At 42.6% G+C, this 144,179-nt stretch overlaps 5 protein-coding genes and 2 pseudogenes across 5 annotated transcripts in view; 1 reads left to right on the top strand and 6 right to left on the bottom strand.

Moving 5' to 3' along the window:
* Positions 1–14,499, bottom strand: part of LOC115464591 (vomeronasal type-2 receptor 26-like) — a 38,419-nt gene extending 23,920 nt beyond the window's left edge. The window contains exons 1-2 of the mRNA XM_030194954.1: positions 14,477–14,499; positions 2,020–2,311 (exon numbers count right to left, since the gene is read on the bottom strand). Coding sequence (XP_030050814.1) covers positions 2,020–2,311; positions 14,477–14,499 — 315 coding nt within the window. The remainder of the gene's footprint in view (positions 1–2,019; positions 2,312–14,476) is intronic.
* Positions 14,500–24,289: 9,790 nt separating this feature from the next.
* LOC115465005 lies at positions 24,290–26,508 on the top strand (annotated as a pseudogene).
* Positions 26,509–32,716: 6,208 nt separating this feature from the next.
* Positions 32,717–46,924, bottom strand: LOC115464590 (vomeronasal type-2 receptor 26-like). The gene is made up of 5 exons (XM_030194952.1): positions 46,827–46,924; positions 44,996–45,287; positions 37,387–37,614; positions 35,892–36,018; positions 32,717–33,612 (listed from the first exon to the last, which is right to left on the bottom strand). The coding sequence occupies exons 1-5, from the start codon at positions 46,922–46,924 to the stop codon at positions 32,717–32,719; spliced, it is 1,641 nt and encodes a 546-aa protein (XP_030050812.1).
* A 7,300-nt stretch (positions 46,925–54,224) lies between these two features.
* Positions 54,225–77,512, bottom strand: LOC115464589 (vomeronasal type-2 receptor 26-like). The gene is made up of 5 exons (XM_030194951.1): positions 77,451–77,512; positions 68,196–68,487; positions 58,635–58,862; positions 57,688–57,814; positions 54,225–55,120 (listed from the first exon to the last, which is right to left on the bottom strand). Exons 1-5 carry the CDS (start codon positions 77,510–77,512, stop codon positions 54,225–54,227), a joined length of 1,605 nt encoding a protein of 534 aa, XP_030050811.1.
* A 7,063-nt stretch (positions 77,513–84,575) lies between these two features.
* Positions 84,576–110,226, bottom strand: LOC115464588 (vomeronasal type-2 receptor 26-like). Its single transcript, XM_030194950.1, has 6 exons — positions 110,096–110,226; positions 100,346–100,637; positions 95,555–96,358; positions 91,509–91,736; positions 90,136–90,262; positions 84,576–85,471 (listed from the first exon to the last, which is right to left on the bottom strand). The coding sequence occupies exons 1-6, from the start codon at positions 110,224–110,226 to the stop codon at positions 84,576–84,578; spliced, it is 2,478 nt and encodes an 825-aa protein (XP_030050810.1).
* Positions 110,227–113,930: 3,704 nt separating this feature from the next.
* On the bottom strand, positions 113,931–122,722 carry LOC115464586 (vomeronasal type-2 receptor 26-like). Its single transcript, XM_030194949.1, has 5 exons — positions 121,898–122,722; positions 120,163–120,380; positions 117,569–117,589; positions 116,287–116,396; positions 113,931–114,826 (listed from the first exon to the last, which is right to left on the bottom strand). Exons 1-5 carry the CDS (start codon positions 122,720–122,722, stop codon positions 113,931–113,933), a joined length of 2,070 nt encoding a protein of 689 aa, XP_030050809.1.
* A 14,400-nt stretch (positions 122,723–137,122) lies between these two features.
* LOC115464585 lies at positions 137,123–140,140 on the bottom strand (annotated as a pseudogene).
* Positions 140,141–144,179: the final 4,039 nt, after the last annotated feature.

The raw sequence follows: 144,179 nt of genomic DNA, 5'->3' as shown, positions 1-144,179 counted from the left end.
CGCCTCCAACACGCCCCCGTGAATGTTGGTCATCTCAATGATGGAAAGCAGTTGAGGTCGCCCAAAATCAGCTTTCGATTATACCGATTTGGGCGACTTCGGGAGAAGGACGCCCATCTCCCGATTTGTGTTGAAAGATGGGCGTTCTTCACTTTTGAAAATAAGCCTGATAGTAACATAGTAGATGACGGCAGAGAAAGACCTGTACGGTCCATCCAGTCTGCCCAACAAGATAAACTCCTATGCGCTACTTTATGTGTATACCTGACCTTGATTTGCATCTGCCATTTTCAGGGCACAGACCGTAGACGTCTGTCCAGCATTAGCGCTGCCTCCCAACTACCCCACCACCGGCTCTGCCACCCAATCTCCGCTAAGCTTCTGAGGATCCATTCCTTCTGAACAGGATGTGTCATTGTTACGTAATGGAATTGAAAGGGGCAAGTGGCACCTTAGAGACCAACCGATTTATTAAGGCATAAGCTCTTGAGAACCGGAGTCCATTTCATCTTCTTGGAAGCTCATGTGTCAATAAATGGATTAGTCTAGAAGGTGATATTTAAGAAGCTGAAGAGTATAGAAGTCAACAGGATAAAGATACGCATTTTAGGAGTAATACACATATGTTTGTGCTAAGGTAACTGCATAAAGTAATACATGTACTTTCCGAAGCAGTCTTTATACCATGAATATCAATGTTGCATGCATAAAGTTATAAACATGTCCAGGAATCACATCATTTCAGCTTATGTAGTTAGACTTTCTGTGAATATGGAGTTAGATGTATATAATTCAGCTACTGTGAAGGGGGAGAAATCCAAACATCAGATTTTGAATGGACGATTGGGCAGAGTCAGGATTTGCACATTCATATAAATTCATTTGGTCCAATTTGAAAAATAGTATTTGCATAGTTTTCATAAAACATTGCTCCTACGAAAATCCATTTGTGAATAAAATATCTGAATTTGGAAAGCTTTGGGTAACTTGGATGGACTTTTAGTTCAAAGGGTGGGTAAGAAAGTCATGGCGCCTAAGTGGAAACAGGCACATCTGACCTGTAAGATTAGTGTTCATTAAAGGAATGTAAACACCTACTTTCCTTTATAGAATAACCTCCTATCAGGTGCCCTTTTCTAGAACTGCCCTCTAAAAAACTTCAGGAACATGGAGCAATCGTTAATCAGATTCTACAGTGAGGATGGTGGATCTAATCTAGACCACCATACTAGAAGTAAACACCGTCACTGTTGTAGTTTTCTATGCTTTGATATTCAAGTTGGGATTACTGTTGAATTATTATTTTTACCAGCAAGCATGGAGCTTATTTTTGAAGCATATGAAGTTGTGCATCTAACTCATAGGCACGCCACTAACCCATCCATGCCCTTCCCACATCCATGCACCCCTAGGCAACTGTTAATTGGTGCCAACTATTTATTTATTTCCCAGGACTTGATATACCGCAAGGTGACCATGTGGTTTACAATATAAAAATATTTAGAGTACAGACACAAGAGGGAACAAACAGTTATTCAGAGGTACCAAAACATTCTTGAAACAGGTGTGTTTTATTTAAAACCTTAAATTTTGGGTAAGACGTTTCAGAACTGATGTGAGATGGTAAATAGTTCCAGAGAGAAGGTCCCAGAAAACCAAAACTAGCCAAATTTAGGCATGAAATGTATGCTAAACCAGTATTCTGCAGAGGTCAGTCCGCGTAGAGCATCCTTTGCAGAACACTGGATTAGCGCGGATCTTCCTGGGGCTGGCTTTGGGTGCCGTTTACTGAATATACCCCAAAATGCACCCTGTTATCGATAAATGACAAAACACAAAATGTCATTTTCTTTTCTGCTCATTTTCATTTGGTAACGACAAGCAACAATGTGGGCCATGTCTTTGTCATTTCCTATGTCAATGCAATGACAGACTATCCCTACAACATATTACATTAAGTAACTGGAGGGAGAAGTAAAGCATTAGGTATGAAGTGAATCTTAGAAGACCCCTCGATACCTGTGGGTAGTGGTAAATCCTGAACACGTTGGACAGCTGAATTGATAGCTCAGATGGAAGCCCTTCAATGACTGCAGCCAGGGTGGCAGAGGATTTACAGCGATAATTAGGGATCCCGGTGGCCATGCCAGAAAATATACCCAAGGCACTCATGAATGTGAGGAATGGTTGATTCTTAGGATCATAAATGTGGAACCCAAGGGTGATGTTTGGTAAGAGCTCCGAGCTGTTATTGATCTCTTCCACAGCAGAAACCAATGCCAAGAAGTTAAAAAAATTCGGTTCGGGTAGTCTGAAATGAAATCAAAATTATGATAAAATACATCTAACTGCAGACAAACTTAAACATAGATACACTAACCATCATCTTAGTCCTAAGTTTTGTAAGCATTAAATGACTCCAACACAAAAAAGTCTGTGATTTACCCCCTGCTTCTGGAAGATTCTGGAGCAATAAGATCAACTTTCACAAAAGATCAGCGTTTCAATTTTTTTTCTTTTCTAAAAAAATCCTAATTACATTTCATTTCAGTTTGGAAACATGTACTTAAATTAGCAGTAAGCATCTTTAGTCTGTCCCTTGATATAATCGGACCCTTGAAACAGCCCACATTTTGGTTACAAAAACTTGATTGTCTTGGGAGTAATTTTAGAGATTATTTTTTGCTTGTTGATAACGGATTTTGTTGATTCCATACTTTTAACAAGTAGGTGCACTCCAACACAGCACTGACTTTTAGTTGAGGTGCATATATGGGTCGATATTCAAAGTGATTTAACCGGGCAGAAACAGCTCCTGGCTGGTTAAGTTGCCTTTCCATGGCTAACCACTAATTTTCAACAGCACTTAACCCATTAGCGCTGCTGAGAACTGGTTAGTGCAGAACTGAAAACCAGCTCTTTAGGGTGTGTGTTCTGGGGGCAGTTGTCCAGTTAAGAGCCAAATGTCAGCCAAGGTAACTGAATAAATAGGACCGAATAAAAGTCAGTCCTGTTTATATGTGGGTTCTTCATAGCCGGTTAAGTACTCAATATTTTAACTGGCTCCGCAAACCTGGAACGTTAACACTGGTGCCTGGAAATGCCCTGACATTGAGTTTCCAGGTGTAACGCTGGTGGTGATCAGCAAAACACAGATTTATTTATTTATTTTAATATTTATATACCACCTATACACCTAGGTGGTTTACAAAATAAACATACATAACCAACATAGACAGAAGTGATGAGCTATTGCTGCTGACAACTATCAGAAGAAAGACAACATTTCATGATGAATGTAAGACCTACAGAATTGCTGCGTGCATCTAATGGAGCCTCCTACAAACACACAAACTTCACACCATTGAGTTAAGTAACCCAAATTCATCAATGTGACTGCCAAGAGAGATGGACAACTCTACTTACGAATAGTGACCTTTACGCAACGGATACGTTGTAAAAGGTTCAGTTTCAATTTGCAAGAAAACCTCAATGGTTATTAATGCCCCAATTACAATGTCTCCTTCTCTGCTGAGGACAGTCGTTAAGGCGTTTTCTCCTAGAAAGCATTTTGGGTCAACTTTCTTCCATAGGACTCCACTAAAAAGCAATGTAATCAGTGGCCAAAGTGTTTTCATCTCTCAAAACTGGAATAATTATCACTAGAGTAGTCTCTGCTCTCCTTCCATCTCTATTCAGCCCTGGAGATAGTCAAGAACACTGTCAATTTTGAAGCCTTGGCCATCGGTCCTCCAGAATTATGGGCAGAGAATATGCCACATTTACCGAGTATTTTTAAATTACGCATGGGTAGATCCTCTTCCTGCATGTGGAGACAAGATCACAACTGCTGTCACGGTGTCAAGGCTGCCTGTTCAGCTTCAGAGAGCTCAGTGTAGGTTTTATAGGGACCTGCTGCTCATTGATTCAACCTCAAGGTCTCCTGGGCTTTGCATTTAATATTAATTATAGATTGTTCTGTGTTTTTTTTCAAATAATAGTAATGCATCCTTACAAGAGACAACCCTTAATTAACAGTGACAGAACATTAATCTAGAGTGTTTTGTAAGTATTATAACTTTTAACCCCTGCCAGTAGTTCACAGGCTTACAGTCTGTGGCATAGACATAATTTGAGTTTCTAGTTTTGGGGTAAGGGAGGCAAAGAGATAGGGAGGTCAGATTGACTGTGGGGGGGGGGGGGGGGGGGGGGAAGTGGAGGGGGGAGGAGAAATTCTTTAAAATTCACTACCCTGAAACTACAAGATAATGTCCCAGGAACCATTTATGCAGCAAACCTATTAAATTGCCTCATTTAAGCAATCTTTCTAGAAGAAAGGGAAACCTGCTGTTTATAAAGGGTGGAACAGAACTCTTAAGACACATCCTGAACCTAAATTTCTGTGCATTTACTTTGTGTCTTCAGAACCTCCTCTAACAGTGGCTGACTAGCTGGAACGTTCTCTACTGCCTGGCATCTGTGACAGAATTGAAGAATGCGTGGGATAAACACAGAGGATCCAATTATAGCAAAATTTAAATGACCTGATAGCTGGAGTGAGCTTTGATGGCAGCTTCAGAGGTTGGGAAATAAGACCAATGCACTTCTATGGTCCGGGTCCCATAAATGGCAAAGACAGATCAGGATCAAGGCTGGCGTGGGCTTCGATGGCAACTCCAGTAGCTGGGAAATAGGGCCAGTTGGTAGGGGGAGGCAGGGATTAAGTATGTCAGTGTTTAATCATGAAGAAGTGGAACCTTTGCAGAGTGCCAGATTCACTCTGGTCACCTTGTTAGGCAGACTGAATGGACCGTGCAGGTCTTTGTCGACATTTACTATGTTACTATGAATTAAAATACCTTGTCCTAAAAACACTCAAAACCTGTGCAATAAGCCTGCCCTAATATAACAGCACTAATTCCTAAGACTCCACCAGCAACCGCCCTACCTATGAAATGGCAGCACTGCAAATATTACAGTGGGCCCCTAGAACACCAAGACACTGTCTCCTGGGAAAAGCAATCAAAGTAGACTGCTGCAGAATCTGACACAGAAACCATATACTAGGAAAATGCCTCACCTTGATCACATATATCAACCCTCATCAAATACAAAAATAGAAATATGCAGAGAAGAATGCAGCAGCAAGACTGATAGAAGGTTGCAAGCGATGTGACCATATCACACCATTTTTGCAAAAACTTCACTGGCTACCAGTACAATATGGGGACTAAATTTAAAACTCTATAGGTATCATTTTCAAAAGAGAAGGACGCCCATCTTTCGACATAAATCGGAAGATGGACGTCCTTCTCCCAGGGTCGTCTAAATCGGTATAATTGAAAGCTGATTTTGGACATCCCCAACTGCTTTCCATCGCAGGGACAGCCAAAGTTGAAGGGGGCGTGTCGGAGGCGTAGTGAAGGCGGGACTTGGGCATGCCTAACACTTGGACATCCTTGACCCACAATTGAAATAAACAAGGACGTCCCTGACGAACACTTGGACGACTTTACCTGGCCATGTTTTTCTTACGACCAAGGCACAAAAAGGTGCCCAAAATGACCAGATGACCACCGGAATCGGGGATGACCTCCCTTTACTCCCCAGTGGTCACTAACCCCCTCCCACCCTCTAAAAATATCTTTCAAAATATTGATTGCCAGCCTCAGATGTCATACTCAGGTCCGTGACAGCAGTATGAAGGCCCCTGAAGCAGTATTAGTGGGTGCAGTGCACTTCAGGCAGGCGGAACCAGGCCCATACCTTCCCGACCTGTTACGTTTGTGGAGGAAACAGCGAGCCCTCCAAGACCCACCAGAAACCCACTGTACCCACGTGTAGGTGCCCCCCTTCACCTGTAAGGGCTATGGTAGTGGTGTACAGTTGTGGGTAGTGGGTTTTGGGGGGAGGTTGGGGGGCTCAGCACACAAGGTAAGGGAACAATGAACCTGGGAGCAATTTATGAAGTCCACTGCAGTGCCCCCTAGGGTGCCTGGTTGGTGTCCTGGCATGTGAGGGGGACCAGTGCACTACAAATGCTGGCTCCTCCCACGACCGAATGGCTCTCATCTGGTCATTTCTGAGATGGACGTCCTTGGGTTTCGATTATCGCCGAAAATCAGAAACGACCAAGTCTAGGGACGACCGCACCTCGAATATTGTGTTCAATTCTGGTCGCTGCATCTCAAAAAAGATATATTGGAATTAGAAAAGGTGCAGAGAAGGGCAACAAAAATGATAAAGGGGATGGGACGACTTCCCTATGAGGCTGAGGGGAGATATGATAGAGGTCTATAAAATAATGAGTGGAGTTGAACGGGTAGATGTAACATTCTGGCAACAAATATATACCGACGAATGGATAACAACTACAGACTCACTCCAATTCCTAGAAGAATGGGACAACAGACGCAGAACAGTTCTAGACAAGATAGCACCACTCCAAACTAGAACCTCACATAGGAAAAGCTCAATCCCATGATTCAACGAAGAATTGAAAGAACTAAAAACACAGGTTAGAAGACTAGAAAGAGCATGGAGGAAAAAAAAAAAACAGACGAACACACACTCAGAAACAGCTACAAAGAAAATACAAATACAACATCAGACAAACCAAAAGAACGTTCTACAAAACTATAATAGGACCAAATTACAAGGATTGGCACAAACTCTTTTCATTTGTAAACAATCTCCTAAACACCACACAGGCCACCTCGAATAGCATAGACACCCCATCGGCAACCAACCTAGCGAATTATTTCAAGGAAAAAATCATAAAACTCCGACGCATGATACCCAGCAATACCATTGAGTACACAAGTATCCTTGAATGCTTAGACCCAAAACCTGGGGAATATCCAGCCGATCGATCATGGACCAATTTTGACTTGATTTCAGCAGATGAACTCACATACTGGCTCAGAAAATATGCCAAATCTCAATGCAAACTTGACATTTGCCCTACTAGCCTAATAAGAGCCGCCCCCAAGCAATTCAAAACAGACCTCACGAACCAAGTAAACTACAGACTCCTAAATGGTCTCTTCCCCACGGATAAAGGAAATATCCTTCTCACTCCGCTGCCAAAAGATGCTAAGAAAAGCACAATGGACCTAACCAACTACTGACCAGTTGCCTCTATCCCGCTCATAACAAAATTGATGGAAGGCATAGTGACGAAACAACTCACGGAATACCTAACCAAACACTCAATTCTACATGAATCTCAGTCAGGATTTTTGTTTGTAAATTTCCAGGTACTGGATCCCTGAACCTAACTCTTGCACAGTAAAGTAAATTCTGACCTTTAAATTCCAAACTTCTCAACTTTCTGGCTATAGGTGAGATACCTGATATTCTCTTTAATTTAATGCTTATTGCTTAATTAATTAATTTGCCCTGTGAAACCTTTTCTTTCTTTCTTTCTTTCTTTCTTTCTTTCTTTCTTTCTTTCTTTCTTTCTTTCTTTCTTTCTTTCTTTCTTTCTTTCTTTTCCTGCCAAGCTCTGATAGAGAGGAGAGGCTGTTTTAAACTGCATAGCACTCAATTGAGGCTCTGAAGTTGCATTTTACATTGCTGAAACTGCTATTATTATTATTATTATAATTATTGGGAATATTTAGATTTATATCATAAGAAGGAAAGTTTTATATTCTAGGGCAATTTTGAAAGTTAAATCAATTGAAAAATCTTTGATTAGACTGTACCAATTCTGGTCCCCATCTAGAGAATTGCTTTGATAACAGCAGTTAGCTGACACACTGGGACTTATAATCCCACCCACCCTCCCCACAGTCCACCCACCCCAGGGTTTTCCACTCATTTATAGACAAACCAAACCTCATTACCTTACTCAATCATACAAAGGCAATCTTGCAGACTGTTAACCCAACATACTACACCTGTTCATACCCATTTCAACCAATCAGGATGACTTTTATTCTCTGCAATAATTGTGGTGCTTTAGTTTCAAGGCCAATCATCTGGAGACTTAAAGCTTGTCCTATCTGTCTTCAGCTATCTAGTTTACAACAAGAGCTCAGTAAAGTAATGCAAGAATTGGATACAATTAAAGCAGCTTCAAGGACTGCACAGAAAAATAGCTTCTCATCACTCCCTCAAAGAATAAAACCACATAAGAACAGATGGTTCACAGTAGGCTCATGTGACACAGAAGCATCCGCCCGCACAAGTGTTGCCACTAAAGAATTCTTTTGCTCCATTACAGCACTGTAATGCTCCTGAAAATAGAACTGAGGCAGAGGAAAAAGCAATAGAGTTGGAACAAAAAGACATGAAGGTACCCAAAGTGAAAAGACACCCCCAAATCACTAATGTTGAAACACATACCAAGAAATATAGATGGAAAGCAATGGCCACAAATGCTCGTAGTCTAAGCAATAAAGTTCATGACCTTCAAGCCCTGATGTTGGATGCAGACTTAGATGTTGTTGCAATCACAGAGACATGGCTCAACGGTTCCCACGAATGAGATACAAGCATACCAGGCTATAATCTATTTAGGAAGGATAGAGAGGGTCGAAAAGGTGGAGGAGTAGCTCTGTATGTAAGGAATGATATCATGGCGACTGAAATGACAGGGACCTGGGGAAAAGAAGAAGCGATATGGATCACCTTAAAAAGAGAGGATAGAACCTCGGTCCAAGTGGGTGTTGTCTACAGACCCCCGACACAATTAGAGGGACTAGATAAAGATCTGATCGCAGATATTCAAAAATAAGGAAAGAAAAAAGAGGTTCTGTTGATGGGAGATTTCAATCTGCCGGATGTAGATTGGAAGGTTCCGTCTGTCAAATTGGAAAGAAGTAGAGAGATCGTGGATGCTTTCCAAAGTGCTCTGCTCAGACAGATGGTGACGGAACCCACGAGGGATGGAGCGATGCTGGATCTGGTGCTCACAAATGGGGATAGTGTGTCAAATGTCCGAGTGGGTGCACACCTGGGAAGCAGTGACCATCAAACGGTTTGGTTTGATATAACGGCTGAAGTGGAGGGCGGCCACTCTAAACTCAAAGTCCTGGATTTTAAGCATGCTGACTTTAGTAAAATGGGGGAATACCTGAGGAAGGAGATGATGGGCTGGTAGGATGTACATGAAGTGGAAGGGCAGTGGTCCAGGCTGAAAGAAGCAATAAATAGGGCCACAGACTTTTATGTAAGGAGAGTAAATAAAACCAAGAGAAAAAGGAAACCGATATGGTTCTCCAAGCAAGTGGCTGAGAAAATAAAGGCTAAAGAGTTAGCGTTCCAGAAATATAGAAAATCTCAAGAAGAGGAACACGGGGAGGAATACCGGATGAAACTGAAAGAAGCCAAGAGAGAGGTACGTCTGGCGAAGGCGCAAGCGGAAGAACAAATGGCTAGAAATGTAAGGAGGGGCGACAAAAATTTCTTCAGGTATATTAGTGAAAGAAGAAGGACTAAAAAGGGAATTGTGAGACTAAAAGATACAGCGAACCGCTATGTAGATAATGATGAAGAAAAAGCCAATTTGCTAAATAGATACTTTTGTTCGGTTTTCACTGAAGAAAATCCTGGAGAAGGACTGCGAGGGACTGGCAAAAGTACACCTAAGAATGGAATGGATATAGCACCGTTCATGGAAGAGAGTGTGTATCAACAACTTGGAAAGCTAAAGGTGGACAAAGCCATGGGACCGGACAGGATCCACCCCAGAATATTGAGGGAGCTCAGAGAGGTTCTGGCGGGTCCTCTTAAAGATTTGTTTAATAAATCCTTAGAGATGGAAGAGGTTCCGAGGGACTGGAGAACGGCGGAGGTGGTCCCTCTTCACAAAAGTGGTGATAGGGAAGAAGCTGGAAACTACAGGCTGGTAAGCCTCACTTCGGTTATTGGAAAAGTAATGGAAGCCATGCTGAAGGAAAGGATAGTGAATTTCCTAGAAGCCAATAAGTTGCAAGATCCGAGAAAACATGGTTTTACCAGATGGAAATCGTGCCAAACGAATCTCATTGAATTCTTTGATTGGGTAACTGGAAAATTGAATCATCGACGTGCTGTAGACGTAATCTACTTAGATTTTAGCAAAGCTTTTGACACGGTTCCTCACAGGAGGCTCTTAAATAAACTAGATGGGCTGAAGATAGGTCCCGAAGTGGTGAACTGGATTAGGAACTGGTTGACGGACAGACGACAGAGGGTGGTGGTAAATGGAGTTCGCTCGGAGGAGGGAAAGGTGAGTAGTGGAGTGCCTCAGGGATCGGTGATGGGGCCGATTCTGTTCAATATATTTGTGAGTGACATTGCCGAAGGGTTAGAAGGTAAAGTTTGCCTATTTGCGGATGATACTAAGATTTGCAACAGAGTGGACACCCGGGAGGGAGTGGAAAGCATGAAAAGGGATCTGAGGAAGCTAGAAGAATGGTCTAAGGTTTGGCAATTAAAATTCAATGCGAAGAAATACAAAGTGATACATTTAGGGAGTAGAAACCCACGAGAGACTTATGTGTTAGGCGGAGAGAGTCTGATAGGTACTGAGGGGGAGAGGGATCTTGGGGTGATAGTATCCGAGGATCTGAAGGCGACGAAACAGTGTGACAAGGCGGTGGCCGTAGCGAGAAGGTTGCTAGGCTGTATAGAGAGAGGTGTGATCAGCAGAAGAAAGGAAGTGTTGATGCCCCTGTACAAGTCGTTGGTGAGGCCCCACCTAGAGTATTGTGTTCAGTTTTGGAGGCCGTACCTTGCGAAGGATGTTAAAAAAATGGAAGCGGTGCAGAGAAAAGCTACGAGAATGGTATGGGATTTGCGTTCCAAGATGTATGAGCAGAGACTTGCTGACCTGAACATGTATACCCTGGAGGAAAGGAGGAACAGGGATGATATGATACAGACATTCAAATACTTGAAAGGTATTAATCCGCAAAAAAATCTTTTCCAGAGATGGGAAGGCGGTAGAACGAGAGGACATGAAATGAGATTGAAGGGGGGCAGACTCAAAAAAGATGTCAGGAAGTATTTTTTCATGGAGAGGGTGGTGTATGCTTGGAATGCGCTCCCACGGGAGCTGGTGGAGATGAAAACGGTAACGGAATTCAAACATGCGTGGGATATGCATAAAGGAATCCTGTGCAGTAGAAATGGATCCTCAGAAGCTTAGCCAAAATTGGGTGGCAGAGCAGGTGGGGGAAGAGAGGTTGGTGGTTGGGAGGCGAGGATAGTGGAGGGCAGACTTATACGGTCTGTACCAGAGCCGGTGATAGGAGGCGGGACTGGTGGTTGGGAGGCGGGAAATACTGCTGGGCAGACTTGTACAGTCTGTGCCCTGAAAAAGACAGGTACAAATCAAGGTAAGGTATACACATATGAGTTTATCTTGTTGGGCAGACTGCATGGACCATGCAGGTCTTTTTCTGCCGTCATCTACTATGTTACTATGATCAAATCACAGAACTGAAACTGTACTAGTGTCTGCAATGAATTCATTCAAAAAAACAATTGCTACTGGCAAGAACATACTCGTATTACAATTCGACATGTCCAGTGCTTTCGACATGGTGGATCACGGAATATTACTACACCTATTAGAATACTTCGGAATCGGAGGTCCAGTTCTGAAATGGTTCGAAGGATTCCTCACCACCAGATCCTACCAAGTAACAATGAATACTGACAGATCACCACCTTGGATACCGGAATGTGGAGTTCCTCAAGGTTCCCCCCTTTCACCAACTATTTTCAACCTAATGATGATACCACTAGCCAAACTTCTAGCCAATCAAAACCTTAACCCCTACATATATGCTGATGATGTCATGATCTACATCCCGTTCAAAAGTGACCGAAAGGAAATAACCAACGAGATCAACCAGAGCCTCCAAATCATGCACTCTTGGGCGGACTCATTCCAGTTAAAACTTAACGCAGAAAAAACTCAATGTCTAGTTCTCACTTCCCAATATAACACAAACAAATACCCTACCGTAACCACACCATACTGCACACTTCCTATTTCAGAAAATCTGAAAAATCTTGGAGTCACTATTGATCGAAACCTCACACTCGATACCCACATGAAGAATACAATGAAAAAAATGTTCTACTCGATGTGGAAACTCAAAAGAATAAAAACCTTTTTCCCAAGAAACATCTTCCGCACACTAGTACAGTCATTAGTGATAAGTCACTTGGACTACTACCCTGTACGCAGGCTGTAAAGAACAGACCATTAAAAAACTCCAAACAGCCCAGAACACCGCAGCCAGACTCATTTTTGGAAAAACTAAATACGAAAGTGTGAAGCCCCTAAGAGAGAAACTGCACTGGCTCCCGCTCAAGGAACGAATTGAGTTCAAGATCTGCACAATCGTTCACAAAATCATCCACGCAGATGCCCCACTCTATATGTTAAACCTAGTGGACTTACCGCCCAGAAACTCCAAAAGATCAGCCCACAAATTCCTCAATCTGAACTTCCCCAGCGGTAAAGGAATTAAATACAGTCATATGCCACTATTGCATACAAAAGCACACAGATATGGAACGCACTACCCATGACCCTGAAAACCACGGACAATCTAACCAGCTTTCGCAAATCGTTGAAGACACATCTCTTAAACAAAGCCTACAAAAGACATCCTTAATGAAACAAACCATTCCTTAAACCTCTCAGGTTCATCAAAAAACACCTCTCACATGACCTTACCCAACACCTTCCCATCTAAATCCCCATCTACCTCCAGCCTACTATCGATTGTATTCAAGATCATGTAATGACTACATCATAATAACACTCTGTAAGCCACATTGAGCCTGCAAAAAGGTGGGAAAATGTGGGGTACAAATGCAATAAATAATAATAATAAAAATAATAATAATAATAAGCGTCTGTTTACGCTTTCCAAAAATACTAGGACTAGGGGGCATGCAATGAAGCTACAATGTAGTAAATTTAAAACGAATCGTGTAATTAAACTCTGGAATTCGTTGCCAGAGAATGTGGTAAAGCTTAGTGGAGTTTAAAAAAGTTTTAAAAAAAGTTTAAAAAAGGTTTGGACTGCTTCCTAAAGGAAAAGTCCATAGACCGTTATTGAATGGACTTGGGGGAAAATCCACTATTTCTGGGATAAGCAGTATAAAATGTTTTGTATTTTTTTGGGGATCTTGCCAGGTATATTGTGACCTGGATTGGCCACTGTTGGAAACAGGATGTTGGGCTTGATGAACCTTTGGTCTTTTCCAGTATGGCAATACTTATGCACTTATGTGCGGATTTGGACATCCCTGATGGTATTTTCGAAACGAAAGATGGACGTCCATCTTGTTTCAAAAATACTTGTTTTGCGAGGACGTCCATATCAAAACATGGACATACCTTTCGAAAATGCCCCTCCACGTCTGATCTTCAAGGCCCCTCTCCAAAAGACATTACACGATGTGATACCCGGAAATGAGCCTTCTCCAGAGTAGCCTCCACACTCTGGAATGCACTGCCTGAAAGGCTGCGCTTAACACAAGACTATCTCTACTTTAGGAAGCAGGTGAAAGCTTGGCTCTTCAACCAGGCCTTTAATGGAAGAAGTAACTAACTTGTTAGTCTCACTCAGAAGGAGTGACTCGGTCGGCACATAATGCAGCGGGACATGTTTATCCACTCCAACCCTAGCTGAGATAATATTTAACCATCTCTCTGACCTCATGTGCAACTTTCTTTAAATCAATCACCTTACTTTCTAACACTTCCTGCTTTCTTACCTATCTATATGTTACAACTTTGCCTTACCCTTCACTATCAATTATAATATTCTATTACATATTTTGTAGTCATTGCAAGTAGTATATCATGCCAAACTTTGTATTGTTTTTGAATATTTTTACTGCTGTAATTGCCTACTGCTCATGTTTGATCTATTCTTACTGTACACCGCCTTGAGTGAATTCCTTTCAAATAGGCGGTAAATAAATCCCAATAAATAAATAAATAAATAAATAAATAAAATTAAGTGTCCAGATGTTGTATGCAGTACGGCACCAGAGAAATAGAAACAGAAATGCACTTCCTGCTCTGCTGAGCTAATAAAAAAATACGAGATTCCTTATTCCCAAAGCTTAGGATTTGGCTTTGACTTTGGATAAAGCAGCGAAATATGAACAAGAAAGGTGCAGCAGCACGACATTCTGAAGCTAAGTGTTCATTTTGAATATAAAAGTATTAAAAAAGTTAAAAAAAAAATGAAAAATAGGCTATATGCCATATAAGAGAGTTAAATTAAATTAAAAGAATTAAATGCATCGATGAGGAATATCTGCCCACCATAAAAAGTGCCTGGCTCACGTTATTAGCCTGTGTGGTGGTGACAGAGGTATCTGAATGATCCTATACAATAATACCCTTTAAGTTTATACTGAAGAAGATTCTGAAATAATTTGAGAGCTGGGTAATGTTTTGTGATCTATAAATAAAACCCCCTCTACTGAATAGTGATACCATATTTACGTGATTATTCCCAAAGCTGACATGTTCTATTCAGAGGCTCTTTTACTAAACCGCGTTGGCACCTACGCGAGCATCAATTTTGGACTACTGCCCAGCTACCATGTGGCCTGGGAGGGTAATTTCATTTTTTACGCGAGTCCACTACGCTTGACGCTAACCAGGCATTAAGCGTCATTGTATGCGTGTAGACCATTACTGCCCGGTCTAGGTCAATGGGTGGTGGTAAGGTCTCAGGCCCAAAATAGATGCGTGACAATTTTGCTGTTTTTCAGCACACCTTAGTAAATTACACATGTAGATTATAAAGTACTAGAATTGACAGTCATTTTTTATTTTATTTTTTTGCAATCTAGGTGTGAGAGTTTATACCAGCTCTATGGCTGCTGTGAATGTCCATGACTGCAGAGGAGACGCATGGAAGGTGGCTTATTCCAGTATAAATAATAGGCTTCAAATAGGTTCTTTCCTAGCCCCTAAGTCTGGGAATCCTTATTACAATTATTATTTATTTAGAATTTTTATATATTTCTAATCTCTTTATCCAACAAACATGACCTAAATGTAACATTGAAAGATAAAAGCATTATTTGGTTTACTATGGGCTTTGATTTCCTTTACATTTCTGGTCATTATATTTTTATCTCAATTTATTACCATTTATCCTTTATCATTTATTAAAATTTACTAAATCTGCATTGTCATGGAACATCTGGCACCCACCTGGGGCTAACCCTGTGGCCGCTTGGAGGGTCTGTCCTAGCACTGGTCAGGCCCACTACCGCCTGTGCACGTGCTGTACTCTGGCATACCCTTCCACCCACCTACTGGGTTAGGCTTGCCTCTGGGCGAGTCTCCCACCAGCTACTTAATTCCCCAGTAGTTTCTAAGAACACTGGGGCCACACTTCCAGGGGTCTGACAGTTCCTAGAAAGCACCCACAGACCCAAAACACAAACCACCAGGATTATTAGTAAGTCCAGGCCAAACAGAGACAATAACTAATAAGGTTTATTGTCACAGAATTCAAACAGTGAACTACATAAAACAGATGGAAACGTAACAGGCAATAACAGGTAACTGAATAAGGATTTATTTATTTATTTGTCACATTTGTATCCCACATTTTCCCACCTATTTGCAGGCTCAATGTGGCTTACAAAGTACTGGAGGTCGCTTATAGTCTCCTGTGTGAAAAAATACAAAGTGATGTTGTGGTAATAAGAAGTTCATGTGAACAGTGGAATGGATGTGTTATGGCCATTATGTGCTTTGCTTTTGTTGTGTTGCCGAGATCAGTCATTTAGGTTGGATCGGTAGGGTATGCCTTCTCAAACAGGTTAGTGTTTAGTAATTTACAGAAGTTTAAGTGGTTGTACATTGTTTTCACGGCTGTTGGTAATGCGTTCCATGGTTGTGTGCTTATGTAGGAAAAGCTGGATGCATAAGTGGATTTGTATTTAAGACCTTTGCAGCTTGGGTAATGCAGATTTAGATATGTTCATGTTGATTTAAATGTGTTTCTGGTTGGTAGGTCAATAAGGTCTGTCATGTATCCCGGGCGTCACCGTAAATAATTTTGTGGACCAAGGTGCAGATTTTGAAGGCAATACGTTCTTTGATTGGGAGCTAGTGTAGTTTTTCTCGGAGAGGTTTAGTGCTTTCAAATCGTGTATTCCAAATATAAGACTGGCTGCTGTGTTTTGGGCTGTCTGAAGCTTCTTTAGGATTTGTTCTTTGCATCCCGCATAAATTCCATTACAGTAGTCTGTGGCTTAGTACCATTGACTGTGTCAGCTTATGAAATGCTTTCCTCTGAAAGAATGGTTTCACGCATTTGAGTTTCCACATTGAATGGAACATTTTCTTTGTTGTGGATTTCACTTGGCTCTCTAGTGTTAAGTTGCGGTCTAGTGTGACGCCGAGGATTTTCTGGTTGTCTGAGATAGGGAGGGTGTAGTCTGGGGTGTTGATATTTGTGGGGCTGTCTGCACTGTATTGGGATGAGAGGATGAGGCAGTGTGTTTTTTCTTTATTGAGTTTTAGGTGAAATGCATTAGCCCAAGATTCCATGATGTTCAAACTGAGCTTGATTTCATTGGTGATTTCTGTCTAACTAAACATTTGTTTACTACCTGGGTAGAAGCTGTGGAGTTCAGGATATATAGCTGCTCACAGGTTATAAAATATAACTGCTCACAAGGCAGTGGTGTGCTGGAGCCGGCTCGCACCGGCTCTGCAGAGCCGGTTGTTAATTTTTGAAGAATTTTGCGAGCCGGTTGTTCAGCTGTCAGCGAGATGGGAGGACAAAGTTTTTTTCCCCTGGCTGGAGGTACGCATGCCCGCACACACCAGCTGCCTCCTCGTGCTGCATTGGGCTGGTTCCAGTGGGTACCAAGGGCGGGGTGGGGCGGACCGCCTGGGTGCAAACCAATGGGGTGTCCTGGCTTCTTCTAACTTCTGCTCCGTCCATGCTGCACCGGCGCGCGCCTTACCTTTTCGGCTCACTTGTCTCCTCCCAGTGGCTCCTCAGTCCTCTTGCTCTCTCTCCGCCAAGCCAGTGCGCCCTTCCTTTTGCAGTAGCGGCTCCTCCCGCTCTCTCTCCATCTCTCCGGTTGAGTCCCGCCCATCCGTCAACGTCACGACGCCTTCCTCCCCCTGCGGCACCCTGCACGCCAGTGAGTGCGCCCTTCCTGTGTCTGTAACGGCTCCTGCAGCTGGTGTTTGGCTCCTTTGTCCGTCCCAGATCATACGAGCTTGTAGCGCCTTCTGTTCTGCTTCCTGCACACACTGCTAGTTCACAGTCCTCCACACACCCCTGCCAGCCACACCAGTCTATCGTCCTCCTCGTCGGCAGAAGAATGTTCTTGGATCACTTCCATCCAGCCAGGTAATTAGGCCCCGCGGCGCAATCTAATATTTATTTATTTAAATTGACAAAAAAAAACATTTTCATTGCATTTTCTGCTGCTGCTAGTTTGAGAACAGCAGCAAGCTGCAGCCAGGGGGGATCATAAAATGTGAAAAGGAGGGACGGGGGGGGGGGGGGGGCAAGATAGCAATAATAATAGTAATAACAACAACAACAACAACAACAACAAAGAACACTACTCTGGATGGGAGAGAAAGGGCAATGGCAATGGGCATGAATGGCTAAATTTCAGTGAGGATATCCTGTTTCCTGATGCCTGGGTTCGTCTTACTGTTGTTGTTGTAATCTACCATGGGAAGCCTGGTGTTATAAAGTTGATGGAATGTATTGAAATTAAATGGAAGTAGAGAATTAAACTCTCCTTTCATTGGGGCACATGGAATCAGATCTTCATCTGTTTTGTAGAAGTTTACCTTTTTACACAAATGGATTATTCTGCTTTGAACATGTTCCAGGGGGAAGTGGTTTTATCAGTCAAAATAAATATTTTGTTTCATGCAGCTTTCTTTTGTTTATACATAAATGGGTTATATAAGCCCCTAATGCAGCCCATATTGGTTTTCTTATATTTTGTTCTTGTGATAACTTATACTGTGCCAAAACTGAAAACTCTTATCTCTGTCTGGTCGGTAATAGAAGGCGCTCATTGTGAACACTATCTAGCCTAAAAGGTTGTTTTGTGGCTGTATGAAGAATTGTGATATTGAATAAATAAGCGTATGTGTGTGTCCTTAGTCATGATGATGCATCCTAAGTTTATATAATCCTTTCAAGAAATCCAGTTAATCTTTTAACTTATTAGTGGAGCATTACCACAGAGGCTTGGTATGGTCGCATTTTCAATATGGTAATACTACAGCCCAGCTAAGGAACAGCCAGGTTAATTTGAGTTAGTCTTCACTGGACCAAACTTGCGTTCATTGTGCCATCACTATCCAGCAGGTAGGCAGTGTCTTAAAAGATGGAGGATAAAGGATTTTTAAAAAAAACATTTATCATACATTCCAAGCAAAGTTGGGTTACATTTCAAAATACACTGAGACAGAATAATAGAATTCAGTTATATCATGGGAACAAATAGATGATATGTCTGAAACATTTGTGATTAGCATATATATGATATATACCCAACTGAGCATTTAAAAGTTTGTCCTTTATTGATACCATATGTTCAGAAATCCATAGCCATTTAGTATAGGTAGTTATTCAAAGATTATCACATTCATACACCAGAACAGGCATCCATCACATCACATTGCAAAAGAAAACAACTTCTACACAGTACGTCCAAAATTTTATTTTTATTTCCTTTTCTTTCTTCCAAAATTCCAGACAGCACATGTACAGATCAGTAGGAGGACCCAAAGCACTCCAAAACAAGTAAAGTCAGAAACAACACAGTTTATTGTTCAACCACCCTTAGGATTTACCTTGGATTTAAAAAGCAAAACCATGTGCATATCCTTTGTACCAATAATGTATAATAAAGTTACGTTATCAGCCCCAGACTCAGTCAAACTCAAATCTGGAAGGAAGTTTTTTGAAAAGTAGTTTGATGTGTTTTAACTAAAATCCAATTACACGTTTGCTACAATTAAATATTTCTTTAGCAAAGATATATTAGCAACCATTTAAATTTTGTATCCTCTATTTTGGCAAATCAAAAGTAAAAAAGCAGATCAATAAAGACAAAAAAATAGAACAGGAGGGTAACAGAAGAAGTGGTTTATTACAAGTTACCCGACGTGGCCACGTTTCGCCCTCAGGCTGCGTCAGGGGTAAAAAAACTACAAAATAAAATTACATAATGAATAAAACATAAACATCACATTGTATATTTGATAATAAAACATATCTAAAAACACTATCACATCATATAAAATAAAAACAGATTAAATCTAAAAACATAATACAATAAAATATAATATCAAATCAATATCAGTTAAAAACATTCAGATGAAATATGCGTGCAATAAAACAATAATTTTAATACAAGTCATGATATCAACAAAAAATAATAATATCAACACTAAATGTATATCAACAGAACTGCATAAGACAGATAGGTGGAGATATACAACACTAAAATAACTGAATGACCGTACATACTAAATATCACCTACCTAATAGGCATCCCAGGCAAAGGATGTGGAACAAGCAAAGTGAACCCCTAAAAGTAGTCATACAACCACCTAAAAAATACAAAATAAAATAAATAAATAAAATCTCACAATGCTTGGCCTCAATTGCCGTCTTTTATGCACATTCAATGATCTAAAAATATTGAAATTAATATTCACTTTGTTAAAAAGTAAGAATCAGTGGGTTTCCATGTTCTAATAGATAGCAACTCAAATCAATAGAAATCAATACAAAGTACCTAAAAACATCATACTGTTCTATGACAATCACATATATCCTGATGATGATATCATTAAAAAGAACTCCACAGTGGCCATGAAAAAAACCAAATATAGAAACATCAATTGAAATTGTGCTGTTGCAACGCACCAAACGTGCTTACCCTGATACTTGTGTCATTAGAAAAAAAAAAACTTTGCAGTGGATGTAGCAATACTGATTCAGAGGCGCTCAGCCAAACTCATAGGCAATCCAGTGCTCTATGCTGCTAATTGAATGGGTGGATATACATACATAAACCCTAATGATTTTATCAATCCCACTCAGCACAACTGGCATGTAATGCAGTGCTCTTTACTGATACTTGAATAGATAGATATACAATCATCTATTTCAATCACAACTGTGGCAACATACCAACCCCCCTTTTTAGTATTAAAGCTAACAACACTAAGCTGATCAGATTACACAAATTTCAATCAAACAGACATGGAGCATCAAGCAACTGGCTTAGAAAAAATAACTGATTTAGAATTTGCACTGACAAAACATATTTAAAGCAAGCCAAGCTGTTTAAACAGTACGCACCACCATCTAAGGTCCATATGGAGTTTCTTATATCCTACCTTACATAAGTGCTTCCCAAGCTTACTCAGCAAACTTCACAATGCTATGTTGACTGGCAGCATTATAACAAACACTCTGATAGGTCCTTTAAATATCCCCTTTGAGAGTTCAAAGGTCAAAGAGAATTCTAGAACAAGAACCCACTAATCCAAACAAAAGTTTATATTAAATACTATGGACATCTCAAAAACAGATAAGTAAAAATAAAAATGGAAAAAATAAAAAAACTTTAAGACACAGGGATAATTTTTTTTTAAATTCTGTCATGTGACATTCCCAAGCAAAGGATGTGGAACAAGCATTGGATACATGTAGTAACATATACTGACCACCAGGTGGCTGATTTAAACAAACTTTGGATTAAGCAGTATATAATGGCAATCTGCTGGTAGTACTATAAAAACACTGAGAGACCAGTTTCTTGATTCAACCCAAAAGGTTTAACAGTCTTAAATCTATAAATCAAACGTTGTTCAGCTTGCAATAGCAATTTGTTCACATCTCCACCTCTCCAATTTGAATATATTCTTAAGAGAACTAAAAATCTTAACTGGTTAAAATCATGTTTAAATTCACACATGTGTGCCACTAAAGGTTTATCTAATACCTCTCTCTTTATTGCGCTTTTGTGTTCTAAAATGCGCTTATTAAATGCTCTTATAGTTTTACCAATGTAAATAAGCCCGCATGGGCAAATTGCTGCATATATTACTTGTGAAGTCTTACAATTTGACTAATGTTTTAATCATGTAACAGGGTGTTCAAAACATTTTTTTTTCAGATTGACTGGACAAACGGAACATTTTAAGCATGGGTAATGACCCCTTACTCTATCCTTATAAAGTGGGACTGGTAATGCTGATGGTAACAAAAAATCCTTCAAATTCTTATTTCTTTTGTATGCTACTACTACTACTACTACTTAACATTTCTAGAGCGCTACTAGGGTTACGCAGTGCTGTACAATTTAACAAAGAGAGACAGTCCCTGCTCAAAGAGCTTACTGCTATCATCAATTCTTTATTTGCAAAAGAATGAATGTTCTGGATCAATGGCCAATGAGATCTTAATATTTTAATGATATCAGAAGATAGATAATCATAATATAAAGTGCAATAATCTTTTGGTCATTATTTTTCTTTTCCTTATTCTGCAAAAGGTCTTTTCTATGTACCTGTTTTGCTCTTACTATACCTTTTTCAATATATTTTACAGGATAGCCTCTTTGCGTAAATCTATAAGCCATTTCTCCTATTTGCCCTTTACAATCACGATCCTCTGAACATAATATTTTTAACTCTTAAAAATTGGCTGTAAGGAAGATTACACTTTAAGGCATGACTATGACAGCTATCAAAATGTAGGAATTTGTTCTTATCAGTAGGTTTTCTATATAGTGAAGTAATAAATCTACCAGATTCTAACTGAATTTTAATATCTAAAAATGAAATTTCCTTTCTACTGAAATTAATCTGAAATTTCAAATTGCTATCACTTGTATTAAGCCATTTGAAAAAATCCATCAACCGTGATTCACTACCAGCCCAGACCACAAAAATATCATCAATGTATCTTCGCCAAAGCATAATATTCTCTCTGAAATTATTATTCTGCAAGAATTTCTCTTCAAAACATGCCATAAACAGATTAGCTAATGAAGGTGCTACCATTGCACCCATGGCGGTACCTTTTATTTGTTTGTAAAAAGTACCTTCAAAAAAGAAATAGTTTTCTTTCAATGCTATAGTGATAAGTTCCGTGATAAACTCAGTAGGTATCCTTCTAAACACACACCTATTGGATAATGCTTTCCTAATCACATCTAGAGCTTCATCCTGGGGGATATTAGTGTAGAGAGACTCCACATCAAATGTAACCAGAATGATATCTTTATTTTTAATTTGTAGATGTTCTAATATGTTAATGATGTGTGCTGAGTCTCTAATATATGAGGGAATAGATGGAACGAGAGGTCTTAAAAATACATCAGTAAATTTGGAAGTGGTTCCAAAAGAGGGCCTATGCCTGACACAATAGGTCTCCCTGGAGGGTTAATTAAGGATTTGTGAATCTTTGGGAGTATATACATGGTTGGGATGCGTGGGTGTTCTACTCTAAGAAAAATACCTTCTTTGGTTGTCAAAAAACCAGCTTCAAGCCCAATATCAATGAGAGAATCAATCTTATGTTTTAAATTACTGGTTGGATCTTTAGATAAAGGTAAATAAAAATGTTTGTCTTCTAATTGTCTCTCAATGTATTGATCTTTATCTAATAGCACAACTGCACCCCCTTTGTCTGCCTGTTTAATCACAATACTGTTATCTTTCTTCAATGTCTCAATCGCTTTCTTCTCATTTTTAGAGATATTAAAGAATGGATGTTTATTCTTTTTTTTCCAAAATCTCAATGTCCCTAATAACCATTTGTTCAAAAGCTTGTATCATGGGATTGATTTGGGCGGGGGGCATCCAAACACTATTTTTCATAATTACAGATTCATTCTTTTCGTATACATGTTTATCCAAAAATAAATCCATAATTCTTAATTTCCTAGTTAATTTAAATAAATCGATGCATGTGTTGAATGCATTATATTGTGCTGCTGGAACAAAAGACAGCCCTTTATTGAGAATTGAACGCTCATGTTGATTTAATTCCCTTTTAGATAAATTGATAATATTGCCATGTAATGAAGCTGTGTGCCTAACATTTTTTATTTCCAATAATCTTCTGTTTGTCTCATTTGTTGATTCATAGTTTGTCTGTTTGCGAATTGTCTGTTCACTGAATTGCCTCGACCTCTCCTTCCACCTCTCCCTCGTCCCCTTCCCGTATAATAAGGTAACCTCCCTCTTTGTTCTTTCGGTGGTACTGATGAATCTGTTGTTGAACCCTTTTTCTAAATTTTCCCTAGCTGAAAAACCTGCTCTGAAAGGTTAGGTCTAGGAGGTGAGGTGTATAAGGGTGCTGATGGATCAAATACTTCCTCATTATCACTTCTTATTCTTTTGGATTTACGTTCAATGACAGGACTCTTCTGCAAAGTGTTATTCTGTTTATCAAATTTATCAGCATAATTTATGTTTCTATTCCTAAATTGTCTATTCCTATTATCTCTCCGATGCCATGGGTACACATTATTATACTTATAATCTGTTTCATCTCTCTTATATTTATCATATTTCATGCTTTTCACATCTTTCTTGAATCGTTATAATTGCAAATTAAAATCTTCAAACAGATCTTTAAAACATAAGTCATTTTCTCTTAAGGAGACCAATTCTTTATCAAGATTGTCTTTTAATTTTTTTGTTTTCTTGCTCGCTGTTTGTATAATCAAAATCATTAAGTCCAGAGAACACTTATTAAGGATTGCTTCCCATTTAAGTAAAAAGTCCGCATCTTCATTATACAACTTCGGTTCCTTATTAATTTTTAGTCCTCTTGCGATCATTTTATTGCGACAATATTCCAACAATGTGAGAGAATGTAATTCAGTACGGACTGAACGTTTGTTGAGTTTAATGGTCTCCTTCCAATGGTGCATCTGGTCAAAAGCATTAGAACTTTTCTCAAAAAAACAATCTTTCGGTAGAAGATCTTCTAAATGCGTATCAGTAAAACTGAGAATATTACGCCAAGGTGAAAGAGACATCTTGCCTCACAGAAAGCAGACAGAAACAAAAAAAGGCAAAGATCTGCCACAGAAATAGCAAATCAAAAGAAAAAAAGCAGATCAAAAAAGACAAAAAAAATAGAACAGGAGGGTAACAGAAGAAGTGGTTTATTACAAGTTACCCGACGTGGCCATGTTTCGCCCTCAGGCTACATCAGGGGTAAAAAAACTACAAAATAAAAATACAAAATGGTAACCCTACGTAGGTTGTTATTTATTCTACTATAAATAAATTTATAAATTTAAATGTAACAAATTATTTTCAGATTGTGATGATCCCTAAAATGCAAAAACGACAGAGTGATCTATTAAGTTTTTTAAAAGTGAAGAACATGAGGACAGATACTGAAAATGATGGGAACGAAAATCATTGTAGAGAGAAGCCAGCAGAAACAAATGTTAAATCTGTTGAACAACCAGTAAACCCATCATGTTCGTCAAAAGAAAAAACAGATAATCTTGCATTTCCAGATTGTTGGACTGAGAAACAATTACTTATGTTTACAAAACAGTACGAATGTCTTGACATAAAAGAAAGTAAATTTGGTTGTAAGGATTGTTCGAAAGTTCAGCATTTAGGGGTGTCAGCAGGAAAGCATGTCCATGTGTCCAAGGAATGGAGTGCATATTTAGTAACCCCAAATGGCAGTAATAAAACCACTAGGCAAGCTTCTATACGGAAAAAAATTAGGGAACATGACGTTTCTAAATCTCATGCTAAAATTCAAGATTTGTTAAAAGAATCAGCTAATGACTCAATTTCCAGTTTAGTGCATAAACTAAATAATAAAAATATTGAGGCTACTGTAAAAGTTTTTAATACTATTTACAGTTTAGTAAAATGTAATAGGCCTCTGTCTGATATAGAAGGGGCAATTGAATTACAAGAGAAAAATGGAGTTGATGTAGGTGTTTGCATACACGTTACAGTGCAACAAGAATAGCAGAACACATTGCAAATGAAATTAAGATGAAAATATTTAAGAATATTATAGAAGAGAATGCCAAAATTTGTAGCATAATTGATAAGGCATCTACAGTTTCAAAGAAAAGCACCCTAGTGATTTATCTCCAATGTGCAATTCAATCTGCCCCTGTACCTGTAATGGTATTTGTTGATTTAAAAGAATTGGTATCAACCACAGCAGAGAACATTTTCAACACATTATTGTCTACATTAAATGACTATGGCTTTGATATTGAATATTTGAAAGCAAACTTGATTTCATTTTGTTCTGATGGTGCTAATACAATGCTGGGAAGAAAGTCTGGAGTAGCTGCAAAGTTATTAGCAAAATTTCCTAAAATCATCATTTGGCACTGTTTAAATCATCGACTGCAACTATCACTTGACGATTCAATATCTGAAATAAAGCAAGTAAATCATTTAAAAATATTTTTAGATAAAATATATTCCATTTATCACCAATCTAATAAAAATCAAACTGAGCTACAAGCTATAGCTAAAGAACTTGAAATTATTAAAATTGGTCGAGTACTAGGGCCAAGATGGGCAGCGTGTAGTTTACGAGCTGCTACTGCTGTGTGACCTGCATATCCTGCATTATATGTGCATTTTCCCCATTCTTCTGCTTATTCTGGTTTGGCAAAGAGATTGGCTAACATAAATTTCTTGCAAGACCTTGCTTTAATGATTGATATTCTTGAGGAATTTTCATTACTTTCAACTGCATTGCAGTCAAGATCAACTAACATCCAAAAAGCATACAAATTGATCAAACGTACCATAAGAGCTTTAGAAAATTTAAGGATTGGTACTGGAAAGCATGAATCTCAAATTGAGGATTTGATTAAGTCAGAAAAGTTTAAAGATATTCCATTTACTAAAAGTAGTAAATTCATTGCTCTTCCAAAGAATGTGTTATTAGAAAATGTAATTCAACACATGAACTTGCGTCTTTTACCAGACAGAAACAATGATGAAAGCATTGTTAATACTGACTGTTTTGATGTGCTAGAACCATCTACTTGGCCTTATGAAGAATTAACTTCACCATGGATAGCTGGTGAAGAGAAATTGTGTCATTTAAATGAAATTTTAAAGTATGACATTGACTTGAATGATTTTCGAGATTTTGTAGACAGTAATCTAGAATCAAAAAATGTTCCAGTTTCTTCAACTATCCAGAAAGCTAGAAAAATAGCTAGCGCTATTGTAGTCAGTAGTGCTGAAGCTGAAAGAGGTTTCAGTTTAATGAATGTAGTTTGTACGAGGGTGAGAAATAGTCTGACAGTAAATCATATATTACATTTAATGTCAATAACTTTATTGAGAAAAGAGCAGATTGGGATGCAACTCCATTTGTTAAATCTTGAATGAATAGCAAACATAGGTTGGCTACAGATACAAGAATGTGGCAAAAATCAACCAAAGCATTGTGCGAAAATCAATTGGCCGTTTGGAATTTACAGTAAAGAATATTGTATTTTTTTGATATTGTTTGTAAATTGGTTGCTACTGAGGTCCTTTGTACCAATAATGTATAATAAAATTACATACAAGTTTACAACATACATATGTACAGTTTTTTGTTTTTGCCATGTCCCACCAGCCAAATAGACTTCTGCCACTCTCCACTGCTTGTTTCCTGCGCAGAGCAGCATGCCAGGCAGTCGGGACTTCTTGTACATGCTCTGAGAATACGCAAAAAGTCCCAGCATGTTGCACAAAGCCAGAAACAAGCAGTGGGGAGTGGTGGCAGTCCATTTATTAGGTTGTGGGGCTCAGTATCCCTGCCAGTAAAGGAATGCCTAGCATGCCTACATGGGTAAGGAGGGAGATAAATGTGTTGTGTCCCCCCCCCCCCCAAGTCCACCCCTGGGTCTCCCCCCTATCCAAATTGCAGGGCAGGCTATGCCCACAGAGAAAGCCTGTTGTTAATACTTTACCAGCTAACTCTCTCCCTGGGAGTAGCCAGCTCTGCAATTTGGGGGGGGGGGGGCGCAGAGGTGGATGGGGGAGAGAGCCTGTTGTTTAAAATTTACCAGCGACTTCCGGTGGTGCGATGAGCTAAGCAGCAGCAGGGTGTGAGAGCTCCGGGACACCCCGCTCAAATATATGATATAAGAGACAACTAGCAAAGAAATAGCAGACCAGCCTAGAGTGGATGATTACATGGACCGGTATTTGCGCAGCACACCCGCTGGAAAAGCAAAGACGCCTGCTAAAAACGCAAAAATAAAACCGGCAAGTGGCGAAACCAAGATGGCCGACGGCCCAGCTGAAACGCCTATGGCTTTCTCAGAGATGCAATTGGAACAGCTAACGGAGGCTATAATGAAGGCCTGGGCGCCTAAATGGGCAGAATTAGATCGTAAACTAGAAGGCTTCCATACCAGGCTAGACGGCATGCAGACCCGTATAGACGACGCAGAAGTGAGAATCTCCGCCATAGAAGATGATACATGTGGCTACGGCCCTGATTTAATAGATATGCGAAGTCAATTACAGGAACAAAGTACAAAAATAGAAGATTTGGAAAATCGCACCCGTCGAAACAATGTGCGAATAGTGGGTCTAACAGAGACACTACCTGAGTGCAATTTGGAAAATTGGCTGGAAAGATGGCTCAGTAAAGAGCTGGCCTTAACGGACTCACTAGGACCATTGATTATCGAGCGGGCTCACCGAATCGGACGAAAAATGGAGATACAAAATAGACCACGTGTAGTAGTGGCAAAAATACTAAACTACAGACACAAATTGGAGATATTACAAGGTTTCCGGATGAAAAGAGAAACGCTAAAATACAACCGGAGGAATATCTTGATATTTCAAGACTTCTCTGCAGCAGTACAGGAGTAGCACAGAAAATGGCACCCAATATGCAAAAGTCTAGTGGAAAAAAAAATACGTTTCAATATACAATACCCGGCTAGACTGAGAGTGCAAATACAAGATAAGTGGCACGTGTTCGATAAAGAAGCGGAGGCCAAGCAATACTTCGTAGATAACAACGTATTGGAGGCCGTGTGAGTGCCGGCAGAGACAGACCTAAAGGATACAAAACTCCAGGCTGGTCTGTATGATTTAAGAATGAAAAATGTTGTTAACTTAAAATCTTTGTAAGGCAGTGAAAAGCAGGAGTCCCAAGCACCTTACGGGGTCCGAATCCGCCATCAAGATATTGTTGGTGGATGGAAGGTGTTAGAAGTAGAGGGGGGAGGGTAGGGAGGTAGAGACGAGAAAAAGACACAAAAAAGGGGAGAACTATGTCCATGGGTACAGGAGACCACAAGTAGTGGCGAAGGGGGGAAAAGGTAGATATATTATATTACATATTTGGCTGCAGGGCCTAGAGATTTTGCTGGTAAATTTATATGGCCCACATGGACATGAGCCTGATTTCTATGGACAACTAGCTAATGCCTGCCTGCAACATAAGACAGCGCGCTTAATGGTGGTGGGAGATTTTAACCTAGTCTCAAACCCACATATGGATACCACAAACCCCACGTCTCCTCATTATCAGGGGCCCAGACTGATAGAGTTTGCCAACTTCAAGAAAATATTGGACTTGGCAGATGTCTGGAGAGTCTTGCATCCCGATGACAAAGAATACACTCACAGGTCTCGGGCCCATGGTACTCTAGCATGACTAGATTATATTTTAACGAACCGGGTCATGTTTCACGTGGTTTACACAGCGGAAGTGGGACCTGAAGAGATTTCCGACCACGCGCTGATTTGGGTAGACTTAGAGATCCCAGCGGACACCTTGAAGGGGGGAGGATGGAGGTACCCAGCCTACTTACAGGGAGACGTACACTTTCAAAAGTATATATGTAAAAAATGGGAAGAATACGTGTACCATAACGCAAAACATGCACAGATGCAACCAGAACTGTTCTGAGATGCCTCTAAGGCAGTGATACGGGGGGAAATAATTGCATACTGTAGTCGGAAGAAGAAACACAGGCTAGCCAGCATATTGCAATTAGAGAGAAAATTGCAGCGGGCTAGACGCACATGTATGCGGAGACCTAGCGCAGCAGGACTGGAAGAGATAAAGATGTTGCAGACAACGTTAAATACGCTGCTACATGAAAGAGAGACTAAATCAACGCTGTACTACAAATACAGATTACAGAGATTTGGTAACAAATCGGGGGCATTGTTGGCCAGAGTTATCAAAAATTGGAGAGGGACAAGGGTAATTACGGCCCTGAAAACTAAACAAGGGAAGATAACTAACTCGCGAGAACAAATAGGCCAAATATTTACAGAATACTTCTCGAAACTGTACTCAGACCAGCAGGCAGGAGATAATAGACAAATAAGAGATTATATAGCAAAAACAAGACTAACCAGATTAACAGCAGAGGAGGTAGCAAAGCTAAATACAGCTTTGAAAATGAAAGAGCTACAAAAAGTAATAAAATCGCAAAAACCTAGGACCGCCCCAGGCCCAGATGGGTTCACGGGGGAGTATTATCGAACATTGCCACCAGAGGCATTGGCCTCATTGATAGAATACTACGAGGCAGCGATAGCAAATGGGCGGTTTCCGAGGTATGCAAACACAGCTGTGATAACATTGATACCAAAACCTGGAAAAGATCTAGAAAAAGCAGATTCATACAGGCCAATATCTCTACTCAATGTAGACATTAAATTACTAGCGAAGATGCTAGCGAATCGTCTTGCAGAGTTTTTACCTAAACTTATAGGGAAAGAACAGGTGGGATTTGTGAGAAATAGATAATCAACGCAAAACGTACATAAACTATTAATAGCTATGGCCGCCTGCTATGAAAGAGAGACGCCGGCTTTGGTGGTTGGCCTGGATGCTGAAAAGGCCTTTGACCAAGTCCGCTGGGATTACCTATTCACTACACTGGAGTACATAGGACTCAATGGGTGGTATTTAGAAGCCGTCAGGACCCTATACAAAGAACCACAGGCCGGTGTCTTAGTCAATGGCCTAAAAGAGCAAGAATTTGAGATCCAGAGGGGTACAAGACAGGGTTGTCCCTTATCCCCGCTACTATTTGTGATATCCTTAGAGCCTTTAATACGTATCATAACAGAAGATAAGGAGATAGAGGGAGTGCGATTTGGAGATCATAGTATCAAAGTGCTGGCATATGCAGATGATCTACTACTAATAATGCTACACCCACAGGGGTCGGTCCCAAAGCTATTAAAACACATGGAATGGTTTGGGCAGCTCTCTGGATTTAAATTAAATTTGAACAAGTCAAATGCGATGGCGGTGGGGGAGGGTGATACAAGGGATTGGAAACAATGGGTTCTATTTAAGTGGGCACCAGACCAATTGAAATACCTGGGAGTTGAGATTCCAGCTACCTTGGATACAATATACGAAATTAATGTGCAAAGATTACTGCGAGAAACCAAGGTTAGCTTGAAGGCATGGGTAAAGCTTCCAATATCGTTATTAGGAAGAATAGCATTGTTCAATATGATGATTGTACCTAGGTGGTTATATATAATGCAAATGTTACCGATTAATTTAGCAAGAAGAGATGAACGAAAATTAAATGCTATGATACAAAGCTTTTTGTGGAAGGGACACAGGGCCCGGCTGCCCAAGCAACGTTATGTATTCCAGTACAATATGGAGGCTTGGGACATCTGAATATAAAGTACTTAAATATTGCTAGTGGCATGAGAAATATAAATGACTGGTTTCATAATACGGAAGAATTCTCGGCCACTGCCATTGAAATGACTATCATGAAAGGAGTACATTTTAGTACATATTTACATACTAATGAAGTGCCCATTCCTTATGTGTTACAAAAAAACCAGAATTATGGCGTTTGCAAAAGCAGTGTGGAAGTGGATCTGCCGTTTGCACCAGTTTACATCAAAAGTGACACCTTATTTGTCTATATGTGATAATCCGGCCTTTGTACCCGGAAAGCTGTAAGGCACGTTTCGGAGATGGGAAAGGTGTGGAATCAAATACCTGCTGCAGGTGGTAACGAGAGACGGGCACATGAAACAGTTTTCTGACTTACAGGCAGAATTCGGGGTGCTGGAGAAAGATCAATTTTTCTATACACAGCTCAAACATTATGTACACTCTCTGCCTTGGGACTCACTTACAGAAGATGTACAGGAGGAGCTATCTGATGCATTTTCAGTAGAATCGCAACAAAAGGTGCCGCTCTCTTATTATCATCACCATATAAAAGACCATGTTAGAGAACTGGACCATCAAGACTTGTCCAGAAAGTGGACGGAAGACCTTAAAGTGGAAATTAAAGCAGAACAGATAAAGACCCATGTCCTCTCGCTCAGGAAGACAACCATCCAAGCAACACATTGGGAATTACAATATAAATTTACACTTAGGCTGCACATTCCCCCTAGGCGAGCATTCTACATGGGACTGTCTCCATGGGGGGAGTGCCCTAAGTGCGGGGCAGAGGGTGCTAGCCTAGGCCATATGTTCTGGACATGTAAAAAAATACAAAAATTTTGGAATGACATTATAAAATATGTAAATGGACTTTGGAATCAAAAATGGAGATACAATCCGGCATTATTGCTAGGAAACCCAGACTTAGGACGCAGTAAAACAAAAGGATTTGCCACATTTGTAAAATATGCCACCATAATGAGCAAACAAGTTATACTGACAGAATGGTTGACCCCTAAAACCCCAACGATCCAGCAGTGGCACATGAAAATGTTATGGTTATTACGTATGGAGCGAATAGGTGTTAAAGATATGGACTCAGAGAAGGGGAAGCAGTTTCAAGCTCAATGGACCCCCTTTTGGAACACATTGACCCCAGCAGCACGTAGTTATCTGTTAAATCTGTAAGAACTGAGTGAATAAAGACAGAAGGAATATGGACATGGGGAGGGGGGGGGGGGGGGAGGAAAGAAAGGGATTAGTTAAGGGAAGTTGGAGGGATGGGAGGAGGAAGGGGAAATACTGTTGTTTAAGAAGCTAGGTAGAGAGGTAGAAGTTGGGGATGATAGGGAGGGGGTGAAAATTCTGAAAATTGATTGTTGGTGTCTGTAAAACGGTAATAGAAACATTTAAATTGTAATGTCATGTATTGTATGCCATCAATAAAAAAGATGTTAAATAAAATTTACCAGCACACCACTGTCACAAGGCCTCAGTGAAGAGATCTTTCTCTCCCTATCTGAGACTAAAGATTACCTCACAGCTTAGGCAGGATTCGGGGAAGAAACTGTCAGTTCTGTAACAGCTTTACACTGTCAGCTAGCATATTTGCTTATTTCCGATCTGACGAAGAAGGGCAACCTTCGAAAGCTAATCAAGAAATGTATTAAGTTATGTCCAATAAAAAAGGTATCATCTTATTTTCTTTTCCATGTTTTATTTTGTTTGATTTCTATTGATAACGAAAAAAAAAAAGACAATCACCATCTGCTGGCCAAACAAGGTAAATGCACTGGGGAACAAATATATCATACATTTCCACATAAGAAGTTACAGACATAAATCCCCTGTTTTGACACATACCTTTATCAATAAAGCAAATCAAGATGGGTTACAATAAAATAAAAATAGTTAGGAAAGGAATGCCATAATCATATAGGACAGATCAGCAAACACCGAAGAGTTTCATACATTAAACACTTTGTGACAGACAGCTATAGGCATGTCTCCTATTACAGTTTTGTTAGATGCTTCCTGGTGTTCCTTTCTGGTTTGAGCAGAATAATGTAACATTTGGGGATAAAGATACAGCCCAGGAGTCCGGCACTGGAGGCCTGGATAGCAAATATCTCCACTGCCAGCATGTACTTGCCTTTGGTGCTCAGGTATGTTGGGATGAAGGAGATCCAGACACTGCAGAACACCAGCATGCTGAAGGTGATGTACTTGGCCTCATTGAAGCTGTCAGGTAGATTTCTTGCTAGGAAAGCTACGATGAAGCTGATGCCAGCCAGAAATCCCAGGAAACCCAAAACACAGTAAAATGCAACTATTGACCCTTCGTTACATTCAACTATTATTGTTCCAGTTTCTGAATGCATGTTCCGATATGAAAACGGGGGAGCAATACCCAGCCAAACTGCACAAATGAGGGTTTGTACAAGGGAGCAGAAAATTACTATGGAATTTGAGACCCTGGAACCCATCCATTTCCGGAGCTTGCTTCCAGGTTTGGTGGCTTGGAAGGCTATGACCACAGTGACTGTTTTTGCCAGTATTGAGGAGAGAGCGATGGATAAAGCGATCACAAAAGCAGACTGTCGTAAAAAGCAGGTCACATCCCCAGGATGGCCAATGAATACCAGGGAGCAGAGGAAGCAGAGCATGAGTGAGATGAGAAGAAGATAACTGAGGTCATGGTTGTTGGCTCTCACTATGGGAGTGTCTCGGTAACGAATGAAGATTCCCAAAATGACAGCAGTAATGAAAGTGAAGGAAACAGGTATTGATGTCAAAGCTATCCCCAAAGATTCTTCAAAGGACAAGAAGTCCATAACTTTTGGGATGCAGGCATCTCTATTCTCATTGGACCACTTGTCATCTGGGCACTTTATACAGTTGTCCAAATCTGTAAAGGGAGAATATTATTTCATTAGAAAATGGAGAGATAGTGAATTACATCTCTTGTATGGATTGGTATTTCATTCTTACAGTTTAGAATATTTATTACTTGGCTAATATGAAGAGAGAAGAAGTGTGGTTTTCATTGACCTTCATAATCTATATATATAAAAGGCAACCCCAACGTTCTGAAGCCTCCACGGAAGTTGAGGCGCCCGAGATATCCGGTGTGCCCTGGAGTGTGTGCACCGCCCTCGCGTCAAAACGTCATGATATCGAGGGCGGAGCTATTGACACTCGAGGGCCGAAACGGCCCACAGCGAACAAGGCAAGTAGCTTCGAGGGACGGAGGGAGGGGGCCCCTTGCTAGCGCCCGTTTCATTCCGCTCAGAAACGGGCATTTTTTCCTAGTTTACTATAAAGCAGGACCAAGAAACTGTTGAGTAACAGCTAATGAAAATAATGTTCTTTGCTTGTTATTGTTGGAGTTCAACATTTCACGTTTTACATCAGCTCTGGAGAATTGATCCTCAAATAGATGTAGAGAGAATGAAGAGAGGAGTCATTTAAATGGCTCTGAATAGATATCAAAAGTCCCATGACATGAAATAAGAAAAGCCATACTGGGTCAGACATAGTAACATAGAGGGGCATAATCGAATGGCCATCTTTTGTTTCGATAATACGTTTGGGGCCGGCCAAATGTCAGAGATGGCCGGCATCGGTTTTCGCCGATAATGGAAACCGATGCTGGTCATCTCAAACCAGGCCAAATCCAAGGCATTTGGTCATGGGAGGGGCCAGCATTTGTAGTGCACTGGTCCCCCTGATATGCAAGGACACCAACCGGGCACCCCAGGGGGCACTGCAGTGGACTTCAAATATTTCTCCCAGGTGCTTACCTCCCTTACCTTGTGTGCTGAGCCCCCCAAAACCCACTCCCCACAACTCTACACCATTACCAAAGCCCTTAAGGGTGAAGGGGGGCACGTACATGTGGGTACAGTGGGTTTTGGGGGGGTTTGGAGGGCTCCCATTTACCACCACAAGTGTAACAGGTAGGGGGGGATGGGCCTGGGTCCACCTGCCTGAAGTGCACTGCACCCACTAAAAACTGCTCCAGGGACCTGCATACTGCTGTCAGGGAGCTGGGTATGACATTTCAGGCTGGCATAGAGGCTGACAAAAAAGTTTTTTTTTTTTTTTTTTTGGGTGAGAGGGAGTTGGTGACCACTGGGGGAGTAAGGGGAGGTGATCCCCAATTCCTCCCGGTGGTCATCTGGTCAACTGGGGCACTTTTTTGAGACTTGATCTTAAAAAAAATGGACCAAGTGAAGCCTGCAAAATGCTCCTCAGAGCTGGCCTTCTTTTTTCCATTATCAGCTGAAGCCGGCCATGTCTTAACAGCGCCCCCGTCCCGCCTCCGTCCCGCCTTCCATACCCTGTGGATATGCCCCATTTAACTTTGGTCGGCTCTGTGACGGAAAGCAGTTGGAGCCGGCCAAATTCAGCTTTCGATTATACCGATTTCGCCGGCTTCAGGAGGTGGCCAGCCATCTCCCGATTTGTGTTGGAAGATGGCCGGTGATCTTTGAAAATAAGCAGGATAGTAACATAGTAGATGACGGCAAGAAAAAGACCTGCATGGTCCATCCAGTCTGCCCAACAAGATAAACTAATATGTGCTACTTTTTGTGTATACCGGACCTTGATTTGTATCTGCCATTTTCAGGGCACAGACCGTAGAAGTCTGCCCTGCACTAGCCCCGCCTCCCAAAATTGATTCATTTCTACCTGTTGTACATCAATCAGGATTTTGTAGACCTCAATCATACCCCCCACCCCCTTTATCATTTTGGTCACTCTTTGAACTTTTTCTAATTCTGCTATATCTTTTTGAGATACAATGACCAGAATTGACTGCTATACTCAAGGTGAGGTTGCGTCATGGATCGATGCAGAGGCATATTATTTTTGGTCTTATTTTGCATCCCTTTGATAATAATTCCTAGCATACTGTTGGCTTTTTTGGCTGCCACCACACACTGGGCAGAAGATGTCAGCATATTGTTTACAATGACACCTAGATCTTTTTCTTGAGTGCTGACTCCTAAGTTGACCCTAACATTAGGTAAAGCGGAGTCTACCATGTAAGGAGGATTGTCAGACTGGATGAATCTTAGGGCATTATCTGCCATCAGATTCTGTTTCTCTGCTTTTATCCCACTTTGTAGCACGTAAGTGTTTTCAGTTGGTTGTATACTGTTTATTACTAGTGCCACTCACCGGTCTGGTTGGAGATTTCACCATCTGGGCAAGGAATGCAGTCATAACAGCAGACTGGTTTTTCTCTTGAAGTTAATTTCCTGGATCCAGGAGGGCAGCTTGTACTGCATTTGGACTGTGGAGGTGTCTAATGGAAGAAGAAAAGAATCATTTATCACTCTGTTTACAAAGCCGCACTAGCCTTTTTAGCGTGTTCTACTGTGTAGACGCCCATAGGCATATTATAGTCATCTACACGGTTACTGTACGCTAATTTTTAGCACGTGCTAAAAACGCTAGTGCACCCTGGTAAACAGAGCCCTAAAGCAACAACTTGAGGGAAATTTAAAATCTTAACCAATCAAAATTCAGCCGGTGGTGGTCAATGTTTTCACCGCCGAATATGGCCCGAATATTCAGTGCCAGTCTCTATCCGAGTATCGGCACCAAATATGCAGATCTAGAGCAGCCGCTGGGAGTTAACTGGTTATTGCCAAGATTCAGAGGCAATACTTGTTTAGCTACCTGGTTTACTTAGGACACAGAACTGTCCTAATTTAACCTTAGTGTTATCCCGGTAGAGGCACTGAACATTGGTGGATCCTGTGTAATGTCTGACTCCGTTTTGGGATCTTCCCAGTACCAACTGTTATAGAATTGGCTCTCACTATGCCCTACCATGTGGCACCAAATTATAGAATTGCCCCTGGTGGAAAACTCTTCTGCTCACTTTATGCTTCGAAGTTTTGGTTCAAGCACATTACTCCAGCGTTGGGACAGTTACACCGATTGCTGGTGAAATATTTTATTGAAGATTGCCTATTCCATGTCTGCTGTGTGTTTGCTTCCTCCCTCCCTGCAACCCCATGTATACATGTATGCTTAGGGTGTCCTCACAAAATACATGTGTATCCCAACACTGTCAATAGGAAGTGCTTTGGTGCACTTTTGTGGAATGCATTGCTGAATGGCTTAAGGGGCATCCAGACTTTGCAGGACTTTCATTGTAACCTTAAGACATACTCAGTTCAAGTAGCATTTGATGTAACGTAAGCATAGAGGCCGGCTCTGTGGGTGCTTGAGCACCCCCAATATTGAGAAAATTCCTTGCATGTGTTCAGGGAGGGGTTATTTCCATCGGGCTTAGCACCCCCAATAATTTTAAAAAGTTGGCTCCTATGAACGTAAGCTTGACAGACACTAGAGATCAATGTAGTAATCCGACTTTGATTGATTCTGATATATGATTTTTGCTCAGTGCCATGTCTGTTCTACTGTATATACTTTTCAGGTTATGCCATGTGTATTGTACTTTTATTTCATATGTTAGCTTTTGGTTTTAATGTATTTTTGCAATTATGAGCATTATATATGTATGGGATCTGCCTCAGTGTTTGGAAGAATATAAATACATAAGTAAAAAATAAATAAACAAAATATATGATTGATCGTTACTCGCCTTTGGTGGGAGACAATATCCTAAATGGATAAGTAAAATTAAATAAATAATTCCAACCTGGGCGAACGAGCTCTCCCAAACAATCTCCTTTGCATGGACAATGAAATCTTGCCCTGGGGGAGCGTGAGAGTTATAGTGTCCAATCATGTTATAGTTCCTAGTCCCGTTGGGGAGAAAAACCAAGTTTTTAATGTCGTAGCCAGTGGGAAGGTTGCCGTTCTCATCAAAAAACATCTCTTCACCCACCACATTCTTAAAATGGACCTTCTTCAGGTAGCGGTGGAGCTGAAAAAGGAAAGAGATCAGAACAGCAAAACTACATTTGTTGACCAGCTGGTTTTTCTCCTTCTTATGTAAGCTTCCAACAAAGTGAGAGCCAGTACTGGGATCCCAATGCAATGAGCTTTCATTCAATATTAACTAAGGATTTGTCTCTATTTTATACCTCTCTTACCCCAACATATCTAGTATGTTCATTTGAGCGACAGTCAACTGTTAGAGCTTATGCATCATAGCTCCTTCCAGGACTTTGTAATCCTGGGTCCTTAGTTTGACCACTCGGTGCCATCCTCTCCCCCACCCACCACCCACCATCAAACAAACTAATTTCTTATCTACTCTTAGGTTCTTTAAGTCTGCCCAGTTATTCTAATCTACACTGCTAGAAATAGTTTGCAGCTGCCAGCTTTATGGAAATAGAGTAAATGACAGCAGATGAAGGTCCATATGGTCCATCCAGTCTGCCCAACAATTTGGCTGCAGCATAGTTTAAGAATACAATGTTATGTGAAGTCTACATACAAAACAGTTCCCCCTCTCCCCTCTCCCCAGCCCTCACACCCCATGATCTGACGTTCCCCCCTCCAATGTTCCTTCACCCAAGGTCTGGTATCTCTCCCCACTTGTCTGGAATCTCTTCACCCACCCATCCCGTTAGTCCAGTACATCTTCCTCGGTCTCCTTCAGCACCCCCGTCCATCAAACCTTTCTTCACTAGTTCCTCCCTCAGCACCCCTGATCATGCGAACCCGCTCTTCAGTGGCAGCAGCAGCAGCAACAGCAGTAACTCTTTGCCTGGGCCGAGCCGGATCCTTCCCCCTGCAGCATTCTGCCTGCTTGTAAACAAGAATTGATGTCAAAGGGGTGGGACGCTGTAGAGAGAAGAATCCACCTCAGCCCAGGCAGGGTGTTACCACTATTGTAGCCGCTGCTGGTGAAGAAGAGGTTTGATTGACCAGGGGTGCTGAAGGTGGCCGAGGAAGAGGCACTGTAGAAGAAAGACTCGATGGACTGGGGGGAGCTGAGGTAGGCTGAGTAAGAGGTTCTGGATCCGCGGCGGGAGGGGAGATGTGTTCTACCTTAGAAACTGGAAAAAAATAGCTGATCTCTGTGCCGGCTCTGCAACACACCTCCCGTGTACTCGCAACACACTGGTTGACAATCGTTGTTGTAGAACAACATTGGGCAACCTTGGTCCTTGAGGACCGCAACCTAATTGGGTTTTCAGGATTTTGCCAATGATTTCCCCAATGAATATGCTTGAGACCTGTTAGTGTGCAAATAAATCTCATACATATTCATTGTTAATTCTTCTTAGTAACTTTGGCCAGTTTCAATATTTAACAAAACTGAACTGAACTGAAATTTGTAGTGTTGGTACAATTAGACACCACCAGAGGGGGGCAATATAGTGCATGACATGTTAAAGATAGAACAACGCTTAATCTTCCAATGGAAGACAGTTTCCCCCACAGGACTGAACAAAGCCATAGAGTGGGCGGGGCTTTAAAAGAGAGAGGAAATGAGATCCACAGGGTGAAGGAATTGAACTGTGGTAAGACGCATGTGCGGCATCCCAGGAGAATTGTTCTCCATTTTGTACAGGCAGGTTGGCATTCCGACCTGACTAAGCTGTAAAGCAGAGCAAGATCTAACAATGATAAGGTATGTGCAACATATAGATAAAAAATATATGATACTTGAGTTATGTGTTAGAAGGTAGGAGGGAATTCCTTACTGTTTGTTCTTTTGGATCACAGTCATCGCCCCTGACGATGCTTAGTGCGAAACGCAATTGTGTTGGGCATGATTACATGAATCGCAGAGTGAAGTGCATAAACAGAGGAGGGATTGATAATCGAGGAACTGCTTGACCAGAGCAAATAGAGCAGAGTTCAGCATGACAAAGTGAAAAGGCATAAAGAGCAGCCCTCTGATTGAAGTCCTGTGCATTGGAAAAAGAACTGAGAGTTTGAGAAATGGAGGCAATTAACAACCCGCTGTGAACTGAAAAAATGACTCAAGATAAGAACTTGTTTATAAAACCAATTTGTTTGACTGCTAGATTTAACAACGAGAATTGTGGGTTGTATAGAGAATCACAGGGAATATAGTAACAGAGATAGGAGCAATCAATAGAGTTACCATTGCATAAGCTGAACTTCAATCATGAATATGTATTAACTTGTATTTACTCACACTGTGATGTTGAAGGATTTTATGTTTGAATGAAATTAGAATGAAGAGAAGTGTTTGGTATGTATGCATGTGATTGAAACAGTGAGGATAAGGTGGATTTTAAGAGTTTATAAATTGTAAAAGAAACATTAAATAAATAAAGTTTTGTTAAATATTGAAACCGGCTAAAGTTACTAAGAAGAATTAATATAGAAATTGTAACTTATTGAAGAAAGTTCTCACAGGTTTAGGAAAATACATATTCATTGGGGAAATCCTAGCTCTCAAGGGCTTTGGTTGCCCACTCCTGTTCTAGAAGTTATACATATAAATGTGAGTCCTGCCCAGACCCAACCCATGTCATCTGTCAAAAATGTGCTATGTAAGATATGTACTTATTTATAAAACTTAAGCCCTTAGCAGGTTTTCAGCATTTACACCCAAAAATGCACATGAATACATTGCTAATCTAATCATTTACACACGTAACTGGCATATAAATATTAAAACCTTATTTACAGAATTAACCCCTATATCAATAGCTATAAGGCATCCTTAGCTTTTATTGTCTGCTTGTCTTAGTTCCAAATATAGCATGTCTCGAATAATTGACATTACCTTCCATGGCAAATAATCCTGAAATCCAAGGGTATCTTTGCTTCTCATGGATTCACTTTCAGAACTGGACATGGTCATATCATGTAACGCATGTGCCAAGGCATACACAGCGTTGTATATATTATAGTTGAGGGCGAAATTGTGGACACTGCAATGTGATATTCCAGATGTAGGCAGTTTGGAATTCTTCTTGCATAGTTGTGGGACACTCTTGAGGCATTTTTCCTGGCACAGAGAGATCCACCAGTACCGACTGAAACCTGTAAAGGGAAATAGGTTTGAATCTGTCTCATGGATAAATTTTAGAAAGCTTGGAATGGTCTTCTCATGTATTAGAAATGCTAGAATGTTGCTCTTCACATCTTTGTTGGGTTGATAATAGGCATCCAAACTCTGTTCACTTGTTCTGATGAGCATCTTGTCGGACATTAGATAAAAAATTTCCATCCACGAGAGGTATGATAAATATTCTGTGTTGCCATATAAAATAATCACATTAGATGATGATGAATAAATACGGTCTTTTATTTTAGATCTTTTCTCCTGTGACATGATTTTCTTGTAATTGAAAGTTTCTATGAATTCAATGCAGCCACCATTCTGCTCAATCTCTTCTTTCAGGATCTGAACAGCCTTTAAACTGTTGTCTTCATTGGGTACAAGGATACTGACCCAAGTCCAGCCGAAAAGTTTCAATAACTTGACTATCCCGGTGGAGAGATGCAACTCTCTGGGTGCTGTCTGGTAGAAATACGGAAACTTTACAGCATTGCTGATGAAAAGATTCTGTGAGTTGTAGCTGATCTGTTGGTAAACCAAATCAAAGAGAGGCACTTGGTGTCTTGCATCAATACAAAGCAAGGACCAGAGCAGACACAAGCAAGTCCAAAGACAGACCCCGTTTTAATAAAGATTCTTTGGACTTGATAGTGTCTGCTCTGGTCCTTCCGCTAATCTGTTGGCATACATAATACATAGTAATGTAGTAGATGATGGCAGAGAAAGACCTGTATGGTCCATCCACCTCTGTCCAAGAAGATAAACTCATATGTGCTAATTAAATGTGTGTACCTGACTTTGATTTGTATCTGCCATTTTCAGGGCACAGACCGTAGAAGTCTGCCCAGCACTAGCCCGTCCTCCCAACCACTAGCCCTGCCTCCCAAGCACCGGCTCTGCCACCCAATCTCCGCTAAGCTTCTGAGGATCCATTCCTTCTGAACAGGATATGTCATTGTTATGTAATGGAATTGAAAGAGGCAAGTGGCACCTTAGAGACCAACCGATTTAATAAGGCATAAGCTCTTGAGAACCGGAGTCCATTTCATCTTCTGACAAACTGGACTCTGGTCCTTGGAAGCTCATGTGTCAATAAATGGGTTAGTCTAGAAGGTGATATTTAAGAAGCTGAAGAGTATAGAAGTCAACAGGATAAAGATACGCATTTTAGGAGTAATACACATATGTTTGTGCTAAGGTAACTGCATAAAGTAATACATGTACTTTCCGAAGCAGTCTTTATACCATGAATATCAATGTTGCATGCATAAAGTTATAAACATGTCCAGGAATCACATCATTTCAGCTTATGTAGTTAGACTTTCTGTGAAACATAGTAACATACAGTTACTATCCTGCTTATAATCGAAAGAGAAAAACGCCTATATTGTGACCCAAATCGGGAGATAGACGTTTATCTCCCAAAAACGAATAAAGCGGTATAATCAAAAGCCGAATTTGGACGTTTTCAACTTCACTCCATCGCGGATGCGGACAACGTTGATGGGGGCGTGTCGAAGGCGTGGTGAAGGCGGAACTGGGGCGTGGTTATCTGCCGATCAGAGATGGGCGCCTTTCGCCGATAATGGAAAAAAAATATGCGTTTTTAGTGAGAATTTAGGGCACTTTTCCTGGACCCTGTTTTTCCACGAATAAGGCCCCAAAAAATGCCCTAAATGACCAGATGACCACTGGAGGGAATCGGGGATGACCTCCCCTGACTCCCCCAGTGGTCACGAACCCCCTCCCACCACAAAATATGCCGTTTCACAACTTTTTATTTTCACCCTCAAATGTCATACCCACCTCCCTGGCAGCAGTATGCAGGTCACTGGAGCAGTGGACTTCAGGCAGGTGGACCCAGGCTCATCCACCCCCCCCACCTGTTACACTTGTGCTGGTAAATGGGAGCCCTCCAAACCGCCCCCCAAACCCACTGTACCCACGTGTAGGTGCCCCCCTTCACCCCTTAGGGCTATAGTAATGGTGTAGACTTGTGGGCAGTGGGTTTTGAGGGGGATTTTGAGGGCTCAACACCCAAGGGAAGGGTGCTATGCACCTGGGAGCTGTTTTACCTTTTTTTTTTTTTTTGTAAAAGTGCCCCCTAGGGTGCCCGGTTGGTGTCCTGGCATGTGAGGTGGACCGGTGCAGTACGAATCCTGGCCCCTCCCACGAATAAATGTCTTGGAGTTATTCGTTTTTGAGCTGGGCGTTTTCGGTTTCCATTATCGCTGAAAAACAAAAACGCCCAGCTCAAAAAAAGATAAACGTCCATGTTTTTTCGAAAATACGATTCGGTCCGCCCCTTCACGGACCCGTTCTCGGAGATAAACACCCATGGAGATAGGCGTTTCTGTTCAATTATGCCCCTCTATGTTTCACAGAAAGTCTAACTACATAAACATGTCCAGGAATCACATCATTTCAGCTTATGTAGTTAGACTTTCTGTGAATATGGAGTTAGATGTATATAATTCAGCTATTGTGAAGGGGGAGAAATCCAAGCATCAGATTTTGAACGGATGATTGGGCAGAGCCAGGATTTGCACATTCATATAAATTCATTTGGTCCAATTTGAAAAATAGTATTAGCATAGTTTTCATAAACATCGCTCCTATGAAAATCCATTTGTGAATAAAGTATCTAAATTTGGAAAGCTTTGTGTAGCTTGGATGGACTTTTAGTTCAAAGGGTGGGTAAGAAGGTCATGGCGCCTAAGTGGAAACAGGCACATCTGATCTGTAAGACTAGCGTTCATTAAAGGAATGTAAACACCTACTTTCCTTTATAGAATAACCTACTAAAAGGTGCCCTTTTCTAGAACTGCCCTCATAAAGAACTTCAGGAACATGGAGCAATTGTTAATCAGATTCTACAGTGAGGATGGTGGATCTAATCTAGACCACCATACCAGAAGTGAACTCCATTGGAATAATATTCAACCAGCTGCTGTAGTTTTCTATGCTTTGATATTCAAGTTGGGATTACTGTTGAATTATTATTTTTACCAGCAAGCATGGAGCTTATTTTCGAAGCATATGGACATCTCGAAAAGCCCAAACAGACGTCCATGTGCTTGAAATGTCCAAATCCTGATTTTGCAAAGGCAGTAAAGGGACATCCGACACTGCAGTACATCCAGATAGCAAGGGTGTGTGTTGTGGGTGGGACTTGGGAGGGCCCAAAATCAGGACTTCCAAAGCAATTACCAAACAGGAAGAAACTTCCAAGCCAGAGACTGGTGTAAGTGGGAAACTTCCAAGCCAGAGGCTGGTGTAAGTGGTTGCAGCTAACTAATGGCAGTAAGGCACATAAGTACTTGTGTACTATAAGTTGTGCACCTAACTCATAGGTATGCCACTAACCCATCCATGCCCTTCCCACATCCATGCGCCCTAGGCAACTGTTAATTGGTTCCAACTATTTATTTATTTCCCAGGACTTGATATACCGCAAGGTGACCACATGGCGACTATGTGGTTTACAATATAAAAATATTTAGGGTACAGACACAGGAGGGAACAAACAGTTATGCAGAGGTACCAAAACATTCTTGAAACAGGTATGTTTATTTATTTATTTTATTTATTGCACTTGTATCCCACATTTTCCCACCTATTTGCAGGCTCAATGTGGCTTACAGAGCACTGTCATGGAATAGCCATGTCAGGTTACATCATACAATTGGTGTTGCAAGAAGTTCAAGAAGGCAAAAGGATTTGTTCAAGCATTAGTAGGAAAGTATATTCTGAGTAAAGTTGTAAAGGTGTTATATTATAGTTCGATAGGTGTATTATAGCTAGTTAAGGGTTCTCATGGTAGGCTTTATTAAAGAGGTAAGTCTTCAAGGCTTTGCGGACGTTTTGATTAAAACCTTAAATTTTGGGTAAGATGTTTCAGAATGGATGTGAGATGGTAAATAGTTCCAGAGAGAAGGTCCCAGAAAACCAAAACTAGCCAAATTTAGGCATGAAATGTATGCTAAACCAGTATTTTGCAGAGATCAGTCTGCGTAGAGCATCCTTTGCAGAACACTGGATTAGCGCGGATCTTCCTGGGCCTGGCTTTGGGTGCCATTTACTGGATGAGCCCCAAAATGCACCCTGTTATCAATAAATGACAAAAAACAAAATGTCATTTTCTTTTCTGCTCATTTTCACTTGGTAACGACAAGCAACAATGTAGGTCATGTGTTTGTCATTTTCTATGTCAATGCAATGACAGACTATCCGTACAACATATTACATTAGGTAACTGGAGGTAGGACCAATGCATTAGGTATGAAATGAAACTTAGATGACCCCTCGCTACCTGTGGGTAGTGGTAAATCCTGAACACTTTAGACAGCTGGATTGATAGCTCCGATGGAAGCCCTTCGATGACAGCAGCCAGGATGGCAGAGGATTTACAACGATAATTAGGGATCCCGGTGGCCATGCCAGAAAATATACCCAAGGCACTCATGAATGTGAGGAATGGTTGATTCTTAGGATCATAAATGTGGACCCCAAGGGTGATGTTTGGTAAGAGCTCCGAGCTGTTATTGATCTCTTCCACAGCAGAAACCAATGCCAAGAAGTTAAAAAAATTTGGTTTGGGTAGTCTGAAATGAAATCAAAATTATGATAAAATACATCTAACTGCAGACAAACTTAAACATAGATACCCTAACCATCATCTTAGTTCTAAGCTTTGTAAGCATTAAATGTCTCCAACACAAAAAAGTCTGTGATTTACCCCCTGCTTCTGGAAGATTCTGGAACAATAAGATCAACTTTCACAAATGATCAGTGTTTCAATTTTTTTCTTTTCTAAAAAATGCTAATTACATTTCATCTCAGTTTGGAAACATGTACTTAAATTAGCAGTAAGCATCTTTAGTCTTTCCCTTGATGTAATCGGACCCTTGACACAGCCCACATTTTGGTTACGAGAATTTGATTGTCTTGGGAGTAATTTTAGAAATTATTTCTTCCTTGTTGATTCCATACTTTTGACAAGTAGGTGCACTCCAACACAGTACTGACTTTTAGTTGATGTGCATATATGGGTCGATATTCAAAGTGATTTAACTGGGCAGAAACAGCTCTTGGCTAGTTAAGTTGCCTTTCCACGGCTAACCACTAATTTTCAACAGCACTTAACCCATTAGCGCTGCTGACAATAACTGGTTAGTGCAGAACTGAAAACCAGCTATTTAGGGTGTGTGTTCTGGGGGCAGTTGTCCAGTTAAGAGCCAAATGTCAGCCAAGGTAACTGAATAAATAGGACCGAATAAAAGTCAGTCCTGTTTATATGTGGGTTCTTCATAGCCGGTTAAGTGCTCAATACCTTAACTGGCTCCGCAAACCTGGAAAGTTAACGCTGGTGCCCGGACATGCCCTGACATTGAGTTTCCAGGTGTAACGCTGGCGGTGATCAGCAAAACACAGATTTATTTATTTATTTTAATATTACATACCACCTATACACCTTGGTGGTTTACAAAATAAACATACATAACCAACATAGACAGAATTGATGAGCTATTGCTGCTGACAACTATCAGAAGAAAGACGACATTTCATGATGAATGTAAGACCTACAGAATCGCTGCCTGCATCTAATGGAGCCTCCTACAAACACAAACACACACACACACACACACCCTTGAGTGAAGTAACTCAAATTCATCAATGTGCCTGCCAAGAGAGATGGACAACCCTACTTACGAATAGTGACCTTTACGCAATGGATATGTTGTAAAAGATTCGGTTTCAGTTTGCAAGAAAACCTCAACGGTTATTAATGCCCCAATTACAATGTCTCCTTCTCTGCTGAGGACAGTTGTTAAGACGTTTTCTCCTAGAAAGCATTTTGGGTCAACTTTCTTCCATAGGACTCCACTAAAAAGCAACAAAATCAGTGGCCAAACTGTTTTCATCTCTCAGAACTGGAATAATGATCACTGGAGTAGTCTCTGCTCTCTTTGAATTGCTATTCAGCACTGGACATAGCCAAGAACACTGTCAATTTTGAAGCCTTGGCCATCGGTCCTCCAGAATTATGGGCAGAGAATATGCCACATTTACTGAGTATTTTTAAATTGCACATGGGTAGATCCTCTCCTTGGATGTGGAGACAAGATCATAACTGCTCTCACGGTGTCAAGGCTGCCTGTTCAGCTTCAGAGAGCTCAGTGTAGGTTTTATAGGGACTGCTGCTCATTGATTCAACCTCAAGGTCTCCTGGGCTTTGCATTTAATATTAATTATAGATTGTTCTGTGTTTTTTTTCAAATAATAGTAATGCATCCTTACAAGCGACAACTCTTAATTAACGATGACTGATTATTAATCTAGGGTGTTTTGTAAGTATTATAACTTTTAACCCCTGCCAGTAGTTCACAGATTTACAGTCTGTGGCATAGACATAATTTGAGTTTCTAATTTTGGGGTAAGGGAGGCAAAGAGATAGGGAGGTCAGATTGACTGTGGGGGGAGGGGGAGGGGGAGGGAAATGGGAGGGGGAGGGGGAGGAGGAATTCTTTAAAATTCACTACCCTGAAACTACAAGATAATGTCCCAGGAACCATTTATGCAGCAAACCTATTAAATTGCCTCATTTAAGCAATCTTTCTAGAAGAAAGGGAAACCTGCTGTTTATAAAGGGTGGAACAGAACTCTTAAGACACATCCTGAACCTAAATTTCTGTGCATTTACTTTGTGTCTTCAGAACCTCCTCTAACAGTGGCTGACTAGCTGGAACGTTCTCTACTGCCTGGCATCTGTGACAGAATTGAAGAATGCGTGGGATAAACACAGAGGATCCAATTATAGCAAAATTTAAATGACCTGATAGCTGGAGTGAGCTTTGATGGCAGCTTCAGAGGTTGGGAAGTAAGACCAATGCACTTCTATGGTCCGGGTCCCATAAATGGCAAAGACAGATCAGGATCAAGGCTGGCGTGGGCTTCGATGGCAACTCCAGTAGCTGGGAAATAGGGCCAGTTGGTAGGGGGAGGCAGGGATTAAGTATGTCAGTGTTTAATCATGAAGAAGTAGAACCTTTGCAGAGTGCCAGATTCACTCTGGTCACACTGTTAGGCAAACTGAATGGACCGTGCAGGTCTTTGTCGACATTTACTATGTTACTATGAATTAAAATACCTTGTCCTAAAAACACTCAAAACCTGTGCAATAAGCCTGCCCTAATATAACAGCACTAATTCCTAAGACTCCACCAGCAACCGCCCTACCTATGAAATGGCAGCACTGCAAATATTACAGTGGGCCCCTAGAACACCAAGACACTGTCTCCTGGGAAAAGCAATCAAAGTAGACTGCTGCAGAATCTGACACAGAAACCATATACTAGGAAAATACCTCACCTTGATCACATATATCAACCCTCATCAAATACAAAATAGAAATATGCAGAGAAGAATGCAGCAGCAAGACTGATAGAAGGTTGCAAGCGATGTGACCATATCACACCATTTTTGCAAAAACTTCACTGGCTACCAGTACAATATGGGGACTAAATTTAAAACTCTATAGGTATCATTTTCAAAAGAGAAGGACGCCCATCTTTCGACATAAATCGGAAGATGGACGTCCTTCTCCCAGGGTTGTCCAAATTGATATAATCAAAAGCCGATTTTGGACATCCTCAACTGCTTTCCGTCGCAGGGACGGCCAAAGTTCAAGGGGGCGTGTCAGAGGCGTAGCGAAGGCGGGACTTGGGCATGCCTAACACTTGGACATCCTTGACCCATAATCGAAAGAAACAAGGACGTCCCTGACGAACACTTGGACGACTTTACCTGGCCATGTTTTCCTTACGACCAAGGCACAAAAAGGTGCCCAAAATGACCAGATGACCACCGAAATCGGGGATGACCTCCCTTTACTCCCCAGTGGTTACTCTCCCCCTCCCACCCTCAAAAATTATCTTTCAATATATTGATTGCCAGCCTCAGATGTCATACTCAGGTCCGTGACAGCAGTATGAAGGCCCCTGGAGCAGTATTAATGGATGCAGTACACTTCAGACAGGCGGAACCAGGCCCATACCCCCCTACCTGTTACGTTTGTGGAGGAAACAGCGAGCCCTCCAAGACCCACTGAAACCCACTGTACCCACATCTAGGTGCCCCCCCTTCACCCCTAAGGGCTATGGTAGTGGTGTACAGTTGTGGGTAGTGGGTTTTGGGGAGGTTGGGGGCTCAGCACACAAGGTAAGGGAGCTACGTACCTGGAAGCAATTTATGAATTCCACTGCAGTGCCCCCTAGGGTGCCCGGTTGGTGTCCTGGCATGTGAGGGGGACCAGTGCACTACAAATGCTGACTCCTCCCACGACCAAATGGTTGTCATTTGGCCATTTCTGAGATGGATGTCCCTGGTTTTGATTATCGCTGAAAATCAGAAACGACCAAGTCTAGGGACGACCGCACCTCAAATATTGTGTTCAATTCTGGTCGCCGCATCTCAAAAAAGATATATTGGAATTAGAAAAGGTGCAGAGAAGGGCGACAAAAATGATAAAGGGGATGGGACGACTTCCCTATGAGGCTGAGGGGAGATATGATAGAGGTCTATAAAATAATGAGTGGAGTTGAACGGGTAGATGTGAAGCGACTGTTTACGCTTTCCAAAAATACTAGGACTAGGGGGCGTGCAATGAAGCTACAATGTAGTAAATTTAAAACTAATCGTGTAATTAAACTCTGGAATTCGTTGCCAGAGAATGTCATAAAGGCGGTTAGCTTAGCGGAGTTTAAAAAAGGTTTGGACGGCTTCCTAAAGGAAAAGTCCATAGGCCTTTATTGAATGGACTTGGGAAAATCCACTATAAATGTTTTGTACTTTTTTGGGATCTTGCCAGGTATATTGTGACCTGGATTGGCCAATGTTGGAAACAGGATGCTGGGCTTGATGGACATTTGGTCTTTTCCAGTATGGCAATACGTATGTACTTATGTACGGATTTGGACAACCCTGATGGTATTTTCGAAACGAAAGATGGACATCCATCTGGTTTTGAAAATACTTGTTTCCCCACCCCTGGATCGGGACATTTTGCGAGGACATCCATATCAAAACATGGACGTCCATTTTGAAAATGCCCCTCCACGTCTTATCTTCAAGGCCCTGAAAGGAAATGGCTCTGAGTACCTGAAAAATAGGATGATCCTCCACACACCGCCAAGGACATTAAGGTCCTCCCAAGGACTTTCACTAACCACACCCTCTCCAAAAGACATTACACAATGTATTACCCGCAACGAGCCTTCTCCGGAGTAGCCTCCACACTCTGGAATGCACTGTCTGAAAGGCTGCGCTTAACACAAGACTATCTCTACTTTAGGAAGCAGGTGAAAGCTTGGCTCTTCAACCAGGCCTTTAATGGAAGAAGTAACTAACTTGTTAGTCTCACTCACACACACAAGAAGTGACTCAGGCTACACATATTACAGCGGGACATGTTTATCCACTCCAACCCTAGCTGAGATAATATTTAACCATCTCTCTGACCTCATGTGCAACTTTCTTTAAATCAATCACCTTACTTTCTAACTCTTCCTATTTTCCTACCTATCTATATGTTCCATCTTTGCATTACCCTTCGCTATCAATTAAAATATTCTATTACGTATTGTGTTGACATTGTAAATAGTATCAATCCTACTAATAGGGGATAGTAATCCTATACCGGAGTTATACACCGATACCTTAACACACTAAAGACTCCAGTAGTTTACAAAAACACTTCTTTTTATTATTACACACTGTATCTTCACAAATCAGTTGACTTTGGTCATCTGACTACACTTTCATTCATAAAAAGAAGTGTTTTTGTAAACTACTGGGGTCTTTAGTGTGTTATTGTAAATAGTATACCATGCCATACTTTGTATTGTTATTTGAATATTTTTACTGCTGTAATTGCCTATTGCTCATGTTTGATCTATTCTTACTGTACACCGCCTTGAGTGAATTCCTTAAAAAAGGCGGTAAATAAATCCAAATAAATGAATAAATAAATAAATAAAATTAAGTGTCCAGATGTTGCATGCAGTGCAGCACTGGAGAAATAGAAACAGAAATGCACTTCCTGCTCCTCTGCTGTGCTAATAAAAAGATATGAGATGCCTAATTCCCAAAGCTGACATATTCTATTCAGATGCTCTTTTACTAAGCCGCGTAGGCACCTATGCGAGCATCAATTTTGAACTACTGGCCAGCTAACATGTGACCTAGGAGGATAATTTCAGTTTAAACGCAAGTTCACTAAACTAACCAGGCGGTAAGTGGCATTGTACACGCGTAGACCCTTACTGCCCGGTTTACGCTTGAGACCTTACCACTAGGTCGGTGGGTGGTGATAAGGTCTTAGACCTCAAATGGGTGTGTGACAATTTTTATTTTGCTGTAGGTACATTTTTGGCCCCAAAAAGAGAGGCCTATTTTGCAAGTCCGTAGGCCACTTTTCGGCACACCTTAGTAGAATACACATGTAGATTATAAAGTACTAGACCTGATAGGCCTTTTGTTTTCAGTGTAGGTGTGAGAGTTTATACCAGCTCTATGGCTGGTGTGAATGTCAATGACTTCAGAGGAGACACATGTAAGGTGGCTTATTCCAGTATAAATAATAGGCTTCAAATAGGTTCTTTCCTAGCCCCTAAATCTGGGAACCCACTTACAGAATAGCCTTCCATGTACTGTACTGTGGCTTTATATTTGTAAATTTTGTAGAAATATGGTACAGCCAGGAGCCCCCACCGGAATGGTGGAAGGCCAAATCTTAGAGCTCAGGCCATATAGAAACCCTGGTCAGGTCAACAGTGTAATGGCTAATATGGCTGGAAGCTTGCTGGAAAAGCAAGACATAGCTTTTAGCCCAGATTGAGGCCTAAATGACCTAAAATTGGAAAAGAATGGTCAAGGAATCAGAAATCAAAATGGAGCCTGTCAGCTATAAGATGGATTCAAAAAAAAAGGGAAGTAACAGATAAGATAAAGGAGGAGGCTTTCCAGTGGAGCATCTTGTGGTCAAGCAAGTTTGGAGTAAACAAGTTTAACATTGAGGTCTATGGAAGCCCATTGATTTGAATGTAAGGAGAAGAGTATAAAAGACGGAGCAAATTTGGGTGGGGTTGGAGAACTCCCAGACGCCATGCAGAGATGCTGTCAGTCTGTGAATCTACTTGCCTTGTATTGCTTTGGTGAGTTGGAAAGTAAAGCCTAATATCTTTGCAGCTTACCTTCTCTCTCTTTCTTATACCATATTCAAAGGGGTAACTAATCCTTTGGGTAGAGATGGGTATGAGAAGGTGTTTATATTTCCCTACATCCACAAGGAGTCAGATGACCTCTCTGGTATGTGGACAATTGACCAGCCTACTAGAGAGGATGCATGGGACAGTTTTCCCCATTAAATTCAATTTTTATTACAATAATTATTTATTTAGGATTTTTATAGATTTCTAACCTCCTTATCCAACAAACATGACCCAAAGGTAACTGCAAAGATAAAAGCATTATTTGGTTTATTATGGACTTTGATTTCCTTTACATGGAAAAAGATATACATTATTTTTACTTATTTACATTTCTGGTCATTAGATTTTTATCTCAATTTATTACTGTTTATCCTTTATCATTTTTTAAAATTTACTAAATCTGAATTGTCATGGAACGTCTGGCACCCACCTGGGGCTAACCCTGTGACCACTTGGAGGGTCTGTCCCAGCACTGCTCAGGCCCGCTACTGCCTGTGCACATGCTGTACTCTGGCATACGCTTCCCCCCGTCTACTGGGTTACGCTTGCCTCTGGGCGAGTCTCCCACCAGCAACTTAATTCCCCAGTAGTTTCTAAGAACACTGGGGCCACACTTCCAGGGGTCTGACAGTTCCTATAATGCACCCACAGACCCAAAACACAAACCACCAGGATTCTTAGTCAGTCCAGGACAAACAGAGACAATAGCTAATAAGGTTTATTGTCACAGAATTCAAACAGTGAACCATATAAAACAGATGAAAAGTAACAGGCAATAACAGGTAACTGAATAAGGATTTATTTATTTGTCACATTTGTATCCCAAATTCAATGTGGCTTACATAGTACCGGAGGTGCGTTTATAGTTTCCTGTGTGAACAAATACAAAGTGATGTTGTGTTAATAAGAAGTTCATGTGAACAGTCAGTGGAATGGATGTGTTATGGCCATTACATGCTTTGCTTTTGTTGTGTTGCCGAGATCAGTCATTTAGGTTGGATCGGTAGGGTATGCCTTCTCAAACAGGTTAGTCTTTAGTAATTTATGGAAGTTTAGGTGGTCATACGTTGTTTTCACGGCTGCTGGTAATGTGTTCCACAGTTGTGTGCTTATGTAGGAAAAGCTGGATGCGTAAGTGGATTTGTATTTAAGACCTTTGCAGCTTGGGTAATGCAGATTTAGATATGTTCGTGTTGATTTAGATGTGTTTCTGGTTGGTAGGTCAATAAGGTCTATCATTTATCCCGGGGTGTCACTGTAAATAATTTTGTGGACCAAGGTGCAGATTTTGAAGGCAATACGTTCTTTGATTGGGAGCTAGTGTAGTTTTTCTCGGAGACGTTTAGCACTTTCAAATCGTATTTTTCCAAATATAAGACTGGCTGCTGTGTTTTGGGCTGTCTGAAGCTTCTTTAGGATTTGTTCTTTGCATCCCGCATAAATTCCATTACAGGAGTCTAAGTGGCTTAGTACCATTGATTGTGTCAGGTTATGAAATGTTTCCCTTGGGAAGAATAGTTTCACGTGTTTAGTTTCCACATTGAATGGAACATTTTCTTTGTTGTGGATTTCACTTGGCTCTCCAGTGTTAAGTTGCGGTCTAGTGTGATGCCGAGGATTTTCGGGTTGTCTGAGATAGGGTAGGTGTAGTCTGGGGTGTTGATATTTGTGGGGTTGTCTGTACTGTATTGGGATGAGAGGATGAGGCAGTGTGTTTTTTCTTTATTGAGTTTTAGTTGAAATGCATTAGCCCAAGATTCCATGATGTTCAAACTGAGTTTGATTTCATTGGTGATTTCTGTCTAACTAAACATTTGTTTACTACCTGGGTAGTACCTGGGGAGTTCAGGAAATATAGCTGCTGACAGGTTTTAAAATATAAATGCTCACAAGGCCTCAGTGAAGAGATCTTTCTCTCTCCTCTCCCTATCTGAGACTAAAGATTACCTCACAGCTTAGGCGGGAAGAAACTGTCAGTTCTGTAACAGCTTTACAAAAAATAAAATAAAAAAAAAGACAATCACCATCTGCTGGACAAACAAGTAAATGCACTAGGGAACAAATATATCATACATTTCCACATAAGAAGTTACAGACATAAATTTCTTGTTTTGATACATGCCTTTATCACTAAAGCAAATCAAGGTGGGTTACAATAAAATAAAAATAGTTAGGAAAGGAATGCCATAATCATATAGGACAGATCAGCAAGCACTCAAGAGTTTCATATATTAAACACTCTGTGACGGCCAGCTATAAGCATGTCTCCTATTACAGTTTTGTTAGATGCTTCCTGGTGTTCCTTTCTGGTTTGAACAGAATAATGTAACATTTAGGGATAAAGATACAGCCCAGGAGTCCGGTGCTGGAGGCCTGGATAGCAAATATCTCCACTGCCACCATGTACTTGCCCTTCGTGCTCAGGTAAGTTGGGATGAAGGAGATCCAGACACTGCAGAACACCAGCATGCTAAATGTGATGTACTTGGCCTCATTGAAGCTGTCAGGTAGATTTCTTGCTAAGAAAGCTACGATGAAGCTAATGCCAGCCAGAAATCCCAGGAAACCCAAAACACAGTAAAATGCAACTATTGACCCTTCATTACATTCAACTAGTATTGTTCCAGTTTCTGAATGCATGTTACGATATAGAAATGGGGGAGCAATACCCAACCAAACTGCACAAATGAGGGTTTGTACAAGGGAGCAGAAAATTACTATGGAGTTTGAGACCCTGGAACCCATCCATTTCCGGAACCTGCTTCCAGGTTTGGTGGTTTGGAAGGCTATGACCACAGTGACTGTTTTTGCCAGTATAGAGGAGAGAGAGATGGAGAAAGTGATCCCAAAGGCAGACTGTCGTACAACACAAGTCACATCTTCAGGATGGCCAATGAATACCAGGGAGCAGAGGAAGCAGAGCATGAGTGAGATGAGAAGAAGATAACTGAGGTCCCGGTTGTTGGCTTTCACTATGGGAGTGTCTCGGTAGTGAATGAAGATTCCCAAAATGACAGCAGTGATGAAAGTGAAGGAAACAGTCATAGAAATAAAAGCTATCCCCAAAGATTCTTCAGAGGTCAAGAAGTCCATAACTTTTGGGATGCAGGCATCTCTATTCTCATTGGACCACTGATCATCTGGGCACTCTATACAGTTGTCCATGTCTGTGAAGGAAGAATATTATTTCATTAGAAAATGGAGATAGTGAATTACATCTCTTGTATGGACCGATGTTTCATCTCTACAGTTTAGAACATTTATTACTTGGTCAATATGAGGAGAGAAGAAGTGTGGTTTTCATTGTCCTTAATAATTTACTGGCAGGACCAAGAAACTGCTGAGTAACAGCTAATGAAAATAATGTTCTTTGCTTGTTATTGTTGGGGTGGTGGAGGGGGTCAACATTTCACGTTTTACATCAGCTCTGGAGAATTCATCCTCAAATAGATGTAGAGAGAATGAAGAGAGGAGTCATTTAAATGGCTCTGAATAGATATCAAAAGTCCTATGACATGAAATAAGAAATATATCCTAATAATTTTTTTTAAATTTTAAATATGCAATATTAGTGAATGAAATGAAAATGAACTTCTAAAGATATTTAAATCATATATATTCACAGATGAGTGCTCAGTAAAGTGCCGGTTGCTGCGGCTGGTCTACAGAGTTACAACAGGCAAAGTCACACCATCATCACACTCAGCCCTAACTACCATCCCTTGCTCTCGTTCAGTGGTATACTTCTCATAACGCTGAATCAAAAATAGGAAAATATATGCTCGATGGTAAAGACCGGTACTTAGCTTAGGGCTGAATTACTGCTGGATCAAACTGCTGTCAAAGTGCCGTACTGTAGACCAGATGGGCTTAGTTGAAAGGTGCATATGTGCGTGATAAAAAGTAAATTACAAAATCTTCTTAAATCTTCCTCATAACTTTTGATATGTATCTCTCTCGATCGTACTCAGGTCCACTCCCGTATTCTCTCTCGTTCTCAACACTTACGTGTGTTTCGCTGTTCTAAGCATCTTCAGGAGAACTTAAACAACCCAGAGCATTGCTCCCACTAGATGACATAGCTCTGAAAAGGAGGGGAGACCACCTCATACGGTTGGCCTCGTATCAGATGGTCTCCCCTCCTTTTCAGAGCTATGTCGTCCAGTGGGAGCATATTTAAAATAAAAAAAAAGTTTTAGGATATATTTTCAATACGGTTTCTTACTTATGAGGTTTGTACAACATTGAAACCAGGCCTTTGAGTTACCCCAGAACTATAACAGTATGAAATAAGAAATGCCATACTGGGTCAGATCAATGGTCCTTCTAGCCCAGTATCCTGTTTCCACCAGAGAACAATCCAGGTCACAAGTACCTGGCAGAAACCCAATTAGTAGCAACATTCCATGAATCTCAAAGAGTAGCAACATTCTATGCTACCGATCCCGGGGTAAGAAGTGACTTCCCCCATGTCCTTCTCAATAACAGACTATGGATTTTCCTTCAGGAACTTGTCCAACCCTTTTTAAACCCAGATATGCTAACTGCTGTTATCACATATTCCGGCAATGAGTTCCAGAGCTTAACTATTGTTGAGTGAAAAAATATTTCCTCCAATGTGTTTTGGAAGTATTTCCATGTAACTTCCTCAAGTGCCCATAGTCTTTATACTTTTGGAACGAGTAAAAAATTGATTTACTTCTACTCGTTCTATACCACTCAGGATTTTGTAGACCTCAATCATATCCCCCACGCCCCCACCCCAGCTGTCTCTTTTCCAAGCTGAAGAGCCCTAACCTCTTTAACCTTTCCACGTATGGGAAGAGTTCTATCACCTTTATCATTTTGGCTGCTCGTTAACCTTTTCTAATTCTGTTATATATTTTTGAGATACAGTGACCAGAATTAAATGCAATACATAAAGTGAGGTTGCATCGTGGAGCAATAATATATTATTTTTTATCTTATTTTGCATCCCTTTTCTAATAAATCATTTACGGAGATGCCCCGACCTATATGCTAGACCTAGTGGACCTGACACCCAGAAATGCTAAAAGATCTGCCCGCACATTTCTTAATCTACACTTCCTCAGCTGTAAAGTATTAAAATATAGATTAACACATTCGTCCAGCTTTTCCTACATCAGCACGCAGCTGTGGAATACATTACCAGTCAACTTGAGATCAATTAACGACATAACTAACTTTCACATAGCTCTGAAAACCTCTCTCTTCAACAAGGCCTACCACGAGAACCCATAGCTCAACCATAACATATCGCCACTCCACCCTATTCGGAATGTCGTCTTTCTATAACTGTTTGCCTAGTTCTTTTTTGTTATCCTAGATCTCTATGCTACACCAATTGTATCTTTTACCTGGATGGTGACGCCATAACAGGTCTTTGTAAGCCACATTGAGCCTGCAAATAGGTGGGAAAATATGGGATACAAGTGCAATAAATAAATAAATAATTCCTAGCATCCTGTTTGTTTTTTTGGCCGCCACCACACAATGGGCAGAAGCTTTCAGCATATTGTCTACAATGTCACCTAGATCTTTTTCTTGAGTGCTGACTCCTAAGGTGGACCCTAGCATTAGGTAAAGCGGAGTCTTCCATTTTTCAACAGGTAAGGAGACTGCCATCAGATTCTGTTTCTCTGTTTTTACCCCACTTTGTAGCACGTAAGTGTTTTCAGTTGGTTGTATACTGTTTATTACTAGTGCCACTCACCGGTCTGGTTGGAGATTTCACCATCTGGGCAAGGAATGCAGTCATAACAACAGACTGGATTTTCTCTTGAAGTTAATTTCCTGGATCCAGGAGGGCAGCTTGTACTGCATTTGGACTGTGGAGGTGTCTAATGGAAGAAAAAAAGAATCATTTACCCCTCTGTTTACTAAGCCGCACTAGCCTATTAAAGCGTTCTACAGTGTAGACGCCCATAGGCATATTATAGGCATCTACACGGTTACTGTATGCTAATTTTTTCCACGTGCTAAAAACGCTAGAGCACCTTGGTAAACAGGGTCCTAAAGAAACAGCATGAGGGAATTTTAAAATCTTAACCAATCAATGTTCAGCCGTTTTTGGATCTTCCCAGTACCAACTGTTATAAAATTGTCACTCAATATGTCCCTACCATGTTGCACCAAGTTATAGAATTGCCCCTGGTGGAAAATGGTTCTGCTCACCTTACGCTGGGAAGTTTTGATTCAAGCACATTACTCTCTTGCTTTGGCCGCCTCTTGTGGAATACATTACTGAATGGCTTCAGGGGCATCCAGACTTTGCAGGACTTTCGTTGTAACCTTAAGACATACTCATTTCAAGTAGCATTTGTTGTAACGTAAGCTTGTCAGACACTAGAGATCAATGTAGTAATCCGAGTTTGATTGTTTCTGATACATGATTTTTGCTCAGTGCCATGTCTGTGCTATATACTTTTCAGTTTATGCCATCTGTATTGTACTTTTATTTTATATGTTAGCTTTTGGTTTTAATGTATTGTATATGATTTTATTTTTGCAATTATGAGCATTATATGTATGGGATCTGCCTCAATGTTTGGAAGAATACAAATACATATAAATAAACAAAATATATAATTGATCATTACTCGCCTTTGGTGGGAGACAATATCCTAAATGGATAAGTAAAATTAAATAAAAAAATCCTACCTGGGTGTTCGAGCTCTCCCAAACAATCTCCTTTTCATGGATAATGAAATCTTGCCCTGGGGGAGCGTGAGAGTTATAGTGTCCAATCATGTTATGGTTCACAGTCCCGTTGGGGAGAAAAACCAAGTTTTTAATGTCGTAGCCAGTGGGAAGGTTGCCGTTCTCATCAAAAAACATCTCTTCACCCACCACATTCTTAAAATGGACCTTCTTCAGATAGCGGTGGAGCTGTTAAAGGAAAGAGATCAGAACAGCAAAACTACATTTTTTGACCAGCTGGTTTTTCTCCTTCTAATGTAAGCTTCCAACAAAGTGAGAGCCAGTACTGGGATCCCAATGCAATGAGCTTTCATTCAATATCAACTAAGGATTTGTCTCTATTTTATACCCCGACATATCTAGTATGTTCATTTGAGTGACAGTCAACTGTTAGAGCTTATGCATCATAGCTCCTTCCAGGACTATGTAATCATGGGTCCTTAGTTTGACCACTAGGTGTCATCCTCTCCCCCACCCACCACCCACCATCAAATAAACTAATTTCTTATCCACTCTTAGGTTCTTTAAGTCTGCCCAGTTATTCTAATCTACACTGCTAGAAATAGATCCCAGCTGCCAGCTTTATGATAATAGAGTAAATGACAGCAGATGAAGGTCCACATGGTTCATCCAGTCTGCCCAACAATTTGGCTGCAGCATAGTTTAATAATACAATGTTAAGTGAAGTCTATATACAAAACATTTCCCCCTCTTCTCAGCCCCCACACCCCCTCCCATGTTCCTTCACCCAAGGTCTGGGATCTCTCCCCTTGGGCATGGCAACTCTTCATCCCCCAATCCCGTGACTCTTCCTCGGTCTCCCTCAGCACCCCTGGTCCATCAAACCTTTCTACACCAGTGCCTCCCTCAGCACTCCCGATCATGCAAACCCGCTCTTCACTGGCAGCAGCAGCAACAGCAGTAACACTGCCAGGGCCAAGCCAGATCCTTCCCCCCCTGCAGCATCCTGCCTGCGCATAAGCAGGAAGTTATGTCAGAGAGAAGAATCCACCTGAGCACAGGCAGGGTGTTACCGCTGCTGCTGTTGTTGCTGCTGCTGTGAAGAACAGGTTTGCTTGACCGGGGGTGCTGAAGGTGGCCGAGGAAGAGGCACTGGAGAAGAAAGGCTTGATGGACCGGGGGAGCTGAGGGAGGCCGAGGAAGAGGTTCTGGATCCGTGCTGGGAGGGGAGAGGTATGGTACCTTAGAAAGTGGACAGACAAAAAAGCACCACTGGGCCTTCAAGAAAGAGATAATAGCCGTCCTTTTATTGTGAAAAAGACCCGACATGGGCCGTGTTTCGGCGCACAAGCGCCTGCCTCAGGGGTCAAGGTGTATCTTCACAATGTATAGGCAGAAATCCTAAGTGAACTGCCAGCTACCGCTGGACGTACGTTCAATCACGCCGAGAGCTGTGCGCCGAAACACGGCCCGTGTTGGGTCTTTTTCACAATAAAAGGAGGGCTATTATCTCTTTCTTGAAGGCCCAGTGATGCTTTTTTGTCTGTGCTGTATATTTGTATGCTGTATTACCCTCACCTTAGAAACTGGGAAATAAATAGCTGCTCTCTATGCTGGCTCCGCAACACACCTTCCGTGTGTTCGCGACACAATGGTTGTGAAGTGTTCTTGTAGAAGAACGTTGGGTATCCTTGGTCCTTGGTGACCACAACCCAGTTGGATTTTCAGGGTTTCCCCAATGAATGTGAATGAGATCTGTTTGTGTGCACTGCCTCCATTGTATGCACAGTGATCTCATACATATTCATTGGGTAAATCTTGAAAACCCACTGGGTTGAAGCTCTCAAGGACTTTTGGTTGCCCACTCCTGTTCTAGAAGTTATACATGTAAATGTGAGTCCTGCCCACATATTGCACAGACCCAACCCATGTCATCTGTCAAATATGTGCTATGTAAGACATGCACTTACTTACATAACATAAGCCCTTAGCAGGTTTTTGGCATTTATACCCAAAAGTACACATGAATATGTTGGTATTCTAATCATTTACACGTGTAGCTAGCATATAAATATTAAACAATCTTATCACAGGATATCAAATATAAAAATACAATTAATTAAATTAATTAAATCTTAATCACATGCTATAATCTAATATGTAAATAGTCTATAATTAATGCATAACACAAAGGAATGCCACTGGTGGGAAACAAACAAAATGTCATACAAATCTTTATTTTTTTTTGCAAAGTACAAACATTAACACCCATTCCTATTCTTTCACTTCCATATACATCGCACATTGGAACCTGGATTAACCAAAACCATGTATGTGGTATTTACAAGGCAACGTATTAAATTGAATGTTGTTTGTTTAATCAAGAAAGTATTTGTGGGACTCATGTTGAGTTTCCAAAGAGCTGGAACCCAAGAAAGCTGGATCTGAGTGAGCGTTTGAGGGCTAAAGCTTCTTCATGACGTCAACGGTGTTTATTTAAGAGGATTACCAAATGTTTTTAGGAGCAGCGGGATTTATCAGTTTGAGTCATCTACAGTTTATTGATGAAATGGCTAAATGTATGGTTGTTGGACTACCTTTAGATTTTTGATAAAACCTGTGCTCTTTTGGTGATAACCGTAGGGTGAGGAGAAAAAAAAACCCAATAGAAATGAGTTACTATATAGCTCCTACCACATACTTGGTTTTGGTAAACCAGCTTCCAATGTGCGATGTATATGGATAGGAGTGGGTTTTAATAATTTTGTACTTTGCAACTTACGCATCCAGCTTCTCCTATATAAGCACACAATTATGGAATGGACCACCAATAGCCATGAAAACAACATACGACCAGCTGAACTTCCGTAAATCACTAAAGACCAACCTGTTCGAAAAGGCATACCCTACCAACCCAATCTAAGTGCTCGAGTCAGGCAATACAGCAAAACCAAAGCCCGTAATGATCAATATAACTCCTCTTCCCCACGATTCCCTAATGTGATTGTAACACATGAATCTTATTCGACTAATCTTATGAACCCACATACCCAGGAGATAATAACATTGATCCAGAATAGTCTCCCATCTTACTCCCTTCTCCTTTGCCTATCTCTACCTACTTATCTCTTCTATTATTCTGTTATACTTAACTTTTACTTTCTCTAATAATATTTTGTATTCCCTATTACTATGTAAGCCGCATTGAACCTGCTTTGAGCGGGAAAGTGCGGGATACAAATGTATTAATAAATAATAAATATAACATCACTTTGTTTCATCACCGGAGTTGGCTAATGCCTCCATGGTACTATGTAAGCCACATTGAGCCTGCATATAGGTGGGAAAATGTGGGATACAAATGTAACAATTAAATAAATCTTGTTTGTTTCACACCAGTGGCATTCCTTTGAGTGTTATTCATTAATTATAGGCTATTTACATATTGGATTATACCATGTGAATAGGATTTAATGAATTTACACAGATGCAGTTTTTGAATATAAATATTAAAAACCTATTTACAGAATTAACCCCTATATCAATAGCTATAAGGCATCCTTAGCTTTTATTGTCTGCTTGTCTTAGTTCCAAATATAGCATTTCTCGAATAATTGACATTACCTTCCATGGCAAATAATCCTGAAATCCAAGGATATCTTTGCTTCTCATGGATTCACTTTCAGAATTGGACAGGGTCATATCATGTAACGCATGTGCCAAGGCATACACAGCGTTGTATATATTATAGTTGAGGGCGAAATTGTGGACACTGCAATGTGATGTTCCAGATGTAGGCAGTTTGGAATTCTTCTTGCATAGTTGTGGAACACTCTTGAGGCATTTTTCCTGGCACAGAGAGATCCACCAGTATCGACTGAAACCCATAAATGGAAATAGGTTTGGATCTGTCTCATGGATAAATTTTAGAAAGCTTGGAATGGTCTTCTCGTGTATTAGAAATGCTAGAATGTTGCTCTTCACATCTTTGTTGGGTTGATAATAGGCATCCAAACTCTGTTCACTCGTTCTGATGAGTGTCTTATCGGACATTAGATAAAAAATTTCCTGCCAATATAGTGTTGATAAATATTCTCTGTTGCCATATAAAATAATCACATTAGATGACGATGAATAAATACGGTCTTTTATTTTAGATACTTTCTCCTGTGACATTCTTTTCTTGTAATTGAAAGTTTCTATGAATTCAATGCACCCACCATTCTGCTCAATCTCTTCTTTCAAGATCTGAACAGCCTTTAAACTGTTGTCTTCATTGGGTACAAGGATACCGACCCAAGTCCAGCTGAAAAGTTTCAATAACTTGACTATCCCGGTGGAGAGATGCAACTCTCTGGGTGCAGTCTGGTAGAAATACGGAAACTTTACAGCATCTCTGATGAAAAGATTCTGTGAGTTGTAGCTGATCTGTTGGTAGACCAAATCAAAAAGAGGCACTTGGTGTCTGCACCAATACAAAGCAAGGACCAGAGCAGACACTATCAAGTCCAAAGAACCTTTATTAAGACAGACCCCGTTTTAATAAAGATTCTTTGGATTTGATAGTGTCTGCTCTGGTCCTTCCGCTAATCTGTTGGCATACATAATACGTGGAGGGGCATAATTGAATGGTGCCGGCCATGTACAGTGGTGGAAATAAGTATTTGATCCCTTGCTGATTTTGTAAGTTTGCCCACTGACAAAGACATGAGCAGCCCATAATTGAAGGGTAGGTTATTGGTAACAGTGAGAGATAGCACATCACAAATTAAATCCGGAAAATCACATTGTGGAAAGTATATGAATTTATTTGCATTCTGCAGAGGGAAATAAGTATTTGATCCCCCACCAACCAGTAAGAGATCTGGCCCCTACAGACCAGGTAGATGCTCCAAATCAACTCGTTACCTGCATGACAGACAGCTGTCGGCAATGGTCACCTGTATGAAAGACACCTGTCCACAGACTCAGTGAATCAGTCAGACTCTAACCTCTACAAAATGGCCAAGAGCAAGGAGCTGTCTAAGGATGTCAGGGACAAGATCATACACCTGCACAAGGCTGGAATGGGCTACAAAACCATCAGTAAGACGCTGGGCGAGAAGGAGACAACTGTTGGTGCCATAGTAAGAAAATGGAAGAAGTACAAAATGACTGTCAATCGACAAAGATCTGGGGCTCCACGCAAAATCTCACCTCGTGGGGTATCCTTGATCATGAGGAAGGTTAGAAATCAGCCTACAACTACAAGGGGGGAACTTGTCAATGATCTCAAGGCAGCTGGGACCACTGTCACCACGAAAACCATTGGTAACACATTACGACATAACGGATTGCAATCCTGCAGTGCCCGCAAGGTCCCCCTGCTCCGGAAGGCACATGTGACGGCCCGTCTGAAGTTTGCCAGTGAACACCTGGATGATGCCGAGAGTGATTGGGAGAAGGTGCTGTGGTCAGATGAGACAAAAATTGAGCTCTTTGGCATGAACTCAACTCGCCGTGTTTGGAGGAAGAGAAATGCTGCCTATGACCCAAAGAACACCGTCCCCACTGTCAAGCATGGAGGTGGAAATGTTATGTTTTGGGGGTGTTTCTCTGCTAAGGGCACAGGACTACTTCACCGCATCAATGGGAGAATGGATGGGGCCATGTACCGTACAATTCTGAGTGACAACCTCCTTCCCTCCGCCAGGGCCTTAAAAATGGGTCGTGGCTGGGTCTTCCAGCACGACAATGACCCAAAACATACAGCCAAGGCAACAAAGGAGTGGCTCAGGAAGAAGCACATTAGGGTCATGGAGTGGCCTAGCCAGTCACCAGACCTTAATCCCATTGAAAACTTATGGAGGGAGCTGAAGCTGCGAGTTGCCAAGCGACAGCACAGAACTCTTAATGATTTAGAGATGATCTGCAAAGAGGAGTGGACCAAAATTCCTCCTGACATGTGTGCAAACCTCATCATCAACTACAGAAGACGTCTGACCGCTGTGCTTGCCAACAAGGGTTTTGCCACCAAGTATTAGGTCTTGTTTGCCAGAGGGATTAAATACTTATTTCCCTCTGCAGAATGCAAATAAATTCATATACTTTCCACAATGTGATTTTCCGGATTTAATTTGTGATGTGCTATCTCTCACTGTTACCAATAACCTACCCTTCAATTATGGGCTGCTCATGTCTTTGTCAGTGGGCAAACTTACAAAATCAGCAAGGGATCAAATACTTATTTCCACCACTGTATATGGCCGGCCATCTTCGGGGCCGGCTCCGCAAAGGGGCGGAGCTAACCATATTATCAAGAAAGATGGCTGGCCATCTTTTGTTTTGATAATACGGTTGGGGCTGGCCAAATGTCAGAGATGGCCGGCATCGGTTTTCACCAATAATGGAAACTGAAGCCGGCCATCTCAAACCCGGCCAAATCCAAGGTATTTGGTCGTGGGAGGAGCCAGCATTTGTAATGCACTGGCCCCCCTCACATGCCAGGACAGCAACTGGGCACCCTAGGGGGCACTGCAGTGGACTTCAAAAATTGGTCCCAGGTGCATAGCTCCCTTACCTTGGGTGCTGAGCCCCCCAAATCCCCCCAAACCCACTCCTCAACTCTACACCACTACCATAGCCCTAAGGGATGAAGGGGGACACCTACATGTGGGTACAGTGGGTTTTGGGGGGGATTTGGTGGGCTCCCATTTACCACAAGTGTAACCGGTGGGGGGGGGGGGGGGGGGGAGGATGGGCCTGGGTCCGCCTGCCTGAAGTCCACTGCACCCACTAAAACTGCTCCAGGGACCTGTATACTGCTGTGATGGCCCTGAGCATGACATTTGAGGCTGGCATAGAGGCTGGCAAAAAAAGTTTTTAAAGTTGTTTTTTTGAGGGTGGAAGGGGGTTAGTGACCACTGGGGGAGTCATGGGAGGTGATCCATGATTCCCTCCGGTGGTCATCTGGTCAGTTCAGGCACTTTTTTGGGACTTGGATCTGAAAAAAAGGGACCAAATAAAGTGGACCAAATTCTCGCCAGGGATGCCCTTCTTTTTTCCAGTATCGGCCAAGGGCACCCATCTCTTAAGCACACCCCTGTCCCGCCTTCGCTACCCTTCCGACACGCCCACGGGAACTTTGGCTGTCCCGACGAAGGAAAGTACTACTACTACTACTATTTATCATTTCTATAGTGCTACAAGGCGTATGCAGCGCTGCACAAACATAGAAGAAAGACAGTCCCTGCTCAAAGAGCTTACAATCTGCAGTTGGGGATGCCCAAAATCGACTTTCGATTATGCCGATTTGGGCATCCCTGAGAGAAGGACGCCCATCTCTCGATTTGTGTTGAAAAATGGGCGCCCTTCGCTTTCGAAAATGAGTTGGATAGTAACATAGTAGATGACGGCAGAGAAAGGCCTGTACGGTCCATCCAGTCTGTCCAACAATGTACTACTTTATGTGTATACCTGACCTTGATTTGCCGTAGAAGTCTGCCCAGCACTAGCCCTGCCTCCCAACCACTAGCCTCGCTTCCCACCACCGGCTCTGCCACCCAATCTCGGCTAAGCTTCTGAGGATCCATTCCTTCTGAACAGGATGTGTCATTGTTACGTAATGGAATTGAAAGAGGCAAGTGGCACCTTAGAGACCAACTGATTTATTAAGGCGTAAGCTCTTGAGAACCGAAGTCCATTTCATCTTCTGATGAACTGGACTCTGGTCCTTGGAAGCTCATGTGTCAATAAATGGGTTCGTCTAGAAGGTGAAGAGTATAGAAGTCAACAGGAGAAAGATATGCATTTTAGGAGTAATACACAATTGTTTATTACTTTATCCAGTAATACATTTCCAAAGCATGAATAAAGTTATAAAAATGTCCAGGAATCACATCATTTCAGTTTATGTAGTTAGACTTTCTGTGAATATGGAGTTAGATGTATATAATTCAGCTACTGTGAAGGGGGAGAAATCCAAACATCAGATTTTGACTAGATAGCTTCAAAACTTAACAGGACACACCCTTGAAACATCATCTCCACTTAATGTAATACAATTGGGAAGAGCCAAAATTTACACATTCATATAAATTCACTTGACCCCATTTGAAAAATGGTATTTGCATAGTTTTCATAAAACATCCCTTCTACGAATATCCATTTCTGACTAAAGTATTTGAGCTTGGAAAGCTTTGTGTAGCTTGGATGGATTTTTAGTTCAAAGAGTGGGTAAGAAGGTCATGGTGCGTAAGTGGAAACAGGCACATCTGACCTGTAAGATTAGTGTTCATTAAAGGAATGTAAACATCTACTTTCCTTTATAGAATAACCTCCTATCAGGTGCCCTTTTCTAGAACTGCCCTCTAAAAAACTTCAAGAACATGGAGCAATCGTTAATCAGATTCTACAGTGAGGATGGTGGATCTAATCTAGACCATCATACCAGAAGTAAACACCATTGGGATAATATTCAAACTGTAAAAGGTCAATGTTTTTTTTTAAACACCAGCTGTTGTAGTGTTCTATGCATTGATATTCAAGTTGGGATTACTGTTGAATTATTATTTTTACCAGCAAGCATGGAGTTTCTTTTTGAAGCATATGGACATCTCGAAAGGCCCAAACAGACGTCCATGTGCTTCAAATGTCCAAATCCTGATTTTGCAAAGGCAGTAAAGGGACATCCGACACTGCAGTACATCCAGATAGCAAGGGTGTGTGTTGTGGGTGGGACTTGGGAGGGCCCAAAATCAGGACTGCCAAAGCAATTACCAAACAGGAAGAAACTTCCAAGCCTGAGACTGGTGTAAGTGGGAAACTTCCAAGCCAGAGGCTGGTGTAAGTGGTTGCAGCTAACTAATGGCAGTAAGGCACATAAGTACTTGTGTACTATAAGTTGTGCACCTAACTCATAGGTACGCCACTAACCCATCCATGCCCTTCCCACATCCATGCGCCCTAGGCAACTGTTAATTGGTTCCAACTATTTATTTATTTCCCAGGACTTGATATACCGCAAGGTGACCACATGGCGACTATGTGGTTTACAATATAAAAATATTTAGGGTACAGACACAGGAGGAAACAGTTATGCAGAGGTACCAAAACATTCTTGAAACAGGTATGTTTTGATTAAAACCTTAAATTTTGGGTAAGATGTTTCAGAACGGATGTGAGATGGTAAATAGTTCCAGGGAGAAGGTCCCAGAAAACCAAAACTAGCCAAATCTAGGCATGAAATGTATGCTAAACCAGTATTTTGCAGAGGTTAGTCCGCTTAGAGCATCCTTTGCAGAACACTGGATTAGCGCGGATCTTCCTGGGCCTGGCTTTGGGTGCCGTTTACTGAATGAACCCCAAAATGCACCCTGTTATCAATAAATGACAAAAAACAAAATGTCATTTTCTTTTCTGCTCATTATCATTTGGTAATGACAAGCAACAATGTAGGTCATGTGTTTGTCATTTCCTATGTCAATGCAATGACAGACTATCCCTATAACATATTACATTAGGTAATTGGAGGGAGGACCAATGCATTAGGTATGAAGTGAAACTTAGACGACTCCTTGGTACCTGTGGGTAGTGGTAAATCCTGAACACGTTGGACAGCTGGATTGATAGCTCCGATGGAAGCCCTTCGATGACTGCAGCCAGGATGGCAGAGGATTTACAACGATAATTAGGGATCCCGGTGGCCATGCCAGAAAATATACCCAAGGCAGTCATGAATGTGAGGAATGGTTGATTCTTAGGATCATAAATGTGGAACCCAAGGGTGATGTTTGGTAAGAGCTCCGAGCTGTTATTGATCTCTTCCACAGCAGAAACCAATGCCAGGAAGTTAAAAAAATTTGGTTTGGGTAGTCTGAAATGAAATCAAAATTATGATAAAATACATCTAACTGCAGACAAACTTAAACATAGATACACTAACCATCATCTTAGTTCTAAGCTTTGTAAGCATTAAATGACTCCAACACAAAAAAGTCTGCGATTTACCCCCTGCTTCTGGAAGATTCTGGAGCAATAAGATCAACTTTCACAAATGATCAGTGTTTCAATTTTTTTCTTTTCTAAAAAAATCCTAATTACATTTCATTTCAGTTTGGAAACGTACTTAAATTAGCAGTAAACATCTTTAGTCTTTCCCTTGATGTAATCGGACCCTTGACACAGCCCACATTTTGGATACAAAAATTTGATTGTCTTGGGAGTAATTTTAGAAATTATTTCTTGCTTGTTGATTCTATACTTTTGACAAGTAGGTGCACTCCAACACAACACTGACTTTTAGTTGATGTGCATATATGGGTCGATATTCAAAGTGATTTAACCGGGCAGAATCAGCTCCTGGCTGGTTAAGTTGCCTTTCCACTGCTAACCACTGTTTTTCAACAGCACTTAACCCATTAGTCTGCTGAGAATAACTGGTTAGTGCCGAACTGAAAACCAGCTCTTTAGGTTGTGTTCTGGGGGCAGTTGTCTAGTTAAGTGTCAAAATTCAGCCCAGGTAACGGAAGAAATAGGACCAAATAAAAGTCAGTCCTGTTTATATGTGGGTTCTTCATAGCCAGTTAAGTACTCAATACCTTAACTGGCTCTGCAAACCTGGAATGTTAATACTGGTGCCAGGACATGCCCTGACATTGAGTTTCCGGGTGTAACACCAGCAGTGATCAGCACAACACTAATTTATTTATTTATTTATTTTGAGTAGAGAGATGTGGTAGCTGTGTTAGTCCACTTTTAAAGGTATAAAACAGAGAAAAGAAAATAAGATAATAGCTTTTTCTGATCTGACGAAGATGGGCAACCTTCGAAAGCTAATCAAAAAATGTGTTGTTAGTGCAATAAAAAAGGTATCATTTTATTTTATTTTCTATATTTTCTTTTCTTTTATTTCTATTGATTACCTTTATTTATTTTAAATTTTATATACCTGCTATACACCTAGGTGGTTTACAAAATAAACCTACATAACCATATTGGACATACCAATAGACGAGAACAATAATAGTCACAATATGAGTTCATCATAGCTCAAAATATTCCAATGGTTAGAAAATGCAGTCGCAAACAGCTGCATTTCAGGTCAGTAGGTATTTCAAAGGGCACAGTTTCAAAGTACCCTGTGCTTTATACAAGTACCATGTGCCCATTTGTAGTTGTCTCGGAGAAGGAGTAAATTTCCTCCAGAGCATTTGCATTCTATGTGTAATTAAACTCTGGAATTCGTTGCCAGAGAATATAGTAAAAGCGCTTAACTTAGCAGGGTTTTAAAAAGGTTTGGATGGCTTATTTCTAGGATTAGCAGCATAAAATGTACTATATTGGGATCTTGCCAGGTACTTGTGACCTGGATTGGCCACTGTTGGAAACAGGATACTGGGCATGATGGACCTTCGGTGTGTCCCAGTATGGCAATAGCTATGTACTTATCATTCCACGTGCCTATTATGTAAAGCCAGATGGGAACTTAAGTTGCCTTTATAATACCGAGGGAAGAAAAGAGTAGAGGGAGACAAATGTGTTCGAGAATGATAATTGAGAAGTATAATGATATTATAGGATGAAAGAAATAGAAATCGAGGGAAATGTTTCCTATCGGGCTAGGTCCTGCTCACTGGATCATACACAAATTTTCAACAGTAACATCTGGATAATGCCAGTGAAAATCCAGACAGACTGCCTTATTCCTACCCAGATAAATTCCGCTGAATAATGACCCCTCAATGTGTTGACGCAGTACTACTGGTCTCTATGAAAGAACACTTACAGTGATGATATAAAATATTTAAATTTTAAAGGCAGAGCTTCCCATACTGTGGGTCAGGACCACAAATGGGGTCACAAAATCTGCCTTTGGGGTTACAACCTAGGTCATGTAGCAAGACTACGACCCCAACCACACAAGTAAATCTGCTCTACAGTTGGTGAAGAAGAAGAGATATTGGGTTTTCAATTGACTTCATCAGATCCTCAACGTAAACCCTACAGAAATGGTGTGGCAAGACCTGAAGCAAACTTTTTATGAGCACTTTAAAACAGATTATAATTAGATTAATGTCTAAAGAGTGAGCATGAATGTAAGAAAATGTAAATTGTTATAACTGGTAACAAGAATACAAACTTTATGGAGGGGGAACTCAGTTGTATGGTGGGGGCATTTTACTCAGAGGTTCTGGGGGCAAATTTAATACTGGAGGATATGAAAGAGGGCAAAAGATAGAGGGTTAGATATTCAAAAAAGCTGTTCTCATTCTCTTTCTATGCTCCTAAATTTAGGAGTTTAGTGAAATTTTCAGTATAAATGTAGGTACTCAACCCTAGTAAATTTTCAGAGAGGCCAATTTATAAGCATAACGCTCAAAGGCCCCCTTTTATCAAGTTAACGTTCAAAGTTAATGGGCTGTGTCGGCATTATCGTACTGGCACGGGGGCCAAAGTTAAGAGCATAATTCCTTTGAATATGGGGGTCAAAGGACAAATGAACTCAGAGAGCATTGTGGGGTTATGACAAATAAAATGATACAAGTCGGAGAGATGGGTTAAAAAAAAGACGAGAACATAGACAGAAGAGATGAGCTATTGCTGCTCACAACTATCAGAAGAAAGACGACATTTCATGATGAATGTAAGACCTATAGAATCACTGCCTGCATCTAATGGAGCCTCCTACATACACAAAAACACAAACTTCACACCCTTGAGTGAAGTAACTCAAATTCATCAATGTGCCTGCCAAGAGAGATGGACAACCCTACTTACGTATAGTGACCTTTACGTAATGGATATGTTCTAAAAGATTCGGTTTCAGTTTGCAAGAAAACCTCAACGGTTATTAATGCCCCAATTACAATGTCTCCTTCTCTGCTGAGGACAGTCGTTAAGACGTTTTCTCCTAGAAAGCATTTTGAGTCAACGCTCTTCCATAGGGCTGCACTAAACAGCAATATAAACAGTGACCAAAGCGTTTTCATCTCTCAAAACTGGATTAATGATCACCAGAGTAGACTCAGCTCTCCTTGCATCTCTTTCAGCCCTGGACATAGCCAACAACTCTGTCAATTTTGAAGCCTTGGCCATCGGTCCACATGGGTGGATCCTCTCCCTGGATGTGGAGTCAAGAACACAAATGCTCTGACGGTGTCAAGGCTGCCTGTTCAGCTTCAGAGAGCTCAGTGTAGGTTTTATAGGGACCTGCTGCTCATTGATTCAACCTGAAGGTCTCCTGGGCTTTTGTATTTAATATTAATTATAGATTGCTCTGTTTTTTTCCAAATAATGGTAATGTATCCTTCAAAGAGACAAACCTTAATTAATGGTGACAGAACGTTAATCTAGAATGTTTTGTAAGTATAATAACTTTTAACCCCTGCCAAACCCCTGCCAGTAGTTCACAGGCTTACAGTCTGTAGCATAGACATAATCTGAGTTTCTAGTTTTGAGGTAAGGGAGGCAAAGGGACAGGGAGGTCAGATTGATTGTGGGGGGGGGGGGGGGGGGGGGGGAGGGAAGAGGAGGAATTCTTTAAAATTCAGTACTCTGAAACTACAAGATAATGTCCCAGGAAGCTTTTATGCTGCAAACCTATTAAATTGCCTCATTTAAACAATCTTTCTAGAAGGAAGGGAAGTCTGATGTTTATAAAGGATGGAATAGAACTCGTAAGACACATCCTGTACCTAAATTTCTGTACACACACTTTGGGGTTGTTTACTAAGGTGTGCTGAAAAATGGCCTGTGCTGCTGTAGACGTGTGTATTGGATTCGCGCAGGCCCATTTCTCAGCACATCTGCCTTTTTTTGGCTGAAAATAGACATGCAGCAAAATAAAACTTGGTGCTCGTGCATTTTGGGCCTGAGACCTTTCCGCCACCCATTGACTTAGTGGTAAGGTCTCACACGTTAACCAGGTGGTAACGGCCTACGCGTGTAGAATGACGATTACCGTCCATTTTCCGGTACTACCCAGGCCACGATAACTCCGAATTGATGCACGTTGGGTGCATGTAGGCGCCTACACTGCTTACTAAAAGGGCACATTTGTGTCTTCAGAACCTACCTCTGTCTAGCTGGAACGTTCTCTACTGCCTGGCACATCGACAGAATTCAAGGATGCATGGGATAAAACACATAGGATCACTATATAGAAAAAGGATGGAATCCAATTAAAACAACATTTAAATGACCTCATTGCTGGAGTGAGCTTTGATGGCAGCTTCAGAGGTTGTGAAGTAAGACCAGTGCTTTTTTTGTAAGAAAAAAGGTGCTGGTACTCATGCAGGGCAACATGGGGGGTGGGGCTAATATGAATGCTCCGCCCCATATATAGCTCCGCCCCACAGTAACCACACCCCACGGTAGTCATACCCCTTTACCAGCTATACAGCATATAAAAAGCATCTTTGAGAATATTACACCAGTCCCTAGAATACCAATACATCTCTTACTGATAAAACATAACAAACAGGATGTTCCACACAGAACTACATATCAGAAGATCTTGATGGAGTCACAATAAATAATGCTGATCTTAGTGCCTGGGTGTAATACTAACAATCTGACCTGCCTTATTCCAGCAGCATTAAGAACCTAAAAATGTAGAAGTCCATAATTCTGCTACAGATAGTATTTAAAAACACTGTAAAGTGCTATAAAATGAATGGACGAAAAAAGTACACAAAAAGGTCCACTAACATAACTTTCAGGAACAAATAAAGACCTTCCTTTTTTTTCCTGTGTAAATCAATCCATTTTAGTGAAGCATCATGCATTCATATGTGCAAAATAAATGTATAAATGGTGAAAACAGCATAGACCTAAACAAAGCTGATGAAAACCATTTCCTCTACAAACTGAAGTTTCATTATTTCTTCCCCAGCTTTACTAAGATTTCTCAAGCAGTGACCAATCTTTCCTGCTATCACTTATTTCTGCACTACTGCTACCTATACCTGGATCAGTTCTGAACAAAAAGTAATAAAGCAAAATCTAAAGCATTTGTTAATTTCAGAACTATATCTAGCCATCCACATTGTGCTCTCTGTTTGTTTGCCTTTTCTGGCTCATAAGTGCCCTTAGCATTACATTTTATATACTTCATTTTCTTGAAGGCCTAATCCTGTATTTGTGACATCAAATTAGAGATCATGTTGGTGTAAATAGATGCAAATGTCAATATCTTTATTCTACTAGATGTAGATGCAGACCTTAGCAGATACCAAAACACATGCCTTCACACACACCAAGAACCAACCCGCGGTCTAGCTTCTCTACTACTACTACTACTACTAACATTTGTATAGCGCTACCAGGTGCAAGCAGCACTGAACATGAGACACATAGAGACAGTCCCTGCTCAAAGAGCTTACAATCTAGGTAAAACAGACAGTGTGATGAGCCTCCTACATGTTTACATTTATTAAATGCTTGATATACCGCACTCTCCAATCCCGTTACTATCCCCCCAACCGACAAAGAAGGGAAGCAGCATCCATTCTCACAGTACTTCTGGGCTGTAAATAGTCCAAGATTAGCAAAGCACACATGGCAGGCATCAGAGACCCCAGATAGGCGCAGAAGTACTGGCTGTGGGTATGGGGTACCTGTGTTAAACTGGCTGGAGGAGGGGGGACCACTATGAAAACCTTAACAAGAAAACAGTCATATGTGAAGCACCTTCTAACACCCCCCCCCCCCCATTCTACCTAGCCTCTGGTTACCACAACCCTGCTTCCTTACATCTCCTTTTCACTAAGCAATTTAACAGACATCATCTTGCATTTGTCTTATCCCTTCCTGCTATTTGTAACCTTTAAAATCCAATAAATATTTAAACAAATGGGCAGTGCCCATCCTCAGGCTTCCTGACTGGCAGCAGGTTAAGGTATTGCACTGTTTTGTACTAGCTAAGTGAGTCACACCTTAGCAATTAGAAGACCAAGCCACAAGCATGTGTGCTCCAGGCACAACTCAAGAGCTGAAGAGACCTGAAAAGTGATTGCTGGTTTCTCAGAGGCCAACTTCCTTCAGTAGGAATTCCCCACCAAAATTAATACCCATTATCCTTAAAGCTCTCCACATTTAAGCAATTAATTTTGTGGTTACCCAAAGGAAATATTTTACTTCAGAACTTCTTTCCTTCCTTCAGTGTAACCCCTTGTTCAGGACGTGGAAAGGTCCTATATTCCAAAACCCAATTCACAAATTGGCAAAGACCAAAGCTTCATAGAAAGCAACATTTCTCTCCCTCTCTTCCACTCTCCTCCCCATCCATTATCTCCCCCTGCCACTCCTCTACCCCGCCCACGGTCCGACATCTCCCCTCTTTCTCAAGCTCCAGCGTCCTACCTTCAAGCTTGTCTTTCAGACCGCCGGCAACGACAGCAGTTCAAACAGATCACCCACCACCGACGTTTTCTTTCTCAGGCTGTGGGCTGTGCTGGAAGAGCTTGCTTGCTGCCCTGAACCAGCCTCTCTGATTTGTCACTGGGGGGGGGGGGGGGGGGGGGACAGGGGTGCAGCAGCACAAACGGGTGCCCCACTGCCGGTGCTCAGCTGTGCCCTGCCTGTTGCAGGCATTTTTCCAACTTTGGAACTTACGGAGGGAGCAGTAGTGCTGGTGAGCACTTGTTGACGGCGTCAGTTCTTCCCTGTCCCGCGCAATTCAAGGCAGTGCACGAGGCAGGCAGGAGCAGGACCTGGCTTCACAACACGCACGCGCCATTGCTCAGGTGACCTCTTCGTTGCAGTCGGGTGCGTGCTGTTGCTGGGCCTGCCTGCCGAAGCTGATAGGGTAAGGGGTTGGTGACGTGACAAACTTCATCCGCCGCCACAGTGGAGCCGCTCAGCAGGAGACTCAGACTTCAGCGAGAGAGTTCTGTCAGCCTGAGAAAAAAAGGTGCCGGTACGCTGTACCGACGCGTACCAGCACAAAAAAAGCACTGAGTAAGACCAATGCTGGACGGACTTCTATGGTCTGGTTGCCATAAATGGCAAAGGCAGATCATGATGAAGGCTGGCATGGGCTTCGATGGCAACTCCAGTAGCTGGGAAATAAGGCCAGTGCTGAGCAGACTTCTATTTATTTATTTATTTGTTACATTTCTACCCCACATTTTCCCACCTATTTGTAGGCTCAATGTGGCTTACATTGTGCCAGAGCGGCATTTGCCAACTCCGGTGTGAACAAATACAAAGTGATATTATGGTAGAATAAAGTTCATGTGGTACAGCCACATTTGGGAATCGTACAGTGGGAGAGTAGTGTTATGTCCTTTACTTGCTTTGGTTTTGTTGTGTTGCAGAGATCAGGCATTTATGTTGGATCGGTAAGTTATGTTTTTTTAAACAGGTTTGTTTTTAGTTTTTTCTGGAAGTTTAGATGGTTGTATGTAGTTTTCAAGGCTTTTGGTGATGCGTTCCACAGTTGTGTGCTTATGTAGGCGAAACTGGATGCGTAAGTTGACTTGTATTTGAGTCCTTTGCAGCTTAGGTAGTGCAGGTTTAGGTATGTTCATGTTGATTTGGATGTGTTTCTAGTTGGTAGGTCGATCACTTCCGTCATGTATCCCGGGGCTTCACTGTAGATAATTTTGTAAACTAGAGTGCAGATTTTGAAGGCAATGCGTTCTTTGATTGGGAGCCAGTGTAGTTTTTCGTGGAGGGGTTTTGCGCTTTCAAATTGCATTTTTCCGAAGATGAGCCTAGCAGCTGTGCTTTGAGCGGTCTGAAGTTTCTTTAATGTTTGTTCTTTGCATCCCGCATAGATGCCATTGCAGTTGTCTAAGTGGCTTAGTACCATTGATTGTATCAGGTTGCAAAATGTTTCCCTCAGGAAGAATTGTTTCACGCGTTTGAGTTTCCACATTGAGTGGAACATTTTTTTTCTTGTGGATGTCGCTTGGTTCTTGTCGCGTCCCTCACCTGTTCGGCGCTCCTTCTGGATAGTCCGCTCCCCAGTGCCTCGTAGGGGTGGACAAGTGTCAACCAGAGTGGTATCACACGCCTTCCTCCCTGCTCGGCGGCAGCCATCTTGGGAGGCTCAGTCGGAGCAGTACTTGAGCAGCGGCCATCTTGGATGGCTCATGACAGTGGCCATCTTGGATGGTGCATGGAGGGCGGCCATCTTGATAGGCTTTTTCATGCTAGTTCTTGGAGAACAGCCAATGAGGTTCCTCGCAGTTCACCTGTGCCTAGGTTTCTCTGATGGGAGGACTATTTAAGGCTGTTTTTCCCCTCAGTAGTTGCTTCGACTTCTACCTTGGTAGATTCTGTGGTGATTCTCCTGACAACGTTTTTCCGGACCTGACCTCTGCTGGAATCTGATTTATCTCTGCTTGCTGCCTGCCCTGATCTCTGCTGGAACTTGACTACTCTTTGTTTGCTGCCGGACCTGACCTCTGCTGGATCCTGATTTCTCTGGTATGTCGCCTGCCCTACTGTTGCCAGAGTCCTGCCACTCTCCACTTCTGGCCCCGCAAAACCTGTAGGTTCCCGAAGCCCTGTAGGCTGCCCGCACCTGGGGGCTCAACCCCTGGGGAACGGCAGCCTTCCCAGGCAAAGATTCAGGGTTGCTCGGCCGCCCAGTGGAACACAGACTCTTGGGCCGTGCTCCGACTGGGCACAAGGGCTCATGAACATCCCAGTATAGTACAGTAAGCCGAAGCCATGAGCTCGCCGGGCAAGTCTGACCTTGCACACCTTGCGCACATCCTCCAGCAACAACAAATCCACTTGAATCAGTTCTCAGGGGCAAGAGATTTGTATGCAAGTCTCCACTCTCCAGGCTGAGAGGCCTCCCAGCAGTCCGGGGCCACGTTTTGCCTCTGGGGCACCTGGATTTCGTTTCCCCCAGTCTCCGCATTTTGATGGTACTCCTGCGGCATGCCGCGGGTTCTTGAACCAGTGTTCAATGCTATTCAGCATGAATCCAGGGGCCTTCCCCTCTGACTCTACAAAGGTCACCTACATTATTTCTCTTCTTGCACGGTCCACTCTTGCTTGGGCCTCGCCCCTGTGGGAACAGCAGGATCCCCTGCTGTCTGAATTAGGGGAGTTTCTTCGCCAATTCAAGATGGTTTTCGATGTTTCCGGGCGACCATCCTCGGCGGCCGCTAACTTATTACGGGTCCAGCAAGACAATGGGTCCGTGGGAGACTACACAATTTGTTTCCGGACCTTAGAGGCTGAGGTTCGGTGGAACCCAGAGGCCCTTAAGGCGGTATTCTGGCAAGGCCTTAATGGCAGGATCAAAGATGAGCTGGCTGGGCGGAATCTTCCGACCGCTTTGGAGGCGTTGATTGCCCTCTGCATACGGGTGGATGTCCGTTTTCAAGAGAGGGCACAGGAATGGGCCGGTCAACCATCGCCCACCAGGCCAGCTGCTCGGTCCACTCGTCCTCCATCGCCTAGGAGGGTACTGCTCCCCAGAGCACCAGAAGAACCTATGGTTATCGGAAGACAGCGGCTGTCCGCAGCGGAGAGGGTTCACCGAAGGAAGAATAAGCTCTGCCTATATTGCGGAGAATCTGGTCACTTTCTTAATGCTTGCCCTACGCATCTGGGAGAATGTAGGAACCAAGGCCTCGCGAAGGAGGTGGCCTTGGGGTGGTCTTCGTCTCTCGCGGACAATCCAGTAACCATTCCCATCACCCTGCGTTGGCAAGAGGTCTGCATTAGCACCAGAGCCCTGTTGGACTCTGCGGCAGGACTGGGAGCTGCAATATAAATTTGCTTTGAGACTTTACATTGCACCTAACCGAGCATACAAGGCAAAATTCGGAGGCTCAGGGGCGTGCCCTAAGTGTGGACAAGATCCTGCTACTCTGGGACATATGTTTTGGTCCTGTCCACAAGTGCATAGCTTCTGGAGTGAGATTATAAACGCTATTGAGACATACTGGGATCGTAAAGTGTCTTTGCAGCCCTTGCTTTTATTCGATGAGGTGATATACACGGGCCTTAAAGCGCCGGGCCTGAAGAGATTTTTGCAGAGATCCATGCTGCAGGGGAAAAGAGTGTTACTACTGAATTGGAGAGAAAGTGCCAGCCTTACCCTGGCTCAATGGAGGGTACAAATGGTGGAGATGCTGAAATTAGAGAGGAGTGAGTGACTTTGAAACAGAAGCAGGTAGAAATCTGACAAAGATATGGAGCCGCTTTTGGGACACTCTGCAACCAACAGCCAGAAGTAGACTTCTCAATTGTTGAACTCTGTGTAACATGTTGCTATAATGTGAAGTATTGTGTCCTGCCTTCCAGTAGAGAGATAGGGATGGAAAGTGGGGTGCGGAGGGAGGGAGGGAGGGAGGGAGGGAGGGAGGGAGAGGGAGGGATTGTTGAGGGGAGATTTAAGATGCATACTGTGATTGTACTAGACACTTGATAGATGTTGGTTGTATAGTTATGTGAGGATGTTGGAGCTTGTGCATGTTTTTTCTTTTGACTTATATAAATCAATAAAAAAGATTTAAACATAAAACTCTATAGGTATCATTTTTGAAAGAGAAGGATGCCCATCTTGCGACATAAATCGGAAGATGGACGTCCTTCTCCCAGGGTTGTCCAAGTTGATATAATTGAAAGCTGATTTTGGACATCCTCAACTGCTTTCCGTCACAGGGACGGCCAAAGTTCAAGGGGGAGTGTCAGAGGCATAGCAAAGGCGGGACTTGGGCATGCCTAACACTTGGACATCCTTGACCCATAATCGAAAGAAACAAGGACGTCCCTGACGAACACTTGGACGACTTTACCTGGCCAGGTTTTTCTTACGACCAAGGCACAAAAAGGTGCCCGAAATGACCAGATGACCACCGGAATCGGGGATGACCTCCCTTTACTCCCCAGTGGTCACTAACCCCCTCCCACCCTCAAAAATTATCTTTCAATATATTGATTGCCAGCCTCAGATGTCATACTCAGGTCCGTGACAGCAGTATGAAGGCCCCTGGAGTAGTATTAGTGGGTGCAGTGCACTTCAGGCAGGCGGAACCAGGCCCATACCCCCCTACCTGTTACGTTTGTGGAGGAAACAGCAAGCCCTCCAAGACCCACCAGAAACCCACTGTACCCACATCTAGGTGCCCCCCTTCACCCGTAAGGGCTATGGTAGTGGTGTACAGTTGTGGGCAGTGGGTTTTGGGGAGGTTGGGGGCTCAGCACACAAGGTAAGGGAGCTATGTACCTGGAAGCAATTTATGAAGTCCACTGCAGTGCCCCCTAGGGTGCCCGGTTGGTGTCCTGGCATGTGAGGGGGACCAGTGCACTACAAATGCTGGCTCCTCCCACGACCAAATGGCTCTCATTTGGTCATTTCTGAGATGGACGTCCTTGGTTTCGATTATCGCCGAAAATCAGAAACGACCAAGTCTAGGGACGACCGCTCCTCAAATATTGTGTTCAATTCTGGTCGCCGCATCTCAAAAAAGATATATTGGAAATAGAAAAGGTGCAGAGAAGGGCGACAAAAATGATAAAGGGGATGGGACGACTTCCCTATGAGGATGAGGGGAGATATGATAGAGGTCTATAAAACAATGAGTGGAGTTGAACGGGTAGATGTGAAGCGACTGTTTACGCATTCCAAAAATACTAGGACTAGGGGGCATGCGATGAAGCTACAATGTAGTAAATTTAAAACGAATCGTGTAATTAAACTCTGGAATTTGTTGCCAGAGAATGTGGTAAAGGCAGTTAGCTTAGCGGAGTTTTAAAAAGGTTTGGACGGCTTCCTAAAGGAAAAGTCCATAGACCGTTATTGAATGGACTTGGGGAAAATCCACTATTTCTGGGATAAGCAGTATAAAATGTTTTGTACTTTTTTGGGCTCTTGCCAGGTATATTGTGACCTGGATTGGCCACTGTTGGAAACAGGATGTTGGGCTTGATGGACCTTTGGTCTTTTCCAGTATGGCAATACTTATGTACTTATGTACGGATTTGGACGTCCCTGATGGTATTTTCGAAACGAAAGATAGACGTCCATCTTGTTTCGAACATGCTTGTTTCCCTGCCCCTGGATCAGGACGTTTTGCGAGGACGTCCATATCAAAACATGGACAACCTTTCAAAAATGCCCCTCCACGTCTGATCTTCAAGGCCCTGAAAGGAAATGGCTCTGAGTACCTGAAAAATAGGATGATCCTCCACACACTGCCAAGGACACTAAGGTCCTCCCAAGGACTTCCACTAACCACACCCTCTCCAAAAGACATTACACGATGTGACACCTGAAAACGAGCCTTCTCCAGAGTAGCCTCCACACTCTGAAATGCACTGCCTGAAAGGCTGCGCTTAACACAAGACTATCTCTACTTTAGGAAGCACATGAAAGCTTGGCTCTTCAACCAGGCCTTTAATGGAAGAAGTAACTAACCTGTCAGTCTCACTCACACACACAAGGAGTGACTCGGGCTGCACATAATGCAGCGGGACATGTTTATCCACTCCAACCCTAGCTGAGATAATATTTAACCAACTCTCTGACCTCATGTGCAACTTTCTTTAAATCAATCACCTTACTTTCTAACTCTTCCTGCTTTCTTACCTATCTATATGTTACAACTTTGCCTTACCCTTCACTATCAATTATAATGTTCTATTACGCATTGTGTTGACATTGCAAGTAGTAACCGTGCCATACTTTGTATTGTTTTTGAATATTTTTATTGCTGTAATTGCCTACTGCTCATGTTTGATCTATTCTTACTGTACACTGCCTTGAGTGAATTCCTTTCAAAAAGGCGGTAAATAAATCCAAATAAATAAATAAATAAAATTAAGTGTCCAGATATTGTATGCAGTACAGCACTGGAGAAATAGAAACAGAAATGCACTTCCTGCTCTGCTGAGCTAATAAAAAGTTACGAGATGCCTAATTCCCAAAGCTGACATATTCTATTCAGAGGCTCTTTTACTAAGCCACGTAGGCACCTACGTGAGCATCAATTTTGAACTACTGCCCAGCTACCGCGTGGCCTGGGAGGGTAATTTCATTTTTTACACGAGTCCACTACGCGTGGCACTAACCAGGCGTTAGGCGGCATTGTACGCATGTAGACCATTACTGCCATATTAACGTGTGAAATTTTACCGCTATGTCAATGGGTGGTGGTAAGGTCTCAGGCCCAAAATGGATGCGTGACAATTTTTATTTTGCCGCACGTACATTTTTGACCCCCAAAAAAGAGAGGCCTTTTTTGCAAGTCCACAGGCCACTTTTCAGCACACCTTAGTAAATTACACATGTAGATTATAAAGTACTAGAATTGACAGTCATTTTTTATTTTATTTTTTTGCAATCTAGGTATGAGATTTTATACCAGCTGTATGGCTGCTGTGAATGTCCATGACTTCAGAGGAGACGCATGGAAGGTGGCTTATTCCAGTATAAATAATAGGCTTCAAATAGGTTCTTTCCTAGCCCCTAAATCTGGGAAACCACTTACAGAATAACCTTCCATGTACTTCCATGTACTGTTCTGTGGCTTTATATATGCAAATTTTTATTACAATTATTATTTATTTAGAATTTTTATAGATTTCTAACCTCCTTATCCAACAAACGTGACCCAAAGGTAACTGCAAAGATAAAAGCATTATTTGGTTTACTATGGGCTTTGATTTCCTTTACATGGAAAAGATATACATTATTTTTACTTATTTACATTTCTGGTCATTAGATTTTTATCTCAATTTATTACCATTTATCCTTTATCTTTTATTAAAATTTACTAAATCTGCATTGTCATGGAACACCTGGCACCCACCTGGGGCTAACCCTGTGGCCGCTTGGAGGGTCTGTTCCAGCACTGCTCAGGCCCACTACCGCCTGTGCACGTGCTGTGCTCTTGCATACCTTCCCACTCGCCTACTGGGTTACGTTTGCCTCTGGGCGAGTCTCCCACCAGCTACTTAATTCCCCAGTAGCTTCTAAGAACACTGGGGCCACACTTCCTGGGGTCCAACAGTTCCTAGAAAGCACCCACAGACCCAAAACACAAACCACCAGGATTATTAGTCAGTCCAGGACAAACAGAGACAATAACTAATAAGGTTTATTGTCACAGAATTCAAACAGTGAATTACATAAAACAGATGGAAACGTAACATGCAATAACAGGTAACTGAATAAGGATTTATTTATTTATTTGTCACATTTGTATCCCACATTTTCCCACCTATTTGCAGGCTCAATGTGGCTTACATAGTACCGGAGGTGCGTTTATAGTTTCCTGTTGTGTTGTTGTTGTAATAAGAAGTTCATGTTTACAGTCAGTGGAATGGATGTGCTATGGCCATTATATGCTTTTCTTTTGTTATGCTGCTGAGATCAGTCATTTAGGTTGGATTGGTAGGGTATGCCTTTTCAAACAAGTTAGTCTTTTGTAATTTACAGAAGTTTAGGTGGTCGTACATTGTTTTCACGGCTGTTGGTAATGCGTTCCACAGTTGTGTGCTTATGCAGGAAAAGCTGGATGCAGAAGCGGATTTGTATTTAAGACCTTTGCAGCTTGGGTAATGCAGATTTAGATATGTTTGTGTTGATTTAGATGTGTTTCTGGTTGGTAGGTCAATAAGGTCTGTCATGTATCCCGGGGCATCACCGTAAATAATTTTGTGGACCAAGGTGCAGATTTTGAAGGCAATACGTTCTTTCATTAGGAGCCAGTGTAGTTTTTCTCAGAGAGATTTAGTGCTTTCAAATCGTGTTTTCCAAATATAAGCCTGGCTGCTGTGTTTTGGGCTGTCTGAAGCTTCTTTAGGATTTGTTCTTTGCATCCCGCATAAATTCCATTACAGTAGTCTAAGTGGCTTAGTACAATTGATTATGTCAGGTTACGAAATGTTTCCCTCAGGAAGAATGGTTTCACGCATTTGAGTTTCCACATTGAATGGACCATTTTCTTTGTTGTGGATTTTACTTGGCTCTCTAGTGTTAGGTTGCGGTCTAGTGTGACGCCGAGGATTTTCAGGTTGTCTGAGATAGGGAGGGTGTAGTCTGGGGTGTTGATATTTGTGGGGTTGTCCGCACTGTATTGGGATGAGAGGATGAGGCAGTGTGTTTTTTCTTTATTGAGTTTTAGTTGAAATGCATTAGCCCAAGATTCCATGATGTTCAAACTGAGCTTGATTTCATTGGTGATTTCTGTCTAACTAAACATTTGTTTACTACCTGGGTAGTACCTGTGGAGTTCAGGAAATATAGCAGCTCACAGGTTATAAAATATAACTGCTCACAAGGCCTCAGTGAAGAGATCTTTCTCTCTCCTCTCCCTATCTGAGACTAAAGATTACCTCACAGCTTAGGCGAGAAGAAAATGTCAGTTCTGTAACAGCTTTAAAAAAAAGACAGTCACCATTTGCTGGCCAAACAAGTTAAATGCACTAGGGAACAACAGTGACGTTCCTAGGGGGGCTGACACCCGGGGCGGATTGCCGATGCGCCCTGCCCCCCGGGTGCAGCGCCCCCCGGATGCAGCGCGACGCCCCCCCCAGCGAAAGGACACCCCCCGCGAAAGAACCCCCCTGGGTGCACACCGCTGGGGGGGGGGGGGGTGCTGCGCGCGCCTGTCCTTCGTTCGTTCCATGCTCCCTCTGCCCCGGAACAGGTTGTTCCAGGGCAGAGGGAGCATGGAACGAACGAAGGACAGGCGCGCGCGGCACCCCCCCAGCGGCGTGCACCTGGGGCGGACCACATCCACCGCAAAAGCCTAGGAACGCCACTGGGGAATAAATATATCATACATTTCCACATAAGAAGTTATAGACATAAATCCCCTGTTTTGACACATACCTTTTTCAATAAAGCAAATCAAGATGGGTTACAATAACATAAAAATAAAAATAGTTTGGAAAGGAATGCCATAATCATATAGGACAGATCAGCAAACACCCAAGAGTTTCATACATTAAACACTTTGTGATGGCCAGCTATAGGCACATCTATTACAGTTTTGTTAGATGCTTCCTGGTGTTCCTTTCTGGTTTGAGCAGAATAATGTAACATTTGGGGATAAAGATACAGCCCAGGAGTCCGGCACTGGAGGCCTGGATTGCAAATATCTCCACTGCCACCATGTACTTGCCTTTGGTGCTCAGGTATGTTGGGATGAAGGAGATCCAGACACTGCAGAACACCAGCATGCTGAAGGTGATGTACTTGGTCTCATTGAAACTGTCGGGGAGATTTCTTGCTAGGAAAGCTACGATGAAGCTGATGCCAGCCAGAAATCCCAGGAAACCCAAAACACAGTAAAATGCAACTATTGACCCTTCGTTACATTCAACTATTATTGTTCCAGTTTCTGAATGCATGTTACGATATGGAAACGGAGAAGCAGTACCCAACCAAACTGCACAAATGAGGGTTTGTACAAGGGAGCAGAAAATTACTATGGAGTTTGAGACCCTGGAACCCATCCATTTCCGGAGCTTGCTTCCAGGTTTGGTGGCTTGGAAGGCTATGACCACAGTGACTGTTTTTGCCAGTATTGAGGAGAGAGCGATGGATAAAGCGATCACAAAAGCAGACTGTCGTAAAAAGCAGGTCACATCCCCAGGATGGCCAATGAATACCAGAGAGCAGAGGAAGCAGAGCATGAGTGAGATGAGAAGAAGATAACTGAGGTCCCGGTTGTTGGCTCTCACTATGGGAGTGTCTCGGTAACGAATGAAGATTCCCAAAATGACAGCAGTAATGAAAGTGAAGGAAACAGGTATTGATGTCAAAGCTATCCCCAAAGATTCTTCAAAGGACAAGAAGTTCATAACTTTTGGGATGCAGGCATCTCTCCGTTCATTGGACCACTTGTCATCTGGGCACTTTATACAGTTATCCAAGTCTGCAAAGGAAGAATATTATTTCATTAGAAAATGGAGAGGTGGAGGGGCATAATCAAACACGAACCCCCATCTCCATGGGCATCTATGTCCAAGAACGGGTACGTGAAGGGGTGGGACAGGTTGTATTTTCGAAAAAAATGGGTGTCCATCTTCCGCATTGAAAATACGGTTTGTACGGACCAAAATGCCATGGATATAGTCGTTTCCGAGCTGGGCATTTTTTTTAGCGATAATGGAAACTAAAAACGCCCAACTCAAAAACGTCCCAATCCAAGCTATTTGGTCGTGGGAGGGGCCAGGATTCGTAGTACACACACCCCCCTGACATGCCAGGACACCAACTGGACACCCTAGAGGTCAGTGGGGTGGATTTCAGACAACGCTCTCACATGCATACGTCCCTTTCCACGGGTGCTGAGCCCCCAACCCCCAACCCCCCTCCCCCAAAACCCACTACCCACAAATGTACAACACTACCATAGCTCTTAGGGTTGAAGGGGGCACCTACATGTGGGTACAGTGGGTTTTGCAGGCCTCCCATTTACCAGCACAAGTGTTACAGGTAGGGGGGATTCACTTGGGTCCGCCTGCCTGAAGTGCACTGCGGTACCCACTAAAAGTGCTCCAGGGACCTGAATACACGCAGGCCTCTAGGACTTGTTGCTGCTGTATAATCTTGGCACACCAGTTGACACCTGAAAACTAATGTCTCCGAAAACGTCCTTTATTGGAATAAGCACGTTTACTCACAGTTAACTGCAGATCAGAGGTTGTGCCCCACTGGCAACGAGTCTCCCTGGTACTGAGATGAGCAGTAGGTCAGAGCTGGCAGAATGGTGTACTATGCCCTCTTTCAGCAACATTTAAGGTAAGAACTAAGTTCTGTAACGTGGCTAACACATGAAAGGGATCTAAAACTGGCTTACAAAAATGGCCACTACGTCATGGACTACTGGAAACAAAACAGGGCACACTCTGATCCAGTAAACAGAGGGAAAAGCACCATGGGAGTAGAGCCTACCAACATCGTGAGCATGTAACACGAGCTAGTGGAATCACGGAGCCCAATACCCTACACCCACCACAATGCATTGCTGATGTGACTCTGCAGTGCCCTTAACAGAAAAGGTGTCACACTCACCCGAGACCCGCATCAGAACCAGGGAAAGGCTGTCAGAGGATAGAACACATTCTGCCGTCATGGAGGTGGGTACGGCATTTGAGGTTGGCATACAGGCTGGGAAAAAAGTTTGTAAAGTGGGTTTTTTTTGGTGGGAGAGGGTTAGTGACCAATGGGGGAGTCAGGGGAGGTGATCCCCGATTCCCTCCGGTGGTCATCTGGTCAGTTGGGGCACTTTTTGGGACTTGGACCTGAAACAAAAGGGTCCAAATAAAGCGGACCAAATTCTCATTAAAAACACCCTTCTTGTTTCGATTATCAGCTAAAGACGCCCATCTCTCCTCAGTCGATAACCACGCCCCAGTCCCGCCTTCACCATGCCTCCGACACGCCCCATTAACTTTGTTCGTTCCTGCGACGGAGTGCAGTTGAAGATGACCAAAATCGACTTTCGATTATACCGATTTGTTCGCCCACGGGAGAAAGACGCCCATCTCCCGATTTGGGTCGAAATATGGGCGTCTTTCTCTTTCAAAAATAAGCTGGATAGTGAATTACATCTCTTGTATGGATTAGTATATCATTCTTACAGTTTAGAATATTTATTACTTGGCTAATATGAAGAGAGAAGAAGTATGGTTTTCATTGACCTTCATAATTTACTATAAAGCAGGACCAAGAAACTACTGAGTAACAGCTAATGAAAATAATGTTCTTGCTTGTTATTGTTGGAGTTCAACATTTAACGTTTTACGTCAGCACTGGGGAATTCAATTGGATTTAGAGAGAATGAAGAGAGGAGTCATTTAAATGGCTCTGAATAGATATCAAAAGTCCTATGACATGAAATAAGAAAAGCCATACTGGGTCAGACATAGTAACATAGAAGGGGATAATCGAACGGGGGCACCCATCTTTAAGGGCGCCTATCTCTAAGGACAGTCCTGTAAAGGGGCGGGGCAACCTGTATTATCGAAACAAGATGGACGTCCATCTTTCATTTTGATAATACGGTCGGGGACGCCCAAATCATGAAATTTAGGTTGACCTTAGAGATGGTTGTGGTTTTCGGCGATAATGGAAAGCGAGTACCAAATCCAAGCCATTTCGTTGTGAGAGGAGCCAGCATTTGTAGTGCACTGGTCCCACTAACTAAATGGAAAAATCCCTTCCCTTACCGATCCGGAAAGGAACAGGCATGCATGAAGAAAACTGCATGCAAATGAGCTGGTCGCTGTTAGCTCATTTGCAAACGAGGACGTCCAAAATGTGGATGTTTCTGTGAGAAGGATATCCATGCCCTTGCTATGCCTCTCTTTATTTATTTATTTGGATTTTTTATCAGAAGTAGCAGCAGTGGGTTTTGAACTGGCCACCTCTAGATTGCAAGAGCAGTGCTCTAACCACTAGGCCACTCTTCCATTCTACTCCACTCCCTTGAAATTTGGCCGTCCCTTTGGGGGGGCAGTTGAGGATGTCCACAAAGTTTGAAAGAAGGACATCTACACCTTCGTTATGCCTCCGCTGACACAAACATACCCACCCCCCAGGGACCTGCATACTGCCCCCCCCCCATAGGGATGGCCAAATTTCAAGGGAGTGGAGTGGAGGACTGGCCTAGTGGTTAGAGCACTGGTCTTGCAATCCAAAAGGGACCAATTTGAATCCCACTGCTGCTACTTGCGATCCAAATAAATAAATAAAGAGGGTGTTGGAGGCATAGCAAAAGCATGGATGTCCTTCTCACAGAAATATCCACATTTTAGGCGCTGTCACAGGGAAGGATGTCCTCAACTGCCGTCAAAGGGACAGAGGCATAGCGAAGGACATACTCTAAAAAAAGACAAAAGTTTTTGAAGTTGTTTTTTTCGGGGTAGGAGGTGGTTAGTGACCACTGGGGAAGTCAGGGAAGGTCATCCCCGATTCCCTCCGGTGGTCATCTGGTCAGTTCGGGCAGCATTTTGATGCTTGGTCGTGAAAAAAATGGACCAAGTAAAGTCGTCCAAATGCTTGTGAGGGACGCCCTTCTTTGTTTCATTATCGATCGAGGACACCCATGTGTTAACCACACCCCTGTCCCGCCTTCGGTACGCTGCCGACACGCCTCCGGGAACTTTGGTTGTCACCACGACGGAAAGTAGTTGAGGACGCCCAAAATCGGCTTTCGATTATGCTGATTTCATAAACCTTAGGAGAAGGACGCCCATCTCCCAATTTGTGTCGGAAGATGGGCGCCCTTCTCCTTCGAAAATAAGCAGGATAGTAAAATAGTAGATGACGGCAGAAAAAGAGCTGCACAGTCCATCCAGTCTGCCCAACAAGATAAACTCATATGTGCTACTTTTTGTGTATACCTGATCTTGATTTGTATCTGCCATTTTCAGGGCACAGACTGTAGAAGTCTGCCCAGGACTAGCCCCACCTCCCAACCACTAGCCCCGCCTCCCACCACTGGCTCTGCCACCCAATCTCAGCTAAGCTTCTGAGGATCCATTCCTTTTGAACAGGATTCCTTTATGTTTATCCCACGCATGTTTGAATTCCATTACCGTTTTCATCTCCACCACCTCCCGCGGGAGGGCATTCCAAGTATCCACCACTTTCTCCGTGAAAAAATACTTCCTGATATTTTTCTTGAGTCTGCCCCCCTTCAATCTCATTTCATGTCCTCTAGTAGCCCAGTATCCTGTTTCCACAAGTGGCCAATCCAGGTCACAAGTACCTGGCAGAAACCCAATTAGTAGCAACATTCCATGAATCTCAAAGAGTAGCAACATTCCATGCTACCAATCCCAGAGTAAGAAGTGGCTTCCCCCATGTCCATCTCAATAGAAGACTATGGACTTTCCTTCAGGAACTTGTCGAAACCTTTTTTTAAAACCAGATATGCTAACTGATGTTATCACACCCTCCAGCAGTGAGTTCCAGAGCTTAAGATTTGTTTTAAAAGTATTTCCATGTAATTTCATTGAGTGTCCCCTGGTCTTTGTACTTTTAGAAAGAGTGAAAAATTGATTCACTTCTAACTGTTGTACGTCAATCAGGATTTTGTAGACCTCAATTATAAACCTTCCCCCCCCCCCCCCCCCCACCATCCCCTTTATCATTTTGGTCACTCTTTGAACCTTTTCTAATTCTGCTATATCTTTTTGAGATACAATGACTAAAATTGACCGCTATACTCAAGGTGAGGTTGCATTGTGGATCGATACAGAGGCATTATATTATTTTTGGTCTTATTTTGCATCCCTTTCCTAATAATTCCTAGCATCCTGTTTGCTTTTTTGGCTGCAACCACACACTGGGCAGAAGATGTCAGCGTATTGTTTACAATGACACCTAGATCTTTTTCTTGAGTGCTGACTCCTAAGTTGGACCCTAATATTAGGTAAAGCGGAGTCTACCATGTAAGGAGGATTGTCAGACTGGATGAATCTTAGGGCACTATCTGCCATCAGATTATGTTTCTCTCTTTTTATCCCACTTTGTAACAAGTAAGTGTTTTCAGTTGGTTGTATACTGTTTATTACTAATGCCACTCACCGGTCTGGTTGGAGATTTCACCATCTGGGCAAGGAATGCAGTCATAACAGCAGACTGTTTTTTCTCTTGAAGTTAATTTCCTGGATCCAGGAGGGCAGCTTGTACTGCATTTGGACTGTGGAGGTGTCTAATGGAAGAAGAAAAGAATCATTTACCCCTCTGTTTACAAAGCCGCACTAACCTTTTTCGCGTGTTCTACTGTGTAGATGCCCATAGGCATATTATAGGCATCTAAAATGGTTACTGTACGCTAATTTTTAGCTCATGCTAAAAACGCTAGCGCACCCTGGTAAACAGGGCCCTAAAGCAACACCATGAGGGAATTTTAAAAACTTAACCAATCAAAGTTCAGCCGGTGGTGGTCAATGTTTTCACCGCTGGCTTAATTATGGCCCGAATATTCAGTGCCAGTCTCTATCCGAGTATCGGCACTAAATATGCAGATGTAGAGCAGCCGCTGGGAGTTAACTGGGCATTGCCAAGATTCAGAGGCAATACTTGTTTAGCTACCTGGTTTACTTAGGACAGAAAACTGTCCTAAGTTAACCTTAGTGTTATCCCGGTAGAGGCCCTGAACATTGGTGGATCCTGTGTAACGTCTGACTCCGTTTTGGGATCTTCCCAGTACCAACTGTTATAGAATTGGCACTCACTATGCCCTACCATGTGGCACCAAATTATAGAATTGCCCCTGGTGGAAAACTGTTCTGCTCACTTTATGCTTCAAAGTTCTGGTTCAAGCACATTACTCCAGTGTTGGGACAGTTACACCGATTGCTGGTGAAATATTATATTGAAGATTGCCTATTCCATGTCTGCTGTGTGTTTGCTTCCTCCCTCCCCCCTCCCTTCAACCCCATGTATGCTTAGAGTGTCCTCCCAAAATACATATTGTTATCTCAACACTGTCAATAGGAAGGTGCTATCTTTTGCTTTGGTGCACTGTTGTGGAATGCATTACTGAATGGCTTAAGGAGCATCCATACTTTGCAGGACTTTCGTTGTAACCTTAGGACATACTCATTTCAAGTAGCATTTGATGTAACATAAGCTTGACAGACACTAGAGATTAATGTAGTAATCTGAGTTTGATTGTTTCTTATATAAGATTTTTGTTCAGTGCCATGTCTGTGCTATATACTTTTCAGTTTATGCCATGTGTATTGTACTTTTATTTTATATGTTAGCTTTTGGGTTTAATGTATTTTTGCAATTATGAGCATTATATATGTATGGAATCTGCCTCAGTGTTTGGAAGAATATAAATACATTAGTAAAAAATAAATAAACAAAATATATGATTGATCGTTATTCGCCTTTGGTTGGAGACAATATCCTAAATGGATAAGTAAAATGAAATAAATAATCCCAACCTGGGTGTTCGAGCTCTCCCAAACAATCTCCTTTGCATGGACAATGAAATCTTGCCCTGGGGGAGCGTGAGAGTTATAGTGTCCAATCATGTTATAGTTCACAGTCCCGTTGGGGAGAAAAACCAAATTTTTAATGTCGTAGCCAGTGGGAAGGTTGCGTTTCTCATCAAAAAACATCTCTTCACCCACCACATTCTTAAAATGGACCTTCTTCAGGTAGCGGTGGAGCTGAAAAAGGAAAGAGATCAGAACAGCAAAACTACATTTGTTGACCAGCTGGTTTTTCTCCTTCTAATGTAAGCTTCCAACAAAGTGAGAGCCAGTACTGAGATCCCAATGCAATGAGCTTTCATTCAATATCAACTAAGGATTTGTCTCTATTTTATACCCCGACATATCTAGTATGTTCATTTGAGTGACAGTCAACTGTTAGAGCTTATGCATCATAGCTCCTTCCACCACTATGTAATCAATGGTCCTTAGTTTGACCACTAGGTGTCATCCTCTCCCCCACCCAGTGGTGTGCTGGTAAATTTTTAACAACAGGCTCTCTCCCCCATCCACCTCTACACCCCCCATCCACCTCTGCGCCCCCCCCCCCCCCCCCCCACACACACAAATTGCAGAGCTGGCTATTCCCAGGGAGAGTAACAACGTGTAATTTTATTATACATTATTGGTACAAAGGATATACACGTTTTTGCTTTTTAAACCCAAGGTAAATCCTAGGGGTGGTTAAACAATAAACTGTGTTGTTTCTGACTTTACTTGTTTTGGAGTGCTTTGGGTCCTCCTACTGATCTGTACATGTGCTGTCTGGAATTTTGGAAGAAAGAAATAAGGAAATAAAAATTAAATTTTGGACGTACTCTGTAGAAGTTGTTTTCTTTTGCAATGTGATGTGATGGATCATGGATGCCTGTTCTGGTGTATGAATGTGATAATCTTTGAATAACTACCTATACTAAATGGCTATGGATTTCTGAACATATGGTATCATTAAAAGACAAACTTTTAAATCCTCAGTTGGGTATATATCATATATATGCTAATCTCAAATGCTTCAGACATATCCATCTATTTGTTCCCATGATATAACTGAATTCTATTATTCTGTCTCAGTGTATTTTCAAATGTAAGCCGACTTTGCTTGGAATAATGTGTGATAAATGTTTTTTTTTAAATCCTTTATCCTCCATCTTTTAAGACACTGCCTACCTGCTGGATAGTGATGGTGGCACAAGAAAAGCAAGTTTGGTCCTTAGCTGCGCCGTAGTATTGCCATATTGAAAATACGACCATACCAAGCCACAAAACAACCTTTTAGGGTAGATAGTGTTCACAATGAGCTCCTTTTATTACCGACCAGACAGAGATAAGAGTTTTCAGTTTTGTACTAAGTTATCACAAGAACAAAATATAAGAAAACTAATATGGGCTGCATTAGGGGCTTATATAGCCCATTTATGTATAAACAAAAGAAATCTGCATGAAACAAAATATTTATTTTGACTAATAAAACCACTTCCCCCTGAAACATGTTCAAAAACAGATTAATCCATGTGTATCTAAAAGGTAACTTTCTACAAAACAGATGAAGATCTGATTCCATGTGTGCCCCAATGAAAGGAGAGTTTAATTCTACTTCCATTTAAATTTCAATATATATATATTCCATCAAGTTTATAGATTATTTACAACAACAGTTAAGAGTAAGACGAACCCAGCAGGAAACAGGATATCCTCACTGAAATTTGGCCACATGCCATGCCCATTGCCATTGTCCTTGCCCCCCTGCCCCCCCTTCCTTTTCACATTTTATGATCCCCGATTCCCCCCCCCCCCCCCCGGGCCCCGGCCCCCTAGCTGCAGCTTGCTGCTGTGTCAAACTAGCACTAGCAGCAGAAAATACAATGAAAATGTTTCTAGTCAATTGAAATAAATATTAGATCACCGCGGGGCCTACCTAGCTGGAATGGAAGTGAAGAAAGAAGTTGTTCTGCCGACGAGGAGGAGGGAGGACGAGTAGACTGGTGGCCCGTGGCCGGCAGCGGCAGTGGTGTGAGGAGAGTAGACTCAGATGACGGACACGGAGTGAAAAAAGCAGAAGCGCCAAACACCTGCAGCAGGACTCAGGAGGATCCGTTACCTCAAGCAAGAAGGGCGCGCAGGGAGCCGCAGGGGGAGGAAGGCGCGTGATGTGAGCCATGGGCGGGACTTGGACACCCGAGAGGCGAGGAGAGAGCGAAAGGAGCTGCAGAGGGAGGAAGCGGCATTCGTGACATCGAGAGACTGACAGGAACCGCTGGGAGGAGCCGCAGACGTAGGTAGGTGCAGCACGGACGGAGCACAAGTTAGAAGGACACCCCCCCCCCAATATGGTTGTGTTTTCACCCGGGTGCCGGACGGGGCAGTCCCGCCCTCACTGGAACCAGCCCAATGCAGCACAAGGAGGCCTCCTGTTGTAGAAAAAAATTTTTGATCCCGTCCACTCCCTGCAGAGACAGCTGAACAACCGGCTCGCTAAATTGGTCAATAATTAACAACCGGCTCTGCAGAGCCGGAGCGAGCCGGCTCCAGCACACCACTGCCCCCACCCACCACCCACCATCAAATAAACTAATTTCTTATCCACTCTTAGGTTCTTTAAGTCTGCCCAGTTATTCTAATCTACACTGCTAGAAATAGATCCCAGCTGCCAGCTTTATGATAATAGAGTAAATGACAGCAGATGAAGGTCCACATAGTCCATCCAGTCTGCCCAACAATTTGGCTGCAGCATAGTTTAAGAATACAACGTTAAGTGAAGTCTACATACAAAACATTTCCCCCTCTCCCCAGCCCTCACACCCCATGATCTGACATTCCCCCCTCCCATGTTCCTTCACCCAAGGTCTGGGATCTCTCCCCACTTGTCTGGAATCTCTTCACCCACCCATCCCGTTAGTCCAGTACATTTTCCTCGGTCTCCCTCAGCACCCCCGGTCCATCAAACCTTTCTTCACCAGTGCTTCCCTCACCACCCCTGATCAAGCAAACCTGTTCTTCACTGGCAGCTGCAGCAACAGCAGTAACTCGTTGCCTGAGCCGAGCCGAATCCTTCCCCCTGCAGCATTCTGCCTGCGTGTAAACAAGAAGTGATGAAACAGCCTCAGCCCAGGCAGGGTGCTACTGCTGTTGTTGCCGCTGCTGGTGAAGAACAGGTTTGCTTGACCAGGGGTGCTGAAGGTGGCTGAGGAAGAGGCACTGGAGAAGAAAGACTTGATGGACTGGGGGGAGCAGAGGGAGGCTGAGGAAGAGGTTCTGGATCTGCAGTGGGAGGGGAGATGTGTGCTACTTTAGAAAATGGAAAAAAATAGCTGATCTCTGTGCCGGCTCCGCAACACACCTCCCATGTGCTTGCGACACACTGGTTGACAATCTTTGTTGTAGAACAACATTGGGTAACCTTGGTCCTTGAGGACCGCAACCTAATTGGGTTTTCAGGATTTTGCCAATGATTTCTCCAATGAATATGCATGAGACCTGTTTGTATGCAGTGCCTCCATTGTATGCAAATAAATCTCATACATATTTATTTATTGCATTTGTACCCCATATTTTCCCACCTATTTGCAGGCTCAATATGGCTTACATAGTACCGTCAAAGTCGTTTGCCCAGTCATTGCCCATATTCATTTGGGAAATCCTAAAAACCCACTGGGTTGTAGCTCTCAAGGACTTTGGTTGCCCACTCCTGTTCTAGAAGTTATACATATAAATGTGAGTCCTGCCCAGACCCAACCCATGTCATCTGTCAAAAATGTGCTATGTAAGATATGTACTTATTTATAAAACTTAAGCCCTTAGCAGGTTTTTGGCATTTACACCCCATAATGCACATGAATACGTTGCTAATCTAATCATTTACACACATAACTAGCATATAAATATTAAAACCTTATTTACAGAATTAACCCTATATCAATAGCTATAAGGCATCCTTAGCTTTTATTGTCTGCTTGTCTTAGTTCCAAATATAGAATTTCTTGAATAATTGACATTACCTTCCATGGCAAATAATCCTGAAAGCCAAGGGTATCTTTGCTTCTCATGGATTCACTTTCAGAACTGGACATGGTCATATCATGTAACGCATGTGCCAAGGCATACACAGCGTTGTAAATATTATAGTTGAGGGCGAAATTGTGGACACTGCAATGTGATATTCCAGATGTAGGCAGGTTGGAATTCTTCTTGCATAGTTGTGGGACACTCTTGAGGCATTTTTCCTGGCACAGAGAGGTCCACCAGTACCGACTGAAACCCATAAATGGAAATAGGTTTGGATCTGTCTCATGGATAAATTTTAGAAAGCTTGGAATGGTCTTCTCATGTATTAGAAATGCTAGAATGTTGCTCTTCACATCTTTGTTGGGTTGATAATAGGCATCCAAACTCTGTTCACTCGTTCTGATGAGTATCTTGTCAGATATTAGATTAAAAATTTCCTTCCAAGATAGTCTTAATAAATATTCTCTGTTGCCATATAAAATAATCACATTAGATGATGATGAATAAATATGGTCTTTTATTTTGGATATTTTCATATGTGAAATGAGACTGTTGTAACTGAAAGTTTCTATGAATTCAATGCAGCCACCGTTCTGCTCAACCTCTTCTTTCAGGATCTGAACAGCCTTTAGACTGTTGTCTTCATTGGGTACAAGGATACCAACCCAAGTCCAGCCGAAAAGTTTCAATAACTTGACTATCCCAGTGGAGAGATGCAGCTCACTGGGTGCAGTCTGGTAGAAATACAGAAACTTTACAGCATCGCTGATGAAAAGATTCTGTGAGGTGTAGCTGATCTATTGGGAAACATAATACATGTGTCACTGTCAAGTAACGGAATTGAAAGAGTTAAGTGACACCTTATAGACCAACCGATTTATTAAGGCACTAGTAAAAAAGGCCCGTTTCTGACACAAATGAAACAGGCGCTAGCAAGGTTTTCCTCGGAGTGTGTATGTTTGAGAGAGTGTGTGTGAGAGTGACTGTGTGAGAGAAAGAGAGTGAATGTGCGAGTGTGTGTGTGTGACAGAGAGAGTGAGACTGGGCGCGAGTGTTTCTGTGAGAGAGAGAGTGTGTGAGTGAGAATGAGAGTGTGTGCGACTGTGTATCTGAGACACAGTGAATGTGAGAGAGAGAAAGTGTGTTTCACACAGATACAGTGTGTGTGAGACAGAGAGTGTGAGAGAGTATGTGTCTGATACACAGACTCTCTGTGAGACCAAGAGAGTGTATGAGACCGAGAGAGTGTGTGAGAGGGACTGTGTGACACATAGAGAGTGCATGTGATACAGTGTGAGACATAGAGTGTGTGAAAGACAGTGTGTGAGAGTGAGAGAGAGAGAGAGTGTGTGTTTTCGTGACAGATACCCCCTCCCCCTCCCTCTCCCCTCCCCTTCTCAGGTCTCAGGACCCCCTCTCCCTCCTCTCCCTCCCCTCCCTCTCCCCCTCTCCCCCTCTGGTCTCAGGACCCCTTCCCCCTATGGTGTCAGGTCCCCCTCCCCCTCCCCCCTCTCATGTCTCAGGACCCCCTCCCCTCTTCCCCCTCCCTGGTCTCAGGACCCCCTCCACCCCCCCTCTTGCTGGTCTCAGGACCCCCCTCTCTCTGGTCTCAGGACCCCCTCCCCCTCCCCCCCTCTCTGGTCTCAGGACCCCCCTCCCCCTCACCCCTCTCTCTGCTCTGGACCCCCTCCAACCCCCCCCTCTCTGGTCTCAGGACCCCCTTCTCTTGTCTTAGGACCCCCTCCCCTTCCCGCCCTCCGTCGTTGACCGTCTGCCTTCTGCATTGAATTTGCAGTCTCACCTCCATGAAAGCAGAGGTGCAGGCAGCATAACGCCTCCCTTCGGGCCTCCTTCCCTTCCTGTGTCCCGCCCTCATCTGACGCAACTTCCACGAGGGCGGGTTGCAAGGAGGGAAGGAGGACCAAAGGGAGGCATTCTGCTGCCTGCAGCGCTGCTTTCACGGAGGTAAGACTGCGATTTCAAAGCAGGGGGCCTGGCCGGGTGGCGGAGGGAGGGGGGAGCAGTGGCTGCGGTGACCTCGGGAGGAGGAGTGGAGGGGGAGAATGGTGGCGATCCTGGGTGGTGGGGGGGCGACCTGGGGTGGAGGGGGGAGCATTGGCAACCTTGGGGGGGTGGAGGGGGGAGCAGTGGCTGCAGCGACCTCGGGAGGAGGGATGGAGGGGGGAATGGTGGCGATCCTGGAGGGGGTGGAGGGGCGACCTCAGGGGGGGGTGGAGGGGTGAGCGGCGGTGAACATGGGGGGGACGTGGCGGTGAGGGCGTCAGGGGTGGGGCCTCATGCTGCTGTCGTGAGGTTGGCCAGTGCTGCATGCAGTGGCGTAGCTACGTGGGGCCTGAGGGGGCCGGGGCCCCCGCAGATTCACCCCAGGACCCCCCTCCCGGCGAACCTGCCCCCACCGCCGCCTACCTTTACTTTTGCTGGCGGGGGATCCCACTCCCCGCCAGCCGACGTCTTCTCAGTCCTTCCTGCTCTTCAATTTGTTTGCTGACGTCCTGCACGTAATTGTACGTGCAGGACGTCAGACTCAGAGAACAGTTCTGTTCTCTGAGTCTGACGTCCTGCACGTACAACGTGCAGGACGTCAGCAAACAAATTGAAGAGCGGGAAGCGACTAAGAAGAAGACGTCGGCTGGCGGGGAGTGGGATCCCCCGCCAGCAAAAGTAAAGGTAGGCTGCAGCGGCGGCGGGGTCGCGGTGGGAGGGGGGTGGCAATTTCGGCGGTGGGGGGGCGGCGCCTGGGGGAGGGCTAAAATGTGCCCCCTCCCCCCGGGCTCTGGACCCCTCACCCACGGAAGGCTGGCTACGCCCCTGGCTGCATGTGACGTCAACCTGTGCTACTGAGCCTAGCAGACCAAATCCGAAGAAGTCACGAACACAGGCAGCAAGACCAATAGAACGTTGGAGGTGAGAATTATTATATAGGATAAGCTTTTGAGAACCGTAGTCCATTTCATCTTCTGATGAACTGTACTCTGGTCCTTGGAAGCTCATGTGTCAATAAATGGGTTAGTCTAGAAGGTGATATTTAAGAAGCTGAAGAGTATAGAAGTCAACAGGAGAAACATATGCTTATTACTTTATCCAGTAATACATTTACTTTCCAAAGCAGTCTTGTACCATGAATATCAATGTTGCATGAATAAAGTTATAAAAATGTCCAGGAATCACATCATTTCAGCTTATGTAGTTAGACTTTCTGTGAATATGGAGTTAGATGTATATAATTCAGCTATTGTGAAGGGGGAGAAATCCAAACATCAGATTTTGACCAGATAGCTTCAAAAGATAACAGGACACACCCTTGAAACATCATCTCCACTTAATGTAATACAATTGGGAAGAGCCAAAATTTACACATTCATATAAATTCACTTGGCTTCATTTGAAAAATTGTATTTGCATAGTTTTCATAAAACATCCCTCCTATGAATATCCATTTCTGACTAAAGTATCTGAGCTTGGAAAGCTTTGTGTAGCTTGGATGGACTTTTAGTACAAAGGGTGGGTAAGAAAGTCAGCACGCCTAAGTGGAAACAGGTACAGCTGACCTGTAAGACTAGTGTTCATTATAGAAATGTAAACACCTACTTTTCTTCATAAAATAACCTCCTATCAGGTGCCCTTTTCTAGAGCTGCCCACTAAAAGACTTCAGGAATACAGAGCAATCCTTAATCAGATTCTCTATATTATACTTGTATGTTACCTACTGTCAGGGCTGCCGAGAGACCGGGCCGGGCCCCTTCCATCCAAACCCCCGCCAGCAGAAGTGCTGTCTTCTGACTCCGGCTTGTGCAGCTCACACCGACGCGCTCCTCTCAGCTGATCTTCGCTGTACTCTGCAGGGCTTCTGTGCGTCTGATGTCCGCACGTCAGACGCACAGAAGCCCTGCAGAGTACAGCGAAGATCAGCTGAGAGGAGCGTGTCTGTGTGGGCTGCGCACGCCGGAGTCAGAAGACAGCACTTCTGCTGGCGGGGGTTCGGGTGGAAGGGGCCCGGTGGCGGGTGGGACTGCAGCACCGGCCCCGGGAATTTTGCCCCCCCCTGTCCCCCCCTCTCGGCGGCCCTGCCTACTGTGAGGATGGTGGATCTAATCTAGACAACCATATCAGAAGTAAACACTGTTGGGATAATATTCAACCTGTAGAGGTCAATGTTTTTTAAAAAAACCAGCTGTTGTAGTTTTCTATGCTTTGATATTCAAGTTGGGTTTACTGTTAAATTATTATTTTTACTAGCAAAATTATTATTTTTACCAGCAAGCATGGAGCTTATTTTTGAAGCATATGGACATCTCGAAAGTCCAAACAGATGTCCATGTGCTTGAAATGTCCAAATCCTGATTTTGCAATGGCAGAAAAGGGACATCCAAGATAGCAATACATCCAAATAGCAAGAGCGGAGGATTGTGAAAAATTACAAGAGGACCTTACGAGACTGGGCATCTAAATGGCAGATGACATGTAATGTGAGCAAGTGCAAAGTGATGCATGTGGGAAGGAGGAACCTGGGCCTGGCTTTGGGTACCGCTTACTGAATATACCCCAAAATGCACTCTGTTATCGATAAATGACAAAACACAAAATGTCATTTTCTTTTCTGCTCATTTTCATTTGGTAATGACAAGCAACCTTGTAGGCCATGTCTTTGTCATTTCCTATGTCAATGCAATGACAGACTATTCCTACAACATATTACATTAGGTAACTGGAGGGAGGACCAGTTCATTAGGTATGAAGTGAAACTTAGACGGCCCCTCGGTACCTGTGGGTAGTGGTAAATCCTGAACACGTTGGACAGCTGAATTGATAGCTCCGATGGAAGCCCTTCGATGACAGCAGCCAGGATGGCAGAGGATTTACAGCGATAATTAGGGATCCCGGTGGCCATGCCAGAAAATATACCCAAGGCACTCATGAATGTGAGGAATGGTTGATTCTTAGGATCATAAATGTGGAACCCAAGGGTGATGTTTGGTAAGAGCTCTGAGCTGTTATTGATCTCTTCCACAGCAGAAACCAATGCCAGGAAGTTAAAAAAATTTGGTTCTGGTACTCTGAAATGAAATCAAAATTATGATAAAATACATCTAACTGCAGACAAACTTAAACATAGATACACTAACCATCATCTTAGTTCTAAGCTTTGTAAGCATTAAATGACGCCAACACAAAAACGTTTGTGATTTACCCCCTGCTTCTGGAAGATTCTGGAACAATAAGATCATCTTTCACAAAAGATCAGCGCTTCAATTTTTTTCTTTTCTAAAAAATGCTAATTACATTTCATCTCAGTTTGGAAACATGTACTTAAATTAGCAATAAGCATCTTTAGTCTTTCCCTTGATGTAATCGGACCCTTGACACAGCCCACATTTTGGTTACAAAAATTTGATTTATTCATTTATTGCATTTGTATCCCACATTTTCCCACCTCTTTGCAGGCTCAATGTGGCTTACAATACATCATGGATAGTGAAAATATATAAGAAAGCCGACATTTAGTATTACAGAAGAATGTTGGGTAACGTGATAATGATAAAGCATGATAGTAGTATTGTCTTGGGAGTAATTTTAGAAATTATTTGTTGCTTGTTGATTCCATACTTTTGACAAGTAGGTGCACTCTAGCACAGCACTGACTTTTAGTTGAGGTGCATATATGGGTCGATATTCAAAGCGGTTTAACCTGGCAGAAACTGCTCCTGGCTGGTTAAGTTGCCTTTCCATGGCTAACCACTAATTATTCAACAGCACTTAACCCATTAACTTTGCTGAGAATAACTGGTTAGTGCCAAACTGAAAACCAGCTCTTTAGGGTGTGTGTTCTAGGGGCAGTTGTCCAGTTAAGTGCCAAAATTCAGCCCAGGTAACTGAAGAAATAGGACCAACTAAAAGTCAATCCTGTTTATATGTGGGTTCTTCATAGCCGGTTAAGTGCTCAATACCTTAACTGGCTCTGCAAACCTGGAATGTTAATACTGGTGCCCTGACATTGAGTTTCCGGGTATAACGCCGGCAGTGATCAGCACAACACTGATTTATTTATTTATTTATTTTGAGTAGAGAGGTGTGGTAGCTGTGTTAGTCCACTTTCAAAGGTATTCGATAGAAAAAAAAAAGAAAACAGAGAAAAGAAAATAAGATGATAGCTTTTTCTGATTTGACGAAGAAGGGCAACCTTCGAAAGCTAATCAAAAAATGTATTAAGTTAGTGCAATAAAAAACGTATCATCTTATTTTCTTTTCTATATTTTCTTTTCTTTTATTTCTATTGATTACCTTTATTTATTTAAAATTTTATATACCTGCTATACACCTAGGTGGTTTACAAAATAAACCTATATAACCATATTGGACATACCAATAGACGAGAACAATAATAGTCACAATATGAGTTCATCATAGCTCAAAATATTCCAATGGTTAGAAAATGCAGTCGCAAACAGCTGCATATCAGGTCAGTAGGTATTTCAAAGGGCACAGTTGCAAAGTACCCTGTGCTTTACACAAGTAGCATGTGCCCATTTGTAGTTGTCTCGGAGAAGGAGTAAATTTCCTCCAGAGCATTTGCATTCTATGTGTAATTAAACTCTGGAATTCGTTGCTGGAGAATGTAGTAAAAGCACTTAACTTAGCAGGGTTTAAAAAAAGGTTTGGATAGCTTCCTAAAGGAAAAGAAGCCCATAGACCATTATTAAAATGGACGGGGAAAATCCACTGCTTATTTCTAGGATTAGCAGCATAAAATGTACTGTTTTGGGATCTTGCCAGGTACTTGTGACCTGGATTGGCCAATGTTGGAAACAGGATAGTGGGCTTGATGGCCCTTCGGTGTGTCCCAGTATGGCAATAGCTATGTACTTATCGTTCCGAGTGCCTATTATGTAAAGCCAGATGGGAACTTAAGTTGCCTTTATAATACCGAGGGAAGAAAAGAGTAGAGGGAGACAAATGTGTTCAAGAATGATAATTGAGAAGTATAATGATATTGTAGGATGAAAAAAATAGAAATCGAGGGAAATGGTTCCTATCGGGCTAGGTCCTGCTCACTGGATCATACACATATTTTCAACAGTAACATCTGGATAATGCCACTGAAAATCCAGACAGACTGCTTTATTCCTACCCAGATAAATTCCGCTGAATAATGACCTCTCAATGTGTTGATGCAGTACTACTGGTCTCTATGAAAGATATTACAGTGATGATTACAGTGATGATATAAAATATTTAAACTTTAAAGGCAGAGCTTCCCATACTGTGGATCAGGACCATAAATGGGGTCACAAAATCTGCCTTTGGGGTCACAACCTAGGTCATGTAGCAAGACTACGACCCCAACCACACAAGTAGATCTGCTCTACAATTGGTGAAGAAGAAGAGATTGGGTTTTCAATTGACTTCATCGGATCCTCAACTTAAACCCTATAGAAATGATGTGGCAAGACCTGAAGTGAACTTTTTATGAGCACTTTAAAACAGATTATAAATAGATTAATGTCTAAAGAGTGAGCATGAATGTAAGAAAATGGAAATTGTTATAACTGGTAACAAGAATTCCAACTTTATGGAGGGGGAACTCAGTTGTATGGTGGGGGCATTTTACTCAGAGGTTCTGAGGGAAAAATTTAATACTGGAGGATATGAAAGAGGGCAAAAGATATAGGGTTAGATATTCAAAAAAGCAATTCTCATCCTCTTTCAATGCTCCTAAATTTAGGAGTTTAGTGAAATTTTCAGTATAAATGTAGGTACTCAACCCTAGTAAATTTTCAGAGAGGCCAATTTATAAGCATAACGCTCAAAGGCCCCCTTTTATCAAGTTAACGTTCAAAGTTAATGGGCTGTGTCGGCATTACCGTACTGGCAAGGGGGGCCAAAGTTTAGACCATAATTCCTTTGACTATGGGGTCAAAGGACAAATGAACTCAGAGAGCATTGTGGGGTTATGACAAATAAAATGATACAAGTCGGAGAGATGGGTTAAAAAAAAGACGACAACATAGACAGAAGAGATGAGCTATTGCTGCTCACAACTATCAGAAGAAAGATGACATTTCATGATGAATGTAAGACCTACAGAATCACTGCCTGCATCTAACGGAGCCTCCTACAAACATAAACACACAAACTTCACAACCTTAAGTGAAGTAACTCAAATTCATCACTGTGCCTGCCAAGAGAGATGGACAACCTTACTTACGTATAGTGACCTTTACGTAATGGATACGTTCTAAAAGATTCGGTTTCAGTTTGCAAGAAAACCTCAATGGTTATTAATGCCCCAATTACAATGTCTCCTTCTCTGCTGAGGACAGTCGTTAAGACGTTTTCTCCTAGAAAGCATTTTGAGTCAACGCTCTTCCATAGGGCTGCACTAAACAGCAATATAAACAGTGGCCAAAGCATTTCCATCTCTCAAAACTGGATTAATGATCACCAGAGTAGACTCAGCTCTCCTTGCATCTCTATTCAGCACTGGACATAGCCAAGAACACTGTCAATTTTGAAGCCTTGGCCATCAGTCCTCCAGAATTATGGGCAGAGAATATGCCACATTTACTGAGTATTTTTAAATTACATATGAGTAGATCCTCTCCCTGGATGTGGAGACAAGATTACAACTGCTCTCACAGTGTCAAGGCTGCCTGTTCAGCTTCAGAGAGCTCAGTGTAGGTTTTATAGGGACCTGCTGCTCATTGATTCAACCTCAAGGTCTCCTGGGCTTTTGTATTTAATATTAATTATAGATTGCTCTGTTTTTTATATCCTTCAAAGACACAAACCTTAATTAATGATGACAGAATGTTAATCTAGAATGTTTTGTAGGTATAATAACTTTTAACCCCTGCCAGTAGTTCACAGGCTTACAGTCTGTAGCATAGACATAATTTGAGTTTCTAGTTTTGGGATAAGGGAGGCAAAGGGACAGGGAGGTCAGATTGATTGTGGGGGGAGGGAAGAGGAGGAATTCTTTAAAATTCACTACTCTGAAACAACAAGATATTGTCCCAGGAAGCTTTTACTCAGTAAACCTATTAAATTGCCTCATTTAAGCAATCTTTCTAGAAGGAAGGGACGTCTGGTGTTTATAAAGGGTGGAACAGAACTCGAAAGACATATCCTGTACCTAAATTTCTGTACACACACTTTGGGGTTGTTTACTAAGGTGTGCTGAAAAATGTCCTGTGCTGGTGTAGACTTGTGTATTGGATGCGCGCAGTTCCATTTCTCAGCGCATCTGCAAAAAAGGCCTTTTTTTTGGCTGCAAATAGACGTGCAGCAAGATAAAACTTGGCGCATGTGCATTTTGGGCCTGAGACCTTACCGCCACCCATTGACTTAGTGGTAAGATCTCACATGTTAACCAGGTGGTAATGGTCTACGCGTGTAGAATGACGATTACCGCCCAATTTCCGCCATGCGCCAGAAAATAAAAATTATTTTCCGGCACGCGTAGAGGACATGCATAAAAATCAAAATTACTGCCCAGGCCACGATAACTCCGAATTGATGCGCGTTGGGTGCATGTAGGCGCCTACACGGGTTAGTAAAAGGGCACATTTGTGTCTTCAGAATCTACCTCTGACTAGCTGGAACGTTCTCTACTGCCTGGCACATCGACAGAATTCAAGAATGCATGGGATAAACACATAGGATCACTATTAGGGGAATTTTCGAAAGAGAAGGGCGCCCATCTTTTGACACAAATCGGGAGATGGGCGTCCTTCTCTCAGGGTCGCCCAAATCGGCATAATCGAAAGCCGATTTTGGGCGTCCTCAACTGCTTTCCATTGCGGGGACAACCAAAGTTCACGGGGGCGTGTCAGCAGCGTACCGAAGGCAGGACGGGGGCATGCTTAAGAGATGGGCGTCCTCAGCCGATAATGGAAAAAAGAAGTGCGTCCCTGACGAGCATTTGGCCGTCTTTACTTGGTCTATTTTTTTTCACAACCAAGCCTCGAAAAGGTGCCCGAACTGACCAGATGACCACTGGAGGGAATTGGGGATGACCTCCCCCAGTGGTCACCAACCCCTTCCCACCCAAAAAGAAAATTGAAAAACATTTTTTGCCAGCCTCTATGCCAGCCTCAAATGTCATACCCAGCTCCATCACAGCAGTATGCAGGTCCCTGAAGCAGTTTTTAGTGGGTGCAGTGCACTTCATGTAGGGTGACCAAGGCCCACCCCTCCTACCTCTTACACTTGTGGTTGTAAATGTGAGCCCTTCAAAACCCACCACAAACCCACTGTACCCACATGTAGGTGCCCCCCTTCATCCCTAAGGGCTATGGTAGTGGTGTACAGTTATGGGGAGTGAGTTTGGGGGGGCTCAGCACACAAGGTAAGGGAGCTATGTACCTGGGAGCAATTTATGAAGTCCACTGCAGTGCCCCCTAGTGTGCCTGGTTGGTGGGTTTTGGGGGGGGGGGGCTCAGCACACTAGGTAAGGGAGCTATGTACCTGGTAGCAATTTATGAAGTCCACTGCAGTGCTCCCTAGGGTGCCTGGTTGGTGTCCTGGCATGTGAGGGGGACCAGTGCACTACGAATGCTGGCTCCTCCCATGACCAAATGTGTTGGATTTGGTCGTTTTTGAGATGGGCGTCCTTGGTTTCCATTATCGCCGAAAACTGGGGACGACCATCTCTAAGGTCAGCAATCTCAACATTTAGGTCGACCATCTCTAAGGTCGACCTAAATGTTGAGATTTGTGCATCCCCGACCGTATTATTGAAACAAAAGATGGACGCCCTCTTGTTTCGATAATAGTGGTTTCCCCGCCCCTTTCCCAGGACGTCCTTAGAGATGGGTGCCCTTAGAGATGGTCGTCCTCGTTTGATTATGCCCCTCCACATAGAAAAAGCATGCAATCCAATTAAAACAACATGTAAATGACCTCATTGCTGGAGTGAGCTTTGATGGCAGCTTCAGAGGATGGGAAGTAAGACCAAAGCCGGACGGACTTCTATGTTCTGGCTCCCATAAATGGGAGAGACAGATCAGGATCAAGACTGGTGTGGGATTCAATGGCAACTCCAGTAGCTGGGAAATAGGGCCAGTTGGTAGGGGGAGACAGGGATTAAGTATGTCAGTGTTTAATCATGAAGAAGTAGAACCTTTGCAGAGTGCCAGATTCACTCTGGTCACCTTGTTAGGCAGACTGAAAGGACCGTGCAGGTCTTTGTCGACATTTACTGTGTTGCTGTGAATTAAAATACCCCGTCCTAAAAACACTCAAAACCTGTGCAACAAACCTGCCCTAATATAACAGCACTAATTCCTAAGACTCCACCATCAGCCACCCTACCTGTGAAATGGCAGCACTGCAAATATTACAGTGGGCCCATAGAATACCAAGACACTGTCTCCTGGGAAAAGCAAGCAAAGTAGACTGCTGCAAAATCTGACACAGAAACCATATACTAGGAAAATACCTCACTTTGATGACATATAGCAAATAAATTGGCCCTGGATATTCAATTCTGGGCCTTCTTTGAACACTGGCATTGATTATCCAGGTCTGCCCAGACATGTAATGGCTGCCGGTTGTTATGTGGGTCTCTGCTGATATTGAGTCTGGCTGAATATAGGCCAGGACACATATGAGGGAATATCAGCCCCCCCCCCTGAATTTGATCCCTCCCTCTTAACCCCTCCAGCAATGGAATCTCCCAAATGTGTCTGGACTCCCTCCTGACCATCACTCCAATAACAGAAGCCTCCAAATACACCCTAACCAACCCTAAATGTCTGGACCCTCCACACAATAAAAGTCCCCCGCCCCACAACCCAGGAGGTCTTCCTGGACCTTCCTTAACGTTTGTGGCAATCTAGTGGATAAGCAGATCAGGAACGAACCCCAATCACTCCTGTCCCTATTACGCTTTAGTCCCCAGAAGAGTATGAAGGAGGGTGAGTGTTTAGGGGGGGGAGATGTTGTTTTTACGGGAATCTGCTCTAGGGGGAAGCCATTTGGGAAGATTTGGAACAGGGGAGTTGTGGGGTAGATATCACTCTAGAGAGGGATCAGATGGGAATCCATGTATGGGGGGGGGGGGGGGCGTTGATGGGGATGCTGGTTAGAGGGTACATTTGTATGTTTGTATGTGGGAGGGTTGGATATAGGGACATATAGTTAGTGTGCTGAACTGACTCACATGTTAGGTATTATTAGCTTCTAGTCATTTGTTAGACTGATGGGTTAAAGGGAAAGGAAATGGGACTTGATATATGGCCTTTCTGAGGTTTTTGCAACTACATTCAAAGCGGTTTATATATTCAGGTACTTATGTGGTACCAGTGGCAATGGAGGGTTAAGTGACTTGCCCAGAGTCACAAGGAGCTGCAGTAGGAATTGAACTCAGTTCCCCAGGATCAAAGTCCACTGCCCTAACCACTAGGCTATGCCTCCTCAAGTTGGATGCATGCTTAGATGTTGGGTTATATCTCAGTGTCATTGTTACATATGTCAAAGGCACCATAAATTGACAGGCATCAACGTGGACAAGATACTGTTCTATAAGGTAGCATATAAGTACCATAACACCTAAATGCACGGACGATGTACATGTGGACAAAGCATGAGCATGTCTCCCAGCTATATGTGTAGTTTGTAGAATACTATAAACCCACACACATGAATTGGAGCAGCTAGGCATTGCCAACTTATGCCTGCCACTGATGTAGAGTGAGAAGGTGTGTCTATAGACAGGTTTCAGCAGTGCCAGTCTTGCACTAGTATTCCATAATAGGATCTTGATGCCAAGGTGCCGTTATAGAATTGGCTCTAAGTACCCAGCATTGGGGCATCTAGACTGAGGCACCGATGTAGAGAATCGCCCTTCACACTGGAGGATCAGAGTTGCGACCTTTTCTTGTAAGGACAATGATACCTTTTCTTGTATATCATCAATTTTTTTTATTGTTAGTTCTATTTCCATTCCCCCCCCCCCCCCCACTTATTTATCAGATTCTTCAAAGCTGTGCTTTATTTTGTAGCTATAGGGATGAGTGGAGGAGTGGCCTAGTGGTTAGGGTGGTGGACTTCAGGCACAGGCAGCTCCTTGTGACTCTTGGAAAGTCACTTAACCCTCCATTGCCCCATGTAAGCCACATTGAGCCTGCCATGAGTGGGAAAGCACAGGGTACAAATTTAACAAAAAAAAATGTGGATTATAATACATAGATTCTGATTGCACATATATAAGATTCAATTCTTGCTGCTGCCTTGTATCTATACAGCTTAATCACAATGTTAAATAATTTTTAGATAATTAACCAGCTTTTTATTTGTAATGCTCAATAATAATTTGTATATAGTTTTCTCACTGTATTATTCATAGTGTGTTATGTAGTAGATCATATTTGCATTACTCTTGTGTTCAGTATGATTTTAACATGTTGTGACAGGTCACAACGGGGTCATGCAGGGGAGCTGTAGGACCCTGGCTCCTTGATTTAGAGCAGGTGTTTTCAACCCAGTCCTCATGACACATCTATCCAGTCAGGTTTTTACATATCAAATATCCTGAGTGGTGTAGAGCGAGTAGAAGTAAATTGATTTTTTACTCTTTCCAAAAGTACAAAGACTAGGGGACACTCGAGGAAGTTACATGGAAATACTTTTAAAACAAGTAGGATGAAATATTTGTTTCACTCAACAAATAGTTAAGCTCTGACACTCTTTGCCAGAGGAGGTGGTAACAGCGGTTATCTTATTTGGGTTTAAAAAAGATTTGGACAAATTCCTGGAGGAAAAAGTCTATGGTCTGCTATTGAGACACCGGGCCTTCAGGATTGAGAAAAATGTAGTCCTTTATTTATGATGAAGAACCGACACGGGCCGTGTTTCAGCATACAAACGCCTGCATCAGGGGTCAAGGGACTCTTATAGGTCAGCTAATTGATTAGTTGACAAGGATGTAGAATAAACAATCAGGATATATTTCCCACTGTTTGAACAGTTCATTAGTAACGCTGAAGGCGTTTTACAGTATGGCTACTCTTATGTTCTTATGGTCTCTGGAACTCTTTGCCAGAGGATGTGGTAACAGTGGTTAGCATATCTGGGTTTAAAAAAGGTTTGGACAAATTCCTGGAGGAAACATCCATAGTCTGCTATTGAGGCAGACATGGGGAAGCAACTGCTTGCCCTGGGATTTGTATTATGGAATGTTGCTACTCTTTAGGGTTCCAGAATCTTGCTACTCTTTGAGATTCTGCATGGAATCTTGCTATTCGTTATGATTCCGGAATCTTGTTTCTCTTTGGGGTTCTGGAATGTTACCATGATTTGGGTTTCTGTCAGGTAAGTTTAAGTAGACATTTGTCCACAGAAATCATGGATATGAGTTAAAGTTGTCTTGATATCTTTAACTTGTGATATTCAGTTGGGTTGAGATATGGTAGCCAGAAAGCCAATGCTGTATCCAGCTCTTGTATAGATCTGTGTCTTAGCCTTCAGCAAGGAAAGAATGCCACCAGCCAGGTAGCCATCCAGCTCCACATACCCAGATGGGAGAAGATTAGCATCTGTGGATATCACAATGGGGAAGTCTCTATGTGTTCTGTGACACCTCTGAAAAATGGGGCTTGACATTGTCTTGTCAAAGGCTAAGCCCAAGGACTGGTTACTGGTCATTCCAAAGGCCTGGAATTTGTACAGCAGAAAGGACAACACGGCACAGTATTCCACACAATGTCAGGAAATCCGGAGTAGCATCAATTATTTGTTGAAAATGAGAGACCACAGTGAGACTCAATGTCAAAGCACATAGGCTTACAAAGTTACGTGGAGGGGCATAATCGAACGGAAACGCCTATCTCCATGGGCGTTTATCTCCGAGAACGGGTCGGTGAAGGGGCAGGCCGAACCGTATTTTCGAAAAAATAGACGTTTTTGAGCTGGGCATTTATTTTTTTTTAGCGATAATGGAAACTAAAAACGCCCAGCTCAAAAACGTCCTAATCCGAGCCATTTGGTCGTGGGAGGGGCCATGATTCGTAGTACACTGGCCCCCCTGATATGCCAGAACACCAACTGGGCACCCTAGGTCAGTGCGGTGGACTTCAGAAAAAGCTCCCACATGCATAGCTCCCTTACCACAGGTGCTGAGCTCCCAACCCCCCTCCCCCAAAACCCACTACCCACAAATGTACAACACTACCATAGCTCTTAGGGGTGAAGGGGGCACCTACATGTGGGTACAGTGGGTTTTGGAGGCCTCCCATTTACCAGCACAAGTGTTGCAGGTGGGGGGGGGGATGGGCCTGGGTCCACCTGGCTGAAGTGCACTACGGTATCCACTAAAAGTGCTCCAGGGACCTGCATACACGCAGGCCTCTAGGACTGGTTGCTGCTATATAACATTGGCACACCAGTTGACACCTGAAGACTAATCTCTCTGAAAACGTCCTTTATTGGAATAACCGCCTTTACTCACAATTAACTGCAGATCAGAGGTTGTGCCCCACTGGCAACGAGTCTCCCTGGTACTGAGATAAGCAGTAGGTCAGAGCTGGCAGAATGGTGTACAATGCCCTCTTTCAGCCACATTCAGGGTAAGAACTAAGTTGTTTAACGTGGCTAACACAGGAAAGGGAACTAAAACTGGCTTACAAAAATGGCTACTACCGCATGGACTACAACAGGAAACACAACAGGGCACACTCTGACCCAGTAGGCGGGGGAAAAGCACCATGGGAGAAGAGCCTACCAACTACCAACATCGTGAGACTGTAACACAAGCTAATGAAATCATGGAGCCCAATACCCTACACCCACCACAATGCAATGCTGATGTGACCCTGTACTGCACCCGAGAGCCACATCTGACCCAGGGAAAGGCTGTGACAGGATCGAACACATTCTGCTGTCATGGAGGTGGGTACGGCATTTGAGGCTGGCATAGAGGCTGGAAAAAAAGTTTTTAAAGTGGGGTTTTTTTGGTGGGAGGGGGTTAGTGACCACTGGGGGAGTCCGGGGAGGTCATCCCTGATTCCCTCCGGTGGTCATCTGGGCAGTTGGAGCACTTTTTTGGGACTTGTTTGTGAAAAAAAGGGTCCAAAAAAAGTGACCCAAAATCGCAGTAAAAACGCCTTTTTTTTGTCGATTATCAGCTAAAGACGCCCATCTCTCCTCGGCTGATAACCACACCCCAGTTCCGCCTCCACCACGCCTCCGACATGCCCCCGTCAACTTTATTCGTTCCCGCGATGGAGTGCAGTTGGAAACGCCCAAAATCGGCTTTCGATTATACTGATTTGGGCGCCTTTGTGAGACAAACGTCTATCTCCCGATTTAGGTCGCACTATAGGCATTTTTCTCTTTCGAAAATAAGCTGGATAGGTTACATTAGTAACTTTGTAAATCTATGTGATTTGAAAATGAGCCTCAAAGTCAGACATGTTCCAAAGTCAGACGTATTCCATATGTCTTTTCCAGGAGCAGGAAATCTTGGAAAAGACATATGGAACATGAATGGACATTGAGTTGAGATAGTCTTTCATTGCTCAAGAAACTTGAGTTTAATGGCAAGCCAAGCAAGGGGAGTAGAAAATGGCTGTACATGATCATCAAGCTGCCTTCTGTAGAGTAAGTACACAGATAACTTTGTAGATTTGTTTCTCTTGGAATCTAACATGGTTGGGACGGAGTTGGAGGTTTCAATCTAAAGTACTTTGCATTTTTAGACACCTTCAAGGTCATTCTCACAAGCCATTTCTCCACCTTTGGGTTTGAGTTGCAAAGCACCTCATCAGCATATCTTTGGCAAAAACAAATCGGCACTGAAAATAATAAGCGCTTAAAACTATCCTATAAAGGGCGCTCTGAGTTGGGCACCATTAATAGAACAATGCCTAGTGCTGGGATCCGCACCTAACTTTCAGGAGTGAGGATTTATATCAACTGAAACCTGATGCAAATCCCTGCGCCTAAATTAGATACAGATCAATCATATTCTGTAACTCTGCACGCAAATTCCTGGAATGCCCGTAACCTGCCCATGCCCCTCCCATGGTCATGTCCCTTTTCAGATCCATGATAGAGCTGGAAAGATATATGCGTAAATTCTAATTAATACCATTTAGCAATGATAATTGCTTATTAGCATCCAAATATCAGTTCTAATTGGTCCGTTTGCACAATTAAATTTTGTGCGTCAATTGGGTGTACACCCAAATTTACCGTACACAATTTTATGTGCCATATGTAGAATACAGAGAGAATTGTGTAGCTTTGGCCAGGCATATTGATGTTTGGTTATAATATACCCAGATAAATGTTGAAGTAGATACAGGTGTTCTGGGTGGAGGACTGAACATTGATGGTATAGTATTTCGAGTACTACTACTACTACTTGACATTTCTAAAGCGCTACTAGGGTTACGCAGCGCTGTACAATTTAACATAGAAGGACAGTCCCTGCTTAAAGGAGCTTACAATCTAAAGGACAAATGTACAGTCAGTCAAATAGGGGCAGTCTAGATTTCCTGAAAGGTATAAAGGTTAGGTGCCGAAAGCAACATTGAAGAGGTGGGCTTTGAGCAAGGATTTGAAGATGGGTAGGGAGGGGGCTTGGCGTAAGGGCTCAGGAAGTTGATTCCAAGCATAGGGTGAGGCGAGGCAGAATGAGCGGAGCCTGGAGTTGGCGGTGGTGGAGAAGGGTACTGAAAGGAGGGCTTTGTCCTGTGAGCGGAGGAGTACTATGTACAATCCTGGAGACCAGACCTTCAAAAGTACGTAAACAAGTAATTTTTTAACTAAATGTTTTTTATTTATAATTTTCATATATTTCTAGCCTCCCTATCCAAACAATTTTTCCCAAATGTCAGAGGAAAGAAAAAGCATTATTTTGTTGATTATGAGCATTGTCATGAAAGAAAATATAAATTACTTTAACTTATTTAAGTTACTGGGCATTAGGGGGGTTCTTTGACTAAGGTGCGCAGAAAAATGGCCTGTGCTGGTGTAGATGCGTGAATTGGACGCACGCAGGTCCATTTTTCAGCGCACCTGCAAAAAAGGCCTTATTTTTTTGGCCGTAAATGGACGTGCAGCAAAATAAAAATCGCCATGTGTCCATTTTGGGCCTGAGACCTTACTGCCACCCACTGACTTAGCGGTAAGGTCTCCTGTGTTAACCGGGCAGTAATCGACAGCACACGTACAATGCCAATTACCGCTCGGTTAGCGCCACTTGCCAGATAGTTTTCCGGCGCACGTAGCAGAATCACGTAAAAAATGAAATTACCGCCCTGGCCACGCGGTAACCAGATCATAGTTCAAAATTGACACACGTAGGAAGGCTTAGTAAAAGGGCGCCTGGATTAAGTCTTAATTTATTACTGTTTTGTTAGGTATTTCCTGCTGTTCTTTTCTGGTTTGAACAGAATAATGTAGCACTTGGGGATAAACATACAGCCCAGGAGTCCACCGCTAGAGGCCAGAATAGCAAATATCTCCACTGCCACCATGTACTTGCCCTTGGTGCTCAGATACGTTGGGATGAAGGAGATCCAGACGCTGCAGAACACCAGTGTGCTGAAGGTGATGTACTTGGCCTCGTTGAAAGTGTCGGGGAGATTTCTTGCTAGGAAAGCTACGATGAAGCTGATGCCAGCCAGAAATCCCAGGTAACCCAGAACACAGTAAAATGCAACTATTGACCCTTCATTACATTCAATTAGTATTGTTCCAATTTCTGATCTCATATTAAGATATGAGAATGGGGGAGCAGTGAACAACCAGGCGAGACACAGAAAAGTTTGAATAAGGGAACAGGAAAGGACTAGAGAAACCGAGATCCTGGAACCCATCCATTTCTGGAGCTTGCTTCCAGGTTTGGTGGCATGAAAGGCCAAGACCACAGTAATAGTTTTTGCCAGTATAGAGGAGAGAGCGATGGAGAAAGTGATCCCAAAGGCAGTCTGTCGGAGAATGCAGGTCATGTCCATAGGAAGGCCGATGAATACCAATGAGCAGAGGAAGCAGAGCATGAGTGAGATAAGGAGAACGTAACTGAGGTCTCGGTTGTTGGCTCTCACGATGGGAGTGTCTCGGTGATAAATAAAGATTCCCAGGATGACCGTGGTGATCAGAAAGAAGAAAATGCTGATGGACGTTAAAGCTATCCCTAGAGGCTCTTCAAAAGACAGGAAGATCTTCATTTTTGGGACACAGGCATCTCTCTTCTGATTGGGCCATTGGTCCTCTGGACATATTGTACAGATGTCCATATCTGAAAAGAAAAATTATTGTCTCACTATCTCACTAATACCATGGGCCTGTTTACTAAAGTGCACTGAAAAGTTACTGCAAAAAAGAGCATGACCTCTGTAACTGTTATCAGCCAGCCACGAACGAGCACGCTAATTCACATGCAAACTGCGTGGACCAAGAACAAGTGTGGACTGCACATTGAGTTAGTACAAGGTATTTTTTTTTACCACACGCTAGTTCTCATGGCTGCAAAAAACCTGGCTGCATTTAATAGCAAGTATCATGGGAGCAACTGTATAACTGGGTGCCTCCAGCCAAGCGTGCCAATGCTGAGCGATGATTGCCAACTCTATAAGATTCCATTGTTGAATACTAGCATAAGTTGGCATCAACCTTACACCTGGTTTATTACAGGTTCCATTTATGTATGTACCGTGAGAGGATTCTGGAAGTTATGCATGCAAGTGCACACCCTGCTCGTGGACCACCCCTATGAACATCCTCTTGCACCGATGTGCTAAGTGATTTGCACACTTTGATTATGAAATACCACTGGGCTCTAATCTAACATTTATGCATGCAATTGTACAATTACCTATGTAACTTCTATGTGCAATCAGTGTATAAATTAGGGGGTCCTTTTAGTAAACCGCGTAAGCGTCTATGCACGGCCAATGCATGCCAAAATGGAGTTACTGCCCGACTACTGTGTGGCTCTTGCAGTATTTTCATTTTTGGTGTGCATCTGATACGCGCATCTGAAAAATATTTTTTATTTTCGGGTGCACATAACGGACGCGAGACGGTCAGTACCGCCCAGTTACAGCATGAGTCTTTACTGCTAGGTCAATGGCTGGCAGTAAGGTCTCAGACTCAAAATGGACACGCGACAATTTTCATTTTGCCGCATGTCCATTTTTGGCAAAAATTTTAAAAAGGCTTTTCTTTACAGGCGCACTGAAAAATGGATTGGCGCACATGCCCAAAACCCGCACCTATACTACCGCAAGCCATTTTTCAGCATGCCTTTGTAAAAGGACCCCTAGGTGCCCTGATATAGACTCAGTGGGCATGTGTACCTGTGTTACCAGGAAGCAGTTACCATGGCCCACTGCATAAAAATACAACCATTGCCCCCGCCCCCCGCATCTCATTTCTGACCCACTCCCACTCAATTCATGAGATCCCCAATCCTTCTGTCACCTACCTTGATACCCTAGCACTTACTGGATATATCTCTGGTGAGTTAATGGTAGGGTAGGAGCAATCCCCAGACTCTTCTCTGTTGCTGGACCGGATTCAAAATGGCCACTGTGACCCATAGGTGTAGTCTCACAGTACTAACAGTAGGGGGTCAGCTTGTGGAATAATCAATCATAGTTGCTGGAGATTTGCTCCTCTGCCTTATTTTAATGAACAAGAACCACAATGAATTACCTGCATCTACGTTTACCCCAGGTGTTCCATGATATCACCCACCGGTTTGGTTGGAGACCTCTCCTTCTGCGCAGGGGATACAGTCGTAGCAGCAGACGGGCTCTCCTTCCCTGATTAATTTCCTGTAACCAGGATGGCAACTCGGGCTGCATCTGGACTGTGGGGGTGTCTGTGGATTGAGAAAATAAGTTTTTTAACGTGATATGACACTGGATGGTTGTTTCTAAAATGAAGTGTTTCTTTTCTGATCACCAGATATTTCCTTTGTGATTCTAATATCAAATTTATGGCAGACATTAATCAGCATTCTGTACATTTTTTGTATATTCAGATTACATATCAAGCTGAACATTTTAAAATCTCCATTTTTAGAAAAGACATTGACCACAATTCTTTTCTACATTAGCACAGTTCTCTCCCAGACATGTAATATGGGATATTCCTAAATGAACAATTTCTGAGATTGAGGAGCCTGCGTACAACAGTCAATTCAAACTTAACACAGAAAAAATACATTGTCTCATCCTTTCTTCCCAATACAACACGAACAAACCCACCAATATAGCCACCCCAGACCATACTCTACCTATCTCAGATAATCTAAAAATTCTCGGAGTAATAATCGACTGAAACCTAACACTAGAGAATCAAGTGAAATCAACAACAAAGAAAATGTTCCACTCAATGTGGAAACTCAAACGAGTGAAACGTTTCTTCCCGAGAGAAATATTTCGCAAATTAGTACAATCTATGGTACTAAGCCAACTAGACTATTGCAACGGAATCTATGCGGGATGCAAAGAACAAATCATAAAGAAACTCCAAACTGCTCAAAACACAGCAGCCAGGCTTATATTCGGAAAACCGAGATTCAAAAGCGCCAAACCCCTTCGAGAAAAACTGCATTGGCTTCCAATCAAAGAACGTATTGCATTTAAAATCTGCACCCTGGTCCATAAAATTATATACGGCGAGGCCCCGAGTTACATGACAGCCCTTATAGACCTACCAACCAGAAACACAACAAGAACTGCATGAACATACCTAAATCTCCACCACCCAAGCTGCAAAGGTCTCAGATACAAATCAACCTATGCATCCAGCTTCTCCTATATAAGCACACAATTATGGAACGCATTACCGACCGCCGTGAAAACAACATATGACCACTTAAGCTTCCGGAAATTACTGAAAACCAACCTGTTCAAAAAGGCATACCCTAATGATCCAACTTAAATGCCAGAACCCTGCAACATAACGAAACAAAAGCTCATACTGGACATAACTTAACCTCCTCCTTATGATTCCCCAATGTGTCTGTCACACATGAACTTTTACTTTACTACTGTATCACCTTGTATTTGTTCTACCGAAACTGGCGATCACCACTAAGGTACTATGTAAGCCACATTGAGCCTGCAAATAGGTGGGAAAATGTGGGATACAAATGTATCAAATAAATAAATAAATAATGAATTTAAAATTCAAGTAACGAGGTTATCCCAGTAACATAGCCTTATATGGACATCAGGAATGGTTGTTACAATGTCAACCAAGGAGTGAACAGAATTTGGCAGTATGTGTTTTTCCCTATTTGACTCAAGCTTTTGTTATTTGCAAAATTATATTGAAACATTGGCAAGTATTACAGTACCATCCAGTATAATATCAACGGCCATAAGTTTGCATACTGAAGAAGGAAAAATTTGGGAGATATTCTGACGAAGTCATACATGATGAGTACATTACAAGAGCATTCTACGTTAAGTACGATGTCCGGATGGACAGAAGAATGTGATTTAGCAACTTAAGGGAAAATAGATGGTGAGAACAGAATGATCTCTGAGGAAGATAAGTGCTGAAGTAATGTGAAGCATTGCTTAACACAAAAGGTATATAAACAATTGAACCAGAGCATTACGTTGGAGAGGCAGTGGCAGACCACATGTTTGTGTCCCCTGCTCTCCACATGAGAAACTAGCATTTGTAATTGTAACTTTAGAATTGCTTTTCTCATACGCGTGGCCTTCCTAGTCTTTTATTTGTCTAAATTGCAGGTAGCTGGTGAGTACTAATTTGGGGAGGTGGTAAAAAGACTAGTAATATAAAACAGAAGTCACAGAAATAGCACAGGCTCGAGTGTCATTTAACCATGCGTACATTAAAATTACAAACTAAGATAAAAAAGTAGGGTTATGTGCCTTGACATCCTAGGGAACCTGCCATCCAACTCTCCTCAAAGGAGTGAGCTACCTTACCGCAGCTTAATCGGATCGGCTGAAAATATTTCCTTATGGAGAAGATAATTATCACTGTCTATTTTTGCTTTCCTAGGGACACCTTTACGCTATGGAAAGATAGCCAGCAAACATGAATATTAAGTTCTAACCTGCTAACTGTTTGCCAACTAGATCTGAACAACATCTGGCGAGATTCATGATACCTGCTTGGATCAGCACCTCCCGTCATGCTCTAATATGAACTAGGAGCTCTTTTACTAAGCTGCGTAAGTGTCTATCAGCCTTATTTTCGAAAGTGATGGGCGCCCATATTTCGACCCAAATCAGGAGATGGGCGCCCATCTCGCAAAGGCACCCAAATCGGTATAATCGAAAGCCGATTTTGGGCATCTTCAACTGCACTCTGTCGCAGGAACGAACAAAGTTGACGGGGCGTGCCAGAGGCATGATGAAGGCGGGACTGGGGTGTGGTTATCGGCCGAGGAGAGATGGCCAGGTTCGGCCGATAATCGAAAAAAAAGGCACTTTTTATGGACCCTTTTTTTCACGAACAAGTCCCAAAAAAGTGCCCCAACTGCCCAGATGATCACCGGAGGGAATCAGGGATGACCTCCCCGGACTCCCCCTGTGGTCACTAACCCCCTCCCACCAAAAAAAAAGAACTTTAAAAACTTTGTTTGCCAGCCTATATGTCAGCCTCAAATGTCATACCCAGCTTCATCACAGCAGTATGCAGATCCCTGGAGCAGTTGTTAGTGGGTGCAGTGGACTTCAGACAGGTAGACCCAGGCCCCCCCCCCCCTACCTGTTACATTTGTGGTGGTAAATGGGAGCCCTCCAAACTGCCCCCAAAACCTACTGTACCCACATGTAGGTGCCCCCCTTCAGCCATAAGGGCTATGGTAATGGTGTAGAGTTGTGGGCAGTGGGTTTTGGGGGGGATTTGAGGGGCTCAGCACCCAAAGGAAGGGAGCAATAGACTTGGAAGGGTGCCCGGTTGGTGTCCTGGCATGTGAGAGGGACCAGTGCACTATGAATCCTGGCCCCTCCCACGACCCAATGCCTTGGAGTTGTTTGTTTTTGAGCTGGGCGCCTTTGGTTTCCATTATCGCTGAAAAACAATACTGCCCAGCTCTAATCCGCACAAATCCGATGCATTTGCCCGGCAGAAACCGTATTATCGAAAAAAAGATGGACGCCCATTTTTTTCAAAAATACGGTCTGTCCCGCCCCTTCACGTACCCGTTCTTGGACATAGATGCCCATGGAGATGGGTGTTCTCGTTCGATTATGCCCCTCCACGCGTGCTCAACTTGCACCAAAATGGAGTTACCACCCGACCACTGCATGGCTGTTGGAGTAATTTCATTTTTGGTGTGCTTCTGATACGCGCGTCTGAAAAATATTTTTATTTTTGGGCGCAGGTAACGGACGTGCGTCAAGTGGCATTTGGCGTGAGGCTTTACCGCTAGGTCAATAGCTGGCGGTAAGGTCTCAGACCCAAAATGGACGTGCGGCAATTTTCATTTTGCCACGCATCCATTTTCGGCAAAAAAAAAAGGAAACAGGTGCGCAAAAAAATGGATCGGCGCACGCCCCAAACCCGCGCCTACACGATTGCAAGCCATTATTCAGTGTGCCTTAGTAAAAGGACCCCTTAAATCTAACCTGGGTGAACGAACTTTCCCACACGATGGCCTTCTCATCAATGGTAAAATCCTGTCCTGGAGGAGCGTGAGGGTTATAACATCCAACAATTTTGTATTTCCACGTCCCATCAGGCAGAAAGAACAAGTTCGTAATATCGTATCCAATAGCGAGATCTCCATTCTCATCCATGTACATCTCTTCCCTCAGACCGTTCTCAAAGTGGAGGTTTCTCAGATAACGATGGAGCTAAGGAGTGAGGTATACATTTTCAATAGTACCAGGTTACACGGATAATTTCAAGCATTTTCCTTATAATTACAGGTAGAGCACATTTCAAGCTATTTAAGGTGGTGAAACAATACTTTGCCCATGCAATCATATTTTGTTGAAAATTTTCCCTTCTATATATAATTACGTGTTTTTTGTCATTATGCAGAAAGTCACAAAAATATTCAGCTGGAAACGGTCAATGTTTTCTTTACCAGCATACAATTCTGGTCACTGCATCTCAAAAAAGATACAGTGGAATTAGAAAAGGTACAAAGAAGGGCGATGAAAATGATAAAGGGGATGGGACAGCTTCCCTATGAGGAAAGGCTAAAGTGGTTAGGGCTCTTCAGCATGGAGAAAAGACGGCTGAGGGGAGATATGATAGATGTTTATAAAATAATGAGTGGAGTAGAATGGGTAGATGTGAATCGCTTGTTTACTCTTTCCAAAAATAATAGGACTAGGGGGCATGCATTGAAGCTAAAAAGTAGTAAATTTAAAATGAATCAGAGAAAATATTCCTTCACTCAACATGTAATTAAACTCTGGAATTCATTGCCAGAGAATGTGGTAAAAGCGGTTAGCTTAGCGGAGTTTAAAAAAGGTTTGGATAGCTTCCTAAAAGAAAAGTCCACAGACCATTATTAAAATGGACTTGGGAAAATCCACCACTTATTTCTAGGATAAGCAGCATAAAATGTATTGTACTGTTTTGGGATCTTGTCAGGTACTTGTAACCTGGATTGGCCACTGTTGGAAACAGGATACTGGGCTTGATGGACCTTCAGTCTTTCCCAGTATGGCAACACTTATGTACTTATGGTCTGGGAGAGCCACCAGATGTTACTCAGGTACCACTAGTATTGAGAGGCAATACACAGTCAACTGGTCATGGCTAACCTCTTATATTCAATGACACTTAAGAACATAAGAGTAGCCATACTGGGTCAGACCAGTATCCTGTTTTCCAAACAGAGGCCAAGCCAGGTCACAAGTACCTGGCAGAAACCCAAATCTTGGCAACATTCCAAAACCCCAAAGAGTAGCAAGATTCCAGAATCATAACAAATAGCAAGATTCCATGAAGAATCTCAAAGAGTAGCAACATTCCAGAACCAAAAAGAGTAACAAGATTCTGGAATCATAATGAATAGCAAGATTATGGAACCCTAAGGAGTAGCAACATTCCATGCAACAAATCCCAGGGCAATCAGTTGCTTCCCATGTCTGTCTTAATAGCAGACTGTACACTTTTCCTCCAGGAATTTGTCCAAACCTTTTTTAAACCTACATACTCTAACCGCCGTTACCACATCCTCCGGCAAAGAGTTCCAGAGCTTAACTATTCATTGAGTGACAAAATATTTCCTCCTCCATACAGTCTCCACAGCACCCTTCCTCCTCTTGTGAAAGCTTCCCTTTCACATTCTGCCAAACTGTAGCAATCTTTTTCTTTTGAATATAGAATTCATCTAACAAAATGATAACGTTACCTTCCATGGCAAATAATCCAAAAAATCCCAATTTTCTCTGCTCCATGTTGTGTCATTTCCTGAGCCAGACATGATCATGTCATGCAAAGCGTGTGCAACGGCATAGACAGCATTGTATACGCTATAGCTGCCCGCAAAGTGTGTGGTTTGACAGTGAGAGCTGAGACTGAACATATCTGGAGGGACGCAGTCTCTTCTGATGTTCTTTGGGCATCTGCTGTCACACAGGTTCCTCCACCAATCCAAAGCTTTGAAGTCAGTTGGCATCCAGATAGGGTTGATCTCATGGATAAATTTTACAAAGTTTGGCATCTCTCTCCTATGCGTTGTGAATATCAAGGTGTTGTTCTTCATAGAAAATTGCAGGAGAACTTTTGTGTCTATCACCATCTCAGCTATGGTGATGAAAACCTTGCCAGGTGTCAGCAGAAAGTAATACCTCATTACATCCTGCATACGATATGCAAAGTTTTCATTAAAGTAGAGAATGTTCACGGTAGACGATTCATTAATTGCTCTTTCAATTTTCTCTAATTGCATCTCTGGGATTCTGCTGTGGTGAGGGAAGGTTACGTAGAACGCGATGCAGCCGCCGTTCCGTTCAATCTCTTTCCTCAGGATCTGGACAGCTCTCTCACTGCGGTCGTCATCAGATGCGACGATACCGACCCAGTGCCAGCCAAAATGCTTCAGCAGCTTGCCTATCCCAACGCAGAGATGCAACGCGTTGGGGACAGTCCGGTAGAAATAAGGAAACTGAACAGCGTTGCTCATAAACAGATTCTGTGAGGTATAGCTGATCTGTTCTGAAAAATTAACGAACATATCACCATCTTTGTCATGGTGAGAAAACAGTTTCAATCACACAGGCCGTAGGCTTTGATAGTACATAGTTTGCAGGTAGGCATTCATGTGGGTTGAGTTTGGATGGAGTATGAGTGGATTGCATATTTACATGCATGACTTATAGATTGCAAAAATTACGCACATATTTTCAGAATCTTGGAATGAGCATTTACACCAGATCTATGGCTGGCTGAACTGCTTGGACCCAATATGCAGACCACGGGAGGCATCCCACATAAATGCCGCAATAGGTGCTGACCCTGGATATTCAACGCCAGGCTCTTTCCGGTGATCAGCATTAAATATCCAGGTGTTTTTGGCTGGCTCAAACTTAACCGGCTAAGGGGTCCTTTTACTAAGTAGGCGGGGGTTTTGGATCATTTTTCAGCGCACCTGTAAAAAATGCTTTTTTTGGGGGGGGGGGGCGAAAATGGACGTGCAGCAAAATGAAAATTGGCATGCGTCCATTTTGGGTCTGACACCTTACCACCAGCCATTGACTAAGTGGTAAAGTGTCATGCGTTAACCAGGCGGTAACGGTCAACGTGCGTCAGAATGCCGATTGCAGCTCATGCACCAGAAAAAAAAAAAAAATTCTGACGTGCATATCGGATGTGCGTCAAAAACGAAATTACTGCCCAGGTGCTAACTCAGAATTGACATGCGTTGGGCGTGCGCTGGCCAGTTAAATTTATAGCGACCAAAGATAGGACTGCTATTTAGGAGGTCCGATTTGGCTGCTAAACTTAGCCGACCAGCACTTGAATATTTGTGGATAGCCAGCTACACTGTGCAATATAGTTAATTAGCCGCTATACGCTAACCGCGAATATTCAGCGAAGATAACAGCTTATCTCCCATTGAATATTAGAAGTTATCCAGCTAAATGCTATTTAACTGACCAAGGTGGATGTTAAATAGGTCTGAATATAGGCTGCCTTGTGCATATGTGTAGTGAAAGCCTATTCTAGAAAAGAAACTCTATCAATCTATTAGCACATGCTTTTCTTTTCTAGAATAGACTTCCGATAAGCTCCCCTTTACAGAATTGCCCTTTGCAAGGGTAATGTTATAAATGGGATGCATATTTTGGGGTATTTTACTCATTTAAATATAAACGACCTCTTATAAAAAGCCAAATAGCACACAAGAGTCAAATTCAGGTACAATATGAGTGGAACACACAAGTATGAGCATAACACCCCAGATTATACCCTCCCTATCTCAGACAGCCAGAAAATTCTCGGTGTTCGACCGTAACCTCACACTAGAGAACCAAGTGAAATCTACATCAGAGAAAATGTTCCACTCAATGTGGAAACTCAAACATGTGAAACCATTCTTCCCGAGGGAAACATTTCTCAATTTGATACAATCAGTAGTACTAAGCCATGTAGACTACTGCAACGGAATATATGCGAGATGCAAAGAACAAATTATAAAGAAACTTCAGACTGCTCAAAACACAGCAGCCAGGCTTATATTTGGAAAAACACGATTCAAAAGCACCAAACTCCTCCAAGAAAAACTGCACTGGCTCCCAATCAAAGAAAGTATTACTTTCAAAATCTGCACCCTGGTTCATGAAATTATCTACGGCAAAGCCCCGGGATACATGACAGACCTCATAGACCTACCAACCAGAAACACAAGAGGATCAACACGAACATACCTAAATCTCCACCTCCCAAGCTGCAAAGGACTCAAATACAAATCAAACTATGTATCCAGCTTTTCCTACATAAGCACACAACTATGGAATGCATTACCAAAAGCTGTGAAAACAACTTATGATCACCTAAACTTCCGGAAATCATTAAAAACTAACCTGTTCAAAAAGGCATACCCTACTGACCCAATTTAAATGCCTATACCCTGCAACACAACGAAACCAAAGCTCGTAATGGACATATAGAGGGGCATAATCGAATGCGAATGCCCATCTCCATGGGCGACTATTTCCGAAAACGGGTACGTGAAGGGGCGGACCAGACCGTATTTTTGAAAAAAATGGGCGTCCATCTTTCGGTTCGAAAATACAGTTTGTACGGACCAAATGTGCCGTTGATTTAGTTGTTTGTGAGCTGGACGTTTGTTTTTTTTAGCGATAATGGAAACTAAAAACGTCCAGCTCACAAACGTCCTAATCCAAGCCATTTGGTCATGGGAGGGGCCAGGATTCGTAGTACACTGGCCCCCCTGACATGCCAGGACACCAACTGGACACCCTAGAGGTCAGTGCAGTGGACTTCAGAAACTGCTCCCACATGCATAGCTCCCTTACCATGGGTGCAGAGCCCCCAACCCCCAACCCCCCTCCCCCAAAACCCACTACCCACAAATGTACAACACTACCATAGCTCTTAGGGGTAAAGGGGGCACCTACATGTGGGTACAGTGGGTTTTGGAGGGCTCCCATTTACCATTTACAGTTGGGAGGGGGATGGGCCTGGGTCCGCCTGCCTGAAGTGCACTGCAGTACCCACTAAAAGTGCTCCAGGGACCTGCATACACGCAGGCCTCTAGGACTTGTTGCTGCTGCATAACCTTGGCACACCAGTTGACACCTGAAGACTAATCGCTCCGAAAACGTCCTTTATTGGAATAAGCACGTTTACTCACAGTTAATTGCAGATCAGAGGTTGTGCCCCACTGGAAACGAGTCTCCCTGGTACTGAGATGAGCAGTAGGTCAGAGCTGGCAGAATGCTGTACAATGCCCTCTTTTAGCAACATTCAAGGTAAGAACTAGGTTCTGTAACGTGGCTAACACATGAAAGGGATCTAAAACTGGCTTACAAAAATGGCCACTACCTCATGGACTACCGGAAACAAAACAGGGCACACTCTGACCCAGTAAACAGAGGGAAAAGCACCATAGGAGTAGAGCCTACCACCTACCAACATCATGAGCATTTAACACAAGCTAGTGGAATCACGGAGTCCAATACCCTACAGCCACCACAATGCATTGCTGATGTGACTCTGCAGTGCACATAACAGAAAAGGTGTCACACTCACCCAAGAGCCACATCAGAACCAGGGAAAGGCTGTCACAGGATAGAACACATTCTGCTGTCATGGAGGTGGTTATGGCATTTGAGGCTGGCATAGAAGCTGGGAAAAAAGGTTTTTGAAGTGGGTTCTTTTTGGTGGGAAGGGGTAGGTGACCACTGGGGGAGTCTGGGGAGGTCATCCCCGATTCCCTCCGGTGGTCATCTGGGCAGTTGGGCCACTTTTTGGGGACTTGTTCATGAAAAAACAGGGTCCAAAAAAAGTGACCCAAATTTGTGCTAAAAAACGTCTTTCTTTCTCGATTATTGGCCGAGGACGCCCATCTCTCCTCGGCTGATAACCATGCCCCAGTCCCGCTTTCACCACACCTCCAACACGCCCCCGTCAACTTTGGTTGTTTCCGTGACAGATTGCAGTTGAAGCCGCCCAAAATCGGCTTTCGATTATACCGATTTTGGCACCCACGGGAGAAAGACACTTATCTCCCGATTTGGTTCGAAATATGGGCGTCTTTCTCTTTCGAAAATAAGCTGGATAATAACTCTTCCTCTCTAAGATTCTCTTCCTCTCTACTATTCCCTAATGTGTCTGTACACACGAACCTTATTCTACCACAACATTACCATATTTGTTCATATCGGAATTGCAAAACACCTTTATGGTACTATGTAAGCCACATTGAGCCTGCAAATAGGTGGGAAAATGTAGGATACAAATGTAACAAATAAATACATACATAAATTTATAGAATACTGGAATCTCTGTATGTACTTGTGAAATATTGGTGCCCTGGTACTGGTGTAAATGTTTGTGCCTGAACTGTATTTGTTTGTTATGTCTCTTATGCCATTTTATAATGAAAAGTAGGTTCCTTCTTTCTCTTTTGCAGCTGACACGGTATTGGTCCTTTGATGTTAATTGAATTCAAGGGTTTATAGACAGATAGATTTAAAAAAAAATATTTGCATGTTATGGTAAAAGGTCTGTGGAGATTCACTGTCGTAGCCAGGAACTCAGCACTAAAGCTCTTCTCCAAAATCTTCATATTAACAATCCCTCTAGTGATGGCAGCTTGTGTAGGGGTGGGTTAGATAGGGTGATGAAAATTAAATTTTCCTTGACCTGTGGGTAGTGGTATATCTGGAAGGTGTTGTAAAATCGATATGATTCCTCAGCCGGTAAACCTTCAATGATAGCAGCCACCGTGCGAGATGAATTGCAATTGAAATTTACTAACGTGCGTTGTCCGGCCAAAATATTGAAGGCTGCAGGAAGTATGTGGTGTGTATGCCTGAAAGACTCTTCAATATGAAGCCCCAGTGTGATGTTGGGTAAGAGCTCCGAGCTGTTGTTAATTTCCTCCACCGCAAAAACGAAGGCCAAGAAGTTATAGGTATCTTCTGGAAAATATCTGTAATGACATTAAGAAGATAATTTTATTATAATAAGGCACCTAGAAATATTTTTTAAAATTCACCTATTTATACTATTTTCTAAAGGCAACATAAGTGCTGATTTACCTATACAATAGCACCCGAATTACATCTGCTCCAAAAACAGCATAAATGTGAGTATGTTCTAGATGGAAACTGGGGTAGAGTTCCAATGGAAGCATTTACTTTATGCAGAGGCCCACCAAAACTGCTGGTTTTGGCTTACAGTGAAACCGAATCTGCAGCCGAAATCCACCGCTTGGTTTCAGCCGGAACTGAAGCCGAAACCAAAACCGTCATGTGCATAAGTTAGAGAATACTGTCACTTATGTGTAACTCCAGCAAATCTACAGGAAACAGCAACACAAGTAATCGTGGAGCAGGAACAAATAAACAAAGCCAAACTGCACAGGAAGTTGGTAGCTGGTGAGCTATGGTAAGAGCGTCTGTGTATGCACATACATGCTGACAATGTTCTATTCTATAACGGCAATTTAGGGGTCCTTTTACTAAGGTGCGCTGAAAAATGACCTGTGCTAGTGTAGGTGCGTGTTTTGGACATGTGCAGATCCATTTTTCAGAGCACCTGTAAAAAATACCTTTTTTAAAAATTTGGGCCGAAAATGGACGTGTGGCAAAATGGAAATTGACACGCGTCTATTTTGGGTCTGAGACCTTACCGCTACCCATCGACTTAGCGGTAAGGTCTCACACCTTAACCGGGCGGTAATGGTCTACGCGCATACAATGCCTTTTAGGGCCCGGTGAGCTCCGTGTGCCAGAAAATAAAAATGATTTTCCGGCGCACGTAGTGGACGTGCATAAAAAATGAAATTACCACCCGGGCCAAGCAGTAGCCAGACGGATTTTCCAAATTGACCCTCGTTGGGTACGCATAGGTGCCTACGTGGCTTAGTAAAATTGCCCCTTAATGCCCAATTGCTGTTATAAAATTGGATTTTGGAGCCATTTATGAATCTACCTCTTGGTTCTCTTCCAACAGATGGGTCCACCTCCATAGAGGGCAATATTCAAAAGGTTTCTCCAGGTAACTTCAACTTCAAAAGGTAATGGCAAATTTTAGATTTCAAAACTCCTCCTCCTCCACCCATGGACTCAGGGGCAGAAGAACGCTTTTTAGTTTGGGGGATCAAAGCAGACTAACTGATGCCGCCTCGCTGCAAAAACAACTTCCTAGTTCTTGATGCTATGTGGGGCAAAAAGTTGGTTGGGTTAATTGCTTATTAATTAGGATTTATTTACCGCCTTTTTGAAGGAATTCACTCAAGGCGGTGTACAGTAAGAATAGATCAAACATGAGCAATAGACAATTACAGCAGTAAAAATATTCAAATAACAATACAAAGTATGGCATAGTTACTACTTATAATGTCAACACAATACGTAATAGAACATTTTATTAGACAGCAAAGATGGAGCATAGAGACAGTTAAAATAGAGTAACTGGAGTAAGAAAATAAGGGGACTAATTTAAAGAAAGATGCACATGAGGTCAGAGAGATGGTTAAATATTACTTCAGCTAGGGTAGGAATGGATATGTCTTGAAGCCCACTTTGTTTCACTGCTCTATATGCTGACCAGATACATTTTGAACAAACAGGTTATTGGCTGGCTAGAATTTATTGAATTAAAAGTTGATGGCAGTTTGGATGCTCTGGGGCTCACGGCCTTGTGTTATCTGAATAGTCCTAAATATTGCCACTATCCATGAGATTTTTAAGATGTGTTGTGCTCGGTTGATGCATTGTTTGAAACTTCATGCCTTACTAATTTTCGACTGACATTTGACCTTACCTCGATAGATAAATGGAAGGAAAATGTCCGAGTCTTTCCTTTAGGCAAGAGCCAGAATACCTCCAATGCCCAGGAAACTTTGAATGGTTTCTCTGGTGCTTCAAAGGGAAAACCTTGGTGTCAGGTGTTGATGCAGTTCCTGTGCCTTCCAGAGTGAGTATGGATACTAAAAAAATATAAACATTTGGGGGCTGCTAGGTTTACACTGCACTGACAGGTAAGTACTTAGATAACAAACAAAATAACCCACAGCAACACAATGATATTCAAATGTTCAAAAAAACAAAAAAAAAAAGGGAGCCTTTTTCAGAAAAAATATTTGTGCTCAGAAGATGCCAAGAATTTGCAGATCTGGCACAGGTTCATAGATCCGATGATGGAAAACACTCAGCCAACTTAATCATTGTACTTAAAAGATATCACCATGTATCAAAAATAAACAAAGTCTTCTAGAACCAGGAAAATAATTCAGTTGTGTTGCAATTGTGATTCCACGTTCTTCATTCACTCAACAATGTAACAAGTGCACTTATATTTTGAACCAGGCTAGAGGGGCCCACCACGGACCGTATTTCGCTGTTAGCTACTTAAGTGAACCCCCACAAACTTGCGTTCAGATAAGGGTGCAGGTCTCTATGGAAGCTTGCTCGGTCCTGAGGAGCACAGCCATCAGTGCAACCAGGAGGCGACAAGAGAGAGGCGGCTATAAGTACATAAGTATTGCCGTACTGGGACAGACCAAAGGCCCATCAAGCCTCTCCAACAGTGGCCAATCCAGGTCACAAACACCTGGCAAGATCCCATAATAATACAATACATTTTATGCTGCTTATCCTAAAAATAAGTGGTGGATTTTCCCGAAGTCCATCTTAATAATGGTCTATGGACTTTTCCTTTAGGAAGCCGTCCAGACCCTTTTAAAACTCCGCTAAGCTAACCGCCTTTACCACATTCTCTGGCAACGAATTTCAGAGTTTAAGTATATGTTGAGTGAAGAAAAATTGTCTATGGTTCGTATTAAATTTACTACTTTGTAGCTTCATCGCATGCCCCCTATTCCTATTATTTTTGGAAAGAGTAAACAAGCGATTCACGTCTACCCGTTCCACTCCACTCATTATTTTATAGACCTCTATCATATCTTTCCTCAGTTGTCTCTTTTCCAAGCTGAAGAGCCCTAGATGTTTCAGCCTGTCCTCATAGGGAAGTCATCCCATCCTCTTTATCATTTTTGTCGCCCATCTCTGTACCTTTCTAATTCCACAGAAATTGAATGGAGGTGCACAGGGGATTCAGCCCCTGGAGAGTGTTCTGACCAAAGGAAGGGCCCTCGCCCCATCCCGGGAGATCAGAGACAGGTGCCTATTGTAGCAAAATACCTTTGATAGAGGCCGAAACTACAATTGGAACAAATCAGAGGCAACTGAGATATGCGAGTGAGTAAACCCCTATGGTGCACTTGAATATCTCTCTTTGGCACATTAATTAATTTCCTGTGGTCACCAAATATGTAGGGAAGGCTCAAGATGTAGATGTTTGATACAGATGTTCAACTATTTGAAAGCTATTAATCTGCCAACAAACTTTTTCCTGGAGACGGGAAGGCGGTAGAACTAGAGGACATGAATTGAGGTGAAGGGGGGCAGACTCAGGACTAATGTCAGGAAATATTTTTTCACGGAGAGGGTGGTGGATATGTGGAATGCCTTCCCGCGGGAGGTGGCGGAGATGAAAACGGTAATGGAATTCAAACATGCGTGGGATAAACACAAATGAATCCTGTTTAGAAGGAATGGATCCACGGAATCTTAGCGGAGATTGGGTGGTGACGCCGGCAGTTGGGAAGTAAAACCCATGCTGGGCAGACTTCTACAGTCTGTGCCCTGATTGTAACTGAATAGATATGGAGTGTAAAGTTCAAGGGGCTTCGAAATTAGCTTCAGAACGTTTAGTACAAGACTTTTACGGTCTGTGCCCTGAGAATGGCAAGGACAAATCAAACTGGGGTATACATATAAAGTATCACATACCATGTAAAATGAGTTTATCTTGTTGGGCAGACTGGATGGACCGTACAGGTCTTTATCTGCTGTCATTTACTATGTACGTGATGCTTAGATGGAAACTTTTGGGAACAATTAGCAGAAGGTGACAAACAAACAGCAGAGGTGATTAAAGATCAAATGGCTTTTAAAAGGAAGGCAGAAGCTTTGAATAAGTAGAAGTCAGCAGATTAACCAAGAAAGTGCTCTCTGTAAATACATTATAGAGCTTTGGGTATCCCTTTTGAAAATATTGGGGCTGATATTAAAAGGCACTTCTAACAAGGTAACTGCTGGTGAGAGGCAATGACAGATAGTGATACACAACTTAGGGCATCCATCTCGTAGTTAATTAGTATCAAAACCAGATACTAATTAGCTACCAGACGGATGCCATAAGTTGTGTATCACTATATTTCTGCTTTGAGTTTGGGGAGGGCAGGGGAGCCTCTTGGAGGGATGTGGGGTGCTTGTGGACACCACAATCACCCTACTGCCAACTTATCTTGTAGCTATTAAAATCTGGGTTTAAGATAAAGCACCCCACTCCCTCCCCAAACTCAAAGCAGTCCCAAAAGTTCATCCAGCAAAGCCAAATCCCTCCCGAGGAAGCAATACCTCTGCTCTCCTATAGTGATCACAATTTTATTTCTGGAAAAAAAATCATCCTTTCCCTACAGGAAAAAAAAACCCTCTTGAATCCCTCGTTACCCCCTCCTCATTGTGCCCTTCTCTTAAATGTTCTTCACTTTGCACTGACTGTGAAATATGTGCGTTAAATGTGACCGCACCTGCTTTTTTTGGGTGGGGCGATTGAGAAGGGAAAATACGCTGCTCTTCTTGTGAAAATATCGTGCACATTCTCTGCTTTTCTTGACAGGTCAAAACACACCTGGGAATACCTTCTCACTGGCTGCTTAAAAAGTGACAAAAAAAGACATTTTTTGGACAGGACGATCAAGGCATGTGTATCGGTTTTGAAAATCGTTTCGTCCCCAAAATGTGATCTGCATATAAAACCACAACATGATAAAACATTAGCAGCTGGAGTTTCTCATCTGTGTATGTCTTGAGTGGTAAGTAAAATGTCTGCTGACTGGGCAAATTGAACCCTTAAATGTAATTTTAAAGACCCCTAAGTTACAGCTGTCGTTCATGTCAGTCATAATGAAACCCAAAAGCACATCTCAGATAGGAGTAAAACACGATGCAACTTACTGTGTTTCTTCATAAAACTCTACAGTACTCTTGAAGAATGGAGTTAGTATTTTACTGTACTCTTGAACGAATCCCCCGATTATAACGTCACCATCCCTGTAGTAGTTGTGTTCCCGAACCTCCCTACTTAGCAGCGAACATTGGCACTCAGTGGTCTTCCAGAGATCAGCGTACAGTATTAATGAAATCAGAAGGGGATGAGTTTTCATCGTTCAAGGTGAAAAACGGCTGATCTTCCTAGTAGGTGAACCCTACCTTTTTGAATCTTTGTCTTGCCGACAGAAAAGATTGTGCATTAACCAAGCGGTTTCAAAACTGGACACAGATCACGTCACGGATGGACCACGGAAGTCTTCTGCTGATGTTGATGTGAACTGTGATCCGAGCGAGTATCCAGCAGCTGTGTGGAAACCGTATGATCTTTATAGGACTCTGCTCCTGAAAGGTTCAGCCTCTAGGGATATCTTCTGCTGATCTATGCATTTAATATTAAATATAGGTTGCTTATGAATATGAACTTACAGAAGTTTCACCTTCATTAAATGCAAGAAGACAAATGTTAATTGGAAAGGATTGCTTGGTGAGAAGTTTAATAATATCAAGTCAGAGGAATTGTGCATTTGGTTTAGAATCCATAGAAAATAAATTAAATCGAAAATATGCTTTTTAATCAGAATCTACCAGATATAAATCCCCTGCAGGATAGGGCAGGGGTCGCTGTATACAGAATAATGTCACTTGTCACCCGCCTCCGTGGCCCGTCTGGGCTCTGCCTTTGTCCAGTCCCAGAGCACGACTCCACCCTGGGTTTTCCAGAGAACTTTCCAATTACTCAGTAACTCAAACTATGGCAAAACATAAATGCACAGTTCTCTTCATTTTATTGGGAATAGTCTCCCCCGAGACCATATGCTTCCAACAGCTCAGTTCATAGAAGCAGCCAGCTTACAGTCTCATTTTATCGGGAGTATTAAACAAAAGGGGAACCTTCTTTAATTAACAGCAACAAAGTCCTCAACAACTCTGCCCTCCCCAAACTCAAAGCAGTCTCCAAAGGTTTATTCAGCAAAGTCAAATTCAAAGCCTTCTGTATCCTTCCCTGAAGAGAATATCCTGAGGAAAAGGGACCCCCTCCCTTTCACACCAGCAATTCACCTCTGGTATCCTCTCTCCCCCTGGGTAAAACCTTAGTTCTGTGACAGGCTTCTGTTACAATTTTCGGGGAACTTGCTCAGGTGCTTCTATTAAGCTTCCTCTCCACATATTGAATCAAACTAACCACCAAAGTTGCCAACAAACTAGTAGGTTTCCCCCCTCTCTACCTGGGATAGGGCAGAGGTATCCATGGGCTCTATTTCAGTCCCCACATCCATCTCTTGAGTCTCTGAACCCCCCTCTGCCGGCATCTCCATGGGTTCCACCCCTCTTGCCATTAGCTTGCCTGAAACGGTCATGGGCTTCTCTCTCAGGAACCAGGGATTTGTAGTCTGGTTTAACCCCTCTGAAAGAGTCTGGCACCCCCTCTGAGGATCCTGAGAATTGTAGTGTGGGTGAACTGGTCTACCGGAGTCAGGTGATCTACCCTAGGGAAACTGGGAATTGTAGTCCCTCAATAGGATAGATGTCTGCCTCGCCTGCGCCTTGGTACGGATTCCCGGTTTCTAGATCTACCTGGCCCATCACATTAATATCTTCAATCTTTGAGTTGGATTTATCAAAGTTATTTCCAAAACTAGAGGAATAAGGGATTGGTATCCAGTTCATCAGAGATCATTATATAGGAAATTTCTTATCATATTGAAAGGGAGTGATCCTGTGTTTTATTTCTTTTCTTTTGGATTCGATTTAAAAAATACAACTAAATCTAATACAGATGTATCAGTAGTATTATCCCTCCTGCTTATACTGATATAAACTAGGGTTACCATATGGCTCCAGAAAAAGGAGGGCACATTTATCCAGTCTGGGTTTTGCTTCCATTGAAAGCAATGAATGTAAAACCCAGACTGGCTTAATCTGTCCTCCTTTTTCTGGAGCCATATGGGAACCCTAGATATAACATCAGCAGCCCCTCCTAACTCTCTCTCGGTCATGCCTTGCACAGTAACAGAGCTGTCAAGTTACTCATTCCAGGAGGAAGACTTTTTGGCCAGTCCTGATTTTAAAGTTACATCCCAAAGCAGTGTAGTATTTGTAGTATTCTAGCCATTGAAATCAGTGCTGCAGATCCCATAATGCACCAGGATGAAGTTGGCAGGCATCCAGGACTGGCCAAAAGTCTCCCTCCTGGAATGGGTAATTTGGCAGCTCTACAGTAACCCCAGAGCTTAGGGGTTACTGAGAATTAGCCTGCACAAGCACAGGCAGTTACTGTACTGGCATGATGGCACACTAATTTGTGGGTAAACCAGGTCCCGGAGGCACCCTAGCCGGTCAGGTTTTCGGGATATCCACAATGAATATTCATGAGAGAGATTTGCATGCACTGCCTCCATTGCCTGCAATCTGTTTTGTGAATACTCATTGTGGATGTCCTGAAAACCTGACTGGCTGGAGTGCCTCCAGGACCAGGTTTGGGAAACCACTGGGCCCTTCAAGGCCCTGAGCATTCAGTCTCCCAGTTCATCTAGGTTTTTGCCTAGGGCAGTTTTACAAAACAGAGCCTTCTTTGTTCAGGTGTCTTCTCCCTCCACAAGTTAACACCTTCCTGGGAGAAAACCTGTTTCACATAAACAAGGCGTGCTCATATACTGGTCCCCCAAAGTCATTGATAAATTGAAATAAGTTCCCACCAGCCCCAAAGTTAATTCATCCACTCTCCCCAGAACAAAGTTCATATATTTATACAGAACAGTTCCACAGTTTTCAACTCAAAACCTTTGCTTCTTCACCCCCTGGTATGTGCAGAGGCTAACGAGACCTCCTCCCTTTCTTACCCTGCATAGGGCAGGCTTGAGCATTTTGTCTGGTATTACTTCCCCCCCCCCCCCCCCCTCCCTCAGGAAACCGTCCTTGCCGGGAGCCTGGAGCTGACTCCAGCACTGCACATTCTAAGGGCCATTAGGAGTCTTTCCTTCACCCTCGCACCAAGCTAGAGAGCACGGACGCTATAAAACCTTTCAGCTTCTCCCCTTTAACCTTAGCCCGGGCAGAGATATCCATAGGCTCTGGCCCAGCAGCTTCCTCTCCTTGGGAAATCCCCTGAACTTCCCCTAAGGGCTGCCAGTCCATCGGTTCCTCCTGCTGCTCTTCCCCCAGCTGCTTCCAATCCCCCTGATCACGCCTCCTGAGCCAGGTCATCACCCTCCCCTCCTAGGAGCCTGGGAATCCTAGTGGCCCGCCTACCTTCCTGGGCAGGGTCAGGTATTCTATCCCAGGGCAGCTGGTAACTGTAGTCTTCCTGGCTTTCAGAGGAAATGGAAGGGTCTATTCCCTCCCCCCTGCCCCGGTGAAGGGTGGGTAATCTATCTCGGAAAAGCTGGGGTTTGTAGTCCTTAAGGTTTCAGGGGTAAAACTTACCCTCCTGTGCTTCTCCCTGGAGAACTTTCTTGCCTATTTTCCTGGCTCTTCACAAGTATTCAATCATATCTGCACTGTGTGTGAAGTCAAACATAACAGAAACCAATACCAAATTCCTTGGTTTATTACAGTATATATTGATTTTCCTTTGCATAAAATGGTTACCACGATCACTTCTAGGGCTTTAACTCATTACATTTTTATGGATTAAAGATTCTGTTTATTGATATATAAACAAACAAATCAACTAGGGTTACAGGTGATAAGAATTGACCCTTCCTGGGGACAGGAACATTGCACACTATTACACACTAATGTCTCCTCAGGTTCCAGAATCTACCCCTTTCCGCATACAAATAGATTACACACCCTATTCTAAAGATCTAAGACCTTGACTCTGATAGTCCTAGATGTAGGCTATAGACCCTCCCCCTGTACCAAACTGCTCTAAGTTCCTACCCTCCCTCCCTCCTGCTTCGCAAGAGGTATGAAGGATATTAAGTTCTGTGAAATTTGTTTAGAACTTGGCTCCGGGCCATAGCAGATAAGTAATCCAAATAGGTTCTCAAAAAGGCAAGAAATTTAGTTTGTCTCTTCTGGTATGGCCTGGCCGACCATGCCTCCCCAATCATTAAAGCGTGAAGCCTATTCCTCCACATCTAGTAAGATGGAGACGTATCCTGAGTCCAGTAACTAAAAATACATTTCTGTCCTACAATGAAAGCTTTGCCCCCAAAAAAGGCTTTCATCTGGACCCTGGGACCCCAAGAGGGAGGCTCTATGACAGAAGACACCTTCAAATGATGGTTTATAATTCATTGGAGATAAACCATAATTGATCTCCAAAAGGCTTTTATCTTTGAACGTGTCCAAAGGTCATCTAGGAGTTGGTTTTCAGGGGCCTCACATTTTGAACACACAGGTGTTTTTACATATCCTGCACAGAAGGCTTGCCATAAGTTTTATTATTTGGTCCAGATATATTTTTATATATATTTTTTGTATTTATGATGCTATGGAGTGGTTTATCTGTGTAGATTGGTTGGATTGATTTGATTGATCGTGCCTTTTTAAAAAAATGTATATGTAATATTTTTTATATTTTGTATATGTATATGTGTTTTATTTAGAATACTGAGACTCCTGAGGCAGGCCAATGGGCTGAAACATGCAGTGTTGAGTCTTCTTGAATTATTACATTGGTTTGGACTTATCAATTAAAGTGGACTTTTTTACACATCGTCTAAGATCTCATGCTTGTGTCATCTTTGCTGTGTTCTATGCTGCTTTGGGTCTGCGAAAACCGTGTTCTTCTGTGTTTACATCACCGTAAGTCATTACATTTTTATAAGGAACTTCCTGCTGTTCATTTCAGGCCTCATTAGAATAATGTAGCATTTAGGGAAAAAGATACAGCCCAGAAGTCCAGCACTGGAGGCCAAGATAGCAAATATCTCCACTGCCACCATGAATTTGCCCTTCGTGCTCAGGTATGTTGGGATGAAGGAGATCCAGACGCTGCAGAACACCAGCATGCTGAAGGTGATGTACTTGGCCTCATTGAAAGTGTCGGGGAGATTTCTTGCTAGGAAAGCTACGATGAAGCTGATGCCAGCCAGAAATCCAAGGTAACCCAGAACACAGTAAAATGCAACTATTGACCCTTCATTACATTCCATTAGTATTGTTCCATGTGTTCTGATCGACATGTTTAGATATGAGAATGGGGGAGCAGTAAACAACCAGGCAAGGACACAGAACAGGTTGAATAAGGGAACAGAAAAGATTATAGAGTTAGAGATCCTGGAACCCATCCACTTTCTGGAGGCCTGCTTCCAGGTTTGGTGGCATGAAAGGCCGGTGACCCACAGTGATGGTTTTTGCTAGGATAGAGGAGAGGAGCAATGGAGAAAGTGATCCAAAGGCAGTCTGTCGGAAGAACGCAGGTCTGTCCTCAGGAAGGCAAATGAATACCAATGAGCAGAGGAAGCAGAACATGAGGGAGGTGAGAAGAATGTAACTGAGGTCTCGGTTGTTGGCTCTCACTATGGGAGTGTCTCGGTAATGAATAAAGATTTCCAGGATGACAGCATTGACCAAAAAGAAGAAATGCTGAGGAAGTTAAAGCTATCCCTAGAGGTTCCTCATAAGATAGGAAGGTTTTCACTTTGGGGATACAGGCATCTCTCTTCTGATTGGGCCATTGATCCTCTGGGCATGTTGTACAGATGTCCATATCTGAAAAGAAAGAATATTGTCTCATTATCTCACAAATACCATTGAGCCTGGTTACTAATGTGCATTGAAAAGTTACTGCAGAAAATAGCAAGAGCGCTTTAACCTTTCAGCCAAGCACTCTAATTCACATGCTAAGTTCATGTCTACAAAATCCTGAGTGGTGTAGAACAAGTAGAAGTAAATCGATTTTTACTCATTCCAAAGTACAAAGACTAGGGGACACTCGAGGAAGTTCCACTTAACGAATAGTTAAGCTCTGGAACTCTTTGCCGGAGGAGGTGGTAACAACAGTTAGTGTATCTGGGTTTAAAACAGGTTTGGATATGTTCCTGGAAGAAAGGTCCATAGTCTGCTATTGGGACAGACATGGGAAGCCACTGCTTGCCCTGGGATTTGTACCATGGAACGTTGGTACTCTTTAGGGTTCCAGAATGTTGCTACTCTTTGAGATTCTTCATGGAATCTTGCTAATCATTATGATTCCGGAATCTTGTTGCTCTCTGGGATTCTGGAATCTTGTTACTCTTTTTGGTTCTGGAATGTTGCTACTCTTTGAGATTCTGCATGGAATCTTGCTATTCATTATGATTTCAGAATCTCGTTACTCTTTAGGGTTCTGGAATGTTGCCAGGATTTGGGTTTCTGCCAGTTACTTGTGGCCTGGCTTGGCCACTGTTTGGAAAACAGGATACTGGGCTAGATGGACCATTGGTCTGACCCAGTATGGTTACTCATGTGGGTAGAGGATGAGAGTGGACTGCACTTTGAGTTAGTGCAAGATATGTTCACCACACTCTAATTCTTATGGTCGCCAATAAAGCGGCTGCATTTAATAACAAACACCAAAAGGTAGAAAAAGTGAAAAAAAACCCCCAAAGCTTGGAGCAGGGGAGCACTGAGGGTGGTCTGGGCCCCTCGCCTGGCCGCGGTCCGACACAACCTCTACCACTGTGCTGCTGCCCTCCCTAATGCCGCAGCTGATGCTTCTGCTGCCCTGATCCTCCCTGAAGGGCCCTAGTGGTCCTCTGCATGGGGAGGAGCATATTCTTTCCTGCACGCTGTGCTGCTGCTACTCTTCTGCCTGCTGGCGCAGCCATGTTTTCAAAATGGCGGCAGAGACTTCCTGTGGTAGTCTCACGGATCTCGACAGTTGCGAGACTTCTGTAGGGAGTCTCGGCTACCGTTTTAAAAATACGGCAGTGTCAGGCAGGGGGAATAACAGCAGCACAACAGGCAGGAAAGAACATGCCCCCCCCCCTTGCATAGGCCACTAGATCACCAGCGGCGCGCCTTTAAAGGTAGGACCGAGGAGGGCTGTAGTATGTGGCGGGCATCCAGGCAGAGCCTCTGGGCCCCCTAGAGCCTCTGGGCCCTTGGGCACTGCCTGGTTACCTGAATAGTCAGTCTGCCCCTGGCTTGGAGTGAATGACAAATGCCACGTTTATTGTAAAAAATAATAAAATGTGGACCAACAGGGTTTGCATAAAACAAATCCCAAAGATATTGAGAGTTCAGGGGAAGGATTTCATTCTACCATATTTTATCTTTGCACACCTCACTGTGATAGCCCTCACAATAGGACTGATGCATTCTTTGAGGTTCAGAGTTTCAAGATCTCAAGTTTATTAAAAATTTGATATTCTATTTGGGAAAAACCTATCAAAGCCTCTGTCCTTGGCCTAGGCTGAGGGAGCTGGTCTTTCCTAATGATCTTTTCCAGATAAAAGAGATAAAAGGCAGTTCCCGAACCATCATGAAGACCTGATTATTCAGCTGATGGAAAACGGGGGACTATCTTCTGGGGTATTTTCCCTTATTTTTCAAATATCGAGCCTGTGGAATCATCAATCACAGTTCCTGGAGATTTGCTCCTCTGCCTAATTCCACAGACCTGGGACCATAATGAATGAATTACCTGTATCTACGTTTACCCCAGGTGTTCCATGATATCACCCACCGGTTTGGTTGGAGACCTCTCCTTCTGCGCAGGGGATACAGTCGTAGCAGCAGATGGGCTCTCCTTCCCTGATTAATTTTCTGTAACCAGGATGGCAACTCGGGCTGCATCTGGACTGTGGGGGTGTCTGTTGATTGAGAAATAAGTTTTGTAACTTCATTTGACGCTAGAGTTTTTGTCCACCCTACGAACATTAACATGCATGCACTTCCGGCACAAAATACAATATAAAACAGAATTATATCATCAAGTCAAACTACAACGCAGTAATTCAAAACTTCTTGCAGTGAAAGAAATCTAAATTGTGTTAGACTTTGTGCTGTATGAAGATCTGCAGCTAGGGCATTCCAGAATCTGGGACCTGGATTTATATTCCTCTAACTGCACTACATGATAAGGTGGTACATCATGAAATAAGTTTGGCAAAGATCTCAAAGGGCACACTGGCTGATAAAACCTGGACTATTCCTTTTTTTGATCATCAGTTCGGATATTTTCTTGGGATACCAGAAACTGATCATTTGGGGATATTTTTTTAAATGGCTTCACCACGCGGAAAAAAACTTTTCACACTAAGGAAGGCACTTGGTAATATTGTCCCAGTGTTTTCTCAAATAAAGGAAGGTTCTCAGAAAACATCATGCCTACATTTATGCGATACGCGTATAGGGAATCTCTGAGGTGCAAAATGAGCAGAACGGGGGTGAATTGGCAATAGATTCAGGGGCCCTTTTACTATGCTGCGTAAGCGTCTACGTGCACCCAACGAATGCCAAAATGGAGTTACCGCTCGGCTACCGCGTGGCTCTTGTGGTAATTTCATTTTTGGCGCATATCTGATATGCGCATCTGGAAAATCATTTTCGGACATGCGTATTGGACATGCATAGGTCATTACCGCCCGGTTACCGCGTGAGCCTTTACCGCTAGGTCAACGGCTGGTGGTAAGGATGCGGACCCAAAATGGACACGTGGCAATTTTTGGTAAAAATTTGAAAAAGGCCTTTTTTACAGGCGCGCCCCAAACCCGCGCCTACACTACCGCAAGTCATTTTTCAGTGCACCTTAGTAAAAGGACCCTTTAAAGCTCCTGATATTCAAAACTGGCAAGTAAAGGTGCTTCGCCGTTAAACCGTGCTGAGCAGGTAACCAGGCGGTAATGACTTACATGCACCAAATGCCACTTGGTGCACGAAGCTGACGTACGCCAGAAAATAAAAAATATTTTTTGGGCGCGCGTAGCGGACATGCACCAAAAATGAAATTAGCACATCACAGTCCTAGCAGCTTTGGGGACTGTTTGGGCTGAACTGGGAGATAACAGTCCTATCTTTACCCGGTTACCTACTTGGATATGGCACTGAAAATCGGTCATACTTGCATAATTTACAGGTACTGCTGCTCACCCAGCTACAGCTCGGCTCTGAATGTCCAGGTCTAGGATATATTAAAAACACTGACCGCCACTGGCTCAATATTGACCTGAAAAGTGCTGATTCCTATTGACTTATATGTGCACAAATTCAATCAGCCTCAAAGCAGGTGTGACCTGTGTGGCGACTTTCCTAGAGGTAATTTTGTAAAGACTCATTTTGTTTATTAAGAATATTTAGAGCCTGCCAATCTACGGACGGCTCATGGCTGGTTATAATTGAACGTTCATAATACATTATATTCAAAACAACAGCACAATGAAAAGGAGGAGTAGCCTAGTGGTTAGTGCAGCGGACTCTGATCCTGGAGAACTGGGTTCGATTCCCACTGCAGCTCCTTCTGACTCTGGACAAGTCACTTAACCCTCCATTGTCCCAGGTACAAATAAGTACCTGTATATAATATGTAACTGCTTTGAATGTAGTTGGGTAAACCACAGAAAGGTGGTATACAAGTCCCATTCCCTTTCCCCCCGCCTAATTTCTAGGGAAGACAGAAATGCAACAGATATTTAAAAAAAAATAAACTACTCACGCTATCGTGCCCCCCTCAAAGGATTGCTCAAAAAGAAAACCTTGAAGGAAATTGTTGATATTCAAAGGTAACTTTCCAAGGGCCAATGCTCAAAATGCCAGTGCTAGAGGCATGACAGCACATACCATAGCGCTGAAAACTAGCCCCCTCCCCTGTGCTCAAAGCAAATGGATGCAGTCACCACAAAACTCCTGTGCGCATGCACCAAGCAAAACGGGAAGTGAAAGTGCATCTCGGTGCCCTTTCCCTGCGCCATGACATATAATAATAATAAAACTATTTATACTACTACTACTTATCATTTCTATAATGCTACTAGACGTACGTCCCTGCTCGACAGAGCTTACAATCTAATTTAGGACAAACAGGACAAACAAGAGATAAGGGAATAGTAAAGTGAGGATGATAAAATAAGGGTTCTGAACAAGTGAATAAGGGTTAGGAGTTAAAATCAGCATCAAAAAGGTGGGCTTTTAGCTTAGATTTGAAGACGGCCAGAGATGGAGCTTGATGTACCGGCTCAGGAAGTCGATTCCAGGCATATGGTGAAGCAAGATAAAAGGAACGGAGTCTAGAGTTAGCGGTGGAGGAGAAAGGTGCAGATAAGAGATATTTACCCAGTGAATGGAGTTTATAGCTCGCTATATCTATAATAATCTAAGCGGGGAACAAACCACATACTCAACACAATAAAACATAAGAATACAAATTTTCTTTCATATTTGATTTCCGTTACCGTTTTCATCTCCACCACCTCCCGCGGGAGGGCATTCCAAGTAGCCACTACTCTCTCTGTGAAAAAATATTTCCTGACATTTTTCTTGAGTGTGCCGCCCTTCAACCTCATTTCATGTCCTCTAGTTCTACTGCCTTCCCGTCTCCAGAAAAGGTTTGTTTGTGGATTAATACCTTTCAAATATTTGAACGTCTGTATCATGTCACCCCTGTTTCTCCTTTCCTCCAGGGTGTACATGTTCAGGTCAGCAAGTCTCTCCTCATACATCTTGTAATGCAAATTCCATACCATTTTTGTAGCTTTTCTTTGCACCACTTCAATTCTTTTTAAACACCTTTTAAAATTTTTGCCGAAAAGGGACGTGTGGCAAAATGAAAATTGCCAAAATATCATACATAGATCAACAATTACTGCTCACTAATCATGATAACTCAACAGCCAAAATCAGCAGTACTGTGGTGTCTATATTAGAAAAGGGGGGAAAAGTCTCAACTGATGCGGCAACTACTATAAAAGATTTTTGTTGCACGCACAAAAAGTCATCATCGACTAGAAAACCCCCCGTGGAAAAATATTTTTTATTTTTTTTGTACTTTTTATTTTGTGCTTAAATCTGATAGACTCTTGTCATGTACCATTTCCTCTTAAATTATAATTTTTCATAAAGTGCACACAAACAGTTATCTTTGAAATGTATGCTCCAGCTTGCATGTTGATTCCAACGATCTCGTTTCGTTATTCTGTCTTGCAGTGTTCCCTGAAGAAGAATACCGAAACGAGACCGTTGGAATCAACACGCAAGCTGGAGCATACATTTCAAAGATAAGTGTTTGTGTGCACTTTATGAAAAATTATGATTTAAGAGGAAATGGTACATGACAAGAGTCTATCAGGTTTAAGCACAAAATAAAAAATACAAAAAAGTAAAAATATTTTTCCGTAGGGGTTTTTCTAGTCGATGATGACTTTTTGTGCGTGCAACAAAAATCTTGTACTCATTAGTTCTACTAATTATATTAATTCTCAATGTATCACACTAGTTTTCTCTTTGAACATTTATTACGTCAAATATTCCAACTCAACCCAATGGACCTCATACATCACTCCATACAGTTGATAACTAACATTTCATCTACCTCAACTACATAAGATTCTTTCACAGGATACATCAAACCTACAATAAACCATCACAAATCTATACATCAGCTGTGATGTTACATAACCATGTCCCCATAAATTATGTCCGGTATCCAATCAGTAGAAAATTTCAAAGATGAAAAACACAACGTTCACAGATGAAAAGTCGATGTGCAACAAATAAGTGAACATATACTCCGCTGCAGACTCAGTCCCAACCACCATCAGACGTGAAATCTTCACAGCATCCAGTTCTTATTTAGAGTTGACCTGTTCCCTTCATCCAACATCCAACCAACACTCTGGTCTCAACACAAGCAGTGTTTCATTTCTTCTTCCTCAGGAGACCTTTCACAAA

The sequence above is a fragment of the Microcaecilia unicolor genome, chromosome 3, assembly GCF_901765095.1.
Source record: "Microcaecilia unicolor chromosome 3, aMicUni1.1, whole genome shotgun sequence".
NCBI classification, from domain to species: domain Eukaryota; kingdom Metazoa; phylum Chordata; class Amphibia; order Gymnophiona; family Siphonopidae; genus Microcaecilia; species Microcaecilia unicolor.
The sequence above is the reverse complement of the archived record's forward strand: the minus strand, read 5'-3'. Positions and strand labels throughout refer to the sequence as shown.

Excerpts from the sequence above, each read along its gene's own strand:
- LOC115464589 (XM_030194951.1), bottom strand. The coding sequence starts at position 77,512 with ATGCCGCAGGAGTACCATCAAAATGCGGAGACTGGGGGAAACGAAATC. Across the intron at positions 58,863-68,195 it reads GGATTTACCACTACCCACAG|CTCCACCGCTATCTGAAGAA; the intron begins GTACCAAGGAGT and ends TTCCTTTAACAG. Across the intron at positions 57,815-58,634 it reads GGGAGAGCTCGAACACCCAG|ACACCTCCACAGTCCAAATG; the intron begins GTAGGATTTTTT and ends TTCTTCCATTAG.
- LOC115464586 (XM_030194949.1), bottom strand. The coding sequence starts at position 122,722 with ATGTTCGTTAATTTTTCAGAACAGATCAGCTATACCTCACAGAATCTG. Across the intron at positions 120,381-121,897 it reads TGGATTATTTGCCATGGAAG|CTCCATCGTTATCTGAGAAA; the intron begins GTAACGTTATCA and ends CTCACTCCTTAG. Across the intron at positions 114,827-116,286 it reads AGAGGTCTCCAACCAAACCG|ATATGGACATCTGTACAATA; the intron begins GTGGGTGATATC and ends TTTTCTTTTCAG.
- LOC115464588 (XM_030194950.1), bottom strand. The coding sequence starts at position 110,226 with ATGACCAGTAACCAGTCCTTGGGCTTAGCCTTTGACAAGACAATGTCA. Across the intron at positions 100,638-110,095 it reads GCTAATCTTCTCCCATCTGG|AGTACCAGAACCAAATTTTT; the intron begins GTATGTGGAGCT and ends ATTTCATTTCAG. Across the intron at positions 96,359-100,345 it reads GGATTTACCACTACCCACAG|ATCAGCTACACCTCACAGAA; the intron begins GTACCGAGGGGC and ends GTTTCCCAATAG.
- LOC115464590 (XM_030194952.1), bottom strand. The coding sequence starts at position 46,924 with ATGCAAAGCCCAGGAGACCTTGAGGTTGAATCAATGAGCAGCAGTCCC. Across the intron at positions 45,288-46,826 it reads GAACAGGCAGCCTTGACACC|ACTACCCAAACCAAATTTTT; the intron begins GTGAGAGCAGTT and ends ATTTCATTTCAG. Across the intron at positions 33,613-35,891 it reads TGAAATCTCCAACCAGACCG|ATTTGGACAACTGTATAAAG; the intron begins GTGAGTGGCACT and ends CTCCCTTTACAG.